The sequence below is a fragment of the Pantherophis guttatus genome, chromosome 5 (assembly GCF_059756535.1).
Source record: "Pantherophis guttatus breed Tessera chromosome 5, ASM5975653v1, whole genome shotgun sequence".
Lineage (NCBI taxonomy): Eukaryota > Metazoa > Chordata > Lepidosauria > Squamata > Colubridae > Pantherophis > Pantherophis guttatus.
This window is the reverse complement of record NC_142067.1, coordinates 75,206,316-75,350,494: the sequence shown is the minus strand read 5'-3', so window position 1 is coordinate 75,350,494 and position 144,179 is coordinate 75,206,316. Positions and strand designations below refer to the sequence as shown.

Genomic DNA, 144,179 nt, shown 5'->3' with positions numbered 1-144,179 from the left:
GACAGAACACCTCATACAAGCAGGTTCACAGACATCCTGGCTTTGGATACAAGAACTGCAGGCAGCCTTCCCAGACGCACACTGCCTCCTCTCGCCTCCTGAATGTAAGGCGGGAGGCCCGAGAGAAAGCACCTGGTCTGGGCACACAGCCCTCCATGATGGAGCCGTTCCTGGGGAGCAAAGCCTTGGACAACCTGGTTTGTTCCAAAGGCCTCAAGGAGCTCCAGACTTTCCAAGTGCCTCTGCCGGTGCAAATGCCTTGCCCTTCAGATCCCAATGGAGCCAGCACCCAGTGGCGGCGGTGCTCTGGGAGGGAGGGTGGAAGTCCTGAGGCTGAATGCGTGCACTGCAGTGGAGCAGTAGTCTTGGCCCCAGTGCAGCATCTCCCCCCAGGGCCGTTCGCCCACCACCCACCTGGCTGTTTCTCTCCACCACAGTGCTTTCTGGATGGGACTGCACAAGACAAGAGGCAACAGCAATGGGGGAGAGAAGCAGCTGCCAACCCAGAAAGCACATGAAGCATCTCCCCGAACACCCGAGGCATGCCCAGCACCAAGGGCCACAAGAACAAGCAACATCTTGTGGCCGGCAGAGCTTCTTGCGGTTGGTGCTGGGAAGATGCTTCACGTGCTCTCCAGGTCGGTGGCTACTTCTCTCCACTGCTGTTGCTGGGAGAGCATTCAACCCAGATGCTTCTCTTCACCATAGAGCTTTCCAGATGGGACTTAGAGGAAAGCAGCGGCTCACGGCTGCTAAATTTCGCTGTGCTGTGCAAGACAAGAGGCAATAGTAGCAGCAGAGAGAAGGAGCCGCTGACTCGGAGAACACGTGGAGCATCTCCCCAAGTGCCTGAGGCATGCCCAGCACCAAGAGCTGCAAGAAGCGGCCACAAGATCAAGCTTCTTTTCACAAACATCTTGCAGCTAACAGAGCTTCTTGCTGTTGTGCTGGGAGAGTCTCGGTCAGCAATACTCCACGTCCTCTCCAGGTCAGCGGCTGCTTCTCTCCAATTCAGCACTTTCTGGATGGGACCTCTTACAGGTAAGAAGCAGGGGTGAATTGCTCCCAGTTCAGACCGGTTCGGCCGATCTAGTAGTGAAGATGGCCGGTGGTTCGGAGAACTGGTAGTGATGGCAGTTCAAGGCTCTGCCCACCCACCTGGTCGTCATTACTTCCTGGTTTTACTTCCGGAGAACCGGTAGTAAAAAAATGCTTAAAAAGTAAAAATAAAGTTCCGACGATCAGCTGAGCAATGCCAGATCATAGGAACTTTTTTTTTTTTTTACTTTTTAAGCATTTTTTTACTACTGGTTCCAGAGAAACAAAGTGCTTGGCTGCTCCCACTTTTCACTCACCCCAAGCTTCCTGCTGTGGATTTTCACGCCTTGCTTCATGTGCCCAGGATTGTCGCCCTCGTCTTCTTCCTCCTCCTCTCTGTCTTCCAAATGCTGATCCAAAACAAGTCAAGAATTATAGGCCTGAGAGTGGATTAGCTGCCTATTAACTGCTGGGAACTGAGAGTTTGTGGAGGAAAGAGGGAAAAAAAAAACTACTCTGCCTGGCAAATTAGAGACTATACATTACAAACATCTTTAAAGACTTTGTGGCTTTTAAAGAAAAGAGGGGGGAGGGGAAAAAATGGCTTCTAGACAAGTGAAACTAGGAGTTGTTAAAGGAAAGGGAGGTTCTCCAGTTGTGTCAGTGGTGACACAGAAAGCACAACTTCCGGCTGATTCACAGAGCCAGACTCAGAGTCAAGATGCAGCACTTAATAAAACTCTCGAAATGTGAGTTCCATAAATCAAAAATAGATTACCTCGGGTATAGAATCTCAAGCGACGGGATAGAAATGGATCCACGTAAAGTCCAAGCTATAGTTGAGTGGCAAGCACCGAAAACCAGGAAACAACTCCAAAGTTTCCTTGGTTTCGTGAATTTCTATCGCCAATTCGTCCCCGCATTTGCTGCTATAGCACTACCGTTAACAGACCTGTTACGCACTAAATCCACTGTGATAAAACCAAGATCAAACCAGTTATTGCAATGGACAGCTCAATGTCAAAGTGTGTTTGAACAGTTGAAATATCTTTTCACCAGAGAACCGGTACTTAAACACCCTGATCTGTCTCATGAATTCATCGTTCAAGCCGATGCTAGTGACGTTGCTGTGGGAGCTGTGTTGCTGCAAAAAGATGAACAGGATAGGATACGCCCTTGTGCTTATACCTCACGCAAATTAAACACCATAGAGTGAGGGTGGGCGATCTGGGAAAAGGAGGCCTTCGCTGTCCGTTGGGCTCTACTTACGTGGCGTCACATCCTGGAAGGGGCTACTATCCAGTTTGAAGTATGGACAGACCATAAAAATTTAGAGGCATTACAAACGCGTAGACGTCTGTCTCCAAAGCAACTACGCTGGGCACAATATTTCCGAAGATTCAATTTAAGGCTCAGCAGGAAAGAACTTCCTCGCCGACGCACTTTCTAGTATGCCACAATATAACAGTAAGCGCGAGGAAGTAGTGGAATCTCTTATACCACCCATTGAGAGTGGGCATGCGGTTGCAGCAGTGTTACGGAAAGAAGAGTCCTTCTTAACGAATCTTCAGATAGCCCATCAGCCAGGATACATGGTTAAATCAAAACCAAACATCAATAGTCCTACGAGATGGATTAGGGTGGAATGGGGATCGTTTATACATTCCAGAACCGCTTTGGGCTACAGTCTTACGACGGTGCCATGATGCCAAACCAGCAGGTCACTATGGTTTCCTTAAAACACTTCACCTGATTAGACGTCAATTTTGGTGGCCACGAATGCGTGGTGAAATTGAACGTTACGTAAAAACGTGCCCAACATGCGCGGCAGCAAAACCATGGTCAGGGAAACCACTCAGTCGATTACAATCGGTGGCTGATCCTAGTCGTCCGTGGGAGGAGGTGGCGATGGATTTTATAGTGGACCTTCCGCCCAGCAATGGACATACCGTTATTTGGACAGTAGTAGACTTATTTTCAAAGCAGGCGCATTTTATACCCTGTCGGAGTTTACCATCTGCCCAACGATTGACAGACATGTTTATACAACATATCTACTGCCTTCACGGGGTCCCGAAGCATATTATATCAGATCGGGGTGTCCAGTTCACTGCCAAGTTTTGGAGGTCTTTCATTCAATAGGATAGGGTCTACTCAAGGATTAAGTTCAGCCTTCCATCCCAGTACAAATGGAGCAGTCGAACGGGCTAATGCCGCTGTGGAACGATATCTACATTGCTACGTTTCGTATCAGCAAACTGGTCCACCTTACTCCCATTCGCTGAAGTTGCGTACAATAATATCAGCCACTGTAGCACGAGATTTTCTCCTTTCCAAATCATCTATGGAAGAGAATTCCCTGCCATACCTGAAGTAGAACTTCCAGCTACAGGTGTATCTACGCATTCCAGTTGGTCCGACAAGATCTGACAAACGTGGCCAGCGGTAAAAACGGCGCTTCAAAAAGCAGCAAATGAATACAAACTTTATATCGATAAAAAAAGAGCCGACCGAAAACCGTTTTCTGTAGGGGATCACGTGTATCTATCAACCAAATACTTCAAATTACGATTACCTAGTAGGAAACTAGGTCCCAAATACATAGGTCCTTTTCCTATAACACATGTGATCAATCCTGTCACTGTCATGCTTAAGCTACCTTCACTGTTAGGAAAAATACATCCTGTTTTTCATAGCAGCCTCCTTAAACCTGTCAAGGAGGAAAGACCCACACATCAGCCTGTTTCCCTGGGACCGAGTCATTCAGATCAATATGAGATAGATAAAGTGTTGGATTCACGTCTACGTAGAGGCAGGTTACAGTACTTAGTACGGTGGAAGGGTTATCCACTTGCACAAGCATCTTGGGTGGCAGCTCCAGACATTCATGCCGACTGGTTGCTCCGTCGGTATCATCGTAAATATCCAAATAAACCAGGTCCCAGTGGGTAGAATGGTTGCTATACTAACATCTTTATTTTGTTTCCTGCAGGTGGACTCCTGGTAGAGAGGAGCCGCCTGTCGAGCCTCGGTTGGGTCTCGCCATCAATGGGGAGGATGATGAGGAGGGGGCGAGCTGCTGGACTCTCTGGGGGCGTGTCATCAGCTGTTTGAGAAGTCTTTACCACTCGCACACAAAACGAAGCAAACGCTTTCATCGGAGATCGGGGGGGCATGGAGTATGCAGATGCTGCTGCCTTGTGATGTAACAGAGGTGCGCTCCTCCTACAGGCCAGCTAGGGGAAGGAGGGGTGATGTTAACTGTTTGATTGCCAATTGATTTCTTGCTGCATGTATAAAAGGTGCTACACTGCGATTGCGTGTAGCGCTAACTTTAAACTTTGTTTCTGGCTTGTGCTTTTCTCCTGCCTGTGTTTGCTGTGCCGAACCTAATTAAAGAAATTGCAACTGCTTTATTCCGTTCTGGTGGTGGCTTGTTTCCAGTGCAGTTGGGTGGACTTGCCGAGAAATAGGCTCCGCCCAGGGGTTAAGCTCTGCCCACCATCCCCAGACAAATGGGGCTTGTGAGAGAACCAATTCCGTGTTAGAACAGTATCTGAGATGTTACATAAATTATCAACAAGATAACTGGGTGGACCTATTGCCATTTGCAGAGGTTGCATATAATAACTCCATACATAGCAGCACAGGTTTCACTCCATTCAAGGTGGCTTCAGGCCAAGAGTTTGTGCCAATTCCAGAGCTACCTCAAGACAACCCACAAAATCCCTCCTTGATTGATTGAACCGAACAGGTACGAGGAACTTGGGCAGTAACTCAAAAAGCTCTCGATGAAGCACATCGAGCCCATAAAACCCAAGTTGACAAAAAGAGATGCCCAGCACATCCTTATAAAATGGGGGACATGGTTTATCTCACCACCAAATATTTAAAAGCCTCCCAAAAGTCAAAAAAGCTTGGACCTAAATATGTGGGACCTTTTCCAATCACCCAAGTAATTAATCCAGTCACGGTTGAATTGGAATTACCAAAAAAATTGCAACAAATTCATCCCATGTTTCATGTCAGCTTATTGAAACTGGAACATTCGTTCCCTTTACGTCTGGACCAAGAATCCCCTCCTGTCACCATTCTGATTGAGGATGAGCAACATTTTGAAGTTAAGGAAATTTTAGATTCCCGAAAGCATCATGGTAGAGTGCAATATTTGGTGGCTTGGAAACATTTTCCATTATCTAAAGCTGAATGGGTAAATAAACGTGATGTTTGGGCGCCAAAGAAAGTGCAGTTGTTTCACACCAAATATCCTAATAAGCCTTAATTTATGTGTTGTGTTGTTCTCTCCTTTGCCCTCTTTTTTCTTTAAGGAATAAGATCTCTTCTGAAGGGGGGGCGAATGTCAGCCTCCACCTTTACTGCTTTGGCTGCCATGGTAATGGGGGGAGGGGGGAGCTAGCATGGGGGGAGAAGCGTGCTGGAGAGAAACGAAAGTGAGACTTAAGCTACTGTGCTGCATCTTTGAAGCTGCTATCGGGTCAACGGTCGTGGCATTCCTGATTGATGACACTGCCAGACGTGTGCTCCCACCTGACCTCTGGGATATCTTTGGATTGAATGATTTACGATGGACAGTTGGAGGGAATGCTTTCTATCTGTAATTTTTGTGCTTTTGCCTCAAATACTGCTTTTCTTTGGTTGCGATCACTTCAATTTTCAGTAAAAGTACCTTTCTCTATAAATCATGGAGTTGGGGTCATTATTTCTTGAACTTTGAAGGAAGCACACCTGACATTGTGGCCATTGGCAAGTGGTTTGGCCTTGAAAACCCACCTTGTGCCAATGACCTTCTTCTCCTTTGGTGGTTGTTGCGGGGTGAAAACCTTGAGTTTTCTCAGGCTCTCCATCTCCTGCTCCATCGCGAGCTGCCATCTCTCCTGTTCTTCAATGGGCAGCTTCTGGAGGTCAGAGAAAGTCTTTAGGGTGGCCATGATGCTGTTGACAGACGCGACGTGCCCAATGTCGATTCTCTTTGGTGGGACCCCCTTGTTGGACCGCTTTGACCTCCTGACCTCCTGCCACTCACCACCCTTTTCTTCTGCATGTTCCTCATCGACTGGCTGTTCACAACCGGGATGTGGAGGCCCTCGGTCCCAGGCATTGGGCATCATGGGCCTCTGAGGTGTTGCTGGAGGGGAAGAGTCGAGTTTCTCGTGATACGGCCATATGTATACCCTCACAGAAAAATCTGAAGCTTTTGACGTGTCTTCCCCCTCAGGATTGGATGGCTCATCCTCCCCATCTGGACCAGGTAGGCTGACTTCTTTGTCCTGTTCCTCGCTCTCATCAGTGGCAGGGTCTGTGGTTGTCTCAGGCAATGTCATGGTCGGTGCAGCTTTGCTGGGTTGGCTGACGTATGGGCCCAGATCATTTGAGTGGTTCTGGATCCAATTGGAGTCCTGTTTGAAGGAGGCAGATTGGGAGGTCACAGTCCTGCCCCCTTCTCCCAGGAACCGGTAGGCCTTGGAGCCAGGGGCATAGCCTAAGAACCTCAGTCTCTGGGAGATGGATCTCCCCGTCTTCCGCAGCTGTTTGGGGATGTGCACCCAAGTGTAGGAGCCAAATACACATAAGGGTCCCAAACTTGGCTTCCTACCGTGGACCAGAAAATATGGAGTCTGGTCCACAACGCTGCTCCAGGTGCGGTTCAAGGTGTAATTGGCGTAATGTAGCGCCTCCGCTCAGTATGATTCCGCAACCCCAGCATCCGCAATCAGGCTATGCACCATAGTCTGCAGGATACCGTTTTGTTTTTCTATCACACCATTTTGTGCAGTAGTAAAGGGCGCTGTTCAAAAATGGTGTATGCCCTTTGCCTTATCCAGTCTTGGAACTTTCGGGACATGAACTCAGCCCCACGGTCGCTCTGCAGCTGTGCAATCTTTGTCTTGTACTGGGTTTCCACATAGTTGTATAGTGAACTTATGGCGTCAAAAGCTTCAGATTTTTCTGTGAGGGTATACACATGGCCGTACCGCGAGAAATTGTCAACAGCAGTGAGGAAATACTGCCTTTTCCCTAGGGACAGTGTAAATGGCCCAACCAAATCAACATGGATTAATTGATACGGGTATTGAGTTTTACGCAGTGACACCTTAGGTATAGGGGCGGCCTTCCTCTTTGCCCTCTTACAGATGGTGCAGTCCAGAAACACCTCACAGTCCCGGAGGTGAATCCCCTCAGCAAATTCCCCCATCTTTTTGACCACGGGGAAGCTCGCATGGCCTAATCTTGGATGTAAAAGGTGGGCACATTTGATATGAAGCGACTTCCCCACTGACACCCCCTTGACTCTGGTTGCCTTGGGCAATGCTAGCACCTTAGGCCCTTTTTTGGGCTTATCTGCCTTAGGTGCCTGCTGGGGCTCAGGTTTCTTGCCTGCATTGGCCTTGAAAAGCCGTGGGACTAGTTGAGGCAGCATGGGCGCAACTGCTTCAGCCTTGCACCCTTTGATAGCCTGGGAGCTGGCCGTGGTCCCTTGGGGGTGGCCGTCTCTGTCTTATGCACCTTAGACACCCTTGGGGCTGGCCTTTCTCTTTGCGCGCAGGCCCCTTTTGAGGTGGCACCCCATGGGCTGTCCTCTGTAGCTGGGCTCTCGGGGGAGAAATATGGCAAACCATTTATAATAGTGACACTCCCAATAACCTTTTTGTCCCAAGTGACATGACCTCCCCCTTTACAAAACAATACCTCCACCCTGCCATCATCACATAATTTGATTATGCTCAACAAGTTATTGGCGATAGAGGGAGCATGTAACACACCTTCAGCATTGCCCAGCCCTGGTACAGAGACAGCACCCTCCCCAACAACCAAAGCATTATGAATTAAATTAAATTTAATTATGAATGAATGAATTAATTAATTATGAATCCATGGTGCACGGTTTCCGGTGCCAACCGGCATGCACCATCCAGGGAGAAAGGGGTGCAATGTATTAAGTCTCCTGAAGTAGGAAGTAACATTCTGTTCGTTGATTGGTTAAAGTAACATTCTGTTCATTGATTGGTTAAGCCGCCTGATAGCTGGCAATATAAGAGCTGTCAGGCAGAATTCCAAGCAGTTTCAGTTATAGCTGTGGCAGTTAGCCCAGCTGTTGTTAATAAACAGTTAATTACATGATCTTCACATTGTCCATCATCCTTGATCCAGCCAATACATTTCATAGGTGATTCCGTGCACCTCGGGTCACGCAGGCATTGGATAGATCATCACTCAGCCCGTCCTTGAAACAGCTCACCAAAATATCTTCTGCCCAATGCACACGACATGCGAGGTCCCGGAATTCTTCAGTATACTCTGCTACTGGCCATCACCCTTGCTTCACCACTTTAATGCGGTCGCGTGCTTTGCGATCCACTAGTGGGTCCTCAAACCGACATTGCAGGGCCATCATGAAACGGTCAAAATCCTGCAGTTCTGGTGTGTTGGCATTATGCAGGGTCACCATCCATCTGGCAGTGGCACCCTCTAGGGCTAGGGTCACAACTCATACTCGGGAGCCTTGGGTTTGGAAATCACGCCCGTACTCTTGCATGTAGGTGAGCACGTGTGCCACAAAGAATCCTAATTGTTGCGGATTCCCATCAAACTTCACCCCAAGAGGGGGAGTTTCTCTTTCCAGTTGCGGGACTTGAGGCTGGTTGGGAATGGGCACTGGTGTGCATGCAGCCTCGGGGGGAAGGTTTGCTGGGTCTTCTCCCACTGCTGCTGCACCATCTCCTCGATAGGAGATAGGATAGGCAGGTTCCAGGAAGAGAGTGTCTCCTGTGGCATCATCCGTGACTGCTGCCCTTTCCGCGCCCTTTGGTTGTTGTCCTGGCTCCCTTTGGATGTTGAGATTTTCCAAAGTTTCCATCACCAATTGGGTTATATGCCTCTTCAGATAATCCTCCTCCAGTGGTGCTTCAGTCAGTCCCCCCTGGTCAGCAAGGGCTTCTAGTTCCAGTTTCTACCCAGGTTTTCTGTTGCCGCGGCTGAGGGTGACTCCTCTGGATCTCTCATCCCAGCTATCTTTCTTCCCGATGCCAATTGATCAGCGGGGCTTTTCAGGATTCTCCAGGGTTACCTCATCCTCTCCAATGGGGTGTACGAAACAGGCATCCGACTGGGTGGCGGTTGATGTCTCCCCCCAGCAATCAGTTTCTCCCATTTCTCTGCTTCGTTCTGACATGGTTTGCAAGGTCCCCTCAGTAGAGCAAAGATTGCTTCTCTGGTTTGACCGTTTTGCAGATCTTGCTTTCTGTAAGGATTGCCTCTCCTTCTAACTTAAGAAAGTGAGAACTCTTGAAACGTGGTTGTTCAAAAGGATTTCTTTTATTAAGCAGAAATGACAGCCATCCAGTTAAAGCAAGATCTGAATACCCTTAGGCAAGACAGTAGGATTAAAGTGGTAGAGACCCCTCCCTTTAAGTCAGAATGCAGATTTTAGCCATTACACAAGTGTGAAGATGTTTTCTTTACTAGTTTCTCTGAGAACCCGAACAAACATGCATTCCCACCATTATCCTTTAAAGTGAAACAACCCACATGGCTATCATAAAAATTCCTGCAGGTAAAGGGGATCTCAGGGCTCTTTGGTGCCAGGATCAGTGGTGGGATTCTGCCGGTTCTAGGCGGTTCGGCCGAACCGTTTGTTAAATTGCTGGCTCACCCCGCCCCTTGCCCCGCCCCTCCACACCACTATTTATTGCCAATAAATAGTGGTGGGTGAGGGGCGGACGAGCCAGCAATTGAACAAACAGTTCGGTGTTTTTTTGTAATTTTATTAGCCCGTGGAGCTTCAGCATAGGCTAATTAGCCCGTTGATTAGATTGGCCTCCCGACTCTCAGCTGATTTGCTCTCAGCTGTTTTGCTCCGGGCTCTGCTACTTGCTTTGAAAGAGTGCTGGAGCAGATTTTTTTCCCCTAGCTATGCTAAAAAACAAAACTGAAAGTAAAGCAGGCTGTTGGCTTTGCTGTTGCTGCAACATTGGAAAATTAGGCAGGCAGATTTCTTTTTTTTTTCCTCACCAAAAAAGGTAGGTGCAAACAATGGGAAATTTAGGGAAAAAGAGGAGAGTTCAAGATTTTAAAACACAAAAGAAAAAAGCTCTATTTAACTAGGGAATTCTAATAATTGAGATACTATTAATTGTAGATTGTGTTGAAAGCAGAAATTGTTAAGTTGTGGTTTGGAGGAATATATGGGGGAAATTATTTGGTTTATTATTATTGGTAAATATAATTAATTGATTTGTAAGAAATTGGATTGCATGGAAATAATTGGAATATTCATGTTCATATTGATTAATATACAAAAAAGATAGTTATATAATTAATTGATTTATATTAAAATGTTGAATTTATATTAAACAACTCTAATATTACATAATTAATCAATGTGAGGATGGATATAAAAATAGATGACAATGGGAAGGGGTATAATATAGAATAGAAGGGAAAAATTGAATTTGATTAAGATTAGAGATGAGGATGAAGGGTAATATTGGTTTTTTAAAAAAATAGATAAGGAATAAATATGGCAAAAAGGAAATATAGAAATTGTAAATTTAATTGAAATGACTAAACACTGTTTAAATTTGTGAACCGGCCAAATACTCTGTTCAAAGAAAATAAATTGTATGTTTGTATGTGTGTTTCTAATTATTGCTATTTATTCATATTTGTTCTCTTTTATTCTTTAACAATTCATTCTTTATCTTAATATCTTTATATTTGCTTGGGGTTGCCTTTCTTCCCTTTCATCTTTTGTATTGTACAGCAATCTTTCTCCTCAAACCTACCATCTCTCTCTTTTCTTTCCTTCTTACTTTCTTCCCCCCCGCTTCTTCTCCTCCCTACTTCCCCTTCCTTTCTCCTTCTCCTCCTCTCTTACTCCCTCTCTTACCCTCACTCCTACTCTAATTTCCCTTCCCTTCCTTCCTCCCTTCTCTTCTTTCCCTCTCTCTCCTTCTTTCTTCCATCTCTCTTCTACTTCCTTCATCCCTCTTTATTGCTGTATCCTTTTGTGCATATGGATTACTCAGATGGCTGAAAATGTTATTTTTGACTGGTCTTCACATTTTTGACACTCCTCGAACTTACGACTGTCCTCACATTTTATGTTTTTCGCCCTATCTTGTCACCATGGTGAAGAGAAGCAGTTGTGAAATGAGTGACACGGTTGTTAAGAATGCTACAATGGGCATAAATGATGACCAGTCATAAGGGTGAGGACCGGTCAAAAGTGCGAAGACCTGTCAGAAATCACTTTTTTCAGCCCTCTGGGTAGTCCTTTTGTGCATATGGACTACTCAGAAGGCTGAAAAAGTTATTTTTGACTGGTTCTCACACTTTTGACCAGTCCTCGAACTTACGACTGTCCTCACATTTTATGTTTTGTTTTTTTTAATTTGATTTATATGCCGCCCTTCTCCGAAGACTCAGGGCGGCTTACAATGTGCTCAGCAATAGCCTTCATCCTTTTGTATATTTATACAAAGTCAGCTTATTGCCCCCACAACTGGGTCCTCAATTTACCTACCTTAGAAAGGATGGAAGGCTGAGTCAACCTTGAGCCTTGGCGAGATTCGAACCCTGCAGTAATTGCAGGCAGCTGGTCTTAATAACCAGCTTAATAACAGGGTGCCTTAAACCCCTGTACTACCAAGGCTCTTACCAAGGTTTTGTGCCTTATCTTATCACCATGGTGAAGACAAGTAGTGGCGAAATGACTGACACAGTTAAGAATGCTGCAATGGGCATAAATGTGAGGAAGGTCATAAGTGCGAGGACCGGTCAAAAATGTGAGGACCAGTCAGAAATGACTTTTTTCAGCCCTCTGAATAGTCCCTATGTGTATATGGACTACTCAGAGGGCTGAAAAAGTTATTTTTGACCGGTCCCCGCACTTTTGACCAGTCCTTGAACTTATGACTGTCCTCACATTTTACGTTTTACGCCCTATCTTGCCACCATGGTGAAGAGAAGTAGTGGTGAAATGACTGACACGGTTGTTAAGAATGCCGCAACGGGCATAAATGTGAGGATGGTCATAAGTGTGAGGACCAGTCAGAAATGACTTTTTTCAGCCCTCTGAATAGTCCCTATGCACATGACCAGCTAGCCACGCCCACCCAGTCACCTCCAAACCACGCCCACAAAATAAGCCACGCCCACAGAACCGGTAGTAAAAAAATTTAGAACCCACCCCTGGTCTGTTGGTTTTATTATTTTGGTTAGGTTCTCAGCCACATCTTTGATTTTAGTTCCAGGAAGACAACATATTTCTCTGGGTTGACTTTCTGGTCTATAGACAACAGGTTCTGTTCCCTTGAGATTTGAATCTCCTATCACCAACACTCGCCTTTTTTTTCCTAGGGAAGTTTGTGGTGTTTTTCTATCTATCACATTTGCTGGTGCTACTTTTTAAGGGACATTTGATGGTGCTTCTTCTCTATGTGTCTGCATGTTTTCTCCTAGTGAGAGTCCATGGTATCAATTGCTTAGCACCAGTGGGGCTGCTTCAGAGTGGGTTGGTTTGGACAGGGGTTTTGTACTAGCTTTGTGTTTTTTTCTATGAGTGACATGTTTCCATCTGTCTTTTTCCTCTAAGGGGTCAACTCTTTTAGAAGTTGTTTGGTCATTATTATGTTCAGTTTGGGCATATTCTTTTTGCAAGGTTTGGGATTTCTCATTTTGTAGGTCAAATTTCAGAGTAGTTAGAGTTTCCTCTAGGCCCTTAACTTTTTCTCCTAGTAACTTGATTAATTTATATTTGGTACATACATTTGTATGTAGTTTGGGTATTCTATGGGCGTAAGTATATACATGGAACACGTTTTGCAGATCAGTTTCTTCTTCCATGAGTGGGTTTACAAAAAATTGAGTGTGAAAGTGTAGAGAGTTTTACCACAGATTTTTAAAAGTGAAAAATGCCCAATTTGGGATACAGATGTTCTAACAGATCGTTTAAAATTTGAGGGACTCAAGTCTAGCTAACATTTAAGGTTCTAACATTAAAGAATGCCTAGTTTAAGGATTTAAAGTTCTACAGTTCAAATTGTCTAGTTTAAAATTTTAAGGGTCTAGCAGTCATTTAGATTGTCCAATTTAAAAAAAAATAGTGTTGAGTGGGCTGAAGTGTGAGGTTTGTTCTTAGGCTGTACTGGAATGTTTTTTTATTGTCCCTTCCTTCTTGTGATCCTTTCCCTCCCTGCTTTCTTGTGGGCTTGATTTATCTCTTACTTCTCTGCCTTTAATATGTTCTGTACTTGCTATTGCCTACTTGCCTTTCATTTTCTTTTGCCTTGTGTCCTGTGTTGTCTTTTTATCCTCCCTTCCTACTTGTTTTTCTCCTGCCGCTATCGGGTATTCAGCTCTCCCTGCTTTTTTTAGTTCCCCCCTCCCCATGCCTGTTGGTCTCCCACACTGTTCTGTTGCCATTTTCAGTCACTGGACCACTGATCCCCTTTGCTGAAATGCTCCACCAACACCAGCAGCCTCCAGCGCTTTCCACACTCCTCTCAGGATCTGCTTCGTTGTGCTGCCTCCCGCTGCTGGGTCTCCCATCTGCTGTGCTGCCGCTGCTCCTGGCTCCTCAGCCATGTGGCTCCCGTTTGTGCTACTTCTCCCAGCAACAGGACCGCCCGGATGGCCCATAGCAAGCTCACCTCTTGTCTCCTCTCCACAGCCGGTACTCCTCCTCCTCCTACCTGCTCGTCTCTCACACACACCGGCTCACCTTTTCCTTCTCTGATGGTTGTTGCTTTGCCCTCAGTTGGTTCTCCTCTCTGCCCCACAGATGGTTTTCCTCCCTGCTCTACAGCTGGGCCCCACTCGCTCACCAGCTTGCCTCGTTGTTCTCTGCTGATGTGTTTTGCCTCTCTGCTCACCTTGCTTCAGTGGGCCTCTGTGGTCTTGGGAAGGCCTCTCAGCTGTAGCCGGACTTCTCTCAGCAGGCCAAGTTTATTATGGATCACTTTCCTCCTATTTCTCCAGTCTTTCCTCTCCTTTTTCTTTCTCCTCTTATTTTTCTTTCTCTATGATTTATTCTATGATTTGTTTTTCCTTCTCCACCTCTCCTCCTATCATTTATCTTACTTTAATAGCAAATTTTCTCTTCTTTTAACTCCCTGTGATGTAACTATGCTTCCTCCATTGCCGCCATCTTGAATTCAAAATTTATTTTAAAAGCTTCATTTATCTGGCAACTTGAAATGACTCTTTATTTAAATCATATGGTAAAAAGCACCCAAAGAAGAAAGAACATCAGCAAAAAAACCAAAAAAAACCCAATAACACACACACACGAGAGAGAGAGAGAGAGAGAGAGAGAAAGAGAGAGAGATGAGAGAGAGAGAGGTAGGTGTGGCGGGGGGTGTCATGCAACTGAATGAGAGTGAGTGACGTTGAGTTGGCCACACACATCCAGGTTTAGTGGCTTCCGGTGTTTTCTTTTCTGTGGGAAACGGATCCAAATGGCTCTTTAAGTGTTTAAGGTTGCAGATCCCTGGGTCAGGTTCTGTATTGTTTTGACATCAGGTTGATGGGATGTGTGGAACGTGTGGAACGTACTTGGAGTATGAAGTGGGTGTAGAGCTCAAAGTGTGAAGCAGGTGGTTTCATTAAACATTGGAAAAACTGTGCATGGGAAACAGGTTGGGTAAAATGGGCCATGGCAAGAAGATGGGATCTTCTCGTGGGGAGAGGATGGGAAGATGGGGTCCCCTCTGAACATTCGCCAGACAGTCCATGGGGCACAATGTTGAAGTATTAGAAGTATACCAGCAAAACCAGGACTAAGAATAATGAAAAAAAGGCTTGTTGTTCTTCCTACCTGGGTGTCAGGTTTCGGTGCTATCTTGAATAAACTTCATTCTCAAACGCAAACTCTAATGAATCACTTTTATTTTAAGAATAGCCGAGTCCGACATTCCTGATTTCATTTTGCAGCCAAACTGGCCCCTCCTTCCAACCCCCTCCTCTTCCGCTCTCCAACCCCAATGTCCCATTGGCCATCATGCAGATCCATCTCTACCTCCCGGCACGTTCTTTTCACAGGAATGTAGCCCCCATCCTCGTCTCCCAGGAAACACTATCTGTACATACAAAACTAGGTAAAAGTTCATCTTGTTATGTCAGCACTGGAAGAGAGCCTAATTTGGAACGCTGACATCCGGCCCCTCTCCCTTCACTTCTGCGACATCACCTATCCCATAGGGAAAACACAACAAGATTAGTCTCATCAGCCCCTCCCTGGCTGTGCACCCCCCCCCTCCCGGCTTTCCCGGGTGGTCTGCATGGAATTTTGCTATAAGGCGATCAGCTTGGATGTTTGCGCTCTTCACCCAGGAAGCCTCTGACAATGGGTAACCCTTCCATTTAATTAAGTACTGAAGGCGCCCCCTGTGCCATCTTGAATCAAGAATCCGCTGCACTTCGTAGTGCGTTTGGCCCCCAACAACCAGGGGCCCAGGGGGTTCACGTGGCATTGGCCTTAAAGTAGACCCCACTACAGGTTTTAGAAGGCTACTGTGAAAAACAGGGTGAATTTTCCCCAAAAGCCGTGGCAACTGCAATTGCACTGTAACGGGGTTGATTATTTTTATTATAGGAAATGGTCCTATAAATTTTGGGCCCAATTTCCTGCTCGGGAGTCTAAGTCTCAAGTACTTGGTGGAGAGGTAAACTTTCTCTCCCAGCTGAAATGGTCTTTGGGGAGTTCGGTGCTTGTCTGCTTGGTCCTTATAAGATTGAGCCGCCTTTGCCAGCGCCCTCTTAACATTTTCCCAAGTTTGTCTCAACATTGCCATCCAGTCGGTCAAACTGACTGAGGAAGGGGGCTCCCTCGGGTATTCTGGCATGGGAACAAAATCCATGCCACTCACTATTTTGAACGGGGTTAGCCCCGTGCTGCTGTGGACAGCATTATTATATGCAACCTCCGCAAAAGATAGGAGGTCTGCCCAATTGGACTGCTGGTAGTCGACGTAGCATCTTAAATACTGTTCTATCATAGCGTTCAGTCTTTCTGCCCCCCCATTGGTGCTCGGGTGAAATGCTGAGCTGAGCCCTTGGGATGAACCTATGGATCGTAGAAACTCCCTCCAGAACTTTGCTGTGAACTGGACCCCTCTGTCGGAAATGATTCTCCTGGGGACTCCATGTAGGCAGTAAATGTGTTTCAGGAACAGTTTGGATAACTGACGGGCTGAAGGCAGTCCACTACAAGGAATGAAGTGTGCCTGTTTGGAGAATGTCGGACTCGGCTATTCTTAAAATAAAAGTGATTCATTAGAGTTTGCGTTTGAGAATGAAGTTTATTCAGGATAGCACCGAAACCTGACAGACAGCCAAACTGGCCCCTCCTTCCAACCCCCTCCTCTTCCGCTCTCCAACCCCAATGTCCCATTGGCCATCATGCAGATCCATCTCTACCTCCCGGCACGTTCTTTTCACAGGAATGTAGCCCCCATCCTCGTCTCCCAGGAAACACTATCTGTACATACAAAACTAGGTAAAAGTTCATCTTGTTATGTCAGCGCTGGAAGAGAGCCTAATTTGGAACGCTGACACTGGGGTTTAGCAGGTAATAAAAAAGGGGTCTAAAAGGGAAGAAGCAGATAATTTGACTTGACCAATTTGATGTGATTTCTGTTCAAAATTATTTGATGTGCCTTTATAATAATTGCATGCAGAATTGAATGGGATTGAATTGAAAAAAATCCTTTACCTGTGTATAGCCCCAATTGGGCAGCTGCAGCTCAGAAAACACTTGTTTCTATTTTCTATGGCTGTGCAAGACAATAAACTTTTAACTTGGAGTGGATTGGATAAGTATTTGAATTGGACATTAGAATTTGAAAATAAAAAGAGACTATATGGACTTTAAGTTCTAATTAAATGTGACATAATTTAAAAGTCTTAACAATTTGTTAAGTTGGCAATATGGAGTCTTGGATATATGAGGAATTAATTGAGATGTTAAAAAATATGTGTGAATCTCTAAAAGGAAACAAAAAGTCAAAAATTCTGCTGGAATACACAGAGTAGGAAATAGGAGAGCAGGTGGTAAAAGAGAGCATAAATGAGGAGCAAGAAAAAATCCCTAAAAGTAATACTGCCATTCAATCAGAGGAGGGTGGACACTTGGATTCGATTTACTAGCATTGCCTGTGTCAACAGATATTTTACAACCTATATCCTGGCCAGTGGTGGGATTCAATTTTTTAAACAACCGGTTCTGTGGGGGTGTGGCTTGGTCATGTGACGGGGTGGGCATGGCTAGCTGGTCACATGACTGGGTGGGCGTGGCTATGTGCATAGGGACTACTCAGAGACAGAAAGTCATTTTTCTCCCGGACTTTGCATTTTTCTCCCGGACTTTGGCTTCAGCGGAGCGAAATTATTCACAGTTAGACAAGGAGGCTCTAGCATTGGTAGCTGGAGTCAAGCGGATTCATCATTACCTATATGGTCGACCTTTTACACTAGTGACGGATCATAAGCCTCTGCTTGGTCTACTAGCAGCTGACCGTCAAACTCCGCAATTCCTATCCCCGAGATTCACCAGGTGGTCTGTGTTTTTATCCACCTATGACTACACGCTCCTGTATGTGCCAGGCAAGAATCTGGCCCATGCTGACCCCCTCAGCCGGTGCCCCGTGCCAACGTTGCTTTCTGTCCCAGCTCCCGCCTCGTCAGTCCTGATGATTGAAGACTCACCTTTCATTTTGATGGCGGGTAACATCGATCCAGAGATCTCTACAGTCATGGAGTGCAACAAATGTTGCACAATAGGAACGGGGTATGCATGCGCCTGTAATGTACGATTAATTGTTGCTCGGTAATCTGCACAGATGTGCACTGAACCATCCGCCTTCATGGCAATAACAATGGGGGTCTCCCATGGCGCTTACTCAACAGGCTCCAGGATACGTTGTGCTATTAATTTGTCAAGTTCAGCATCCACCTTTGGTCGCAATGCAAACGGTACTCTTCGCGGCTTAAGGTGGCGAGGCTGCATTTAAGGGTCGAGACTGAACGAAACCGGTTGTCCGATGTATTTTCCTAATTCCTCAGAGAAAATTGAGGGGAATTCATTACATAACATGTCCAGTTCAGATGATGAGATGGCATTAACCCCTTGTATAGTTAGACCTAATGCATCGAACCAATTAAGGCTCAACAGGCTGGGGAATTTTCCTTCCACAATGACTAGTGATAATAATCCATTAAACTTCTTAAATTGTACTCGGAATGTGCCACTTCTGACAATCGGAATGTTGGCTCCTTGGCAATCTTTTAGCAGGAGATGGCAGGGGTCTAGTTGTCGTTTAGCCAGTTTCAGAACTAGTTGTTTAATTGTACTCCATGACCCCAAGGATGTAGCGGAGCCAGAATCAACTTCCATGGTGCACAGTTTCCGTTCAATGAATACTGTAAGACGAATCTTCTGTTGGCTCAACATATTTGGTGGTGTTACTAAATTCACATCAGAAGAAGATCGTTGGTTACTATTACAAACTTTAGACAGATTAGGACAATATTGTTGGCCCCCATCCTGTGGCACACGTGATTCGAACTGTGGCTGAGGGGCTCTGCATACTCTGGCGAGATGAGCTTTGTGGCTGCAGCGGCGACACTCTGCATTTTTAAAATGGCAATTAGCGTGCAGGTGATTTTCTCTGCAGCTGAAACATGCATTCGGCCCCCTTGACATGCTAGTTGGGCCAGAGTTTTGTTTTCTAGACTCTTGAAGACAGCACACTTCAAAGTCACCATCAGAATCTGACAGATTCTGATTTGTCTCATTTACAGACAATGAGTCTTTTTCCGTCTTAGGTGTAGTATATCCACGGGGCAACTCGGCTAGTGACAATGCTGCCAGTTCTGAAGCACATGCCTCATCCAATGCCATTTGAAATGTGAGGGTGTGATTCGCAATCAGACGTCTTTTAAGACTTTGGTCCCTGACCCCACTGACAAGTCTATCTAGGAGATAATCTTCTAAATCAAAGAATTCACAATGCCTGGCCGCCCTCCTCAGAGCCACAACATATTGATTAATAGTCTCTCCAGGGGCCTGATCACGATGGTAAAAGTGTTGGTGGTGGGCTATTCTTGAGGGGGCTTATGCGTAATGTTTTTTTAATTTTTTTATAAAGTCTTCCCATGTTCCCGAATGTACAGATTGTGGGGCCATTAATGTCATTGCAGTATCAAACATTTCAGTACCGCAGAAACTTAAGAAATAAGCGTGTTTGCGCTCAGGCATCAGCTTTGTATAATCATTTGCAATTAAAAAACATTCAAAACGTGCCAAATAAGCCTCCCATGTCTCTGCACTGGGATTGAAAGGAGGAAAGGTCTGTGTGGATGCCATTTCCTCTTCTTCTTCTTCTTTTTTTTTTTTTCCTAACTGACTCACGTTTTGCTTCTTCAGTTTAAATCTCTTCTGTTTCCTTATTACTATGACCGGTAGATCGACCAGTTGATCCTCATCGCCAGTTGAAATGTATTGGCCGGATCAAGGATGATGGACAATCCGAAGATCATGTAATTAACCGTTTATTAACAACAGCTGGGCTAACTGCCACAGCTATAACTGAAACTGCTTGGAACTCTGCCTGACAGCTCTTATATTGCCAGCTATCAGGCGGCTTAACCAATCAACGAACAGAATGTTACTTTAACCAATCAATGAACAGAATGTTACTTCCTACTTAAGCAGACTTAATACATTGCAACCTACATGAATGGTATGTCACCGTTGAAGAAGCTGAGATCGATATGGCCAGAAACCAGTATCGAGCGGGGCGAGCATGGAAGAAATCCTTACCCCAATGGAAGCAAGAGTCCCTCATACCACAAACCGCATTCTCTCCGAGATCTTCAGCCTGTTTCAAGTGTGGAAAAGAGGGGCACCGAGCTACAGAGTGTCGTTTGCAAACACCCACCCGGAACCACCCACCGGGGGAGAACCCTGCAAAACCGGGTCAGCATGGGAAGGAGACTGCCCTGAGGAGCAGCGAGACCATAAACCAAATAATTTTCCCCTTATGTTACTCATTTTCACATCTTAAACTCTCCCAATAACCCACATAGTTTTGCCCATATAATCACAACTTAATCATTTCCACTTTCATCACAATATATAATTAAAAATATTTCAATAATTACAATTTCCCTAATTAAATTTTAAAATGTTCTAGCTGTTATCCACGCTATAATTTAATCCTTTTTACTTTCTCCATAATACCATTAAAGGTATTTCAATTGTTACAGTTTATACTTATTCGTATTTCTAAAAAAAATAAAAAAATAAAAACTTATCATTGTCTAGATTTCAAAAATACAAAAACAAAGAGCCTGATAGTACAGTGGACTAAAGCACTGTTATTAACATCTGCTGCTTGCAATTACTGCAAGTTCAAATCTCACCAGGCTCAAGGTTGACTCAGCCTTCCATCCTTTCAAAGGTAGGTAAAATGAGGACCCAGATTGTGGGGGCAATAAACTGACTTTGTATAAATATACAAAAGTATGAAGGCTATTGCTTAACGCATTGTAAGCCACCCTGAGTCTCCGGAGAAGGGTGGCATATAAATTAAAGCAAAAAGCAAAAAAAAAAAAAAAGAAATCCAATTATTATTCATTTCATTTTTATAATCATGATTTCCCATTTATTTCTTATTACTATTCATATTTCAATTCTAAATATGTATAACATTTTTCTCTTTCATTTCTTTTTCTCCCTTCCCATTTTTATTTTTGCCTTTTTCTTTCTTCTTTTTTCTTTTGTGTTTTAAAATCTTGAACTCTCCTCTTTTGCCCTAAATTTCCCATTGTTTGCACCTACCTTTTTTGGTGAGGAAAAAGAAGAAAAATTCTGCCTCTGCCTAATTTTGCCTTGTGGCAGCAAACAGCCTGCTTTACTTTCAGTTTCGTTTTCAGCATAGCTTGATTAGCACAAGGAAAAAAAATCTGCTCCAGCAATTTACCTCTTTGCAGCAAGCAGCAGAGCCCTGCGCAAAACAGCTGAGAGCAAATCAGCTGAGAGTCGGAAGGCCGATCTAATCAACTTGTGCTAGTCTATGCTGAAGCTGAAAGGAGCTTTTTTTTCTTGCTGTTTGCTTGCAAGGAGGTAACTGCTGTGAGGCACAGGCCAAAGGGTGGGGGCCAGTGGGTGAGCAGGGTTACATTTGGTGTATAAGACGCACCTAAATTTTCACCCCCTTTTAGGAGGGAAAAAGGTGCGTCTTATACTCTGAAAAATACGGTACCTCAAGTGGAGGAGACTTAAATATTTATTTAAGTGGATCATTTGACTGGATGGGTTGAAGCTTATCAAGCCATGAGGGCCACTGCAGCAGTAGTCATCAAAATAATATTGGAACAGATAATACCTATATATGGAATAGTAGAAGCTATAGATAGTGACCAAGGGACTCATTTTACTGCAAAAGTGCTTCAATCAATCTGGAGGCAGTGGGAATTAAGTGGGAATATCATATTCCATGGAACGCAAATTTGTTTATGCCATGGACAAGATGTTTACCATTGGCCTTGCTCAGAATTCGATGCCAACCAAAAAGGGATACTGATATTTCACCCTATGAAATCATGTTTGGATTACCACACTTGGGCAGAGTGGGGAAGATTCCACAATATGAAACTAAGGATATGTTTAAAAGAACTGTGTACTGGGACTGTCCTCTTCTTTGTCTTACCTCAGGAACAAAGGACTCTTGGCTCAAACTCCACCTGTGGACTTTTTGGTACATTCTTATAGAGCTGGCGATTGGGTCCTAATCAAAACTTGGAAAGAGGAAAAGTTACAGCTGAACTGGGAGAGACCATTCCAAGTGCTGTTAATCACTGAAACCGCTGTGAGAATCAAAGAAAGGGGGTGAATATACTACACTTGAGTAAAGGGACCAGTGGAAGAACCAGCCATTTGGACTGTTCAGTGAACTGAAGATCCTCTACAAATCAAAATAAAGAAATCATAGCTGATGTTAGAATCTTGGTATTTTTGGGTAACTTGGGATTTGTTAACTGCAATTGAGATTTTAATTGTCTACTGTTTCAGGAAAGAAATATCTTGTGTGTTTGGAAAGAAGAAGAAGCTGAATTGAGAGTTTAGCAGCTGCTGTGAGTGGGCTGTGTGCAGAACAGATTGATTATAGTTGTTGTATCTATAATACTAGTTAAGAGGTACCTGGTAATACTAGTTAAGAGGTACCTTGTTCATGATGTTTAAAAACATCATGAACAAATAAATAAATTACAAGTAAAGACTAGGGCCATAGGGAGGTATGGTTAGAATCCCTTGAAAGGACTTAGTGATTGGATCCTTAACTTGGTCGGATGGGTAAAACAATTAGTAATGTTGGGAATTTTAATATTGATAATTGGAATGATGATGTGTTGTTGTGTTCAGCTTGGACCAAAGCTTGTTGTAAAGACTGTATGGTTTAATAGAGAATGAAAAATGAGAGTGAAGAGATTCGAAAAATGTTGTGACAATTTGAGAAATATGAATGTAAAAATCAATATTGATTGTAAAAAGTAAGTGAAGGGATTGTGGGGAACAGAGCCTATTGTTTTTACAGAATTGTAAGAAGATATGTTAGCCTGTGAAGAAAATACATTGTATATACACTGCTCAAAAAAATAAAGGGAACACAAGCAGAAGACATCTGAGATCTGAATGAATGAAATAGCCTTATTAAATACTTTGTTCGTTACATACAGTAGTTTTGTGTTCCCTTTAGTTGTTTGAGCAGTGTATAAACTACTGTATGTAAAGAACAAAGTATTTAATAAGGCTATTTCATTCATTCAGATCTCGGATGTCTTTTGCTTGTGTTCCCTTTATTTTTTTGAGCAGTATATTTCTAATCTCATGAGCTATCTGAAGCTTGAGAATTGTATGTAAGAACTAGGATCAGAGGCCTCTGCTATGCTAGAAACTGGTCTTAACCAGAATTTAAATAAGGGCATCAGGAGATAGAATTAAGAGTAGTGAGAGATGTAATTAGGGGAGGAGATAATGTATTCATTTTAGACACTTTGGATAGGTGGTGACAGCATGAGTGCTTAGCCAATGAAGAAAAGGTGGGAGGTAAATTTGTAACAGAAATAGAGAATATAAGGCAAACATATTGATGATTTATGGTGTATCCAGTGTACCTGCGTTTGCAAAGCAGTTAATGAAATTACCATTGTTTTCTCTTAGAAGTTTTGCTGGTGATTGTTTATTTCAAAATAAGATGAATCCCACATGGGGAAATATAATATTCTTCCTCTTTTAATATTCCCCAAAATATTTCATTCTTCTAGGAGGTGGGGGGGCTTCCCACAGGTGGTACTCGAATATTGTCATGTCCTAAAAGTGGTACAATCTGTGAAAAGGTTGAAAAGCACTGGTCTACAGAACTACATTAGCGTTAGATTGCCACAGAGAAAATCTACCTATGTGATTGCTAAAAGCAGTGGTGGGATTCAAATAATTTAACAACCGGTTGGCCCACGGTCACGTTGGCTGTTGTAGGAGGCGTGGCCCATCCCCATCCTCCAGCTCCATCACACATGCAGGATGAATCTCCCACGATTGCCAACCTGACCCAGGGCGAACCAGTTGTTTAATTACAACACCACCACCACCACCACTATCACCACCCCGCTGTCAAAGTGGATCCTGGGCACTGTGCTACAATGAAGAAATGGGAAACGGAGTGTCCGATGCAAGGGAAGGAGGAGGCCGCTTTCCCTTTCTTCTCCCTGCTTCTCCTCCTTCCTTCATGCCAGCCGCTCCATTTCCTGTTTTCTCCATTGCAGCACAGTGCCATGCTTGCCCCACCCACCACTGCCCAGATGCCCTCGCTTCCCCCAAGCATTTCTTTGCTAACCTGATTTCCAGGTCCATTATGTTTCTCCATCACATTTCTTGCCATTGTGTGCAGGGAAAGAAAAGTTTCTGGGACTAAAAAAAAAAAGAGCTCAATCAATCAATTCCAACTTCTCGCGAAAAAAAATCTTGCGAAGTTGGAATTAATTGATTGAACTTTTTTTTTTTAGCCCCACTAACTTTTCTTTCCCTGCACACGATGGCAAGAAACGTGATGGAGAAATGCAAGAGACATGGAAATTAGGTTAGCAAAAAAATACTTGGGGGAGGCGAGGACATCTGGGTGCCAGGCGCTGAAATGGGTCCATCTGCCTCCAGCAGCTTCCCAGGCCCGCCGGAGGGAAGGCCAGCATCTACTGGCACTTAAACTTTGCAGCATTCCAGCTCTGGCCAGGAAGGGGCAGCCAGCATGGGTGCTGCAGGCAGGAAGCCCGCTCACTTCAGCATCCTCCCCAACCTTCTAATGCTCCGCTGGTGCTTTGGCCCTGGGCTGGTGCCTTATGCGCAGGCCCCGCCCCACTCCCATTCCCTGCTGTTAAGTAAGACAGTTTCGAACTGAGTGAAGTGATTGAAGGTGCCACATCTCTGTTTGATTTTCGTCGCTCCTCTCTTGGACTTTTGGGGAGGGATTTATTTTTCCCCACCTGGAAGGAAGTTGAACGAAAACCAGATATGTTCTGGAAAACACAGATTTTTCTGGAACATGTCTAACCAGTTCGCTGAACTCAGCAAAAAATTAGGTATCAGTTCTACTGAACTGGTGCAAACTGGCTGAATCCCACCACTGGCTAAAAGTTGACAGATTTGATGGCATATAATCTGTAAGTTTCCAGAGTTTACCTGAGTCACTGAGGTGCCAAAGATAGTGAGATTCAAGAAGAGGCTTGGAAAACAATAAAAATTTGTACAAAGAAGAGCTGGGTAAACTTATTCCATATGCATATAGACAACAAACATGGAAGGAGAAAAGCCACATCTAGGAAAACATGTCTAGGATCTTACACATTCATTTTGCCAATAAGAGAGAAACGTTCATTGCTCAATGTGGGCAATGCCTGCCCATGCCCCTTATCCATGGAGCATTCTTTCTCCATGCTCATTCTATGCTTTGTTATCTTACAGAGCATCCCTTGTAGCCTTGTGTGTTCGTGCTCCTAGGCAGCCCCCTTCTTTGGCCCCATTTCTATGGAGCAGGATGTTCCTGGGAACTTTTTTGTTGTTCTATATCCAAGCATGTGCCTAGCTCTGAAGCAAGTAGCAGAAGTGAGAAACCTGATAGCAAAGGATACAATTCTTTTACAGAATTAATTCCTAACAAATAATTCCTAACTGTAGCAAAATAGCACAAGCAATTCTTAACAGAAGCAAATAGCAAAGGTTAGATTGATTTGTGTCACCATGTCCTTTCAAGTCAATAGCGCTGATATACTGGCTTTTAAATCTATTTAAAGGCACAGGATTCGCACTGTGTGGTGTTGGGAGGAAAATGCCTCCTGATGAGGATTCTTCCAGCCAGGAAACAACGCTTTGAAGAATAAATGAAATAGCGAAGCAAAGCTGCCGGAAAGAAGCCTTTTAATGGCAAGAAACCAAGACAATGACAGTCAGCGGTTTCTTGGCTAGCTAAACTGATTGACATCCAAACATGAGTTTATATATTCTTGCTGAGTATTTCAGTTTAACACATGCCTTTGATAATTAAATCCTGTATTTGGTGATGTTTTAATTCTATGTCTATTGATAGGATAATTTCCTTAGTTTGGAAGGAAAAAATGGTTTATCTCTGTTGAAAAGAAATGGAATTGGGAAATTTGATTAGCTCCTGCGCCTTGTTTATTTAACAAAAGATAGTAATTGGTTTAACAAGATATCGCTACTTTGTTACTGTCAGCTCCTGTGTTATGTCTAGCTACATTGTTGCTATATTTCGGTTGTTTTGTTAGTCTCAACTGTTTCCCTGATTAGCTCAAGTGTTTCCCTGAGGCTGCCAGTTCTGGAAATGAGTTAAACAAGGCTAGTATTTTAGCTTGAAAGGATTTAAACTGTTGTGATTTAATCATTTGTATTTGATTAAGTTGTATTGGGTTTTAATTATTTTCTGCCTCATGGTATCTTCTTCTACCTGGGGAGAGGAGGGCTTCCTTCAATAGTTTTAGAAGAACCGCCTTTAAGCTCCTGAACAATTATTTTAATAGAACGAAGAAGGTTTCTCAATCAACGTCTCCCCGGGGTCCCCACAAAACAGCCACAGCCAGCTGCGCGTCTCTGCGAAACTAAGAGTGGAAGCGCAGCAGTTGCAGTGCTTGCGCGTCTCCAGAGTGGGAGGGCCGTCGGCCCCGCCCCAAAAAGTAGCTCGGTTGATTGGTTCTTCCTCCTCCAGGCCTGCCTTGCCCTGCTGTGCCTTCCCCTTTGTTCTGCCAGCTGGGCCAGCAAGACGTGCGGCTATGGAGAGCGGAAGGCTGGCGCGCGGGCCTCCGAGCGAAAGTCAGGAGGCAGCGAGGCTGAGCGGGAGGCACCGGCGGTTGAAACCCGTGTCAGAACCGTTAGCACTCTGCTCCATGGTTTTGCTGATGTTGGCGGCCACGATGTCCAAGGAGGCGGGGGCCGCTGAGGCTGCCCAGAGCTTCGGCTACGGGGACGAGAAGTGCCACTACTATGCCGGGGGCGAGGTGTATCCTGGCGAGGCATCGCGGGTGCCCGTCAAAGACCACTCACTCCACCTCAGTAAGGCCAAGAGTAAGTGCACAAAAAGGCCGCCGCGCCATATGGCCGGGAGAGGGGGACGGGGCGAGGCGGAGCTGCCTGAGCCAGCCTCTGCCTTGTCTTTTCAGTTCTTGAGTGAGGGAAAGACCCGAAGCCTTAGTTGTACCCTTCCTAATTGCGAGCTGCGCTTCCTGTCTTTGTCCACAAAGACCCTACTTGAAAGGCCATTCTTCTCGTACAGCGCCTGATCTTATTGCCCTTAAGAGCATTTGGTCTTCCTCAGTCAGGCCCCAATAATGGTTTGCGCTTAGGGAGGGAGGGAGGTCATGGGAAGTCCAACACATCTGGAGTGCTATTAGGGAGAAAGCTGATGTATTGCATGGTAACACAAAGCCCGCGGTAGAGCTTCAAAGATATGTATTGTGATGCCAGTGTTTCTTCAGGAAAAGGGTGGTCACAGAAAGTCTTGCTCACTTGTCATATATGATGTCTTAATAACAACAGTATGGAGTTAATAAGCCTTTCTTCAAAAACTCAGAAAAGGATTGAAATGTGAACTTTTCAATAGCAACTATGAGCACTGAAGAAATGAGTTAAATTGAATAGCAATCACAAATATTGTATGTTGTTCCAAATATATGCTAAATAAAACTTAGACAAAGGACACGTCAGGAAAGCTTCTGGTGTAATGAGCCATACAAAGAAGCAGGAGAATCAAAATCATTCTTTTAGAAAGACTTGTTTGGGGCCTAGTTCTGAAATGGTAGAAAATATTACTTCATTCATTCATTCATTCATTCATTCATTCATTCATTCATTCATTCATTCATTTATTATATTTATATACTGCCCTTCTCCCGAAGGACTCAGGGCGGTGAACAGCCAAGATCAAATACATAAATATAAAAGTTAAAAACAATTTAAAACCAGATTAAATACTTTGGCCCACAATTAAAAACATCCCATTAAAATCCAATTTAAAATTTAAAACCGTTAAAATTAGGCTAGCCCGGCTTGGTGGAATAACAAAGTCTTCAGGGCATGGCGAAAGGTGCGCAAGTCTGGGATCCTCCGTACCTCCGGGGGCAGTTCGTTCCAGAGGGCAGGAGCCCCCACTGAGAAGGCTCTCCCCCGGGGGGTCACCAGTCGACATTGTCTGACCGACGGCACCCCGAGGAGCCCCGCCCTGTGGGAGCGTACTGGCCGGTGGGAGGGTATCGGTAGCAGAAGTTGGTCCCGTAAGTACCCATGTCCTAAGCCATGGAGCGCTTTAAAGATGTTAATCAACACCTTGAATCGCACCGGAAGACCACTGGGAGCCAATGCAGCTCACGCAGGAGAGGTGTTACATGGGAATGCCCCACCGCTCCCATAATCACCGACGCGGCTGCATTTTGGACCAGCTGGAGCCACCGGATGCTCTTCAAGGGGAGCCCCATGTAGAGAGCATTGCATTAGTCCAGTCAGGAAGTGACGAGGGCATGAGTGACCGTGCGCAGGGAGTCCCAATCAGAAAGGGACGCAACTGGTGGATCAGGCAAACCTGATAAAAAGCCCCCTTGGCCACAACCATCATATGCTCTTCTAAAGACAGCTGCGCGAACCCTCTCTGTGGGGGCCAATGACTCGCCTCCAATAGCCAGCGATGGCACCAGCTGGCTATATCGGGACGCTGGGAGCCACAGCCACTCAGTCTTGGAGGGGTTGAATCGGAGTCTGTTTCTCCCCATCCAGACCCGCACGGCCTCCAGGCACCGGGACATCACTTCAAAGGCATCATTGGGGTGGTCTGGGGTGGAGATGTACAGCTGAATGTCATCAGCGTACTGATGGAACTGCACCCCAAAACCACGGATGATCTCACCCAGCGACTTCACATAAATGTTGAACAGAAGGGGCGAGAGGACCGACCCCTGCAGCACCCCACACATAAGGCGCCTCGAGGACGACCTCTGTCCCCCTGCCAACACAAACTGCGACCGGTCAGAGAGAAAGGAGAACCACCGTAATACGGTGCCCCCAGCCCCTCCAGCCAGCGCAGCATACCATGGTCGATAGTATCAAAAGCCGCTGAGAGATCTAATAGGACCAGGGGACAGAGGAACAACCCCTGTCCCGAGCCCTCCAGAGATCATCAACCAATGTGACCAATGCCCTTTCCGTGCTGTACCCAGGCCTGAAACTGGACTGAAACGGGTCTAGATAGACAGTGTCATCCAGGTGCTGGGGAAGCTGTCGCGCAACCACACTCTCAACAACCTTCGACACAAAGCGAAGGTTGGAGACTGGACGGTAATTCGCCAAAACAGCCAGATCTAGAGAAGGCTTCTTGAGGAGGGGCCTCACCACCGCCTCTTTCAAGGCGGAAGGCAAGAAACCCTCACTCAATGAAGCATTAATGATCCTCTGGAGCCAGCCTCGTGTAACCTCCCGGGAAGCCAGCACAAACCAGGAGGGACACGGGTCCAATAAACGTGGCTGCGCTAAGCCTCCCCAGAATCCTGTCCACGTCCTCGGGAGCCACAGGGTCAAACTCCTCCCAGATAATATTCTCAAGACCCGCCTCCATCATCCCGTCTGGATCCACCCAGTCAGAGTCCAAGCCTTCCTGAATATGAGCGATTTTGTCATGCAGATACTGCGCAAAATCCTCAGCTCGACCCTGCAAGGGGTCTTCCCACGCTCCCAGATGGAGGAGGGAGCGGGTCACCCTAAATAGGGCGGCTGGGCAGTTATCTGCAGACGCGATAAGAGCAGAAAAATAATTAAACTTTGCCGTTTTTATCGCCACTAGGTAGGTCTTAATATGAGACCTCACCAGTGTCCGGTCGAATTCGGAACGGCTGGCCCCCCAACCGCTCTCCAGACGTCTTTTCTGGCGCTTCATCTCCCTCAGCTCCTCGGAAAACCAAGGAGCCAAGTGAGTTCGGCACCGGGTCAGAGGCCGCAAAGGCACGACACAGTCCAAAGCCCCAGCAGCTGCCCTATCCCAGGCGGCCACCAGGTCTTCAGTTGGGCCATGACCCAGAGCTTCAGGGAATGGCCCAAGCTCCATCTGGAACCTGTCGGATCCATCAGGTGCCTGGGGCGGAATTAGGTGAAACCTAATTGTTTCTGCCTCCCTGCAGCGGGGTGTAACGGTTATAAAGTCAAGCTGGAGGAGAGAATGATCTGACCATGACAAGGGCTCAATAACTATATCCCCTATGTCTAGATCATTCATCCACTGACCAGAGACAAAAACCAAGTCCAAGGTGTGTCCCCCTGGGTGAGTAGGGCCATGAACTAACTGGGTCAGGTCCATGGCCGTCATGGAAGCGATGAACTCCCGAGCTGCCTCAGATGTTTCCCCGATGGATGGCAATTTGAAGTCCCCCATGACCAAGAGCCGGGTGATATCAACCGCCACCCCAGCAATAACATTGAGCAGTTCGGGCAGGGCCGCCGTCACGCGGCAGGGAGCCAGGTATGCAGTCAGCAGGCCCTATAACCCCACTTCTTAAACAGGGACTCACACCCGGCTATCTGAAGTACAGTGGTCTCCCTTGGAGCAAGTCCTTCCTTTACAAGAACCGCCACCCCCCACCCCCCACCCCTACCCTGGGACTTCGGTCAATGGAATATGGTGGGCACATTTCAATGAGAGGAACTCCCCCTCTTGACCCAACCAGGTCTCTGTAATCCCCGCCAGGTCCGCTCCCCCCTCCTGAACAAGATCACAAATGAGGGGGGCTTTATTTGCCACGGACCTGGCATTGCATAACATCAACCGAAGGCCCGGGCCCTGAGGGTCTATGCAACCTGGGGAACGGGAAGAGCATTGGGGGCTGGAGCGACTGCTCGAAGACAGCGAGTGCGCGCCCCCACCACCAGATATGGCCCCCTGCTCCCACCAAATCTGTGCCTGCCATCCACAGTACTGATGGAAGAGCCCTCATCAGTATGAGCTATAGCCCCCTCCTTGACCCCGAGCCCTGCAGCCGTTGTACTGTGACCCCCTGCCAGACCCAGCCCCCTCCCCTGCAGTTTATCCCCCGAACCCACACAACCCACCCCCCTCCGAGAACCCTTTAAAATCTTATCTAAAAACTTCCCCAAAAAACCCCACAACCCCCTCCTCACAACATGCCACCTCTCGGGATTCCAAAATCCGTCATCAAGGTAGGCCCTCGATAATGAAGAGGGCCAAGCCTGCGAGAGGGGGGAGTCTCACAGCGCAAGAAGGTCAGCAGCCGTAAACATCACAAAAAACAGAGGTGGGAGATAAACTGGTCAGGGCTTCACCAGATAATCTAATAATACTGGGTCAAAAGTAGATCTTCATACCAGGAGCTGGGCTTCACTGCCCTCTCACAGCAGTAGGAGGGGCCAGTGTCATCCCACCGCATTTGGAGGGTAACTATCCCAGTCACCCTCTCACAATGACTGGCCCAGATGACACCGACAATAAAGTCAGAATAGTCCATCCTTTCGTTCGGTGGATATAATTTCCACCGAATATATTAATATATTTCTAAAAATTTTAATATATTTCTAAAAATTTCTAATATTTCTTGGGAAATTCTAAGGATGAATTACATTAGCAGTTCATAATAAATTAAATAAATGACACAACAGACAAAACCTATTATTTCAATCTGACATACACCTACTTGACTTTCTTTGTAAGTTTTACTAGATTTATTTGCAGAACTGCTACCCCCTTATTTCTTTGATGCATCTATCATTAGATTATAGGAAAATATTTAGACTATTTTTTTTATTGGAAAGTTTTATAAGAAATACAAACAATTTTCTCCCCCCACCCTTTCCCCCTCCCCACATAATAGAAAATATACATTTTCTTATACATAATAAATCCTACATATACATGTTTCCCTTAAAGAAAGCATTAAAATAAGACATTTTAATTACATTCGGAGTTGCTCTTCTTCTCTTTCTTCACTCATTCCACAACAAACCTTCTTCTTCTCCTCCTTTCTTTCTCTTTCCTCCCTCCTCTTCTCTCCTACTTTCTCCTTCCTCCTCTCCTACCTCATCCTACTTCCTTTTCCTTTCCCCCACTTCTCTCTTCTTTTCCCCCTTCTCACCTTCACTCCTACTCCTGTCCCCTTCCCTTCCTCCTCTCCTTTCTTCCATTCCTCTCCCTCCCTCTCCTCTTCCTACCCTCTCCTCCTCTCTCCTTTCTAACTTCTTTGCTGTGAAATATTCTCCTCCTTTAGTATCTGAGCAACTCCTGTATTCTAATCGTAGATACTTTCTTCTGTTAAAACATTTCTCTATTCACCACTTTTTTCCCACCCCACCCCTTATCCCACCCTCCCCACCCACCCCGACTTCCCAGAGCCCAAAAACGGGGTATAGCATCTAACAAACATATGCTAAAATAAACTAACTAATTATAAAATTCAAAACTCCCACACGTTCTTTAACTCCCCTTGCTCCAATTCATCAACCTCCCTTTTATAAATTCTCAAGACCAATTAAATTAAAAACTTTTTCTTGATGTATAATCCAATACTTTAGCAGTATTACAAACAGTAAAAATCATGAATAAATTTCATTTCCATACCCTCGAACATCATTCTTTTTGAACATTACTCCCTAATAAAATTCTGAATTTCACATTAATCCTCTTTCCTTCAAAAAATTGGGCATCTTGAAATCTTACACATTTTATCTCATATATCTTTTAAAATAATATAATCTTATGTTAAACATTTTAAAAATCTCTTAATACCATTAAAACACTTATTTACCAAATATAAATTTCAAAATCTACAGGAGGATATCTTTCAAATTTTTAATTAACCATGTTAATACCTCTAACTTTTTAGAAAGCAGCCCTTTTACTATCCAAAACTAATTATCATTTTGTAATAGAATTCTGAATTTAACATTAATCCTCTTTGCTTCAAAAAGTTGGGCATCTTGAAAGCTTACACAATTTATCTCATATATCTTTTAAAATAATATAATCTTATGTTAAACATTTTAAAAATCTCTTAATACATTAGAACACATATTTGCCAAATGCAAATTTCGAAATCTACAGGAAGATATCTTTCTTAATCTTCTGTTCTTCTCTTTTTTCTATATTTTTTCCAGTCCTTTTTTTTATAAATTCTTTCAACATTCCCCCCAATTTTATTTTTGAAAATTTTAAAATGTTGATTTGAGGTTGATGTTTCTGAAATGCTCGCTCTCTTCTTGAGGTCACGTTTTCTAATTTGAAATCCCCATTTCGACTCTTCTTGCTTGTATAATCATTCAGTCCATTCCTCTGTCCATATAGCCAAAATTTGTTGCCATAAAGATTGTCAACTTGCAATAAAGAGTCTATTTGTTGCTTTTCTATCAATTGAATGGAAACGTCCGCCAAAACCTTTGTTTCAACTGTGCCAGCCTGCCTTTCAATTCTGACATCTTCTTGATCTTCCAAAAGCAAACTCCTCTGAGTAATTTCCTGCTGTCCCTCCACCAACTGCTTATGTTTTTCCAAGCTGTTTTTTGAAAAAGCTCTTTCAATTGTATCCAAAAGAGCAGAGTTAAAAGAGTCTAGAAGTTCTTGAAAAACTTGAACAGTCACAGCTTGAGAATTTGCTGATTCACCAGCCCTGATGTCAGCCATATTTCAGCCACTTTGTATTCATCCAGCTATCAGGATGACAATTCCAATTATTTTCCACACAGTATAAAAGCAAAATTTTAGTTAAAGTCAGTACCAAATTCTTTTCCTCGATACCAAATTCTTTTCCTGGCCGCTTCCACTTTAAAACTTTCTCTTAAAGTGTAATCCAGTAGCTGTATCACTATTGCAAACGTTAACAAGCATTAACAAGCACTTTCCCTAGTAGCTTCCTCCTCCCGCCCTCAGGTGCCATTTTCTGCATTTTAAAGTGTTACTTGCAATTTTTCCTTTTTTTTCTCCTGATTTGCTCTGTCTGCAATCAAAGTAAAGATGTTAAAAGTCCCCCCATTTATTTTCAGCAGATTTTGGTTGCAGCTTCTAGCTCCGCTTTAGCAGAGTCGTCCCTGGTCCGGAGCAGCTTGACAGGCTTCAGTAGGGAGCCCACACCCTTCACGCCCCAGGATTTCTCCTAGCGCACTTGGGGGGCTCTACTTCCGCCTGTCGGCTCTTCTCTCTCCCCTTTGCCCGGGGAGAGGGTTCCAAGCCTCCAGACAGCTGTTTTTCGGCTGTTCTGGGGCTTTTACGGAACCGGGGATCGGGCGCTCGTAGAAGAGCGTCTTCGAGGCTCGCGGAGCCAACCGGAAGTCAATATTTAGACTATTTTTATAGATTAACATTTATTATTAATCCATTACAGAGTTCTTGAGAAATAATCTTAAAATATCAGACATTTTAAAATATCCATACTGTATACATATTCTGTTACAAGCATGTTCCAATAACATCCTCCATTGTCTTTCTAACTTACAGTATTATATACTGAGAGTATACAGGTCAGTATACAAGAATGTAGATAGGTATAAAATTGCTCAGTTAAGAATTTAATTTTTCTTTTCTAACTTGAATTGTGATTCAGTCTCTATTTGTTAATCCTAAATCTGAATTTTGTTTCAGTGGCATTTAGGTACTTGCTTCTATGTAATTTTACATACTCTGTATATATTAAATTTATCTAATTTACATGCATATGTGTGTATGTATAATATATTTTATATAAATATATAGATAAATATACAGTATACTGAATCATGTGAAAAGTAATATTTTGCAAAAATTTGTCAGCATATTTTATCACTATGAACATAAACATTTACCTTTTTTGTAGCATACAGTATACTGTCAACGTAATCCATTTCTATTCATTGCCTTAACAAAAATGACAATACCCACAGCCTTATTACACAAATAGCTTATATTTTATTTTAGACTTTAAAAATTGCCAGCTGTTGAAGACACTCAGTACTTTATAATAAATGTCTGTAATACTTTTAATAGGCAACTACTTTTACATAGCTTAACCTTTACTGTGATATTTTTTAAAAAAAATTAAAGTGTTTAAAAATAATTTAACTTATTTTATACATTTCAAATAATGCCTCACAGAACAAAGCTTAGTCATTATTCCCAATAATAAAAGCATTAATTCTATCCTTAAATATTTGGGATGGCATTTCTAGATATATCAGTTTTAAAAACTGATAATTCATGGATTTATTTTAGTAGTTTAACAATTCCTAAGACTATATGTTGCTACAGTAAATAATAAAAACAAAAGTTAAATGTTTAATAATTTGCCTACTAAATACTCAGTTTTTGAAACAAAATTGCACTTTTCATTTACTAGAATGAAAATATTACCCATTCACTTTGAAACCACTATTTATTTATTTATTTATTTATTTTATTATTTATTTATTACTATTTATTTGAAATAAAATCAAAATGTTGATTTTAAATGTTTTCATATTTTGTTTGTTGTTGTTTTAGTTTCTAAACCAGCACCTGACTGGGAGGGAACAGCTGTCATCAATGGAGAGTTTAAAGAACTGAAATTAGCAGATTTTGAAGGAAAATATGTTATTTTCTTCTTTTATCCTCTTGATTTGTAAGCAAATGTGTTAGTACATATGTGTTTTTGCAATGTTTATTGAGCAAAAATATTTAATAGATATTAAATATCTATTAAACATACATACATAGAGAAAAAAAATAGATGAAAGGAATTAAGGGATTTTTTTCCCATGTTGAATAGCAATAGCATTTAGACTTATATACTGCTTCACAGTGCTTTACAGCCCACTCTAAGCAGTTTACAGAGTCAGCATATTGTCCCCAACAATCTGAGTTCTCGTTTACCAACCTCAGAAGGATGGAAGGCGGAGTCAACCTTGAGCCAGTCAGAATCAAACTTTTGGAGTGGGCAGTGAGCTAGCCCTACAGTACCGCCTTCTAACCACTGCGCCACCATGTTTAATGTCTGAAAACATTCAAATGGGAGAAGGGATGTACAGTACTGAAAATGGGCAGCTTTGAAGACTTTATTTTATAATTGCTGACTGTCTTAAGCACAATTGATAATAAATGGAAGATATAAATCTGTGATACAAATTTTAGAATATACACAAACATTTTACTTATTCTTGCAACTGTAAAATTGCAGAAGTTTACTAAATTATATTGAAAAAAGTTGAAAATGTGAAATTGATTCATTTCTGCTACCAAATAATTGCTTATTAATGTCTTAATGCCATAAAATACACAGTTATATTGGCACTGTAAGGGTATTAGGTACCCAATATAATAAGGTTACAGTTCAAGAAATTTTCTTAAACAGTATGGAAAATATATTCTTGCATTAGTAATATAGCATTTAAACTATTATTTCAGTTTTTAAAATATCTAATTTTAATCTCTCTTCAGTACATTTGTGTGTCCAACGGAAATAATAGCATTTAGTGACAGAATTGAAGAATTCAGAGCAATTGATGCTGAAGTGGTAGCTTGCTCAGTAGATTCACAGTTCACTCATTTAGCATGGTATGTTCTTTTCCCTATCTTTTTACTTATGCAAATTATTGGTAGTGAACCATTCAGTTTTACAGTCCTGTAAAATTCAAACAAATGTGATACCTGAAAATTTTAGTATAAAATCAATGCATTTCAATTTATAATCCTTATGCCATAAATTTTAATTTTATCTGAATTAATTGTATGTATGAGTCACTAAAATAACATTGTTGAGGTATCTCAACAAAGGTGAAGAACACAGGGCTGCCTTACTCTTCCATTAAGAATTTTTTCACTTAATTTTATGCAATGGAACTGAATTCTCATTTTTGTGATTAAATATGCTTTGGGAACATGTTTATTTATGATACCAATAATTATCTATTCAAAATTAGTGTAAAGTATAAAATAATGCTTTAATAGAATATTTGGCTACTTTTTATTGCAATAGGATAAATACACCTCGAAAACAAGGAGGACTTGGACCAGTGAAGATACCTCTTCTTTCTGATTTGACACACCAGATTTCAAAAGACTATGGAGTTTATCTAGAGGACCAAGGACATGCTCTTAGGTATAATATTAACTATTCTGGGTTTTTTATACATATATTGCAGCAGTGACAAATGAAATACAGAATGGCTCAACATTTTTAATCAAATATTTGTTATTATATTGTATCTTACATGGTGCATCCCTTATTTATTAGGTTAATAATTACCAAAATTGTTTTAGTAATCCAAGTTCTATGTATTCAAATGATGGTGGAATTAAACATAATACAAAGTATTTAGAGGATTTTAAATTATTTTGTTCTAGTATACAAAAAGGTTGCAGCAGATACATCTTTCACTATTTTCAAAAATGAATTTTTTTCTTGTTCATTTTTGCCATCTTTCCACAGAGGTCTGTTTATTATTGATGACAAGAAAATTCTTCGACAAATAACAATGAATGATCTTCCTGTTGGCAGATCAGTAGATGAAACCCTTCGTCTAATACAAGCATTCCAGTATACTGACAAACATGGAGAAGGTACTTCTCTATTCAGTTTGATGCAGTATTTAAGGTGCTGGCCTAGAAACCAGGAGACTGTGAATTCTATCCTGTTTTAGGCATGAAAACTGGCTGGATGATTTTGTGCTGGTCACTCTCTCTCAGTCCAACTTACTTCACAGGTTTGTTATTGTGGGAAAAATAGGAGGAAGAAATATTATGTGTGTTTGCTGCCCTGAGTTACTTATAAAGTAATAAAGGTGGGATAAAAGTCTAATAAATAAGTCTAATAAGAGCCTTGGTAGTACAGTGGTCTAAGGCACCCTGTTATTAAGCTGGTTATTAAAACCAGCTGCCTGCAATTACTGCAGGTTCGAATCTCGCCAAGGCTCAAGGTTGACTCAGCCTTCCATCCTTTCTAAGGTAGATAAATTGAGGACCCAGTTGTGGGGGCAATAAGCTGACTTTGTATAAATATACAAAAGGATGAAGGCTATTGCTGAGCACATTGTAAGCCGCCCTGAGTCTCTGGAGAAGGGCATATAAATCAAATTAAAAAAATAAAAAAATAAAAAAATAAAATAAAATAAATGTTTTGGTACCGTGTTTCCCTGAAAATAAGACCCTGTCTTATATTTTTTTGAACCCTGATATAAGCACTTGGCCTTATTGCCATGCGCTCAAAAGCCAGATTGAGCTTATTATCAGGGGATGTCTTATTTGGGGGGAAACAGGGTAGTAACAGTAATTAAATACAAATTTATAACACTTGGAATATGGTTCATTATTCCCTCAAAACTCCAAGCTGGAGTAATCCTGAAATTGTAATATCTTTCTTCCCACTACTAAAAAGGGAAGCAGTGAACGTTCCCTTTCTTCATATCTATTCAGATTTTTAAAAATCCTACTTAGATTCATAGATCGGTAATAACCATTAAACTCTGCTATGATTACTAGATAGACATTGCCACAGATGGTATCGGATCTATGTCAAATGTGTAATCTGCTACCCTTTTGACATCATCATCAAGATTATTCACCTTTGATCAGCAGAATGACTAAGTAGCTACCATTTTTTTTTTAATTTGATTTATATGCCGCCCTTCTCCGGAGACTCAGGACGGCTTACAATGTGTTAAGCAATAGCCTTCATCCTTTTGTATATTTATACAAAGTCAGCTTATTGCCCCCACAAACTGGGTCCTCAATTTACCTACCTTAGAAAGGATGGAAGGCTGAGTCAACCTTGAGCCTGGTGAGATTCGAATTTACAGTAATTGTAAATTGTAAAAAGTAATTTACAGTAATTTATTCGAATTTACAGTAATTGCAGACAGCTGGTGTTAATCACAATGCTATTAGTCTGCTGAGTCACCAGGCCCGTAATTTAATTTAATATTTCTGATCTATGTCACTGGAGAATCTGGGGTACTTTGTATTGATTAAGAAAAGTAATATGTTGGAAAGTGCTATAGATATCCTACTATCGTTGTCTAAGCTGTACTTTCTGCTTGTAAAACATATTGTTGTTGTTAGTTGCAAAGTCATGTCCGACCCATCGCAACCCCATGGACAATGTTCCTCCAGGCCTTCCTGTCCTCTACCATCCTCTGGAGTTCATTTAAGCTCACACCTGCTGCTTCAGTGACTCCATCCAACCACCTCATTCTCTGTCATCCCATTCTTCTTTTGCCTCAATCTTTCCCAGCATTAGGTTCTTCTCCAGTGAGTCCTTCCTTCTCTTTAGGTGTCCAAACATCTTCAGGTTCTGGCCTTCTAAACAGCAGTCAGGGTTGATCTCCTCTAGGACTGACTGGTTTGATCGCCTTGCAGTCCAAGGGACTCGCAGGAGTCTTCTCCAGCACCTTAGTTCAAAGGCCTCAATTATTTGGCGCTCACTTATGGTCCAATTTTCACAGCCATACATTGCAACTGGGAAAACCATAGGCTTGACTATGCACACTTTTGTTGGCAGGGTGATGTCTCTGCTTTTTAGAATGCTGTCTAGATTTGCCATAGCTTTCCTCCCCAGGAGCAAGCATTTTTTAATTTCTTGGCTGCAGTCCCCATCGGCGGTGATCTTGGAGCCCAGGAAAATAAAATCTGTCACTACCTCCATTTCTTCCCTATCTATTTGCCAGGAATTGAGAGGGCCAGATGCCATGATCTTAGTTTTCTTAACGTTGAGTTTCAAGCCAACTTTTGCACTCCCCTTCTTCACCAGCATCAAGAGGCTCTTTAGTTCCTCTTCGCTTTCTGCCATTAGAGTGGTATCATCTGCATATCTGAGGTTGTTGATATTTCTCCCAGCAATCTTAATTCCAACTTCTGATTCATCTAGCCCCACCTTTCTCATGATGTGCTCTGCATATAAATTAAATAGGCAGGGTGGCAGTATACAGCTTTGCCGGACTCCTTTCCCAATTTTGAACCAATCAGTGGGTCCGTGTCCAGTTCTCACTGTTGCTTCTTGACCCGCATATAGGTTTCTCAAGAGACAAATAAGATGGTCTGGTACTCCCATCTCTTTTAAGAACTTGCCAGAATTTGTTATGATCCACACAATCAAAGGCTTTAGCATAGTCAATAAAGCAGAAGTAGATGTTTTTCTGGAACTTCCTAGCTTTCTCCATGATCCAGGGTATGCTGGCAATTTGATCTCTAGTCCCTTTGCCTCTTCGAAATCCTGCCTGTACTTCTGGTAGTTCTCGATCCACATACTGCTGGAGCCTAGATTGTAGGATTTTAAGCATAACTTTGCTAGCATGTGAAATGAGTGTAATGGTGCGATAGTTTGAACATTTTTTGGCATTGTCTTTCTTTGGAATTGGAATGTAAACTGACCTTTTCCAATCCTGTGGCCACTGTTGAGTTTTCCAAATTTGCTGGCAAATTGAGTGTAACACTTTTACTGCATTGTCTTTTAAGATTTTGAATAGTTTAGCTGGAATATTGTCACCTCCACTAGTTTTGTTGTTGCTCAGATTTCCTAAGGCCCATTTGACTTCACATTCTAGGAAGTCTGGCTCGAAATCAGTGACCACCCCATCATGGTTATCAGGGACGTTAAGCTTGTTGCACAGGTAATCTGAAGCGCCTTTTGATGAGAACATTATCTCTTTCTCTAATTATATGTTCATCAACACCTCCCTATATTTTGCAAGCATAGCTCTTCTTATTTCTATTGCCTTGGCATTAAAGAGTGGGCCTCTTTCTAACGGGCCTCAAACAAAAGAAGATCTATTCTAACACAACATTGTTACATATTGGTATGCTTTCAGCATGTTCTCTAACTATCTTAAAGCAGAATAATGTCTAACAAATTTACCAGAGTAGCAGAGTTGGAAGGGACCCTGCAGGTCATCCAGTCCAATCCCCTGCCTAAGCAAAATTTTTATTTTTTCAAAAATTTTATTTTTGAATTTTCTCATATCCTACAATCCACCCGTTCTATTTTTTACACATTTCATAAAATAAAACATTACTTCCAAAATTCTCTTAAACTTTCTCTAATTTCTTCAACATTTTCAAATTTCAACATAGCAGTACATTCATTTACATCATTCAACATCAGCATCGTATGTTTCTCTTTATTTTCTGTGACAGTTATCATACCTTCAATAGTACTTTGTACTACATTTTTTATAAGGGGTATAAGACATGGTTAAACAGATTAATCCCAACATAACCATACCTGCCATAAATAAAACTTGCTTTCAATTATTAAAAATCCTCCCCCTCCAAAAAAATCCATCACCATCCAGAATCCCTGTCCATTTTTGTATTGGAACATGAGCTATTTTTCTCATCTATCTCTGATTTGTCTAATTACTTCTCCTGTATCATCGATTTCTAGGCAACAGTTAAATTTACCACAGACACCTCCCTCTTTAACTAGTACATTCCATCAGCTGCCCAATTTTTATATCACTGGGTTGTACCAATCTTTTTGCTCTAACATTATTTGCTAAACTATCATGCACTATCAGTCCCAACAGTTGTTTTTACTTCATAGGAAGAAGGAAAAAACCTGGCTTAATTATTTCCAATATACAAGATGCATACCACCCCTTGGGTAGATATCCATAGGCATATTTTCCACATATCCAATACATACCTTTCGGAGCTACCCAGTCCACTGTGTCACTTTCAGGATCCTTCAAGTAAGCCATCTCCATTATTTTATGTTTCCTCTTTCGAGGTTCCACTTTCTCTCCACCAATTGTTGTTATTCCATACAGTTAAGCAAATCTTTCTAACTCACTTCTTTTTCTTCTTTCTCTCATAGCACACTTATCTTACCAAATTTATTGTTAGGGCCCAAGAACCCTCTTTTCCTTTTGTAAATTTTAGAGTTTCTTCAGCCAATTGCACGAACATGTTTATTGTTTTCTTAGGGAATTCAGGGAATTCTAATTTTTCAAACTCCTGATAGTATGACCAAAATATACTTTTGTGTATTGGTTTTACTTTGGTGGTTTCTAAATTAGTGTGTTCTCAATCTTCCCCTCCCTCTTTGTTATTCTTATACATTGTGTACACTTTTGTAATGGTTGGGCTGCATTCAAGAGTATCTTCAATGATCTTAATGTCACACTCTTATCTTGCACCCAGTACACAGAACACAATCAATACAATGAGAACAATAGCAGCACCCACAAGCACAGTTACAAAACCAACACATCTGGGAGAGTGCGCAATGGAATCTGCTCAGTTGTAGTCCTCTTCAGTTGGGGAAACAGCATAGGCAACCACTCAATCCTAAGAAAGAAAAATACAAAAATAGCCCAGATGATGAAGAACGCTATTCCCACTGGTAACGTTACTGCCCACCAGTCCATTGGGTTCTTTGGATCGTCAGCTTCAATGGATCTCCTTGGTGAGATTCCACCTTCCACTCCTTTGGGGCTGGCATGGGCCCTTTCACTTGGGTTTAACTTTTTCCAGCTCCAGATCAACACCCAATCATCGTGGTGGAATTTGTAGACTGGAAACTCCAAATGTGGTGTTTGGCTAATAATCCTTGTTTCCTTCAAAACTTCAAAATATCTGGACAGTTTATGCACATATTATTTCAACACTTTGTCTCTGGTTTCCAGGGAATCAATTCCTGGAGTGAAAGCTACTCCAAACAACAATTCATATGATGATATTCCAATATTCTTTCTAAGTTGGGTCTAACTAAACTCTTGACACTACTGTTGCTATAGTATTCGTGCAGGGAAAAGCTTCAACCCACTCTGTGAGGTGGTCCACTATGACCAATAAATATTTTACTCTCCCCACTTTTGATAATTCTGTAAAATCCACTTGAATACATTGAAATGGTCTTAAAGCTGGTGGTCTCCCTCTCATCTGTTGTTTCCTGACAGCGTATCTATTCACCTTTTTACAAATTAAACATTTGTCTATAATTGACTTTGCTAAAGGATATATTCCAATACAACCATAACATTTCAAACATTCGTCTACAATAGCTTTAATTCCCCAATGACTCCACCCATATTTTGCCAAATGGATGCACTATCCCAAACGCATACTTGGAATCTGTGTATATTGTGCATAGAACTTGATTTAGTGCATACAATCCACAAGTTTGAGCAGACCAATTTTGAGGCAAACCCTTTGCTTCCAGGATCTCTTTAGTATGCCCATTTATAATAGCATATCCATTTTTCCGTACTCCACCCTCCATCCTAGAGGAACCATCTAAAAAAATTGCTTCTCCTTTCTCCAGGGGGCGTTCCCCCAAATTAGTTTGAAAGTTTATTACTTCAGAACAATAATGTTCTAACCCATACTGATCCATTGATCTGTTGTTGGCTAAGAACTGTGCTGGATTCAAATTGTGATCTGTAGTCAAAACCAAGTCTGTCTGCTGCATTAAAATTGCTTCATATTTTAGATGGGGTGCTCACAATAAGGGCTTCCCCAAAGGTCAATTTCCTACTTTCTTGGATCAGTATTGCAGTAGCAGCAATTGCTTGAATACATACTGGCCATCCCCTTATTACTGGATCCATTATTTTTGACAAGAATGCCACAGACTTCTTTTGTCCTGCCCAATCCTGAGCCAACGCCCCTTGTGCGATTCCATTCTCTGTGTTTACAAAGAGATGGAATGGCTTTTTCCAAATTTGGCAAACAGGAGCCTTGGTTTCAAGGCTTCCTCTTTCATGTCCCTCCCATTTCAAATTCCAAGGTTCAGATTCAATTAATTTTGCATACAGGGGTTTGATAAGATCAGCATACCCATCAATCCAGAGTCTGCAGTATCCAGCCAAACCTAAGAATTTCCTTAATTTTTGCTTGTTTTTAGGTAGAGGCTGAGATGCCACCCCTTCTATCAGGAGTGATTTTCCTACTCCCTTCACTAATTAAGTGTATTCTAATGCTTTGTCCACTTAATCTTATCTCTGTCAATTAAAAACACCACTTCCTCTTCCTTAGGTCCAACTACTAAATTTATCAAGGGCTCTCTGTGGAACTCAAAAAGGAATCACCCAACACCACTAGTACTGACTTTCATCTTCTGCCATCATATTGTACACTTACGCCTCCCTTCTTTGGATCGGGCAGTCTTTAATTCTGTCTTCCCTGCCGTACCACCACTTCTTCTACCCGTTATCACTTGGTTCCACCCTCGCATTCCTTTCTTCCTTCTCCATCCGAAGGTTCCCTATGATCCAAAAACAAATATACCTTCCATCAGGTTCTACTTTCTCTAACTCCTTCTTCTTATAACACTAAACATTCAATTCCTCCTACCACTGCCATCCTGGCTTCCAAGTCAGCACAAGTCTGTGCAGACCAACTTAAAAGCAACTTTCTGGCTTCCACTAAAACTTCCTCTCTCCCTTCTACTATTGTATATCCATTCCTTTCGCTTCCCTTCTCCCACTAGGGAGGATCCATCTATAAACAAATTAGTTCTTTCTTCCAAAGGAACATCCATTAAATCAAGTTTGACCCTAGGCTATAATACAACTACCCCAACACAATAATGTTACTGCTTTCATTAATCAAATGTACTAAGTATTTTATCTCTCTTTCTACATATTATAATTGCTAATCCATCTCTGTAACAATTCCTAAAAGGGCAACAACTTGTGCTGTTAACAAATAATGCCATAGGATGGAGCACCTAAGCATTCAAAATGCACACAGACATAAAGACATTTTTAAAAAAATGGAGGTAAAAAGAACAGTTTCAAAAATAAAACAGATAATCTAAATGAAGTATTTTGGATCAATGCTCTGAAATATATTTGGATCAAACTTTAGTGTCAATTCTCTGCCTTTAGTAAAATGCGAATCAGATTCAGATTCCATTCAGATGGAAGTAAATTCTCATTGAATAGGTAAAAATATTTTACAAATGTAAACCTCAAAAATGTCCAGAAAAAATAAAATCAAAATTGTATTCAGAGCAGAAAAGAAAATATATCTGCATAGTTTTTATATGCAGATGAAAGAGACCAAAACAGTGAGAGGCAAGGCTGCATGAGCAGGTCACTCATTTCCCACTCCTTTCTCAGACAGGCTCAGCGGGGGGGGGGGGGGGGGGGTAAGAGAAAGGGGGGGAAATGGTTAAAACGAGCAGAAAAGCCTCACTCCCCCCCCCCACACTCAGCGTCCTTTCAACAAAACAACCCTCTCTGCATCTCTCTCTAGTCTCAACAACTCACAGACATTTTCCACAAATTTCTACTTACATCACAACAACAACAAAACCTTGCAACTTACTGTTTCTTTATACGAAAGGGAATCAAAATACATTCACACCAACTTTTACCCTCAACATACTCACATTTGCACTGTAATCAAACTGCTTGTGTACACCAATTTCAAATGCAAAAAACCCATTTCATGCAAACCAATCAACCAAGCTTACTTAATTTCCTGGCCGGCCAAACATATCATAATCAATTCAATCCCATTCAATTCTACACACTATCATTATAAGTGCACATCAACAAAATAATTTTTAACAGAAATCACATCAAATTAATCAATTCAAATTATCTGAGTCTTCCCATTTAGACAGGCTTTACCTTTTTATTACCTGCTAAATCCCGGGTGGGAAGAACAATAAACAATTTCTTCTTTATTCTTAGTTCTTTCAGAGTTCTCTGGCTCTTTTAAGAATGGTAAATTATCAAAATCTTTATAACACTGCAGTATTTCTTTTCTCCTTCTCTGAGGTCCTCCTACCACACATAACAGCATAAACTAATCATATCTTCTTTGGTCAACCCCAACGTCTGAATCATCTTACTGTATGGTGGGGCTTCCCAACTTCTAAGTATTTTTTCCTAAAGGACTAGTTGGGTCTTTTTACAATTTGGGATTCTTCCTAATTGTTTTAGTGAACTTCTCACTTTTACTCAAAGTTACACCCATTGTTCTATCTCCTCAAGCACTGGATTGTCTCTGCCCTGGGGATGTTCTGTCTAGCTCTTTCTAGCTTGGGTCTCCCAGCTGATGCTAGCTTATTTTTAAAGATCCAAAATGTATAGAGACTTTTGTTCACACATCATTTGCACCTGGCCAGAGATCTTATGAGCAAGTTTGAACTCCACTTTTCTTTTCTTTTTTAAAAAAACAACAACAACTTTTACCGCTGTAACAATTTTAACATGTCCCTGGATGGGCTAGCACAGTTCAGAGAGGACATTTCCCTTGGGACCACCTGAGTTGCCCATGGCCATTAGTTACCAGACTGGAATTATCCTTACCAACTTGATCAGTCCTTTACCACAGCCCGGAGACTGCTAGGGACTTCTCCACAAGTCTCAGATTTTCACAGCTCTGAATTGCCCTTGACTGGTTACCAGACTTAAGAAATCCTTATCAACTTGTTCTAGTGAGACCTTTATTACAACACCTTTCAGGTGCGGATCTCTGGCCAATCCTCTCACGAGGGGATGAAAACGCAGATCACTGCTCCTCTATCACTTAGTTCTTTACCATGGCCAAAGACCGCTAGAGACCTCTCATCCACACACCTCTCACACAAGTCTCAGATTCTCAGTCCTACCCAACCCACCAACTGCCTAGGGCAGTGATGGCGAACCTATGGCACGCGTGCCAGAGGTGGCACGCAGAGCCCTCTCTGTGGGCACACACACTGTCACCAGCTGCTCTTCGTGGATGCCGAAGTGCCAGAAAATGGCCTAAAAATGGCCCAGAAAACAGCTGGAAAAAAGCCTGAAAATGGCCAAAAAACCCAGGCCTGAAAATGGCCCGAAAAACGGCCTGAAAAAATGCCCAAAACACAGGCATGTGCACACCAGCCAGCTGATCTTCAGGTTTCCAGTGCTCCGGCACGTGCAAAGACCAGCTGGCTGGCGCACATGCGAGTGCCAGAAACCCAAAGATTAGTTGGCTGGCGCACGCATGCGCACCGGCCAGCTGGTCTTTGGGTTCCCGGCACTCCAGCGCATGGACATGCACATGATTTCCAGTTTGGGCACTCAGTGCCGAAAAGGTTCACCATCACTGGCCTAGGGAGTGTGTTCTTATTTTACCAGAACTACTTACCCCTAGGTTTGTGCACAAAGTCTGCCCGGTCTATTCCGGCAATTCCAAAAACCTGGTACCTTCCCTCTCTTTCCATTTTCAATTGACCACTATTTAAAATGGGGGTCCATGCTTTTCTCTGCACTCCTGAACAGCCAAGTTGACTGCAGACTATTGAAATCAACAGGGCATGCCTTCTTCACTCGACCCCACTGCTCAGGGCATCAGAAGAAAACAAAAGATTGCCTGCATCCTCCACCAATTTGTTGGAAATGAATTCAACCAACAAGCATGCGTTGATGAAAACAGAGAGACTTTATTAGAAGAAAATAATAAAAACAATTTTGCGAAATAGGGTGGTATTCCAGCAGACCTCAACAAGGAGTTTGAGCCAGGAAGCCACTCCTAAAGTTTCAAAAGCATTACATTTTATAGTTCCCTATCCGAGCGCTCCCCCATGCCCCTCCTACATCGCATCCAGAGACCGATCACAGCTAATCCGAAGCACCTTTTAGAGAGAACATCATCTCTTTCTCTAATTATATGTTCATCAACACCTCAAAATACAATATTTTGCAAGCATAGCTCTTTCTTATTACTATTGCCTTGGCATTAAAGAAAGAGTGGGCCTCTTTCTAACGGGCCTCAAACAAAAGAAGATCTATTCTAACACAACATTGTTACATATTGCTATGCTTTCAGCATGTTCTCCAATTATCTTTTTTTTTTATTGAAAAAGTTTTCAAATACAAATTTTCCCCCTTTTTTTCCCCTCTCCCTCCCCCACCCATCCCCCCCTGTGACTTCTTCATAACAAAACAAAACAAAAAACCTAATTCATAACAGATTACTTACTCCCTCCTCTAGATATTGACCTTTACTTACTAAAAATATTAATATTATAACATCCCCCTTTATCCATACATTTCAGAAAAGAGAAAAGAAAGGGGGAAAAAAGGGAAAAAAAAAGACATTATACTATGACATTATAAAATAACTTCTCCACTTTAAAACTATACAATAAGTCCTACTTTAACATTTAATCTTCTATATATATTACTATAACATTTCAAAGCGGCTTTCCCCATAAAATCTAGTTTAACATTTATTCCACTCTATCCATTTCCTCCACTCCCCTAAATATATCACTTAAAAATCCCTTTTCTTAGACTAATCAATCTACTAACTAGCTTATTCACCCACTATCATGCAAAATTACCATACACAACATTTCTTAATATCTTTGATTCACTGCCCACACTACTTAAAAATATATGTCTATATTTTCCATTATATCTAAATAAAAAAAAAGAAAAGACAATGACTTTAAATTTATAATCCATATAGTATCTTCTTTAAGGTCTTTCCACTGGATTGGTAGAACCAACATCCATAATCGGGTAACATAGCTTACTGGTGCAACAGTTTATTCAGGATCTTCAATCATATCTGCCCCCATCAGTAGTAAATATCTTCTTATATGTATAAAAGTAAAAACAACCACCCGAGTGACATTATAATTATATTCCATATAGTAATAATTGTGGGTTTCATCAGGATTATTAATTCCCATCATCGTAGTGGGTAACAACCCGATCTTCTGCATGCCCCAGCATAATTCTCTTGCCTTGTAATTCAAGATAATATAATATGTTTATCAACACAAAAAGAAATTCCAAAATGGATAATTCAAATCCATCAGTTTAAGGCTCATTTCACGTCCCCAAATTACGGCCATGCAGAGATCTGCCACAATCCTCAGGATGATATTAACCAATACGTCGCCTCTTCTGTGTTTACACATAATCATTCATATTTTAAAGTCACTGGCTTCACTGTTGCCTGATTTAGAAATTTCTATTTTTATGCCACCTATTTCTTTTTTTCTTTTCTTTTTGTGGGTTTGGTTTCCATCCTGGTTTCCTTTCTACAAATTGTGTATCATCTGGTCGGATTTTGTTCTGCTTTGTAGATTGGTCTTGTTGGTTTTGTTTTTGTATCTCATGTTTCTTTTTTATCCCTTGTATTTCCCCTAATTGGTTTCCATGCTTATCCTTGCCTTGATAAGTCATCACATTAAGGTTAGATGCCACTTCTCTCAAATTTGTAGATAGTCCAGCTGGGGTATCCAATGAATCCAAAGGCAATTCATCTGGTACAGTCTCTGTAATTCGATATTTTACCTTTATTTCCGGCTCCTTCTGCTTATCCTGTATTATACCTGAAGATGTTAAGTTCATTTTCAACCTATTTTGATAAAATTCTTCCGCTCTTTCAACAGTATTTAGCTGATATCTTTCTCCTTGGTATCTAAATATAATACCAACTGGGGCGTCCCACCTGAATGAGATATTTCTCTTTTTTAACTCATTCACCAGAAAACCAAATTTCTTCCTTTCCATCAATATCTTAGGTGGGAGTTCCTTGTAAATCCAAATCTTTCTTCCATACAATTGCAAATTAGAATTGAAGGAATTTTGCACGATATTATTCCTAATTTCTTTAACTGTAAAATAAATCACCACATCTCTAGGCAATTGCCTTTGCTTGGCAATCCAGGAGTTGATTCGATAAACTCTGTCAATCCTACAAAACACTTCGTCAGGTTGAACCTTTAGAATCCCAGCTAGAAATTCAGAAGATATTTTCCTTAAGTCATCTCTATTATTTTCCTGCAAACCTCTTAATCTTATCGCATATTGTGTGAAGTTATATTGTACCATTAAAATCTCTTTTTCAATCTTCTGTTGCAGATTTTCTGCATTACCATACTTTTGATCAGCATCCATTTTAGGTTTTTCTTCTAAGCTATTATCCTGAGTGTTTGTCAAGTCATTTTCAATTTTTTGAATTCTATTGTCCAATTTATCTTGAATTTCTTCCATTTTAGACTCTAGTACATTAGTATTTGTGTCCAACTGTATCATAAATTCTATAAAACCATTAGCCACTTTTGAGAGTTTTTTCTCCAAAAAATCAAACTTAGATTTCACCAATTCTTTAATTTCCTGCTTAAATTTTTCAAATTGCTGATTCACAATCTCCTCCCTTCTTTCAATCTCCTCTATAAAAAATTCTATTATATTAAAATCAGGTTTCTGAGACTGAAGAGTTAAGACTTGTTCCTTTAAATTGTTGGTGGGGGAATCCCCCCCCCTTCTTGTTTATCTGACTTTATGAGTCTCAGTGCCATGTTACCGCCCAGGCAGGCTTTGTTAAAAAAAAGCAAGAAAGACTTCTTTCCAATCAACAACAATATCAGGTCTCCAAGGGAAAAAAAAGAGAAAAAGACACAGGAGCGAAGTATTGTCTACAAATGTAGCCAGTGGTATTTATTCCGCTACCTTGTAGTAATAAAAAACGGAAGGACTTTCCCTTTCAGCCTCTCCTCCAGCCGACGCCATTTTAAAAGGCTTTTTTTCCTCTTTCTTTTCCTCCTCTCTCTTAAGTAATTTCTTTTAAAAAATCAGTAAAATACTTGCGGTTCAGTATTACAGGTCCAGCTCACATTTTCTTTGAGTAGTCTGTTAAATTTGCAGGCTTGCTTTTGACGCCTGGCTCTGCATCAGCAGAGGTCTCCCAAAGCCCGGAGCAGCGGCTGGGGATACGGGGCATCTCATCTGCTCCGTCCCAAAAGTAAAGGAAAAACTTTTGGGACTCCGCAGAGAGTTCTACCCACCCCTGCCGGCTCTATCTCCATTTCCTCATGGAAACGGAGTTTTTTCGAGCCGCCATTCCGTTGTGAAGGCGGCTCTGACAGGCGATGGAAGCTGACGATCCCAAAGGAACGTCTGGCAGCGACAAACAGCAAACCGGAAGTCTGCTCCAATTATCTTAAAGCAGAATAATGTCTAGCAAATTTACCAGAGTAGCAGAGTTGGAAGGGACCCTGCAGGTCATCCAATCCAACCCCCTGCCTAAGCAAAATTGAATCTTCACTTATATGCATTTCTAACCTATATACCTACATACTATTTTATTTTTGAATTTTCTCATATCCTACAAGCTCATTCTTGTATAGTTCTTCTGTGTAATTTTGCACCTCTTCTTAATCTCTTCTGCCTCTGTTAGGTCCCTGCCATTTTGGTCCTTTATCATGCCCATCTTTGCATGAAATGTTCCCTTTATAGCTCCAATTTTCTTGAAAAGATCTCTGGTCCTTCCTATTTTATTGTTTTCTTCTATTTCTTTGCACTGTTTATTTAAGAAGATATTCTTATCTCTTCTAGCTATTCTCTGGAATTCTACATTCAATTGGGTGTATCTTTCTCTTTCTCCCTTGTCTTTCGCTTCCTTTTTTCCTCAGCTATTTGCAAAGCTTCCTCAGACAGCCATTTTGCTTTCTTGTGTTTCTTTTTCTCTGGGATAGTTTTAGTTGCTACCTCTTGTACAATGTTGCAAACCTCTGTCTGTAGTTCTTCAGGCACTCTGTCCAGCAGATCTAATTCCTTAAATCTATTAAACCTCTACTGTATATTCATCAGGGATATGATTTAGTTCATACCCGAGTGGCCTAGTGCTTTTCCCTACTTTCTTCAATTTAAGGCTAAATTTTGCAATGAGAAGCTCATGATCTGAGCTACAGTCAGCTCTTGGCCTTGTTTTTACTGACATTACTTTTTTTTACTTTGAGTTTGAGTTTTTACTTTTAGTTTTTACTGTGATATTGAATGGTTTGCCTTGGATTCGAACTGAGATCATGCAGTCATTTTGGGGATTGTATCCCAGTATTGCTTTTCCTACTCTTTTATTGATTATGAAGGCTACTCCATTTCTTCTGAGGGATTCTTGTCCACAGTAGTATACCTGATGGTCATCTGAATTAAATTCACCCATTCCTGTCCATTTTAGTTCGCTGATTCCTAAGAGGTCAATGTTCAGTCTTGTCATCTCTTGTTTGACCACATCCAGCTTGCCTTGATTCATGTATCTTACATTCCAGGTTCCTATGGAGAAAAAAATCTTTGCAGCATCGGACTTTCCTTTCAGCACCAGATGCATCCTTTTGTTTTGGCCCAGTCACTTCACTTTTTCTGGCGCTAGTAGCACTAGCCCTCTGCTCTTCCCCAGTAGCATATTGGACACTTTCTGACCTGAGGGGCTCATCTTCCGGCATCATATCTTTTTTCCTTTTGGTACTGTCCATGGGGTTTTCATGGCAAAGATACTGGAGTGGATTGCCATTTCCTTCTCCAGTGGATCACGTTTTGATCCACGTTTTGTCAGAGCTCTCTGCTATGATCTGTCCGTCTTGGGTGGCCCTGCATGGCATAGCTCATAGCTTCATTGAGCTATGCAAGCCTCTTCACCACAACAAGGCAGTAATCCATGAAGGGGATAAAACATATTACTAATATTCAAATAAATAATATGTTTCTTTGTGTGTTGAAGTTAAACACATGTACCAGAAACAAGTCATTGGTTTAAGAATTACAGCATAATAAAATATACAGAAGCTAACCTTAAATTTGGTTAAAATTTAACCAAATTTAACCAAATCATCTAGTTAGAAAACAAGATTTTTAAACATATGCACAGCAAAAATTAGACTTTCATGTTTATTTATATCACTCTTGATCGTAAACAAGTTTATGAAGAAATAAATTAAAATGTTATTGAGTGCTGAAGCAATGCCTACATCTTTACATATATGTTCCAGATACAAAGGGTTAGCTGAAAACTCTCACCCTAGTCTAGGCCTGGGTAACTTAGAATTATTTATTTATTTATTTGTAAATATTTATTTATTTGTATATTATTTATTAATTATTTATTATTTATTAATCAAATTTCTATACCGCCCTACTTCCGAAGGACTCAGGGCGGTGAACAGTCAAGATAAAATACAGATAATACAAATATTAAAAATCCCTTAAAATTATTAAATATTTTGGCTGAAACACAGATTAAAACACCCAATTTATAAAATCACGAATTAAAAAATTTAAAAGAGGAGAGTTAGGCCAGGCCAGCCTGCTGAAATAGAAAAGTTTTGAGAGCATGGCGAAACGTGCGCAGGTCCGGGATCCTCTGTATCTCTGGGGGGAGCTCATTCCAGATGGTAGGTGCCCCCACAGAGAAGGCTCTCCCCCTGGGGGCCGCCAATCAACACTGTTTGGCCGACGGCACCCTGAGGAGCCCCTCTCTATGGGAGCGTACTGGTCGGTGAGAGGCTATTGGTAGCAGAAGGCGGTCTCGTAAATACCCCGGTCCGATGCCATGGAGCGCTCTAAAGGTGGTAACCAAAACCTGGAAGCACACCCGGAAGACCACTGGGAGCCAGTGCAGCTCGCGCAGGAGGGGGGTCACATGGGAGCGCCACATCGCTCCCATAACCACCCGCGCGGCTGCATTCTGGACCAGCTGGAGCCTCCGGGTGCTCCTCAAGGGGAGCCCCATGTAGAAAGCATTGCAGTAGTCCAAGCAGGAAGTAACGAGAGCATGAGTGACCATATTTAACGAGTCCCGATCCAGAAAGGGACGCAACTGGCGAATCAGGCGGACCTGATAAAAAGTCCCCCTGGCCACGGCCGTCATGTGCTCTTCTAAAGACAGCCGTGAGTCCAGGAGGACACCCAAGTTGCGAACCCTCTCCGTGGGGGCCAATGACTCGCCCCCAATAGTCAGTGATGGCACCAACTGACTATATCGGGATGTCGGAAACCACAGCCACTCGGTCTTGGATAGGTTGAGCCTGAGTCTGTTTCTCCCCATCCAGATCTGCACGGCCTCCAGGCACCGGGACATCACTTCAAGGGCATCATTGGGGTGGTTCGGGGTGGAGATGTACAGCTGAGTATCATCAGCGTACTGATGGTACTTCACCCCGAAACCACGGATGATCTCACCCAGTGGCTTCACATAAATGTTGAATAGAAGGGGCGAGAGGACCGACCCTTGTGGCACCCCACATACAAGGGGCCTCGGGGTCGACCTCTGCCCCCCTGTCAACACGGACTGCAATCGGTCAGAGAGAAAGGAGGAGAACCACCGTAGGACGGTGCCCCCCACCCCTAACTCCTCTAGCCGGTGCAGCATGATACCATGGTCGATGGTATCAAAAGCCGCTGAGAGGTCTAATAGGACCAGGACAGAGGAACAACCCCTGTCCCGAGCCCTCCAGAGATCATCAACCAACGCGACCAATGCCGTTTCTGTGCTGTGCTGTGCTGTGCCTGAAGCCCGAATTAGGATTTCGCAGTCAAATTTTCTTTTGCAGAAAATATTTTTTATCTTTATATTTGGCCTCAATAGTCTACAGAACAAGAATAAAAAGACAAGTTTATTTGTTAATTTTTAACCAACATATTAACATCAGTCTTCATTATTTTCTCAGTTTGTCCTGCTGGCTGGAAACCAGGCAGTGAAACAGTAAGTTGTATTTTTTAAGCATTATCATTTGAAAAATGCCTATTAACACAGTCTGAACAGAAAATGTCACATGGGGAAATGTCACCCATATGCCAAAAACAGTTTGCCAGCAATTTTAGTGCCATTTAACTATCTAGTTTTCTGCCCTGCATGAAAATGAACGTTTGCTGCAATACTACTGTGACATTTCATGTGCTTTAGGTACATCTTATTACCCTGTCATCTTGCGTGGCATAGTGACATTTAGGGCCTATGCCAGACCTGAACTACTAATTATTTACATCTATTCAAATGCTGAACTTTCTCTCAGGTATGCTTGAAGCATGTAGCAGTAATTCCTTCACCACATGCAAATGTTATAATATCAAGAAATTATTGCAGTTTTCAATTCAGTCAGTCAAGATAGAAATTCACAGTGAGCAAACTATTTATTTCCTATATTTCTAATGCTTTATTTTTCATTTTTTGAATTCTTTGGAAAAATCTATTTAAAAGGAAGTATGCCTCTTATATAAGTATTTTCTTGAGTTGATATTGTAGATTGAATTAATATTCAAACTTTTCTCTGAATTCTATAGCACTTCAACAGAAAATGATTATTTGAGTTAGATGTAAATTGTGAAAACATCTGAGCCAGTATGTTGCAGCCTTTTTTTTCTGCCAGTATCAGCCTGTCTTCCTCAAATCTTAAAAACAACCTATGTTATAATTTATTATTTTTACAAAACTCCTTAACTGGCATTGGCCATGGCCATTTTTAAAGACAAAGTTGTAAGTATACTTGCAGATACTTATAGTTAGACTGCATGGAACTAAAGTGAAGAGCCAAAATAGCTATTAAAGAATTTCTAACTTCCATTTTTTAAAGTAAAGTAGAATTTATGTAAATTCAACAGAATGTAGAGAGTTAGTGATAACTGTATCTGTTTTTAAATCAATCTGAAGATTCTTTGAAAATGGTGATACGGAAAAAAGCTACAAATCAAGTTTTTAAAATATGTAACATAAGACAATAATTTTAGGCTATAGATTAATAATATACTTTTTTAAAACCAACCATGCATGCACATAAAGACTGTGTTTTGATAGTTATATTTATTTCTTTTGCAGATAATTCCAGATCCTGCGGGGAAATTGAAATATTTTGGTAAAGTGAACTGACTGCTTTCTTCTAAACAGACAGCTTTCAACTAAAAATTATAAATAAAATTCCATTAATTTTGTTAATTCCCTTTGGATTTGTTGTTCTTTTTTATAGTAATTTTATTAAAAGTATAATTAAAAAGATAAACTAAAACAAAATAAACTAAAAGAAAAGAATAAAAAGAAAAAAGAAAATGCAGTAAAGAAACAAGTAGAAAAAAAGGAAATAAATAAAATATAGTAAAAAATAAATTTATAAAGTCATATATAAAGAGAATTCAAAACAAAAGTACTTTCCCATGGGAAGGGTTCTTACAATTAATTCCAAAATCTTATTTCAGATTCTTAGTTTACAACTTTCCAAAATCAAAGTTCTAATCACTCTTTTGCTGTTTATTAAAAAAAAAAAAAATTAAGATCCTTAAACTTGTATTTAAAACTTCCTTCACTAGAACTGAAGAAAACTCACCCTGTGTTGTAAAACCTGTTCATCCAAAGGATCTTAAAACAAGCAATTTCTGAAAATGATCAAAAAAGGAAGTATATGAACCCAATGTCCTTTTAAAAGTACTTGATCACAGTTTGAGCAAAAAGATGGACCAGGAAGAATAGGGTGAATTGAAGATAACTCTACTAAAAGGAAAGCTGATGACTGATGGAATGAAGAGCTGACAAGCATAGTGGTTTTTTGTAATTCCTCTCCTGACAAGGAAAGGACTTGTGATTACCTGCAAGTGCTCTGTATAGTTGCTCCTTGCAAGGAGACTGCAAGAAAGTAATCTCGGGGGAATTTAGAGCTCTGTATGATGAGGGAATAGACATCTTTTTTATTTGTTGTTCTGCTACAGTATAAAATGCATGTGTGCATTTTAAGCTGGAGGGATGATATTGAAATAGTGAAATACTATGAAATGGTGTATTAAGTTATTTCTATTTAATTAAAAGCCATGTGCAAGGACTGACAATTATCCAAGGTTGAATCCAAAAGATTATCCAAGTGAAATAAATTCCAAAGTAAACCCCTGCAGCCCTAATCAGGAATTCAATACATATGTGCATTAGTTAATCCCTTTCAGCCTCTCAATTTATGTAGACACTGACTAATTCCCCTTGACAATATACTGCAGCCATATTGGCTGCTATAAAGACTCATGGAGTGCAAGTAGCAGCAGCAATAAAGTCTGCACAAGCATAACGTTCCTGAGTAATTGAAAAGGCAATGCACTTTTCTTGTTGCAGTCATCTGTAATGGACAGTCAGATGTCTATAGGACCCAGTATAATCCAGACTTGCCACTTCCAACGAAAGCTTTCCAATTTTACTTAAGGAGTAAATATCCCAAATTTAGTAGAATGATGACATATTTTTAAAAGCTGCAACTGGACTACAGAATATATAATTATTCAAATTATCACTATTCTATAACTAGTGTTTCTCACTGTTCTGAAAACTGTTATTTGTAGCTTGGGGTTTTTTTTTTTTTGGTTTTACTGTTCTGCATGCCACCCAGGGTTGCTATTTATAAATTGGGCTGCTATATAAAATTTTAAAATAAATAAAATTTGAATACTTTCATAATAATTATGAACCTGATATTTGAGTTAAGATCATTTGAATATTTTTAAGGATCATTGTTTCGAGAATTTTGAAAGGCCACCAAATATTGCACCCTACCATGTGCTTCCTAGAGTCTAAAATTTCTTTGCTTCGAAATGTTGCTCCCCTTCTATCAGTATGGGAACAGGAGGGGAATCTTGTTCTGGTCGTAAAAGTGACAAGTGTTCTGGTTTCAACAAACTAACATGAAACACAGGGTGTATCCGTCTCAATGTTTTTGGCAATTCCAATTCAACTGTGACTGGATTAATAAGTCTAGTGACCAGGAAAAGACCCACATACTTGGGTCCCAGCTTTTTTGATTTCTGTGAAGTCTGTAAGTATTTGGTGGAGAGATAAACCCTGTCACTCACTTTATACACATGTGCCGGGGACCGTTTTTTATCTGCTTGTCTCTTATGCGCCCGGTGTGCATCATCTAATGCTTTTCGAGTTATAGTCCAAGTGCTCCGTAACTGTTCGATCCACTCAGCCAAAGATGGGTTTTGTGGGGTGTCTTGTGGTAACTCAGGAATTGGCACAAAATCCTGACCAGACGCTACCTTAAACGGAGTAAACCCGGTGCTGCTATGGATAGAGTTGTTGTATGCCACCTCCACAAATGGCAATAAGTCCACCCAGTTGTCTTGCTGGTAATTTACATAACATCTCAGGTACTGTTCTAACACAGCATTGGTTCTCTCACAGGCCATTGGTTTGGGGGGGGCGGAGCTTAGTCCTTGGGCGGAGCCTATTAACTTTAAAAACTCCTTCCAAAATTTGGAAGTAAACTGTACACCCCTATCCGAAATTATACGTTTTGGAGCTCCATGTAATCTATAAATATGACAAATAACATTGATATTGTAGGTGGGAGGGGCAGATATGGCGGGAGCAGGGGGCCACATCATCCTGCAGGAGTGCGTCCTCGCTGTTTACAAGCGGTGGTGCGCTCCGACCCTCAAAACTCTTCTCGTTCCCCAGGTTGTACGGAACCTCGGGCCCCAGGCCTTCGGCTGATGCTGTGCAATGCCAGGTCCGTGGTAAATAAAGCCCCCCTCATTTGTGATCTTATTCAGGAGGGGGGTGCGGACCTGGCGGGTATTACGGAGACCTGGTTGGGCCAGGAAGGGGGAGCCCCCCTTGTGGATATGTGCCCACCAGGTTTCCGTGCTTTCCATCAGCCAAGGTCTCAGGGGAGGGGCGGAGGGGTGGCGGTTGTTATTAACGAAGGTCTTGGACCAAGGGAGGCCACTGTTCCTCAGACGGCTGGATGGGAGTCCCTCCTTGTGAAGTGGGGTCATAGGGTGCAGTTGGGCTTGCTGGTCACGTACCTGGCTCCCTGCCACGTGGCAGCAGCCCTGCCTGAGCTACTTGATGTTATAGCCGCGGTGGCTGTTGACACCCCCAGGCTTATGGTCATGGGGGATTTTAACCTGTCATCAGTTGGCGAGATGTCTGAGGTGGCTCGGGAGTTCATGGCTTCCATGACGGCTATGGACCTGACCCAGTTAATTTATGGCTCTACTCACATGGGGGGACACACACTGGACCTTGTTTTTGTCTCTGGACAGTGGTTGAGTGATCTCGAGATAGGGGATATAGTGATTGAACCCTTGTCATGGTCAGATCACTCCCTCCTTCGCCTGGACCTTCGAACCGCCACACCCCGCCGCAGGGAGGCGGAACCGACCAGGTGGTTCCGCCCCAGGCGCCGGATGGATCCTGAGAGATTCCAAATGGAGCTTGGGCCATTTCCTGAGGTTCTGGCACATGACTCGGCTGAGGATTTAGTGGCTGCCTGGGATAGGGCGGCGGCTGAGGCTTTAGACCGAGTCGTGCCTTTGCGGCCTCTGACCCGGCGCCGGTCTCACTTGGCTCCTTGGTATACTGAGGAGCTGAGGGAGATGAAGCGCCGGAAAAGACGCCTAGAGAGCAGTTGGAGGGCTAGTCGTTCTGAATCCGACCGAACACTGGTAAGATCTCATATTAAGAATTACCTAGTGGTGATAAGAGTAGAGAAGAGTAACTACTTTTCTACTCTTATTGCGTCATCAGATAATCGCCCAGCCGCCCTGTTTAGGGTGACCCGCTCTCTGCTCCATCAAGAGACGCGGGAAAACCCCTTGGAGGGTAGAGCTGAGGATTTTGTACAATATCTGTATGACAAAATTGCTCAGATTCGGGAACAGCTGGACTCTGACTGGATTGATCCAGAGGAGATGACAAGGGCAGGTCCTGAGAATATTATTTGGGAAGAGTTTGATCCTGTGACTCCCGAAAGCGTGGACAGGATACTGAACAGACTAAATGCGATCACATGTTTATTGGACCCGTGTCCCTCCTGGTTGGTACTGGCCTCCCAGGAGGTGACGTGAGGCTGGCTCCAGGAGATTATAAATGCTTCTTTGAGTGAGGGTGTCTTTCCCACCATCTTGAAAGAGGCGGTGGTGAGGCCCCTCCTCAAGAAGCCCTCCCTGGACCCAGCTGTGTTAGCAAATTATCGTCCTGTCTCCAACCTTCGCTTTGTTGCGAAGGTTGTTGAGAGTGTGGTTGCACGACAACTGCCTCAGTACCTGGATGAATCGAATTATCTAGATCCGTTCCAGTCGGGCTTCAGGCCCGGGTACAGCACAGAGACAGCATTGGTCTCATTGGTTGATGATCTCTGGAGGGCTCGGGACAGGGGTTGCTCCTCTGTCCTGGTCCTACTAGACCTCTCAGCGGCTTTTGATACCATCGATCATGATATCATGCTGCACCGGTTGGAAGGGTTGGGGGTGGGGGGCACTGTTCTACAGTGGTTCCCCTCCTTTCTCTCTGACCGGTCGCAGTCTGTGTTGACAGGGGGGCAGAGGTTGACCCCAAGGCCCCTTATATGTGGGGTGCCACAAGGATCGGTCCTCTCGCCCCTTCTATTCAACATTTATGTGAAGCCGCTGGGTGAGATCATCCGTGGTTTTGGGGTGAAGTACCATCAGTACGCTGATGACACCCAGCTGTACATCTCCACCCCAGACCACCCCAATGATGCCCTCGAGGTGATGTCCCGGTGCCTGGAGGCCGTACGGATCTGGATGGGGAGGAACAAACTCAGACTCAACCCATCCAAGACTGAGTGGCTGTGGTTTCCGTCGTCCCGATATAGTCAGTTGGCGCTACCTCTGACTATTGGGGGCGAGTCGTTGGCCCCCACGGAGAGGGTTCGCAACTTGGGCATCCTCCTGGACTCACGGCTGTCTTTAGAAGAGCATATGACGGCCGTGGCCAGGAGGACTTTTTATCAGGTTCGACTGATTCGCCAGTTGCGTCCCTTTCTGGATCGGGACTCGTTACGCACGGTCACTCATGCCCTTGTCACCTCACGCCTGGATTACTGTAATGCTCTCTACATGGGGCTCCCCTTGAGAAGCACCCGGAGGCTCCAGCTGGTCCAGAATGCGGCCGCGCGGGTGGTTATGGGAGCAATGTGGCGCTCTCATGTAACCCCCCTCCTGCGCGAGCTGCACTGGCTCCCGGTGGTCTTCCGGGTGCGCTTCAAGGTTTTGGTTACTATCTTTAGAGCGCTCCATGGCTCAGGACCAAGGTACTTACGAGACCGCCTCCTGCCACCAATAGCCTCTCACTGACCAGTTCGCTCCCATAGAGAGGGACTCCTCAGGGTGCCGTCGGCCAAACAATGTCGACTGACGGCCCCCAGGGGGAGAGCCTTTTCTGTGGGGGCACCTACCATCTGGAACGGGCTTCCCCCGGAGTTACGAAACATCCAAAACTTACGCATTTTCCACCGTGCCCTGAAAACGTTTCTATTCCAACAAGCTGGTCTGGCCTAACTCTCCCTTTTTAAATTGGCTTTTAAATTGGCTTTTAAATCGGGTTTTAGACCTCTTTTAGATAAATCTGGATGTTTTAATCTTTGAGCCAAATTACTTAATCTGTTTTTTAATAGTTTTTAACTTCTATATGTATTTGTATTTATTATGGCTGTTCACCGCCCTGAGTCCTTCGGGAGTAGGGCGGTATACAAATATAAATAAATAAATAAATAAATAAATAAATAAATAAATAAATAAATAAATAAATAGTTTTGCAAGAGTTTTTGCAGAAGGGATTTTAGAGCAGGGGATGAAATGTACTTGTTTGGAAAACAAATCCGTTACTGCCCTTCACTTTCTGTGAACTGTGCACCCTTCACTTTCTGGTAAGTCCACAATAAAATCCATGGATATTTCCTTCCAAGGGGCATCCGGTCTTGCCACACTCTGCAGCAACCCAGGTGGCTTCCCCGGAGGTCTTTTAGCCAAGGCACATACCGGACAACTAGCCACGTATGCTTCTATGTCCTTTTTTAGGGCAGGCCACCAAAACTGTCTTTTAACAAGATGTAGAGTTTTAACAAATCCAAAGTGTCCAGCTGCCTTGGCATCATGAGAGTATTGTAATATTGTTAGTCTTAAACTCTTGGGAACATACAATTTAGCCCCAATCCAAGCTAGACCATCACAGAGAGTGCATTCATTTTTGCAAAAGTACTGCTCCCACCGCCATGTCGCTCGCGTCTGCTTGTACTACAAAAGGCTCTTCCATGTCTGGATGTTTAAGGACCGGCTCAGCAGCAAACAGTTGTTTCAATTTTTCAAAAGCTGCTTGACAGTCCATAGTCCATTCAAGAGGTCGTGAGGGCCTTGGTTTTGCCTCACCCTTAGTTTTCAGATTTGTTATAGGCAGAGCTATTTTGGCAAATGAGGGGATAAACTGTCTATAAAAATTTGCAAACCCCAGGAAACTTTGTAACTGTTTGCGGGTGCATGGGGCGGCCCATTCTATTATGGCCCGAACCTTCCCAGGGTCCATCTCTATCCCCTCATGTGATATGCGATATCCAAGATAGTCAATTTTACTTTGATGGAACTTGTACTTAGAAAGTTTGGCATATAGTTCAGCAGCCCTGAGTTTTTTCAGAACCGTTCGCACCAATTTTACATGATCGTCCATGTTCTCTGAATAGATAAGAATGTTGTCCAAGTAGACCAGAACCCCCTTAAACAGGTGCTCATGCAGTACTTCGTTAATCAATTGCATGAATACCGCAGGGGCTCCCTGTAGTCCAAATGGGAATACTTTAAACTGGAAACATCCAAGTGGACAGCTAAATGCTGTTTTCCACTCATCTCCCTATTTAATTCTCACTCTGTAATAAGCTTCCCGTAAGTCAAGTTTGGTGAAGATTTTTCCCTTTCCTAAGTGAGATAGCATGTCCTTCATGAGTGGTAGGGGGTAAACGTTCTCTACACAAATCGCATTTAGGTTCCTATAATCAACTACCAAGCGAAAGGAACCATCCTTCTTTTCTCGGAAAAACACCGGTACCACCACTTTTGGTTTGGCAGGTTTAATAAACCCCCGTTCTAGATTTTTATCAATAAAGTTTCGCAATTCCCCTAATTCTCGAGGGGTCATGGGGTAGATTTTTGGCTTAGGAAGTTTCACACCGGAGAGTATTTCAATGTATTTCAGTCCATAGCCCTGTGGGAGGGGCAGTACATCCGAGGCCTTTTCACTAAAAACTTCACGGAGATCCCAATATTCTTTTGGAATCTTCTCCTCTCCTTCAATGTGGCCTACTCCATTTCCACAGTTTCGGGTCCTGACCTATCTTCTGGGGGGTGGGGGTGTTCCCTCTCTACTCTCAGTTTTCCGGTGCGAATACGCAAGATCCCGGTTTTCCAATTAACTTGTGGGTTCCATCTTCGGAATCAAGGCAGTCCAAGTATGAGGGGTCGTTCCATGCCAGGGGCCACAATGAATCTGAGATTTTCTACATGATCCCCCAGCTGCATTTCAATGAGTTCAGTCACAAAACTGGCTGGGCCCCCTCCTGCAATAGATCCGTCCAACTGACAGAACGCAATAGGCCTTTTTAGAGTTTTTAATCTCAGGCCCATCTTTTCCACCACTTTCGGGCTGATTATGCACCTGGTGCACTCAGAGTCCAGTAGGGCTAATATCTGCGCTTGTGTCCCTGTGGATGGCACCCTTATTTCTACAGGGATGAGCATGGGGTCCTCGGTGTGACTCACCAGATCGTCAGAGTCGGAGTCCGTCCCGCTGTCGTCGTCGGTGGTCGGAGTTCCCAACTCACCCTCGTTTCGGGGAGCGAACTCAACAACTTCTCCTTTCAGGACGGTGCCGTGGGTTTTTGCGGGTGTTTTGTCTGCCTTCCTGGGCCCCAAACTGGTGGTCTTAGGTACTGGTTTGGAGAAACATTCGGCAGCCCGATGTCCTTCCTTCCCACATTTGAAACAGGTGAAAGGCTTTGACTTTGGTTTGAATTCCGCCTTCCTTTTGGCCATCTTAGGTGCTCCCTTGCGGTAAAAGGAGGATGACGGGTCTCCAGCACGTCCCCCTCTGAGTCGGCTTCGGGCCAGCTCGATCTCCACATCCTCAGCTGCTATATACCAACTCTGCAAATCTTCAGGAACCCCCCGGCCTCTACAATCCTTGTATATCTCTTCATTCAGCCCATATTTGAAACTCTCCAGGAGAGCCACTTCTGACCACCCTGTCATGTAGGGTGCCAGCTCGCGGAATTCTTGGGTGTATTCTGCCACTGATCTCCGGCCTTGCTGGATGCTTTTCATTCTAAGTCTTGCTTTCTGTTCAGCTAGGTGGTCTTCAAAACGCCTCCTAAGAGCTCCCATGAATTGGTTGTAATTTCTTAGCAAAGGGGAGTCATTATTGTGGAGGACCACCATCCATTCAGCTGCGGCTCCCTCTAATATGCTCGTGACGCATCTCACTCAAGCAGCATCTGACAAATAGTCTTCCCCCCAATCTTGCATGTGGTTCCATACTTGAGTCAAAAAATAACCCAAGGTCTTCGGATTCCCATCATATTTCCCAGTTAGGGGGGGAATTTTGGTTTTTTACATCTGCGGGGAGGAGCCTGCAAGGCTGGGGGTCCCTGACCTGTTCATCCCTCACTCGAGCCTCCGAAGTCTGAGATGTTCTTTCCTCAGCTTCCTCATCTTCTCCCCCACAAGCTGTTTCTTCTGACTTCCCTCTGGGGCCGTCTCCTCCCTTCTCCACAGGGAACCCATAAAACTCATGGTTTTTCCGGCTTTCTTCAACATCACGGAGGAGTTGCACTGCCTGTGCCAGCATGAGTTTCTCCTTTTCTTCCTGCAGCCACACTGCCTCCCCCTTACATGGTCTGGAGCTGGTTACACCCTGGGGGGTCCCTCCCCAGTCCAGCAGCCTTCCTACTCCCTTCGACCATCTGGTTTCCTCAGTCTCCTCTGGGAGCCGGAGTCTTCTCAACCATTCAGCAGTTTCTTCCTCTGTTTGAAATGGAGGCATCGCTGACCCCGATGCTCCCATTTGCGTTTCCTCAGTTCCCTGATCTGACATGATCTGGATCACAGTCCCCTCGGTGGTTTTCCGGGATGACTGAAGTGAGTTTCAGCTTAATGTCAGGCTTGCTTCCTTCAAAGTCCAGGAAAGAATGAGCCAAACTCCATATTTATAGAGTAATGTACGCAATCATGGAAAGCTGAAACTAAAGCAATAGGCGTGAAAGTTGCATATAGAAAGCATCCCCTCCCACTGTTCATCATCAATCACCCAATCCAAAGGTCTCCCAGAGGTCAGGTGGACACACGTCAATCAGGAACACGATGACAGTTGACCCGATAGCCACTTCGGTGCTTAGGTTTCGTTTCTTCAAAATCCACCAGCTTGCTTCCCTCCCCCTCCTCTCTTCTCTCCCCCATTTCTTATGGCAGCCAAAGCAGAAAGTCGGAGGCTGACATTGTTTAAGGTAGTAGTGAGCAGAAAATGTTCAGTTGGAAACCACATACATCTCATATAGATTATTTAGGTGGCCCTTGGTAGTTTGAGCTCTTGCAAATGCAGAGATATTTCCAAATGATTTTCTGGCAATGCCCAATTCAAATTTCAATTAATCATTTCATAAGGATCATGATTATGCTTTGACTTTCCAGCAGGGGGAGTTGCTCTCTTCGTTTAGACAATGCAATAGCTAAATTAAATATTCCAAACAATAAGTTTCACTATTAGCAAGTGAATAACCTGCATTAATAAATGAAACTAATTCAAACAATTACAGGATAAAAATGGAGATGGATGGATATCTGATTGTTAAATATTTATTAGGTTACTAGCTGGATATCTGTGCTTCGCTACAAAACTATGTGATCAGGCTTGATAAATTGTCACTTAAAGTTTGAAAATTAATGAGTAGTTTAAAAAGATACTGTATTATTTCGTTAGAGACGGAAAGTTAAGTTTCCACGGCAGAACATCAGAGGGTACTGGAGAGCATCATAGGCACGGTGTGTCTCACTGATTCGTAACAACCTGTTGTCTCTGCTGTGGAGAACAATATCTCTCTTCTCAAAATCATGGCCAACAATGAGAACAGCTACTTCTGTAGTTGGGGCATTGAAACAACCTCGGTGCTCTCCAGAAGGCTTCCTATCAGCGTTAATTACCACTTGGAAGTCCTAGTGGCCCTTAGGAACAGAATCAACAGCAGCCTTAAGTTCCAGAATATACTTGTTCTGTTCACGCAGCAATTTCTGCAGTTGGCTAACCAGTTCTGGATTAACGCCCGGGTAGTTTCCACAACAGATGTCCCTCTCATTGTCATCATCACCAACAAAGTATATCTGGAGAAATGAAGGCTGCTGCTGAGGCCCCGCTATGATACTCCCTATCCTGTGGTAGACCTGCCCCTGCACTTTGAATGTTGGCATAAAATTTCCCTCCTTCTCCTCTCTGGCTCCAAAAGACATCATTTGGAAGCATCCATTGTACTTCCAGGCAGCAGAAAGAAAGTGCTGTGCCATTGGATGCTGGTGGGTGAGAATGCCGTATAAGGGTTCAGGATAGGGCTCAAGGGGAGGGAGCTGGACTTTACCGCCACTGCAGCACATCCCAGGAGTCTCATCACTTCAGGCACGGCACCAGGAACAGGGTAATCAAAGCCCGAGATCAACAACCTTTTCCCTGAAGTAATCAATGTGAGGTTCATATTTAAAACCGGAGGGGGCGGGACCAGACAAATACTTATTAGTCCAAGGCATTGATCTGATTTGTGATATCTTTTCATTGTATTTAGCTGTAGCTGCCTGATTAACGTAGGGGTTATTACATACATACTTTTTTATAGCCTCTCTATTGACTTTGGGATGATTTTGATGATACTTTTTTGCAACTTCCCTTACTTGTGTTTTCCTAATCGCATCTGTAAATCTTTTCCTGCATTTTCCCCTCTTTTCCCTTTAACTGGTGTTACAGTAGAAGGAACAGATTCATCTGAACTGAGGAGGTCAGTGTAAGAAGTGATTTGGGGCTGGGACACTATGCAGGAGAAATTTGGTTCACAATCTGTTGGCTCAGTGGTGGTCGGTGATTGAAACTCATGAAACTCTCTCCTGCTGCTTTGAGTTTGGAAGCAGTTCCATAGGTGGAAGACGTAGACATTTTGATGAAGTTGTGACGTTTAGTACAGTAAGGAGCCCCAGACCGCTTCTGAGTGAAGGAGTGGAACGTGTGTCAGTTTTAACTGAGGAACAGAATGTGAGGCAATTGGCAATTGGAACAGAGTTCTTTTCAATTGGGGAGGGGGAGTAGAACATCTAACTCCTTAGCATCAGAGTGTGTGAATATAATACTGTATATGAAATACTAATGATCTGATGGTCATTTCAAAAAATCCTTTCTTAGCAAGCACCTAGAAGCCAAGAGGAACATATGTGCCAAATTTCAATTTTGTAGGCTTTACAGTTCTGGAGATTTCATGATGAGTGAGTGGTATTTGGCTTTTATATATATAGACTAGCTGAATACCTGTGCTCTGCTACGAAACTATGTGATCGGGCTTGATAAATTGACACAGCTTGAAAATTAATGAGTAGTTATGATCGGCCTCTCCTATCCCCCTTCTCTCCCTCAGGCTTGCCCCACAGAAACATCTCCTATCCTATCCCCTTCTCTCCCTCAGCCTTGCCCCACAGAAGCCTATCCTATCCTATCCCCTTCTCTCCCTCAGGCGTGCCCCACAGAAGCCTCCCCTATCATATCCCCTTCTCTCCCTCAGCCTTGCCCCACAGAAGCGTCCCCTATCCTATCCCCTTCTCTCCCTCAATCTTGTCCCATAAAGCCTTTCCTATCCTATCCCTTGCTTGCTGCTGTGAAAGTAAAACTGAAACTGAAACTCCTCTCCTCTGCTTGTGTTTTGCATTTGAAACAGATTTATTTTCAGGTGGAGAGGGGGAGTACAACTCCTTAGCATCAGAGCATGTTAATAATAATATAAGAAATACTAATGCTCTGATGTTCATTTCAAAAAATCTTTTCTTAGTGACCACCTAGAAGCCAAGAGGAACATACGTGGCAAATTTCAAGTTTGTAGGCTTTACTGTTCTGGAGATTTTGTGATGATGCGTGAATGGTATTTCACTTTTATATATATAGAGAGAGAGATTATGAAGAGACAGAATATTCAATAGCAGTGTTCCAATGTGCAAGATCAGTTTTATTTTCTCAACCATGGTTTCTGAAAGCAAGCTTTAACTAGAAAGTCCTGATGAAAAAACTTGTAATAAAAGCAAATATCATAAGAAATATCAGGTTATTGCATATTGCATATTGCAAGGAAATGCTTCTAAAGAAACCAAGTATATTAGAGAACCTGAAGGAGCAGTTATTTCCTGTGAGTAATAAACCACCACATAAATTACACAGATGTAACTGTCTGCAGTAAGATTGCTGTCCTTTTATTTATGATCAGTTCTGTCTCTGACACTTTCACTTAAGAGTAATCTCTTGATTCCAGCTTCTAAAAAGCTACCCCAACTAAATAGTTTTACAGAGATTTTGGAGAATAACATAGTGGATCCCATATAGTGGATCATTATATTTGATAAGCCACATGCTTACCAAAATCTTCACAGTGGTTTTTAGAAAAGAATTGATACTTGAAAATTTCCATAGTTGTGGCCAACATTATTTTGAACTTAGCATAAATACTTTTTATGATTGTGCAATCAAAAAGCATTTTTCATGACCTTAAAATCCAAACTAAAAAATAGACAGAATATGGTTTCTAAATTATATTAATTCCTAGCTATCTAAATTTTTAAATATCAAAGCTAACATCTTGGACCTTTTCATAACAGATAATTTTCAGTCTGCCATTGATTTATTTTTATTAGTATTATTATTATCTCATATAGTCAAGAAATGGATCACTGTATTCTGCATTAATTGGAGCTTTCAACTCATGACAAAGACACAGCATTGTACTGAGCCTGAGGTTATGGCATAGATTGATCAGTATACTTGATTCAGACAAAAGATATTACAGTCATGTCATAAGATCCACTAATTAACATGTTTTGTTTTTAGATATAAATCAGAATCTTTTCTAAAAATTATTCAAGGAAACATGCAACTCTAAGAAGCAAAATTAACAAACATTGTCTCACTTGGATTTAGCAGTTCATTCATACTAAGCATTATATTAATGACAGGAGAACTATCCTGAAGTAGAAGAAAATAGAAATTGCGAACATAGAGGGCTATTTGTACAGGAACATGGAAACAAAATGTTTCAAAATAAATACCTGCACATCTCTAACTACTGAAAATTCAGTGATGCTTGATGTGATCTCAGAGCAAAGTGGCATTCAGGCCTCTTGCCAATATTGTTCAGGTGAAAAGCTGAACTAAGTGCCCCTATTTAATTCTGTTTAAATAATTGCAATTCAAATATCTGCATAAAGTTTTATTAAATAGTCATTTTACTCTATGTAGGTAAACTTAAGTATAAAAAGATTATTTCAGAACCTGGAAAGTATCAATAACTCAGATTTGATAATTCAGAGTCCTTATAAACTACAACATTACTATGATGTATATAAAAGGTCATGATATTCTCACAGTCTGAACAAGATTCATGAGACATTTATTTATTAATCCAAAAATATTCCTATGACAGCAGGAATTAGTCATAGTTTATTATGATGGCAGCACTATTTTCAGTTTCTGATTTGTCCCAGATTTTACCTTATGTAAAATCAGCACTGTTAGGAAATGGTTATTGCCTAATTGGTTGGCCAGGAAATATATAAGCCAACATTGTATGTTTGTATTATGTGAATGTATTAAGTAGCTTTAAGAACTGTGCTGAGTCATTCTGCATCCTGATTGGCTGAGCTCTGTAGCCAATGTATTTAAGGAGAGTTAAATTATGGTTAGTGTGGACACTACACCATTTTTACCTGCTGCTACGCTGTAACTCTTTTTGATCTCTATATGGTCAATTGATTGATCATGATTATTTATTTACTGCTTTCTGATATTTATTGAACTGTTTTTATATTGTTCCTGATTGTTCCTTGTATTTTTCTACAAACTGGTAAGAAGATTTTATATCCCTGGATTGATCTTATATTGCACTTTATATGGCTAAGACTTGGATTGTTAAAGGACTATGATTTTGATTTTCCCTAAAAGTAAAATACTATAAAACCCAGTTTGTCTGTATGTTATTCACAATTACTCTCTAAACATTTCCGTGCGTAAAACTCTAACGGTACTCTGCTTTATAAACCACAACTTCGGGTGTAACTCAACAATATCCTTATCAAGCACTTTACATAAGGATCGCATCTTATTATCAATACCAGGACAAGACAGGAGGTTTGTACAAATAAAAGGAACCAGCCTTGGCAAAATTTTCTAATGTGTTTCCCGAAAATAAGACTGGGTCTTATTTTCTTTTGGGCCCCAAAATTAGTACTGAGGCTTATTTTGGGGAGATGCTGAGGCAGGGGGTGGAGCAGGATGGGGCTGGCACCATACCGCAGGCCCCGCATGTTCACCGCCTGCTGTGTGAAAAAGACAAAATGAAAGACAAAGCAGGCAGGGTGTGGGAAAAGGTCCATCCAGGAAAAAGAAAACAGAAAGGCACAAAGAGTCAGGCAAAAAGTCATACCCTTCATGCCCGCCGGGTCACTTCACTTTTCCAGAGAGAAGCCAAAGTTTCGATCCTGCTTCTGGGGTGGAGCGCAGAGTGGGCCACACAGACAGCCTGCCCTGAGGAGCACGGGCTGGAAAGCAAGTTGCAAGGGCTCCAGGCACTAAAACGGGGCCGTCTCTCTTCAGCAGCTGCAGGCCCACAGAAGGGCAAGGCTGACATTGGTACTGAAATGCAGTGGCAGAGGTGCTGGCCTCCAGAGCTGCAGGCCTCCAGAGCTGCTTCCATTGAAATGGCAAATGGGGACCAGGCAGCGTGAAGTGGTGCCACAGGACCAAAGCAGAAGGTGAAGGAGGAGGCAGCAGCTGCTGCCAGACACTGACCTGCGGGGTGGGGCAGGGGCAGTGGGGACAAGAAAACCGCTCCAGCAGCAGATGTGGCTGATGCACAGCAGTGGTGGAGGCCTTTTGCCGTCACTTTCCCCTGGAAACAGCAGAGTAAGGGGACCGAGCTTCTCCCACCCATCCTCCATAACAGGGGTGTCAAACTCAAGGCCCATGGGCTGAATCCGACCCATGAGGTGCTTAGATCTGGCCACATTAGGGCCTCTGTAGTGAAAACAGAGCCCAGGCGGGCTATGCACAGCCTCCCTGAGCTCTGTTTTTGCTGGCAGAGGGCTGCAGGAGGCCATCACGGGCAAAAACAGGGCCTGGGGGGCCCATGCGCAGCCTCCCTAAGCTCCGTTTTCACTGGCAGAAGACTAGCAAAACAAAAGCAAAGCAAAAGGAGAAATGTTTCCCCTTCTGCATTTGAGCATCCAAGAAGGAACAGAAAATGAGAAGAGGAAAGACAACAAAAAAGGAAGAAAGATGGGAAGTGAGCAAGGAAGGAAAAGGAAAGAGGTGAAGGAAGAAGGAAGGAAGGAAGGAAGGAAGGAAGGAAGGAAGGAAGGAAGGAAGGAAGGAAGGAAGGAAGGAAGGTTGGTTGGTTATGAGAGGGAGGGAGGGTCTGGGGAAGTCCTGCCTTAGCACTTGGCCACGAGTGGTGCCCCTGACACAAGCGATGCCAAGCTGACCATGCCCACCCTCGCCACACCCATCCTGGCCCCCACACATACCTGAAGTCAAACACAACCCTGATGCAGCTCTCAATAAAATCGAGTTTGACACCTGTGCTCCATAGCATGGCATCCGGCTCGGGAAGGGAGTGAAAGAGAAGAGGCAGGCAGCCAGGTCATTCAATGGGCAGAGGGAGGTTCCAGTGGCCTGGCTGTGGGGGCCTTGAGGTACATGAGACCAGAGCGAATGTGGAAGCTCCCCCTGCCACTTGCCTCATCTCACCTTACCTCGTGGCGGTACCAGATGCCCTCCTGCCCCGTTGTGACCGTGAGCAACCAGATGGTGGGACAGAGTGGGTGGGGTCTTAACTAGAGCTTATTTTTAGGGGGGGTCTTATTATTGGGGAAACCGGTGATTTAAAAAAACTTTAAAAACAACTACCAATCAGCACAATGAGATTTTTTATGGATCTAAAGGGAAAGGGGAGAAATGTCTTAATTGGCCCAATGTAGTGTCCCCACTATACGTTGCATGAATTTAAATAACATACAAGTTTTTAAAAGTATGAAAGATATTCAGGAGCATTATTCTATACTATTTTCTATACGTCCTACTCAAAAGTAACTTTTTTTCTTTTTCTACTGATTATTTATTTACACAATATTTTGCCCATCCCAATCATAACTGGACGCTCAGCAAAATATTCTATATTTGTTTCATGCTTAAACATATGAAGAATATATGCAATGAGAACATTAAAATATTTGTATAAATCGCAACAAAAATACTAGGATAGAAATATAAAAACTTTATAATATTTCTGTACTGCTTTTGGAGTAAAAATGCTTTTCTGTTCTTTCTGATAACCACTCTGAAGTTTTCAAGGCCATCCAAAGCTATAATTCTGTGCTGATCCTATGTTGTGTTTTCTTTCATAACTGAATCAAAGTGCCTTTTTCCATCCAAATACAACATAGATTCTGAAAGAAAAGCACAAATGTCAAGTTTCATAATCAGTTGGATGCTCAAGGCTTTTTTATTTTTCACAATTTTCTTTAAATATTAATTTTCTTAATTTTTTAAGCCTGCTCTTTCCAGATAGATAAAACAAGTGTTTCTATGTTAATAATAATAATAATAATAATAATAATAATAATAATAATAATAATAATAATAATAATAATAATAATAATAATAATAATAATTTATTTCTATACCGCCCTTCTCCCGAAGGACTCAGGGCGGTGTACAGCCTATTTAAAAACACAAAACAAAACAACTAAAAATTTAAAATCATTAAATAGATTAGGCTCAAATTAAAATCCCAGAAATTTAAAATACCCCAATTTAAAATTATTATGTTGATAGCCCGGCCTGGCGGAACAACAGGGTCTTCAGTGCGCAGCGAAACACCCGGAGGTCGGAGATCTTACGTATTTCCGGGGGCAGTTCATTCCACAGGGCTGGGGCTCCCACAGAGAAGGCCCTCCCACTGGGTGTTGCCAGCCGACATAACTTGGCCGATGGCACCCTGAGGAGACCCTCCCTGTGGGAGCGGACTGGTCGGTGGGAGGCTATTGGTGGCAGAAGTCGGTCTATGCCATGGAGCGCTTTAAAGGTGGTAACCAACACCTTGAATCGCACCTGGAAGACCACTGGGAGCCACAAGAATGCTTAATTAGTTCTTTAATTTAAAATAATTTGTTTAATACAAATTGAAGAAACTGAAGATCAATGCTAATAGAGGACATGACAGATAAAATACTGAAAGTAATCTGAAAACTGATGGCATAGATTAGTATATTATAGCACCAGATAAATGAAGCTATGAGGGAGAAAAAAACAAGCAGGCTCATATTTCTAAAGGTCACTACTTTTAAATTAATTCATTATAAATTATTTTTTTATTACATAGACAGTGAGACATTGAAATGATTACTCACCACCATATGTCTTGGGAACAACATCTGGTATTTCCTTCTCTATCACAAATGTGAAATGGAAGACATTGGTTGTGTGGTGTACCCTGGTGTCTGGATCATAAACTTCACTATGCACCCGAACCTGGATATTATTTTTTTCAGTATAACAAACCTTTAAAAATTAAAAATTAGGGTCAACTAGGTATTCGGTATAGAATTTCGAAAACGAATAAAGTATGCATGACATTTTATTACAGGTAGTCTTCATCTACAACAATTTGTTCAGCAATAGTTCAAAGTTACAAGGATTGTTTACAACTGGTCGTTGAAGTTCCAGCCATCCCAGCACCCCACTGGTCATGTGATCACAATCTGGACACTTGGCAACTAGTTCACACTTCCAACTGATTCCCAAACTCCTTGCTATTACACCATCTGCAACCAAGGTGCTTTTTCAAGAGGCAACTGAACTTTCTGGTTTTTCTTTGAAGAGGTTTCATTTCTCATCCAAGAAGCTTCTTCAGCTTTGAGTCGATGGTGGGGAATGAGAACAATCAACCAATGGAACAGCTTGCCTTCAGAAGTTGTGGGAGCTTCATCACTGGAAGCTTTCAAGAAGAGACTGGACTGCCATTTGTCAGAAATGGTGTAGGATCTCCTGCTTGAGCAGGGGGTTGGACTAGAAGGCCTACAAGATCCCTTCCAACTCTGTTAATCTGTTAATCTGAATGGAAGGATTTGTACTCCATGCAGACAGCTGGTCATTTGCATTCTTTTATTTAGAGAGTAGTTAAAGCCTGGAGGTTTATCTGTGTCATTAGGATCACCTGAATGGTGCAAATGGGTGTGGAGCCTTCTTGGAACTGTTGGAAGGACTGTGTTGTAAACTGGAGATAGATGATGAGAGAGGGCTGTTCAATTTTGATACAGATGGCCTCTTTGACTCCTCTTTCCTCTCTGTCCAAAATGTGGATTTTGCTGTCTTCAAAAGCGTGGCCTTTGTTTTTTAAATGCAGATGGACTGCTGAATCTAGTCCTAATAGGTTTGTTCTCCCATGTTGTGTCATGTGTTTATGAAGTGGTTGTCTTGTTTCCCCAATGTACAGATCTGCACATGGCTTGCTGCATATACCACATTGCTCAGTTTGTATCTGAGTGTTTTATCCTTGGGGTGGACAAGCTTCTGCCTTAGTTTATTCTTGGGTTTGAAGTGTGCACATATGTTGTGTTGGCTGAAGATCCTCCTTAGCTTTTCTGATATGCCTGCAACATTTGGAATGACGTTGCCTTGTTTATTGTTCTCTTCACTGGCTTTTATAGAGGAGCTCCTGTAGGGTCTTTTGGTGAAGGCCCACTTGGGATAGCCACACATTCTAATCTAAGGGCTTCCTTGATGTGTTTTAGTTCTTTTAGTGAAATGTCTTCAAAGAAAAACCAGGAAGTCCAGTTGCCTCTTGAAAAAGCACTTTTGGGACTACTGTGACCTGGATGACTGAGAATCTCCATAGACACCATCTGCAACCTTCCCTATTGGCTTCCCCAGAAAGTCAATGGAGAAGACATCAGGGAAGGTTGCAAGTTAGTGGGGAATTCTTCCCCACCCTTGTACTCTCTGCCAGCACCTCTGTGCTTGCATTGTGCCAGCCATTTGCACAACCCTGTACCAGTGGTGAAATCTAAAAATTTTCACTACCGGTTCTGTGGGCATGGCTTGGGGAGGGGGGTTTCCTGTGACTGAATAGGTGTGGCCAACATGACATCACTCACAGCCATGCCCACTCAGTCACATGACCCCCACCACCAAGCCACGCCTACAGAACCCGGTAGGAAAAAAAATATTTCTATTCTGCCTATTTTCCCCTGTCCCAAGATGCCTGCAGCCACAGCCTCTTTTTTTTGGTGCACCTGGAGGCGCTTGTGCCGAAAGATACAGTGGCTGCAGGCTTCTTGTAGCAAAAGTTACCGAGCCGTTCCACTTCTTAAATGTGCCGCAGCAATCGCTTCCCTGTTCCATGCACTGGCCACGCATGAGTACGTTACCTGCTGCCACTGATGAATGATGAATGAATAAATAAATGGTGTGTGCATGCGCAGCTGGCACATGGAACAGGGTGGTGATGGCAGTGGCGCATTTAAGAAGGGGAGCAGATCTGGTTACTTTCACTACAAGAAGCCTGCAGCCTGTGCGTCTTTCGGCACAAGAAGCGCCTCCAAGCGCACTGAAAAAAGAGGCTGGTACTGCAGCCATCTCGCAACAAGGGAGGCGAGATGTGGATTGGCAGGGAGCCCAGCAGCAACGGCTCAGCCCTGGCTTGCCTTCCCTGGCAGCCAGCCGCAGGAGGAAGGTAAGGACGCATCATGTGACGAAGGGAGAGTGGGCGGCGAGCGGGCAGCAGCTCCGGGGCAAGGCCAGAGCCAGGGAATGATGCATTCCCTGACCCAGTTGAGGCGGATGGCGAGCAGGAAGTGGCTCCGGGTCCTCGGGGAATCACATGTCCCTGGGCCCCGCCCCTGACCCAAGGCGAAGAGCAAGTGGGCAACATGCATTGCTTACCTTTGGTCAGCTGAGCAGGTAGGCAACTGGCGAGGTGAGTAGCTGGGCCATGTGGTGAAGGGAACTTATATAGGGCAGGAGTGGGTGGGTGGGCTGAGCAGACAGAAGCGCCGAGCAGCCGAAAGCAGTGAGCGAGCCGGAAGGGACGAGCGAGCCAGAAGAGGTGAGAGGGCAGGCATGGGCGGGGCCACCAGGGATGATTGCTACCGGTTCGGTGAACCGATGCCAATCGTCCCTACCAATTCGCCCGAACCAGTCTGAACCAGTAGGATTTCACCCCTGCCCTGTACCCTCATACACCCTCTCCCCCTTGCTCCCTCCCCAACGCCCCCCAGTCATTTACCTGTCAGCTAGCTTGAGATTTGCAATTTCCTGCTGGCTTCCCCATTGACTTTGGTTATGGGAAGCCAGCAAGAAGTTGCCTTACCTAACAATCATGTGCAGGTTAATTAACGACAGCAACCATGATTGCAAAGATTGCTAGCTAAGCAATCACGCTTTACAGCTACATCACTTAGCGATGGAAATTTCAGTCCCAATTTCCATTTTAAGTCAAGGATTTCCCGTATTTAAAGATCAGTATTTATCCAACTTCTTAATGTTCAAAGGTGGAGTAATCCAAACACTTTAAATTAGTTTCATCTATTAATATGTTTAATTTATTACCTGGGAAGAAAGTAATAGTAAGGATCCAATTTCAACAGGTTTTTGAAACATAATATCATCTACAGCTACCACATAAGGTCTGGAGTTTCTGGTGTTTGAAAAAAATACTGTAATTATGCATATTTACACATACATATACTTTTAAAAGATGGACATGGATTGTTTTATATTTGAAATTATATTCCATGTTAGAAACTTATTATGATCCTGACATTTGTTAATAAATGATATAAAATATTAGTTTATAAAATAGACATTTAATTATGCATATTTTCCAAATTCATTGGACTACAGATTCTCAGGTATACATGACAATCCAGTAAAAGAATATTAAGGAATTCTCTTGATTACCGCTCAAATTCATAACTGCTTATTGTAGTATAGTATACACACATTAGCAAGTATAAAGACTTTATTATTTCACTAAGCTAAAATCAGCTTAAACATCTAAGGAGCTGATTTTACAATTCATAAGCTATTACTAGAAGATAATTACAAGTAAAAATAACAACTGACCCAATATGTTATTTAAGAACAAGGTGAACTATTATGTGGAATTCCATAGCCATTCAAATATAACATGATTTTCAAATAAAAAAATTATTTGATTTATACTGCACTTGTTTTCCTTTCCACCAGTGCCAAGAGCATACATCCCTACATTTGAATATAAAAATACATAACTGGTAACATCAGATATGATCTTAATAATTTTCTTTGTAAGTGAAGCTTGATCAAGTGCTAAAGGGTACACCTAAAAAAGAATGCCTCCAGGAAGCACAAGATCTTTGCAACTTTGTAAGATAACATAGACTCAAACTTTTCATCAACATAATCTACTTGCAGATAATTTGCAGATAATCTACTAATTATCTGCAAATTATCCTTTCTCCTGTCTTTTCTCTACTGCAGCTCTCTATAGCTAGCAGTAAACTCTTAAACTTTTCCCTCTGTTTCTCTGGACTGGTGATACCTATGCGCTCCATGGCATAGGACCTGGATATCTTCGAGACCGTCTGCTGCTACCAATGGCCTCCCACCGACCTGTGCGCTCCCACAGAGAGGGCCTCCTCAGGGTGCCATCGGCCAAGCAATGTAGACTGGTGGCCCCCAGGGGGAGGGCCTTTTCTGTGGGGGCACCTGCCCTCTGGAATCAGCTGCCCCCAGAGATAACGAAGAATCCAAGACCTCGGTGCCTTCCACCATGTCCTTAAGACCTTTCTTTTTCAGCAAGCCGGGCTGGCTTAACACTTTTTAAAATGTTTTTAATAGGTTTGTTATTGTTTTTTTAACTATGGGGCCAAACGTATATATATCTTTTTAACTGTATTTAATGTTTGTATTTATGTTTTTACTTTGGTTGTGCACCGCCCTGAGTCCTTCGGGAGAAGGGCGGTATATAAATCTGATAATAAAAATAAATAAATACCTATTCCTTACATACTGTCTAGTAACATATCAATAGCTATTGAGTTGACTTCATTGCAATGCTGCTTCTTTATTTATTAAATAAATATTGTTTCTTACAACTGCCACAATCTTGAATTGGTAATATTGACTGCTCTGAGAACCCAATACAGGTAGTTTTCGACTTACAACCATTCATTTAATGATCATTCGAAGTTACAACAGCACTGAAAAAAGTGATTTATGTCTGTTTTTCACTTAATCATTGCAGCATCCCCATGGTCATGTGATCAAAATTTGGACACTTGGCAACTAGCATATATTTATGACAGTTGCAGTATCCCAGAGCCATGTGATCACCTTTTGCAACCTTCTGACAAGCAAAGTCAGTGGGGAATCCAGATTCACTTAACAACCATGTTATTGAATTAACAACTGCAGTGATTCACTTAACAACTGTGGCAAGAAAATGGGGCAAAATTCACAACAGTCTTGCTTAGCAATGGAAATCTTGGACTCAATTGTGATCATAAATCAAGGATTATCTTGTATCCTGCTCAGAATGAGATGGAAAGAATTGATGTTGTCATCTCAGCAAACTGATTTCTGCCACACAGGGTTAACAGATGAATAAAATCTCAATTCCTGCATTTTTAAGTTACATCCATATTCACTGTCATCTGACACAGGATTCCATTAGTACTGATAAATTAGTCTTAACTGTACTGGGCCAACCTAAAATATGTGAAAATATTATATCAGGCAATACAGTTACAATTGTATAATCACATAGTGACTTAAAAATAAGTGGTTTTTGTGAAAATGAAAAGAAAATGGTATGGTAGTTAATATAATTTAATATAGTGTTATTGATTTATTTTCCTATGCATCTGCTCAAAAACAGTAACTGTGAGAGGGGCTTGGAATCCAAGTGGATGATCATTTAAATATGAGCCAGCAGTGCGCGGCAGCAGCCAAAAAAAGCTAACACAATCCTTGGTTGTATAAACAGAGACATAGAATTGAAATCATATGAAGTATTAGTACTGTTTTATAAAGCCTTTGTAAGGCCACACCCGGAATATTGCATCAAGTTTTGATCACCACATTACAAAAAAGATGTTGAGACTTTGGAAAAAGTACAAAGAATACCAACTAAGATGATTAAAGGCCTGGCGACTAAAACATGAAGAATGGTTGCAGGATTTGGGTTTGGCTAGTCCAGAGAAAAGAAGGACTAGGGGGGGATATAATAGCGGTATTCCAATATTTGAGAGGTTGCCACAAGGAGGAGGGGGTCAACTGATTTTCCAAAGCACCAGAGGGCAGGACAAGAAATGATGGAAACTAATCAAGGAGAGAAGTAACCTGGAATTATGGAGAAACTTCCTAACAGTGAGGACCAGTGGAACAGCTTGCCATCAGAAGTTGTGAGTGCTACATCACTGGAGGTTTTTAAGAAGAGACTGGACAGTCACTTGTCTGAAATGGTATATGGTCTCCTACTTGGCTTAGAAGACTTCCAAGGTCTTTTCCAGTTCCAATCTTCCAAAAATCTTTCCATAGCTGCTATTTTTGCTAGTCATCCCTCTTTTCAGCATCTTCCCACCAACTTGCCTATCCCAATGGCTTCAGCATTTTCCCATACCTGCCATTGATATGCTTAGTGACCCTCTCCCCAATCTTCACAGCATCTTCCTGCCAGCCTGCTCCCTTATTTTCTATTGTATGCTTATACATATAGTCCTCGACTTACAACAGTTCATTTAGTGATGGTTCAGAGTTACAACAGGACTGAAAAAATTGACATTTGACCATTTTGACACAACCATTGCAGCATCCCCATTTGATCACATGATCAAAATTCCGACAACTTGGCAACTGACTCAATGATGGTTGCAATGTCCCAGGATCATATGATCACCTTTTGTGACCTTCTAACAAGCAAAGTCAATGGGGAAGCCAGATTCACTTAACAATTGTGTTACTAATTTAACAACTGCAATAATTCACTTAATAACTGTGCAAGAAAGATAATAAAATGGGACAAAACTCACTTAACAAATGTCTCGCTTAACAAAAGAAATTTTGGGCTCAATTGTGGTCATAACTCGAGGACAACTTGTAACATTTTAAACAATGTACATTTTTAGTCAATTCAGTTCAGTTTCAGAATGAGAAAAGATGAGACTTGACTTAGAAAAATATTTAATAACTAGTTTACGCTGATTTAAAGTGCATTATGCTTCTTGCTCAGATTGTGCAAAGTGACCAAGAAAGGGAAGAAGAGAACCCTTTAGGCATCCCAAAAGCCTGGGAAGGGATGCTAGATGGGAAAGGAGATTGACATCACCCTTCCCTGGCAATGTTATATTTCAAGTGAGAGGAAGAGAGACATAGCCTAATACTTACCCATAGCTGTAGGCAGTAGCCCATCCAAGTTCATATGCTTTTCTCATGAGAAAGCCTCCAAAGATTCTGTTGAAAATGTTACGTTCCTATATTCACAAATATCCATAGGAGGAATGAATTTTAAGCATTTACACAAATTACTAAAGACAGGGGTTATCAAACCCTCTACTGTAGTACAGTTACTCCCTAAAATGATAAATAGATTTCTTAATGATTTCATTGGGATTAGAGTTGGGCAAGAAATAAATATACCACTTACTTTTAATAATGAAAAATTATGTATCAAAGGGATTTTTAAACTTTATAAAACTGCAATTGCCCATAGGGTGCAGTTAAAGCCCAGAGAAGACTGACAGAATTCCCAATCTCTTTGTGCAAATAGATTTAAGTTTTTTTTTTTAAAAAGTGACACCCTCCATCACAGCTATTACCCCCCAACACACACACACACAGAATTCCAAGACAGAGTTTGAAAAACCCTGACAGTGTACACCTGCATGCATACATCCTCAGCTTTTTAAAATTAAGAGCAATTTGTATTATTAGAATATTCCATTAAAAAAATTCAAAGTGCAGAATCATGGAAATCTGAAAACATAGAACCACAATAACCTAGTCAGTTGTATATTATAAAACAAGATGAAATAAACAAGGATTTATTCTATCTATTAACTTAAATGCTACTTTTGCTCTAGAAGAATTACATACTTGCTATTACTCTGTACAGAACGCCAAAATCAGCAGACACAAAACATATAATAACAAGCTAGAAGCTATTTAGTCAAGTTTCCAGAAAGTTCTGCTAAAACCAATGTGGACGCATATGAACTACGTAATTATGTTCTGGAAGAGAAAAGAATCACTGATAAGTTTCATAGAGCTATCTTTGCATGATTCCCAGTAACTGTGCCTGATTCAGGTGCTTTTTTTTTTCTTTTGCTAATAAGTTATTGCTCAATAACCAGTTTGGTATAGTGGTTAAAGCATCCAGTTAAAAACTGGGTGACTGTGAATTCTAGTCCTGTTTTAGGTGTGAAGCCTGCTGGGTGACCTTGGGCCAGTCACTCTCAGCCCTGGGAATGGCAAACTATTTCCAAGAAGCCTTGCCAAGAAAACTGCAGGGTCTTGTCCACGCAGTCACCAAGAATCTAATCTAACTTAAAGGCACACACAGAAAAGCTATTGCTTAACAATGCTACTTGCTCCAAATAAGTTGCAGTATACAGGAAGTGATGCATATAATGTATGTAATTATGTGTGAGAAAGGGAAACTCAAAACAGGTTATGGAGAATAGATTGGCAGATGAAACTGCATAAGAAGCTGCACGAATGGGGGAGGAAAAGTGGTTGAAGGGTTTCATTCCTATTCTGGAATGTGATGTAAAACCTGTCAGGGGATTGATTAATCCCATGTTTGGCTCTGGGACAAATCACCCTGGTTTAATTAGAGGATGGATCGAGGCTTCCTCCAAGTTGCAATATTCTGAAAAGAAACGCGAAGAAAAGTTCTCTAATAAAACTCATTTATTTGTTATAAAGAAAATAAAATACCTCACTAACTAAGAAAAATAATTGCTACATTTTGAAATACTTCGGGCTGGCTGCTTTTTCACAGCAACCAGCACCCCCGTGGCATGAGAACAAAGGGAAGAGTGTGTGAAGGAATGTGAAAGAATGCGGAAGCACGTAGCTTACTGATAACAATTCTTGGCAAGGTACGGAAAGTCAGACAGTCCAGAAATGATTAGCTCAGCTGGTAAATAAAAGAATGCAGTGACAAAACCTGACTTCACAGATGATGAAGAGACATAGATGAGAGACAAGAGTGCGGAAAAGATAGATGGAAAATGGATTGATTATCGCAATTTTGTAGATTGTACTATTCTTTTCTTATCAATACTAGGGTCTAACACTCCGTTCCAGTCTCCCATCAGTATACATGAATTATAATCCCAATGTAATAATTTTGTATGTATCAACTTATAAAATTTCTCTTGCTGTTGATTGGGGGCATATATCCCCAATAAGAGTGTTTTCTTTCCTTCTATCATTATCTCAATTGCCAGAAATCTTCCTTGTTGATCTGCCTCCACTAATTTAGCCGTCAAATCTCTTTTCAAGTAAATCACTATTCCATTCTTTTTTTCCGGGGCTGATGCAACAAAATGTGTTCCCAATTTTGTATTTATTAAATATTTTTGGTCAGTTGTCCTTATATGTGTTTCCTGCAGGCATATTATTTCGTTTTTAAATTGTCTCAAATGGTAAAATATTTTCTTCCTTTTTTGTGGTGAATTTAAACCGTTAACATTCCAGGTTAAGAACCTAGAAGCCATCTTCAGAATCTCGAAGCTTGGCGAGAACCGCTTGATAATCCTCTTGGAATTTTCTTTTAGGTCTCGCCCCTCCCACAGCTTCTACACCAGCATTCACTTCTTGTAATAAAGCCTGCTCTTGTAACTTTTTTTTGATATGATGGAGGATATGGAATTAAGAGACATCTGGCGTGAAAGGAATTATAGAGAACAAGATTTTACATTTTTTTCAGATAGACATCAATCTTTTTCAAGAATTGATTTTATATTAATTACAAATGATTTTTTTTCCAGGGTAAAGAAGATAAAGATTTGTCCCAGAATTTTAACTGATCACAGCCCAGTTTGGATGGAACTGGAGTGTGGGGAAAGAGTTAGGAGATCTTGGCGGTTAAATGAAAACCTTTTCAGATATGAGAAAAATGTAATAGAATGTAAAAAACTAATGAAGGAATTTTTTGTTTTTAATATGAACAAGGGAACATCTATGGATATGGTATGGGATGCTAGTAAAGCATATATGAGAGGAGTTCTGATAAATATGAATAATGCTTATAGGCGTAAACAAGTGGAGAAAAGGAGGGAATTAGAAGAAGAGATTAAGAAAAAAGAAAGGGTGTTAATTGATAACCCAGGGGATAAGAAAATTAAAGAAGAGATCAGTTTATTACGTGGGCAATTTAATATGATGCTTTCAGACCAAGTGGCAACCAATCTACAATATGCTAAACATAATACTTTTTGTAATGCAAATAAACCAGGTAGATGGTTGGCATACATGCTGAGGAAAAAACAAAAATCTCGTACCATAGAGAAAATAGAGTATAAAGGTAGAGAGCTGCATCACCAAAATATGATTAAAAAGGCATTTTTAGAATTTTATGCAAGATTGTATACTGCAGACAAAATACAAGGTGTAGAGGTAGAGACATATTTGGATAGACAGAATATTCCAATAGTTACAGAGGAACAAAGAGAACGGTTAAACCAATTAATAACAGAGGAGGAGATCCTCTCAACAATTAAACAGTTAAAAACTGGTAAGGCTCCTGGTACGGATGGATTAACAGCTGTGTACTATAAATATTTACAATTGGAGATGGTTTTACCTCTTAAAGAATTATTCAATAGAATTCAGCTGGGTGAAGGGGTACCACCTTCATGGAAAACAGCTTTTATTTCGTTAATTCCAAAAGAAGATCAAGATTTGACACAACCCAAAAATTATAGACCTATATCCTTACTGAATACAGATTATAAAATATTTGCTAAGATATTGGCAAATAGGTTAATGCTAGTAATGCAGAAGACGATTCATGCTGACCAAACTGGTTTTATACAAGGTAGACAAATGAAAAATAATGTAAGACAAATTGTTGACATATTGGAATATTTGGAAAGGAATAACCAAATCCCTGCGGTGCTTATATTTCTGGATGCGGAAAAAGCTTTTGATCGATTAGATTGGCAATTTTTATTGAGAGTGGTCAATAGGATGCAATTTGGGAATTGCTTTATGCAGTCTATAAAAGCAATATATCAGGAACAGACAGCTCAAATAATTATTAATGGCAGTTTGACAGAAACTTTTAAAATTGAAAAAGGCACGAGGCAGGGATGTCCCTTATCGCCATTATTATTTATATTAACTTTGGAGTTGCTGTTAAATAAAATACGTAATGCAGATGGGATAAAGGGAATCAAAGTTAGAGATTATGAATATAAGATACGGGCATTTGCAGATGATTTGGTTATGACCTTAACTCATCCAGTGGAATCAGCAAAGGTTTTGATTGATATAATAAAACAGTATGGTCAAGTATCTGGGTTTAAGATAAACATTGGAAAAACAAAGATGATAGTTAAAAATATGACAGCTAATCAAAAAGAGGAGTTACAAAGGGTAACGGGATGTGAAATAGTTAAAAAAGTCAAGTATTTAGGAGTTTATATTGCATCTTCTAATGGTAAATTGTATAAGTATAATTATGAATTGATATGGCATAAAACACAAGTTGAAATGGATAATTGGAAAAAACTACAATTGTCCTTGTTGGGTAGAATAGCAGTTATAAAAATGAATGTGTTGCCTAGGTTTTTGTTCCTCTTTCAAATGATACCAATACTAAAAAAGGATGCCAACCTGGAAGAGTGGCAGAAAGGTATTAATAAGTTCGTATGGCAAGGTAAGAAACCAAGGATAAAATTGAAAATAATGCAGGACATACGAGAAAGAGGAGGACTGAAAATGCCAAATTTAAAATTGTATTATGAAGCAGCTGTTTTATCAGCAATTAGTGATTGGATTAATTTAACAAATGGAAGGATATTGAATATTGAAGGGCATGATCTGGTCTATGGTTGGCATGCTTATTTAGTGTATGAAAAAAGGGTGGACAGAGCATTTAAGAGTCATATACTGAGAAATGCTTTATTGCGTGTCTGGAAGAAATATCAATATAAGTTAAATGAAAAAATACCTATATGGACAGCACCCAGGCACGCAATAGAGAATACGAGTATAGAATGTAGACAGGATGTAATTACGTATAAAGATATTCTCATTATGGAGGGAGGTATATTAAAATTAAAATCTGTGAATGTGTTGAAAGAGGAGAAAATAATTCAAACATGGTTTCAATATGTACAATTACAAGCCAGATGGAGAAAAGACCAGAAAACTGGTGTTATACAAAGTGATGAAAATTTAATTAAACAAATTAGAGATCAAAGTTCAATGCATATAAAAAGATTGTATAATATACTGATAGAGATGGACTCGGAAACAGAGCTAGTTAAGGACTGTATGATAAAATGGGCGCAGAATTTTGAACAGCCAATAATGATGGAAACGTGGGAGAAAATATGGGTAACAAATGTGAAATTTACCAAAGCGCAAAATTTAAGGGAGAACTTTTATAAAATGTTTTATAGATGGCATCTAGATCCAAAAAAGTTATCTCGTATGTATCCGAATGTACAACCAAAATGTTGGAGATGTAATTGTGAGGATGCTACTTATTTTCACATTTGGTGGACATGTAAAAAGGTTAAAGCGTTTTGGATTAAAATCTGGTGGATTTTACAAAATATTCTTAAAAAGAGGTTGAAATTTACACCACAGCTGTTTCTTCTGGGTATAGTTACGGACTGTACAGTTATAGAGACTAAATTGATTTTGAATTTAATAACTGCAGCAAGACTGTTGGTGGCACAATATTGGAAGAAGCAAGATTTACCTACAATCCAAGAGTGGACAATGAAAGTTATAAATCTAGCGGAAATGGCAAAAATTTCGGCGTACCTGAAGGATCATTCAAATGAAAGATATTTAAGAGATTGGAGAAGGTGGATAGATTATATTCAAAATAAATATCGGAATAAGAAATTGCAGATAGGTTATGAATGATTATATAGATATTTAGTGTGTCTTTAAGTAATAAAGCTAGGCGGGTAATTAGGGAATTGAAGAAACAAGAGATGTGAAATGTCATAATTGTTTAGATTAGGATTGATTATGATTGTTGAAGTTTATATCCTGTAATTTGTTCTGGGAAGGGGAGGGGGGAGGGGGGAGGTTGAGGTAGGGAAGGGGGGGGAGAATATGTAAACTTTTTGTAAAACTTTTCAATAAAAAAAAAAAAGAAAAAAAAAGAAAATGGATTGATTATGAATACTAAATACATCTATTATGAGGAATATAATAGAGAGGGAATACAAGTGTTACTAGAATTTAAAAAAGGAAATATATTTATAGAGGCATGTATACGATAGCCATACAAGTGGGGAGATAATATTTACATTGTGTACAAATACATAAATACATTGTGTAAGAATAAATAAGAAGATTATGCATAAACAACAACAGGGATTTGGCCATTTGGCCAATCCAATGAAGATAGGTAGATTACACTGAGATCCAGCCATGGGAACATTGAAGTATTTGCTGGTAATAGTGGATCATCTAACTGGATGGGTTGAAGCCTCTCCCTGTGCAAGGGCAAATGCTCAGATGACTGTTAAACTCACATTGGAGCAAATAATACCCAAATATGGATTGGTTGAAATTATTGATCACTATCAATAATTATATATGTAGAGGTACATATTTCATTGCGCAGATGATAAGAAAGGTAATGGAGCAACTGGGGATTGATTGGCAATAAAAATATTGGCAATAGAAACATTCAGTGAAAAGGTTAATGTTGGAGCTCCAGGTTCTCTGGACGAAATGTTTGCCTTTATCTCTTTTCCATCTAAAGAAAAGATGTTTCGTCATATGATATGATGTTTGGATTACCCTATACTGAGAGTATGGGACTGCCTAAAAATAAAGCTTAAAGATGTCTTTCTTAGAAAAAATATACAGGGACTGTCCAAGTGTTTTTCTCGTTTAAAGTCTAAAGGACTATTGGCATGAATTCCACCTCTTAATTTTCAAATACATGACTACAAAAGTGATGATTGGGTCCTGATAACAAGCTGGTGTGTGGAAAAACTTAGCCAAGCCTGGGACAGATCCTGCTAAATCCTGTTGACCACTGAAACAGCAGTTTGGACATAAGACCCACCCTCCGGATGGACAGTGAAGCAAGATTCATCAATCCTCTTGCACTTAACTTTTAAATATATACGCACTTTGCTTATGGATGGACAGTGTCAACAGATGCCTCAAACCTGCTTAAACTAACTTTTAAAAGACAGATATCCAACTAATGGAACTTTGGGCAGTTGATTTAAATATTTGGTTGAGAGAAATAAACATTTTTATTGTGATATTGATTGTATTAAGAAAGGAGATAATTGAATGGTGTAAATCGATGCTGTGGTACCTGGTGGATGTTAAGTCCCCAGCAATTGGCTGAAAGACTTGAAGTCTAATGGCAAGCTTTTAAGCTTTTACACATCTAAACATACTCTAAACAGGGGACCTAGTTCACTAGGAAGATGAGGTTTGGAGTGGTAGTGGTTGTTGCCTTGTGGGAAATTATGCAATATATACAAATAGGAATGGGGATTTTGTTATTCTATAACATGACAGCAGCTGTGTTTCCATACTGAACTTGAGCAACAATATTCCCTGGTGCAGACACCATTGACCCTGATTGAGACTACAGCTGAAGCTGGGATTTGTATTAAATCCTCTTTCAATGATGGTGTACTGTTGGGTAGATACCCAAGGTGCAATCGTATGTATGAAACAGTTACCCAGTACAAAGCTCTAGTAAATAGAATGGAATTCTTATACAATCAATGCACTAATTGTTATAGTAATTATGCACCATCTTATAAGAAGTTTAGGATTATAGAAACAGGAAAAGGTGGTATATGCTCCTATGCCTACTGAGCATGTGTTTACCTGTTCTGAAGTGGAAGAGGTAAATGCTATAGGACCAGTGGTGGGTTGCTCCCGGTTCACACTGGTTCACAAGAACCGATAGTAAAAATTTATAGTAGTTCGGAGAACTGGTAATAACATTGGCTGGCCACACCCCCAAACCGTCACCGCTTGCTTACCCTGCCCACCTCATCACAGGCTTTTTTTTTTTTTACTTTTAAAACCATTTTTTCTACAACCTCTTCAGTCGAAAAAATGCTTTTAAAAGTAAAAAAAAAGGCCTCTGATGATCGTGCGGCTCAGCTGGGATCGTCAGAGGCTTCTAAAAGCATTTTTTCTACAACCTCTTAAGGTTGTAGAAAAAATGGTTTTAAAAGTAAAAAAAAAAAGTTGGCCATGCCCACCCAATCACATTACCCCCCACCAAGCTACGCCCACATAATAAGCCACACTCACAGAACCAGTAGTAAAAATTTTTAGAGGACAGGTGTTATACCTGCCTAGAGGATGGTTTCTGTTTTGTGTATTATATGCCTATGCATACATACCTGCTAATGCAGTAGGAGGTCCTTGTACAATTGGACGTCTGACTGCCTTTATGGCAGTTGCACATATTAAGAACATTAATCAGGAAACAGAATTTTATTATGAAATGATGAATGCTAATCTCTATCATAGTAACTGGGTACCACATAAGGTCGCTGCAAAGGACACTACACAAAACATCACTGTAAAGGAGACAGTGGATGAATCACATATGCATGGACATGGACATGTGGAATCACCTAAGCCAGAGAAAGAACCACATCTAATTATTTATGCATCTGTAAAACCTGTAAAATAGCCTATAATGCCAGTGAAGTACCCCTTCGATCATATGGAGGAAAAGGTATAGGGAGGAAAAACAGCTACACTAAGTGAGGCGTATGCTACAGGATGTAGTGATGAGGTGGTACAAGCTTTACATAATATCACTACACATTTAACATATGTAACTGATAATACAGCCTTTAAAGGAATATGGGATTTGTTAACCTCTTCGATGCCTAGTCTCATTTAATTAAAGTTTATAGGTATCATTGTTATTGTATATGCATTATCTTTTGTATTTGTATCAAATGTGCAACTGTATGTTGTAACTGTTGGAAGTACTGTTATCGGGTAACTAAACCAAAGAAAAAAAGAAGAAAAGGGAAAAGATTAAGTAGACAGGAAGTATGTATTATGTTACAAAACATACACGATGATTTACAGGAATAAGGATGGATCAAAAAGGTAAGGTTGGATTGTGAGAAATGGAATTATTCCTGTAAAGAATATAACCTAAGCGACTCCATATTTACCCTTCATATGACCTGAGCTAACCCTAAGCTACTTAGCTGTGTAAGACACTTAGAAAGGGGAAGTATGTATGATGCCTTTTCTGAGGAAATAATGCCAGGTACTCTGACAGTTAGTACATTCTGAGTTGGGTCAAGCTGACCCAAGCTAAAGTAATAGAAAGAAGGAAGATACCCTGCTCCAATTAATTGTTTTAATTAAGACATATTGAAAGGGTATTTTTATGAGGGAAATGCCCCTCCAAGGGGGAATTCTAAATCGGGAAAAATGTTGCTGAGAAAGCCAAAATGTTATGTAACATCTGAAAAACAATGATAAGTGGGGGCATTTTAATTGTTGTGCTGATTGTTTGAAAATGTATTTAAACCATGTCTTCGGAGCTGTAAGACGTTCTCTCTCTTTCATGGGAGAACCCTTTTGCAAAAGCTTATGATATATATATCTATATATATCTATAATAAATCTGCTTTTTACTTCTTCATGGTCTCTGCCTTATTTTCTATGAGGTTTGTCATTTTAAATCTCACATTATGTTTTATAAAAAGTGCTTGTCTACTTTCTTGAAGGCTTTTGTTATATTCTAAAAGAGAATGCCTCAGGACCATAGATTAATAAAACTACAAAACTGTTTGGCTTTGTTGCAGTGTATTGAAATTAAGGAAAATTCCCTCCAAATTGCTATAAGCACAAACTGGCAATACTCACATTATATATTTGGCGTACATTCTTGAGTAATATAGCTACTGTCTTCTTTAAATATTGAGGGTACAGAGCAATTACAGATGTCTTCTTTAAATATTGAGGGTACAGAGCAATTAAATTTCTGAAGATGTTTCATGACTTTGAAATGGCTATGAATATTTATCAAAAAATCAAATTGCCAAATAGCTACCGTATTATAGAAAGTACCACATCATGTACCAATTTGAAGCAGGAGTCAAACAAAAGGATTAGTCTACATCAGCTATAGCTCAGTAAATACCTGTGGATGGCAGATCTCCAAACCCTTTAATTTTGTGTCTTGCATCCATACTGAATTGGGTAGTAATACCCGACTACGAAAACTTACTGTCCTAAAAAATGGAGAAGGACATGTAAAATTGTTAAGAACACTGTCCTATCCCAATATTGTGAATTTCAACCTTTACCTAAGACTATATGGATACCACTTCATTCACATGCTGGGAATGGGACTAGGACCTTAGGTTCACCTACATATCTTACCTTGTCTTCTCTGATACCTAAGCAAGATGATTGATGGCACTACAGTACAATATCTGGAGACCCCATATTTGATATAGATGTTGGAGAATCCAAGAACATCTTGTTATTCTTTCCCATTACTATGCTATAAACATATTCTGCTTTCAAACGGTCCCTCCTCCAATTCTTTTCTATAACAACCATCTTGTGAAGTATATTAGGCTGAGAGACTGGATCGAAGTTACACACTGTGCACTTATGACAGAATAAACTCTATGACTCTATGTAATCACAGTCTAGCAGCATAACTGCTGCACCACGCTGTCTGGGAGTCCTCCAAATTGTAATCCTAATACTGTATACATGGAATATACATGTAATAAATGTTTATAAATGAACTCCCTACCTTGAATCCAGAGTATTCAGGAACATATTATGGATAATATTTCTTTCATCTGCAGTAGGAGCAACCTTCAGTAAAGAAGCCCTACTAGATTCAAGCCGCCTGATCTTGTTCTCTGATCAATGGAATGAAACATGTAAAATGAATGACAACTGACTTCCAACAGCTTTATTTCATCCCTTTTTCAAAACTGATGAAATCTGTAAGTGTGTTTTAGACTGCTTTACGCACCAAACTATTTCACTCTCAAAGAACCTGTTTCCCCCAATTATTTAGGAATGGCCACAAAACAAAATTTCTCCATTTCGCCCTCCCCCCAAAAAAACAACACAGACTAGAAGAGTACTTACTTTCTCCTTCCTTTAAGATTTTTTCCTCCTCTGGGGTTTCAGCAATTAATGGATTGACAAATGCTGGTCTGAGGATATATTTGAAAAAATCAAAACAATTTGCATTACAGGGGGGAAATGAAATGTTTTTGGCTGCAACCTAGCATAGTTACTTATGTAGAAGTTCATTTGCAATGAGAAATCTGCATGTCTATTTTAGTGTTTTAAACATTTTTTCTTATTGTTACTCAACAACACAAATGATTTAACTTGGGGGCATGTCCATGGCTGTGGCTTAGAGACATTATCTTCATCTCTCTGCGGCATATGGAAAATTGAAAGTGGATGAAAATAAAAATAAACAGCATTTTTAAAGTCCGATAATAACTAAATGCGTTATTGAAGAGTTCCTGATTTAGTTGGATTAAGATCGATGCGGTAAGCCACCCTGAAATGCTTTTAATTGAGGCTTTTTTATAGTGCTTTCCCTTCGGGGAAATAAAAGTGAGCAGAGGGGGTGATGAAATGGCGAAACGATGATTTAAAGAGTCTGAAAAACAATAAATTTGAACTTAATTGTGAGCTGGATCCGCAAAAAACGTCCGCAGGGCGAAGGGCAGCAAATTAAGTTTTATGGCTATGTTTGAATAAGATAAAAATAAGATATATGAGAGCTGCCTGAATGTTGGAGTCGATATAAACATGGAGAACAGGAACCTTTTTTTTTCTTTTTTTTTTTTTGGAATAGCCGAATATTTAAATGGCTTGTTTGTGGGATCGTCTGAAAATTTGAAAGCAATTATCCCTTTTTTTTTGAAGACGCTGTGAAAATTGTGGACTAAAAGTTAAAAGTTTTAAAGTAATCTAAAGTACTCTTGCTGTTTGAAGTTCGCAGCGGGCAATATGGCGCTGAGGAGTGTAACTGATCTTGATTAACTTGACTACAGGAATTTCACTGTTTGTATTTTACACTGCCTTTGGCGCAAGAAGCAATTGTAAGCAAGCCTTCAATAATTTGGATTTTCAACTTTTTAATATCTGGGACTCCCTAATGCTTTATTTGTCGTCTCTGGCAAAAAAAAAAAAAGTAAGTAAAATAAAAAAAAAGAAAGTAAAATAAGCCCAAGTCCTTCTGAAAAAACCCTTCTGAGTATTTGTGGTACAGAACTGATGGTTAAAGATTTTCCTCTTCAACAATTCAACATTGTTTGAATCAGATTTTTTAAATACAAGTTGATGACCCATTGATTTTGAATTGTGAATAAGGTTATAGAAATATTGGGTCAAAAAATTATAGGAGTTATTAAGATGGATCCATCTAAAGATGAATCGGTGCGATCTAAGTTCAAACAGATTTCTCAAGCTAGTATTGACTCAGCTCAAATTGTGTTGGCATTAAACAAATTAAGTGATAAAATTGAAATAATGGATACAGAATTTCAAAAAATACATTTAAAAATGGATGAAGAAAAGAAGGAAAGATCCAATCAGCTGGAACAAATTGTTCAAGAAATTAATGTTAATTTTGCTAAATACACAGCAGAAGTAACAGTGATAAAAGATAATGTAGATCAACTACAAGTGCAAACAAAAAAAATTGATAAGCAAATAACTGAAATTTTTTTTAAAAATGAAAAACAGGATAGAAGAATATGTATTCTGGAAGAAGAAGTTAGGAAGTCCAACATTGTTATAAGAGGCATAGTGGAAGAAAAAGTGGACAATATTAAACAACGTGTTTTGAAATGGCTTAATGAACTCGGATTGGATAAAAAATTTTCAACTACAGATTTGATAAGTGTTTATTGAATTGGATTTAGAAGACAACATGAAATAATAAGAAATGTTTTGGTGAGATTTGCAAGTGTTAATGATAAATTACAAGTAATGGCAAAAATTAGAGAAAATGGTGATGCTGTGTTGAAGCTTGAGGGAAAACAGGTCCAAGTCTTTCAAGATATCTCAAAAGAGGAAAGATCGTGGAGATATTATTTGAAGCCAATTACTAAAATATTAAGAGGTTAAGTATATTAAGTATAATTGGAGACCACCACAGCGAATGAATTTTTTTTATAAAAATAGAATGCATATATTTACAATAGAAACGGATGTGGTTCAATACCTCCATGAGCTTGGCTTTTTGGAAAAAGAGGAAGAACAAAGTGAACTAAAATCCCAATTAGTCAAAATGGGTGGAATTGAAGTATATACATCAACACCAGAGGAAGAAGGAGGGGCGGTCGGAGGTTTAGGTCCAAAACGAAAGAGGAAAAGAAAACCAACGAAAGATATTTCTCCATCCTTGGCGGAGGTACAGAAGAAAAGTCAAGATGTTACTGGTGAAGGAGTGGAAAGGATGATTACATTGGATTCTGAACATAAAAGGGAAGATGAGCCCGAGTGCGGGGATGAAGAACTTGTAGTTATTCAATTGAAACCAGAATTATGCCAATGAAGAGATGACCCGGCTGATGGATGGAGTCCCCCCTCCCCCACTCTTGGAAACGAGGCGTGTCTTAATGAAGACGGTGGGAGATGAAGATTTTATGTGGTTGTGTGTTATGTTAGTTTTTGTTTTATGTTGTTTGCATGTTTTACATTATTATTATTTTTTATTATTTTTTTTTATGTTATGTGTTGTTTATATATATTTGTTTGGGTTTTGGGTCACGGAAAGGAAAAAGAGGGAATAGTTAAAATCAAAAATATTAATGGAGGTAATTAAGGTAATGACTTGGAATGTCAAAGGTACTGGGAATCAGATTAAGAGAAGACATTTAGAATTTAAGATTAAAAGAGATTCTCCTGACATACTTTTTTTGCAAGAAACTCATCAGAAATCTGAGGATATAAACAGGATGTATTTAAAAGGGATGCAGGTTTATGAAAAAGCTTTTGGGTCCTCAAAATCTAGAGGTGTTGCAACATTAATATCAAATAGAGTCCAATTTGAAAAAAACAAAGTAATAGCGGATATCGATGGATGATATTTGATAATAACAGGATGTATTAATGGTTTCCGGTTCCGGTCATTGTGCTAGCAAGATGGATTTGGAGTTAGCTCCTGTCATGATCTTGCCAACTTCCTAGCCTGGGCGGCTTTGTTTTGCCGGCGGTGGCCCCGGAGAGGCAGCCGCAAGCGGAGAGGAGCTAGGAGCTTGTTAGGAGTGGCAATCCGGCACGCGAAAGCGAATCTCTCCTGTCCCAGGCTGAGAAGGCAGCGCCAGTAATGGCGGCTCCGTAGCGATGACTGCCCATATTGGAAGGGAAACCTGATCGCAACGGACAAGGCGCCCTACACCTTCAATTAAATAAGAGCTAATGGAGACGGTGTTTTGACTGTTCTGAGAGCCCCACTGGATATGCTGAGGTGGTGAGACCTATGAAAAGTGCCCTGTGTGTGGTTGGAGCAAAGACGGGATAGCGGCTACGTGTGTCCCACTCCTTACTTGTGGAGCCGATTTTGAACTGTGCTGGCTGAATGGAACATTTGAAAAGGATCGAGTTGTGAGCTGTATCTGGTGGAGGGTGTGATTGATTTTGGGTTGATCTCCTGCTCCTTTCTTATATTTTCTATAGAGGATTTGGGAGGACCTGTGACTGAACAAACAGCTATACTTTTTGCTAGAAATCTATTACCCTTTCCCCACCCCCTTTTCCTCTCAACGTGTTTATTAAAGAGTGTGTGTGCAGAATAGCGCTATACCCCCATCTAGTGGAGATCTTTATTATAACCTGTGTATAGCAACTCCAGGAAGAGAAGAATTCTGCCGAGTAATATTTTTTGGATTTTTTTTTCTCCTTACTTTTCTTTCCTCTCTGAACTATGTATTGAATACTACCCCTACTACCGATTAGACTGCTCACCTGATTAATTCAAATCTTGTCTACCCTTGATTACCCCCCTTTTTTTGGAATTGATCGGATAAAATCTTTTCAATCAAAATGTCAACGGCAACATCAGTGGTAACCACAAAAACTGGGGAAAAAGTCTTGACATTCCCTATGGTCGCTGCTACGACTACCACGGCTACACCCACCTCATCGCCTTCGTCTGCCAGGTCACTGGATGATATGGTTGCTGCAGGGAAACCACCATCGTTATCAAGCTTACAGAACATGCTGCAGGCAATGTACGAAGTGATGACCAAAAATCAAGAAGTTATTGCCAAAAATTTAGAGGACTTAACATCAGATATTAAAGGGGAGCTGGGAGCCGTTAGAAATGATATCAAAATGTTGAATGAGAGCTTGGAAGGTGTTCAGCGGGTGTTGATGCAACAGGAGAGTAAAATACAAGACATTGAAAGGAGGATGGGACGATGTGAGGAAAGACAAAATGGAGAGGAAAGGGAACAAATAGTGGTGAACAGGGTCCTTGAAGAGGAAATTATTTTTCTGGAAATGGAACAATCATCTTTCTATCTGAGGATTCAAAATGTGGTGGAAGAAAGGGGGAAGCCGTTAAAGAGATATAGTAGCAGAAATATTGGCTGGGACTTTGGAGATCACAAAGGAAGAGGTTTTGAGGGATATAGACGATGTGTTTCGGGTTCACACGAGTTATGCCAGGAGACAGAAACTTCTGACTGAGGTTCATATCAGACTATCTAAGAAAGCCCTTAGGGAAGATGTGATTGCGAAGGCCAGAGATAAAACAGTAACTTATAAGGATAAACAATTGATATTCTTAAGGCAACTCCCTAGGCGGGTTCGGGAAATACGGCACAATTATCACTTTTTAACGGCCCAACTGAGAAAGCATAAAATATTATATAGGTGGCTACTCCCGGAAGGGTTATTATTTACTTGGGCAGAAAAAAGGGTGAGAATCGACAACCTTAGAGACGCTAGAGATTTCTTTATTAGACATTTGAACCCCTCAGAATCAGACGTGGGAGAAGAGCTAGAGAGCAAGAGCGGGGAAGAAGTTCTAGAGGAGGAAGAGAGAAGGGAAATAGAACAAGTAGGTGAAAGGAAGAAAGGGAAAGGACAAACTCAGATTCCGGTAGAGAGGGGTGTCGAAACAAGACAATCAAAAAAGAAACCTCAAGCAGAAGGCAAGTAAGGGTAATAAGGAAGACAGGATGGGGAAAGAGATGCGTTTAATGTCTGTTAATATCAATGGATTGAATAGTCCAAATAAAAGGAAAAAGGTTTTCACTAAATTAATGAAAGCACGTTTGAATATAGTATGCCTCCAAGAGGTACATATAAAAAGAGATCACCTCTATTTATTGAATTATAATAAACTGAGTCAATTATATACATCCCTAGCAGAAACAAAAAAAAGAGGAGTAGCTATTTATGTACAAAAACATATAAAGTCGAGGCTGATTTTTGCAGACGAAGACGGGAGACTGCTGATGGTTGAGGTAGAAATATGTGATAAAAAATGTCTATTGGTCTGTATATACACACCCAATGGAAATCAGAAAGTTTTTTTTCAGACCTTACACTCTAAACTAGTTGAATATGATTACCCACATATCTGTGTAGTGGGAGACTTTAATGCTATAGAGGATAAAAGCAAAGATTATACATCTGGAAAGAGGAAGCAGGAAGGGGAAAAGACTATGGTAAAGAAAAGGTTGCCTTCTATCTGGCATCAAATACAAGAAGAATTTGGACTCAGAGACATTTGGAGGGAAAAGCACCCAGATGATAAACAATATACATACTTCTCCGCCAGGCACTCATCTTGGTTGCGGATAGATGCGGCGTGGTTGTCAGGGGAATTGAATCAGGGGATACAGAAAGCAGAAATAGGCATCAATGAGTGGGCAGACCACAACCCTCTTTGGATAACATGTAGCATAAGCCGGAAAATAAGGCCTAAGTGGGGATTGGACATAAGAGTTTTTAAAGATGAGTTATTCTTAAAACACTTAAAGAAAGAGATGGGGTTCTTCTTTCAGGAAAACAACAGGGAGGATGCAAGCCTTTTCAACGTATGGGACACAGCGAAGGCTGTGTTTCGTGGGTTGGTGATTAATTATATGGCAGGGAAACGAAAGAAGGAAAGGGCTGAGCGCAATAAATTATTGGATGACCTGGTAAGAAATGAGGCTATGCTACAGCAGGATCCAAGCAATATAGGACTTAAAATGAACTTGAAATTAGCACGACACCAAATTAATTTATTAGATCAACAGGATTTGGAGAAAAAAATAAGATGGATGAAGCAAAGATACTTCGAAAGGGCAAACAAACAAGGGAGGTGGCTCACTTACTGTCTAAATAAAGAAAAGGAAAAGAATAGAATCCATAACTTGAGAGATGGGAAAGGCAATTGGATTACAGGGGAAAAAGGGAAGAAAATAATTGCACAGGAATTTTATACTAACCTATATTGTAAGGAAGATAAGTCTGAGCAGGAAATAAAGAAATACTTAGAGGAATCAGACATACCCAAAATACCAGGTTTATCTAGGGAAGTATTGGATGAAGAAATTACGGAGGGGGAAATCGAAAGGGTCATGGGAAAACAAAAGACAGGGAAAACTCCCGGTACAGATGGCCTACCGATTGAATATTACAAAGCACTTTGGGAAATACTAGATACGCATATGACTGAGTTATTTAATGGGGTGATTCGGGAGGGACAGACGCCGAAATCATGGACAGAAGCACTAATAACTCTTTTGCCAAAGGACGATAGTGACCTATCTCAGATTCAGAACTATAGGCCCATCTCGCTCCTTAACGCAGATTATAAATTATTCGCAGCAGTTTTAGCAGAGAGACTCAAAGGGTTTCTTAACCAATTTATACATGAAGACCAAAATGGCTTCTTACCAGGCAGACAGATTAGAGACAACGTAAGAATAGTTATGAATGTTTTGGAATACTACGAAACCCATATTGATAAACAACTGGCCCTGGTATTCATGGATGCACATAAGGCCTTTGATCGTGTGAACTGGAGCTTTTTAATAGGTTTACTGCAACATATGCAATTTGGAGAAAGATTTATTAGGGCAATCCGTGCAATTTACTCAAAGCAGACTGCTAAAATTTCAATTAATGGTGATGTATCCGGTCAAATTGATATTGAGAAAGGAACTAGACAAGGGTGTCCGCTTTCCCCGTTGTTATTTATTCTGTCATTAGAACCCTTACTGAGGGAAATTAGACGTAATACGGGGATAAAAGGTCTTTATATCCAAAATCAACAATATAAGGTGCAGGCTTACGCTGATGACTTAGTATTTATATTAGAAGATCCGTTGATATCGGGACCGTGTCTGACCCAGGAAATAGAAAAATATGGTAAGGTGGCGGGATTAAAAGTCAATAGGGAAAAAACTAAAATTATTGCCAAAAATCTGACAGTAAAGCAAGGGAAAGAATTAGAAGCGAATTTGGGGTTCCAAATTGTAAATAAACTAAAATATCTAGGTATTATTATATCAGCCAAATGCTCCATGATCAAAGAAGACAACTATCTGAACCTTCTCAAGAGAACAGGTCAGGATCTAGAGAAGTGGAAGAACATGCAGATATCCCTACTAGGTAGAATAGCAATTATAAAAACTTACATACTCCCGAAATGGATATACCTATTCTATACAGCACCAGCTAGATTGGATAATAATTTTTTTAAAGAATTAAATTACTATGTCCTTAAATTCATTTGGCAAAATAAAAAACCCAGAATCAAACTTAAAATGCTTCAAGAGCTTAAAGAAAGAGGAGGATTTGGTGTTCCAAAATGGGAATACTACTATCAGGCCGCAAATTTAGTCTGGATCAGGGTTTGGATATTGTTGAGAAGAAGGAGGTTGTTGATCTTGGAAGGTGAGGGGCTACATCAAGGTTGGCATTATTTTCTTTGGCAAAACAAAATCCCAAAGCACAGGTGCCTTGCAGGACATTACGTGAGGAATATTCTAATTGAGTCCTGGAGGAAAATAAATTTTACTCTTCAATCCCCTCCTGGCTGGTCCCACTCGAAGCTATAACGTATAGGCCTCTATATAACAAAGAAAATCACCTCTCTTACCGGGAACTTTTGGACCCCCATGGTAGTCTGAAATCAAGAAATGAGTTGGAGTTGCAGGGAAGACAACTGGATTGGTGGGCTTATGCCCAAATTTGCTCGAAATTTAAAAAAGATAGGGAACAAGATGGTATTAATTTGAATCAGCATGATCTGGACAATATCATTCTAGGAAAAGAGGACAAAATGTTATCAAGGATATATAAACTTTTAATAGACTATTGGATAGGGGATGAAATAGTTAAAGACTCTATGATTGCCTGGGGGAGAAATATTGGCTATCCAATTGATATGACAAAATGGGAAGAAATCTGGCTTAAACATATGAAATTCCTGTGGGCAACATTATACAAAGAAAATGTGTACAAGATGCTGTATAGATGGCACCTTCCACCTGCTCGTCTTTCTAAAATGTATTCAAATCTCTCACCAAACTGTTGGAAGTGTGGGGAGATTGGCACCTTTTTCCACATGTGGTGGACCTGTTCCAGGACGACTGAATTCTGGAAAATCATACAGGCATGGATCATGGAAATCACAGGTTATAACCTAATTCTGAAACCAGAGTACTATCTACTGAACATTAGGCCAGACAGCATAGGCACAAATATATGGTGTCTGTGTGTATTTATCACCACGTCAGCAAGAATATGTTTCGCCCAACATTGGAAGGGGAAAGACCTGCCAGCTGAAGATTTGATTTTGGAGAAAATTTTGGATTATGCAGAAGCCGACAGACTGACTAAAGCATTGAGAGATCAAAAGGACTCCGTATATTTCCAATGTTGGGACAAATGGTACGTTTGGTTGAACAACAGACGCCCAAAAAGTCAAGTATAACCAGGATTATGTTTAATATATGTTAAATCTGACTGAAGCCTATATACCGTAGAAAGTGTAAATATCATGTAAAGTTCCTGTCGCGATCATTTGTCTGACTATTTCTTTTTTTTTTGATGTATTGTTTTAAATAAATAAATTTACAAAAAAAAAAGGATGTATTAACGAGGAGAAAATAACATTAGTTAATTTATATGTATCAAATGTGAATCAAAAAGATTTTTTGAATAAGATTACCGATTTGTTGCAAATTGAAAGGGTAGGGAAGGTAATTATTGCTGGTGATTTTAATTTAATTAGAAACCAGATGGATAGTACCAACCCTACCCGCTATGGTGGAATAAGAAAAATGGGGATACTTGATAATTGGATGTTGCAAAATGGTGTAGTAGATGTTTGGAGGGAGATTAAAGGTAATGAAAGAATGTATACTTTTTACTCAAAGGTATTTAATTCATATTCAAGAATTGACTATATTTTTGTATCCAAGAATTTGATGGATAACGTGGATAATATGGATGTTGGAATATTTAAAGACTCTGACCACACAGAATTGTTACTAGAATTAGATATGTTTCTGGAGAAAAAAGAAAATTGTTGGAGATATGATGAAAAATTGCACAAAAACGAGGAAGATAAGAATCGTATTCTTAAGAAATGGGAAGAAAATTGGGATTGGAATGATAATGGGGAAGTTAATTACGGAATAGTTTGGGACACAATGAAAGCAATTTTTAGAGGAGAAAGCATTTAATTATCAAGTAGAAAGTATAAGAATTATAAAGTAAGAATAGAGGAAAAGAAGAAATTGATAAAAGAACTGGAAAATAGATTTTTAGTGACTAAGGATAGGAAATTATGGGAGGAACTTATAAAATTGAAAAATAAACAAATAGCGGAAGATACAGAAATAGTTAAAAAAAATTAAGCTATTTAAAAGTATGGTAATAAAAATTCAAAATTATTAGCAAGAATGGCGAAAGATAAAAAAGAAAAAAGAGAAATAGGTGTCCTAATAGATGAAAAAGGTAAGAGATGTTATAAAAAATTAGAGAAATGTGAAATTGTTAAAAAGTTTTTTCAAGAATTATATCTCAAAAAAGAAATTGATAATTGTAAATTAAAAATTTTTTTAGAAAAATATGGTCAGAAGAAAATTGATAATAAATATAAAGAAAAAATGGAAAAGGATATTACCTCTGAGGAAATTAAAGATGTGATTCAGAAGCTAAAACTTGGAAAATCTCCAGGTGAGGATGGGTTACCAGCAGAATTTTATAAAGAGTTTAAAGAAACTTTGATCCCAAAACTACAGAAATTGTATAATAAGATATTACATGGAGGCGATATTCCCATGTCCTGGAATAGAACAATTATATCCTTAATCCTGAAACCAGGTAAAGATTTAGAAAAAATTGAATCCTATCGGCCCATTTCCTTGATTAACCAAGATGCTAAGATATTTACTGCAATTGTAGCAAATAGATTGAATAATTTTGTAGATAAATATATAAACCACAATCAAGTAGGTTTCGTTAAAGGGCGTTATATGTGTGATTTAGTTAGCAGAGTATTAAATGTTATTGATATTGCTGAAAATAATGGTGACAAGATAGGAATTCTTGCCTTGGATATTTTTAAAGCCTTTGATTCTATACAATGGGATACTATAAAAGAAATGATTTCTGCATTAGGATTTGGTAATAAATTTATTCATATTATTTCTAAATTGTATCAGAGGGGTACGGCAAGAGTGAAGGTAAATGGTATATTTACACAAGACATAAATTTGGAAGCAGGGACGAGACAGGGTTGTCCCCTGTCTCCGACCCTATTCTTATCAGCAATGGAAATTTTAATAACTTTGATTGAAGAGCATTCAGAATTAATAGGTTATAAAGGCATCAAAGTTAATTTATATGCAGATGACACTCTTGTCATTTAAATAATATTACAAATGATATAAAAAGAGTTCAAATACATTTGGAAAAATTTGAAGATATGACTGGTTTGAAAGTAAATTGGGCAAAATCAGAATTATTAATAGAAATTGATAGGGAAAACAAAGAAAAATTACAAAATCAATTTGGAATTAGGATAAAGGATAATTTAAGATATTTAAATAAAAATTTAAAGAAACTAAACTATGACATAGTAATAAAAGAAATTGAAGAGAAAATTGGGAAATATAAAAAACTAAAGTTATCTTGGTTTGGTAGAGTAGCTATATGTAAAATGATGTTACTTCCTAAATTTAACTTTTTATTTGAGATGCTTCCGATTTTTTTAACTGAGAAGGATATTGAAGTATATAAAAAAAAATTAGATAAATTTTGTAATGGAGATAAAAGATCAAGATTGATTAAGAAAATGTGGTATCAGAACCAAAAACAAGGTGGTTTAGGAATTCCAAAATTATTAAACTATTATAGAGCATTTAATATAAGAACAGTAGTAAAAATTTTAAAAGGAGACGTTGAACTCTGGGGTAGTTTGGAAATGAAGGAAATAAAGAAGTTTGGTTACAAATGGTTTTTGGAAAATTTTAAAGGTAAGGTTAAAATTTGTAATTATTGGTTAAATAGTCTGACTAAAAATTGGGATAGAGTAGCAAAAAGATTAATACCAGACGTATTGTATTTAGGTAAACTGAAAGAGAATTGCCCAATGAAATTAAATAGTAACAGAGAGAGGATTATAATAGAAAAGAAAGTGGAAACAATTAGTGAATGGTTGAAATTTACAGAAAATGAAATGAGGAAAGAGGAAATTTATGGAAAATTAAACATTAATTGGTTCGAAAGAATTCAAATGAATAAATGGAATAGGAATTGTAAAGAAAGGAATGATGAGAGTAGAAAGGAAACAGAATTTTAAAATTTGACATCTCGAATAATAAAAGATGAAATTGGGCCAAAGGGATTAGTTAGCAAAATTTATAAAATTATTAACTTTGATAATAATTCACAAATGGTAATGAAAGTGAATTGGGTAAAAGAACTGGGTATTGAAATTTCTAATCAAAATTGGAATATGAACTGGGTTAGCAGAATAATGAGGACATTATCAATAAGGATTAAAGAACATAATTATAAAGTTATTTGGAAGTGGTATTTGACCCCAATAAGACTTTTTCAAATGGATAATAAAGTGGATAAAATGTGTTGGAGATGTCAAGTGGAACTTGGGACATATGTTCATATGTGGTGTAAATGTAATGGGGTTGAACTTTTTTGGTCTAGGATAGAAAATGAAATATTTGAAATGATTAAGAAGAGGGTCAAATTGAAATCGGAAACCATATTATTATTAATATTGAATGAAACAACATTAACAATTGGATTTTGGTTATAATGGGGAGAATTATAATTGCTACATATTGGAAATTAAATGTTGACTTAAAATTAGAAGAATGGTATAATGAAACATGGACATTTGCATTAAATGATAAATTGACTTGTGATATTAAAATTAGAAGTGGTATATATAAAGAGAATGTTTTTTGGAACACTTGGCAACCATTTGTGGACTTTCACTTGGGAGATTGGATGAATCGGCGCCAGTACCTTATCAAAGAGATTTCTGGAAGAATTGAAGACTTTAATTTCCTAAAACTTCCTTTCCATTTGTATAGCACGTTGGGGGGGGATTTTTTTTTTCTTTACTATTGATTTTTGTATTGTTTTTTTTTTCTTTTTTCTGTTATTCTTTAACAATAAAAATACAATAAAAAATATTTTAAAAAAAACAAATGATTTAACTTGAAAAGACAATGATCTAAAGAGGACAGTCAATGCAGTCCACTAAGACAGTGTAGCACTTCAGATCTGAAGGCTGTTGGGAGGAAAATGCTTCCTGATTAGGATTCTTCCTGCCAAGACACAACAATCAGGGCTCTGAACAACAAAATTGAATTAAGGAGCAAGCTGCTGAAAAGAAGTTTAATGACAAGAAACCAAGATGAGTGACATTCAGTGTGATTTCCTGGCTAGCTAGAATGATTGATATCCAAACATGAGTTTTTATACCCTTTCTGGGTTTTTCTGTCTAACAACTGCTTTGGTGATGTTTAATCCTGTTGATGGGTTAATTTCTCCTAGCTCTATTGGGCAGGGGAAAGGTTAGTCTTCTGTTTCTAAGAGAAGCAGGTTGATAAATCCAGCTATCTCCTTTGGATTTTGTTTTGATGATTGGCTTAACAAGCGCCAGCTGGCTCCTTTCCACACATGCAATATTCATACACTGAGCACATTCTTGTGGTTTCAGTGAATCGCAAGTGTTTCCGCCTGAGCTCGCCTGGGGCTATACAGTTTGTTAATGAGTCAGGCAAGGTTTTTTTCTTCCCTTGTGTTTTAGTTTAAGTGGTTTCTGATTTAATTATTTGTATTGTGTTTGAGTATTTGCTGGCTCATGTTTTCTTCTTCTATCAGGGGAGGGAGGTCTTCCTTCAAGGCAAAACATGCTCCAGAGCATGCAGGGGAGTGAAAACATAACACCTGACTGAGGTTAAGTATGTCTATAGATCCTACAATAGCTGAAAAATCCACAATAAGGCCCAGCTGCTATAAGGAATTGTAAATAAGAGCTACATTCATTGCCTTTGCACTTTAAAACTCTTTTTTGCCTTCAATGTAAAATAATGTACAGCTACACAATCTGACATAATTTGGTATTTTGCACCATTCATTTTCTTGTTGCCTTATAGTTTTTATTGCCATTAATATTGATGCTCCTGATTTTTATCTTATATCTAGATCTGTTCTGCTATTCTACTTTTTTATTTTTGAATTGATTTGAATTGAATTATTATGATGGGGATTGAAGTTCCACGATAATTGAAGGTCAATAGGTTCATCACCTTTTACCATCACTTGCATTCCTCACTGATTTTTTTAAAATAAACTGCTAGGAACATTACCTTTTATTTTCAGGATCACGGGCCACCATGACAAAAGTTGCATCTAACACAGGGGAATAGATTGCATCAAGTAACTAAAATAAAAGAATATGAGAAGGGAAAAACATGATTAGAAACAGTATCCAGTGATAATTCAATTAAAACTTGATACAGTTTCAGAACTGAACAATTTTTTTCCTATGGATGCCAAAAAGAAAAAAAGTAAGAAAATTTAAGTAGAATACATACTGCCAATATTTATTAAAAAGAGTTTGTAAGTAAGATTCTTTTGTCAATTTAATTGTGCCAGTCAAAAATCACATTCTCTTCAAACAGACCAAAATACACTTTAATAAACAAAGATGTTACGTTCCAGTTTGTACTTATTCCTTTTGAATACTATTTTACTATTTGGCTAACCTGCCACAGCCTTTTATTACAGGATGCAGTTTAGCTTGCCAAATGTAAGAATCTAAATTCAGAAACACTTAGAGCAAATGAAGCTCACTGTCGTTAACCTGAAGCATGTGTATCTTCACTTCCATTGAAGTTTTTCCAACCCAGGAAACATTCCCAGTGAACTTGATATCACAATCCGGATGAATATGCTGCTTCCATAAACCTAAAAGGATAGAAGATGGGGGTCAGAGCACAGATTCTAAGGACTAATAATCAACATTTATATAAGGGAGGACAATACTACTTTTAAGAGATCAATTTGGGGTCAGCAACCTTTTCAGCTTCATGCAATGTTGTAGTATCAATTATTTTCCACTGCACTCCTGCAAAAACATTGACACTCTTGGTAATCTTGCAAGAATTTGGTATTTTAAAATGTTAAACACCATTATTTAATTTTCCAGAAAAAAGTAATAACACGTCTTTTCTGTTCTGTTTAGATACAGTATCTAAAATATAATGTGATATAATGTCTAGCCTATGAAGTGATATATTTATTCAGTTGGATGAATATATATATTCAGTTGAATGAATATATATTCATCAGAACATGTAGTTATTCCTGAAAATAAATAGCGGTTGTTATTAGAGAAGGCCTTAGGCCGAGGGAGGCCACTGTCCCTCAGACGGCCGGCTGTGAGTCTCTCCTCGTGAAGTGGGGTCATGGGGTTCAGATGGGTTTGCTGATCACGTACCTGGCTCCCTGCCACGTGGCAGCAGCTCTGCCCGAGCTTCTCAATGTTATCGCCGCGGTGGTGGTTGATACCCCCAGACTTATGGTCATGGGGGATTTCAACCTGCCGTCCGTGGGTGAGGCATCTGAGGCGGCTCGGGAGTTCATGGCTTTCATTACGGCTATGGACCTAACCCAGTTAATTCATGGCCCTACACACGCGGGGGGAAACACGCTGGACTTGGTTTTTGTCTCTGGACAGTGGCTGAGTGATCTCGAGATAGGGGATATAGTCATCGAGCCCTTGTCATGGTCGGATCACTCTCTCCTTCGCCTTGACCTTCGAACCGCTGCACCCCGCCGCAGGGAGGCGGAACCGACAAGATGGTACCACCCCAGGCGCCTGATGGAACCTGACAGGTTCCAGATGGAGCTTGGGCCAATCCCTGAGGTTCTGGCTCACGCCTCAACTGGAGACCTAGTGGCCGCCTGGGATAGGGCGGCCGCTGGAGCTCTGGATCGAGTCGTGCCTTTGCGGCCTCTGACCCGGTGCCGATCTCACCTGGCTCCTTGGTTCACCGAGGAGCTAAGGGAGATGAAGCGCCGGAAAAGACGCCTAGAGAATAGTTAGAGGGCCAGTCATGCTGAATCTGACCGGACACTGGTAAGATCTCATATTAAGAATTACTTAGTGGCGATAAAAGCAGCAAAATGTACCCATTTTGCTGCTCTTATTGCGTCATCAGATAATCGCCCAGCCGCCCTGTTTAGGGTGACCCGCTCCCTGCTCCACCAGGAAACACGGGAGGACCCCTTGGAGGGAAGAGCCGAGGATTTTGTTCATGACAAAATCACTCAGATTCAGGAAGATCTGGACTCCGACTGGGTAGATCCAGCGGGGATGACGGAGGCAGGTCCTGAGAATGTTATCTGGGATGAGTTTGATCCTGTGACCCCTGAGGACGTGGACAGGATTCTGGGTAGACTGAATGTGACCACATGTTTGTTGGACCCGTGCCCCTCCTGGTTAGTGCTGGCTTCCCGGGAGGTGACGCGAGGCTGGCTCCAGGGGATTATAAATGCTTCATTGGGCGAGGGTGTCTTTCCTGCCACCTTGAAAGAGGCAGTGGTGAGACCTCTCCTCAAGAAGCCCTCCCTGGACCCGGCAGTATTGGCTAACTATCGTCCAGTCTCCAACCTTCGCTTTGTGGCGAAGGTTGTTGAGAGTGTGGTTGCACGACAGCTCCCCCAGTACCTGGATGAAATGACATATTTAGATCCGTTCCAGTCGGGCTTCAGGCCTGGGTACAGCACGGAAATGGCATTGGTCGCATTGGTGGATGATCTCTGGAGGGCTCGGGACAGGGGGTGCTCCTCTGTCCTGGTCCTGTTAGATCTCTCAGTGGCTTTTGATACCATCGACCATGGTATCATGCTGCACCAGTTGGAAGAGCTGGGGGTGGGAGGCACTGTACTATGGTGGTTCTCCTCCTTTCTCTCCGACCGGTCGCAGTCTGTGTTGACGGGGGGCAGAGGTCGACCCCGAGGCCCCTTATATGTGGGGTGCCACAAGGATCGGTCCTCTTGCCCCTTTTGTTCAACATTTATGTAAAGCCGCTGGGCGAGATCATCCGTGGTTTCGGGGTGGAGTACCATCAGTACGCTGACGACACCCAGCTGTACATCTCCACCGCAGACCACCCCAACAATGCCCTTGAAGTAATGTCCCGGTGCCTGGAGGCCGTACGGATCTGGATGGGGAGAAACAGGCTCAGGCTCAACCCATCCAAGACCGAGTGGCTGTGGTTTCCGACGTCCCGATATAGTCAGCTGGTGCCATCGCTGACTATTGGGGGTGAATCATTGGCCCCCACGGAAAGGGCTCGCAACTTGGGTGTCCTCCTGGACTCACGGCTGTCTTTAGAAGAGCACTTGATGGCCGTGACCAGGAGGATTTTTCATCAGGTTCGCCTGATTCGCCAGTTGCGTCCCTTTCTAGATCGGGACTCCTTACGCACGGTCACTCATGCCCTCGTCACCTCCTGTCTGGACTATTGTAACGCTCTCTACATGGGGCTCCCCTTGAGGAGCACTCAGAGGCTCCAACTGGTGCAGAGTGCGGCCGCGCGGGTGGTGACGGGAGTGACGTGGCGCTCCCATGTAACACCTCTCCTGCGTGAGCTGCACTGGCTCCTGGTGGTCTTCCGAGTGCGCTTCAAGGTTTTGGTTATCACCTTTAGAGTGCTCCATGGCTTGGGACCTGGTTATTTACGGGACCGCCTGCTACCACCAATAGCCTCCCACCAACCAGTACACTCCCATAGAGAGGGGCTCCTCCGGGTGCCGTCGGCCAAACAATGTCGACTGGCGGCCCCCAGGGGGAGAGCCTTCTCTGTGGGGGCACCTACTATCTGGAACGAGCTTCCCCCGGAGATACGGAGGATCTGCGTACCTTCCGTCGCACGCGCAAGACCTTCCTATTTCATCAAGCCGGCCTGACCTAAGTCTTTCCCCTTTTTAAATGGAAATTTTAAATCTGGTTTTAAATTATTGGGGTTTTAAATTTGTTCAGCCAAATTATTTAATTCATTTTAATCTATTTTAAATTTTGTATTTATATGTTTTATTCTATGGCTGTTCACCGCCCTGAGTCCTTCGGGAGTAGGGCGGTATACAAATTCAATAAAATAAAATAAATAAAATAAAATAAATAAAAAGGTCATCTAAAAGTGTCAGGAGAGCTTTGACTTCTCTTTTGCACCTTCCCAACATCAGAGTTTAAATCTCAGCTGTTTTTCACTGAATAACACAGTGTGAACTTACCAAAGAGATATCAAGCCATTACTAATTAAACACCTACCAATTTTATCCACGAGTGCTGTAACAATTGATAAAGGAGATCTCAGAGTGGCTTCATTTTTTGTATGAGTATAACAAATAAGAACTGTAAACAAATAAATAAACAGAGATCCTCTATTAATTAATTAACAGATAATCCTGTTGTTTTGCAAAGTGATCTCGACTATGTGTCGACTATTTGGCAGCTTCAAATTTTAATCAATAAATCCTCTGTCTTACATATTGGTAAACGTAATCAGAATGTCAAGTATAAGCTAGATGGCATTGAACTAGCTGATGACCCTCACTTTGTCAAGGACCTAGGTGTACTTATCTCTGACAGTCTATGCTCCAAAGTTCACTGTAACAGTGTTGCTAAAAAGCATTAAGAGTTGTAAATTTAATTTTGTGCAGTTTTTTTCTGGAAACATTGTTTTGCTAATTAGAGCTTATAAAACTTATGCTAGACCAATCTTGGAGCAGTGGTGGGTTTCAAAAATTTTCACTATCGGTTCGGTGGGCGTAGCTAGGTGAGGGGTATGTGACTGAGTGGGCATGGCCAACTTGATGTCACTCATGCCCATACCTCATGCCCATAGTCACATAATCCCCCCACCTAGCCACGCCCACAGGAAAAGGTAGGAAAAATTTTGGAATTTCCACCTATCTACCCCCGCCTTCCCTTTGCCCGTTTCCCCTCCTTTAGCGGCCCCAGCCCTAGCCCTGCTTCCTCCCCCACCACCACCTCTTTATTTAGGCTGCTTACCTTCCACGGTGGCTGGTCCAGAGTCCAGAAGACAAGCTGATCAGAATTTTTGGCGGACCCGCCACAGCTGCAAAGCAGCTCTCAAAGAGGTGGTAGCTGGTTGCCGAAAAGTACCAGAAGTCACAGAAAAAGCTGCTGCTGTCACGGCCATGTTCTTTGCACATGCGCATCCCATGTGCACATGTGCATCCCATGGACTTCCAAGGCAATGGGATACACGTGCATGAAGAACATGGTGGCAACGAACATGATGGGTGGGGTGAGCGAGTGGCGACCGGGGGACCGGTTCAGGGGCGTGGCCAGCCAGCCATCGCTACCAGTTCGGTGACCTTGGCCAAATTTCCGCCAACAGTTCTTGTGAACCAGTGCGAACAAGCTGAATACCACCTCTGTCTTAGAGCAGTGATCACCAACTGGTGGTCCATGGACCACTGGTGATCCACAAGAAAATTTTGGTGGTCCACAGAAAAATTAGTTGCATTTAAAAAAAAAAAAATACATCAGTTTTCTCTTCCCTGTGACATCTCGGTGTTATCTTCCAACGTTCTTTCTTCTTCTGTATAATTGTCATTTCTTCTATCTTGATCCTTATCCAGTCCAATATCAATTCCTCACTAACATAATATTCTACTCATCACATATTTATACATATTTATATAATTAATCATTTATATCTCTTCTCCAACCAATAATAAAAATCATTCCATATTCTGAGTCTTCTCTATCCTTAATCATCAGTTAATCTATTCATTTCTGCACAATCTAAAAAAATTTTATTACTCCTTCTTCCAAAGGTATTTTCTCTGCTTTCCAATTTTGTGCATAAACAATCCTTGCAGCTGTTATTACATGTATTATCAAATAAACATTTTCCTTGCTAATTTTTTCAGGTAGGATACCCAATAGGAACAGCTCTGGTTTAAATTCGATACATTGATGTATCATTTCCTCCAACCAAGTCTTAATTTTAATCCAATAGTTTTTAGCTTCTGGACATGTCCACCATATATGATAATATGATCCTGGTAATTGATGACACTTCCAACATTTAGCTGATTTTTCTTTAAACATTTTTGCTAGTTTCTCAGGTGGCATATGCCATCTATAAAACATTTTATATTGATTTTCCTTATATTTTATATTGATTTTCCTTTATAATTCCTTTCTCATAATTGTTGCCATTTTTCCAAATCAATTGAATATCCAAAGTTTCTTCCCCAAGCTATCATTGTTTCTTTTACTTGCTCCTCCTCTAATTCAATACTAAGCAAAAAATTATAATTTTTTAAAATTAAATTATCATCTGTTCCCATGAGTATCCTATCCAACTCAGTCTTTTCCATACAAAACCATATAATTTAGCATCTTTCTCGTATCTTGTTTGTATTTGCATATACATATACCAATCTGTCTCAATCCCCTGTTCTTCTAGTTCCTTTTTCCCTTTCAATTCTCCCCTGTCTGTTAGTAAGTCCTTATATCTAACAATATTTCCAAAACTGAAAACATTTCGGTGTATTAAAGCTTCCAAGTCAATAACCATGTTGGTATTTTCTTGTAGTATTTATCTCTTACTTTCTCCCAAACCAATAACAATGCATTTCTTACACAGTGTCTATGAAAATATGTTAAGTCGTGGGCGCAAGAATGGACAGGATATGCAGTAGAATCTAACACTCTTTATTAGCTCCGTAATCGCAATGGGGAATCCTAGCCGCGACAGCTCCTTTTATAGCTAGGAGCTATCTGCAGCTTCAGCCACTAACATTACTCTGAATTTCCCGCTCACGTCCCTGATTGGTCCGTTCAAATATGCCATTCAATACTCAACTCTAGTTGAGTATTCAACTCAATACCTCCCCTCTAGTTCAGCTAATCAATCCTGAAGTCTCTAGACGACGTAGTCAAGTAAGTAGGCGGGTCGTCTCGATGCGTGACTTGACCTGCACAGATCAGTCATCCCCGTGTTCTTGGAGTGAGAGGTCGAGTTCCATGGCTCTGCTGGCTCTGCCTCTGGAACTCTCTCGAACTCGCTCACCGGAGTGGAATTATTTTCCTGGATGTTACTTCCTTCCTCCCCCAGACGACATGGTGGATTGTAGCTGATGTTCGAATCCTCCTCCTGTACTTCAGGTAAGTGTGTGCTGTCTCTGCTCTTTGAGTTTTTCCTTTCGCTGTCTTGTGCTTGTACCTGTGGTAGGGTCTGGGTTCTTTCTATGCATTTTTCTGGTGGACCCTGTTCATTCCTTGTCACTTGGCCTCTGATCTGGTCCATGTGACGTTTCCACTGTCGGCTGTCCTCGGTCTGCAGTCTGTAGGACAGCGGTCCTGTAACTTGGGTTATTTCTCCCGGTATCCATAGGGGGTTGCTGCTGAAGTTCTTTGCGTAAACTTTGTCCCCCACTTGGAATTGCTGGATCTTGCTTGTGGAATCCGTAGGCTTTTCTGTGCTGTACTGTGGGTACAGCCTGTCTAATGGGGATCATAACTTTCTCCCCATTAATAACTCAGCTGGGCTTCGGTGTGTGAATGCGCTCGGCGTGATGTGCTGGATAGTGAGTAGCTTGTCAATTTTGGCCTGCATGTCCCTGGGCCCCAGCCTCGCTGTGTCTCTTTGGTTGTTCTCACCATCCTTTCAACAAGCCCATTCGTGGATGGCTTTCCTGGCACGGATAATGCATGTCGGATTCCTTGGTTAGCCAGGAACATCTCGAACGCATTAGCAGTAAACTGGGGCCCATTGTCAGATTCTAACAAGTCGGGCAACCCGTGTGTTGCAAACAATCTTCTCAACACTTGGATGACAGCCTCTGTGGTTCTGGATGGCATTAGATAAACCTCTAGCCATTTAGAGAATGCATCCACTATGATTAAGAACATGTTGCCCTGGCATGGCCCCGCAAAGTCTATATGTATTCTTGACCAGGGTGTTCCTGGGTTCTCCCAATCATGTGTGGCTGCAGTGTGGGGTGCCAGTCGTGATTCTTGGCAGGGTGTGCATGTTGCTACCCACACCTCTATCTCCTTATCCATTCCGGGCCACCAGACGTAGCTCCTGGCCAATGCCTTCATTTTCACTATCCCCGGGTGCCCCTCGTGTAATAAGTTTAGAATGTCCTGTCTCAGCACCCTGGGAATTATGACTCTGTCTCCCCACAATATGCACCCTTTTAGTCCCGACAGTTCGGTTGTTTTGAATGACTGGAATTCCGTGTCCACGTTCACTTCTGGCCAACCCTTCCAGATCCAATTCAAAACATGCGCCAGGGTTTTGTCTTTCATTGTGGCTCTTGCAATGTCTACAGCAGAGATTTGGGCACTCTCCATTGTTTCGATGAGCAGTGTGGTTGATGCTGGAGCTGGGTCTTCTTCTATTTCCGGGAGTGGCCATCTGCTGAGAGCGTCAGCGTGGTTGATGGTCTTGCCAGGCTTGTATATCAGCTGGTAAACGTAGGCTGTTAAGAATTCTATTCAGCAAAGCATTCTCGGTGATAGTATTGGAGGTGTGCGTTTGTTTCCGGCGATGATGCCAAGTAGTGGTTTATGGTCGGTGATGAGTTCGAATCTCTGGCCATACAAGTATTCGTGGAATTTCTTTATTCCGGCTACTGCAGCCAATGCTTCCTTATCTAGTTGGCTGTAATTTCTTTCTGGCTTGGACAACGTTCTGGAATAAAATGCGATGGGGGCCTCTCTTCTGTTCGGCATGCAATGGCTCAGCACAGTTCCAATGCTGAAAGGTGATGCGTCGCAAGTCAACCTGATTGGCATCGTTCCACTGTATTGGACTAAAACTCTGTCCGATGTTAGTAGATTTTTTATTTCTTCGAATGCCGTTCTTTCCTTCTTCCCCCACTTCCATTCTGTTGTTTTATCCAGTAGCCGGTGGAGCTGTTCAGCAATTGTAGCTTTCTGTGGTAGGAAAATATTATAAAAGTTCAGTAATCCTAAAAAAGCTTGCAGGTCCGTTTTGTTTTTCGGGGTAGGTGCCTAATTGCCCTTTTCCAGGAGTGGGTTGTATTCCTGATTCATCAATTAAGTACCCCAGGAATTCTACTTGCTTTTCTGCCAAACTGCATTTGTTCTTGTATACCTTGAGCCCCACTTCTTGGAATCTAGATAGCACTTCTCTTAGGCGCTGCTGTAGCTGGTCTAGATTCCCTGCCGAGATGAGTACGTCGTCAAAGTATGGGACAACTCCCTCAATCCCTTGTAATAGGCATTCCATCAGGCTTTGGAACAACTCTGGGGCTACGCTGACTCCAAATTGTAACCGTTTGCACTTGAAAGCACCCCTGTGCATCATGATTGTCTGGGCCTCAGCTGTGGCATTGTCTACCAGAAGCTGCTGGTATGCTGGTGCCAGGTCCAGTTTTGCAAATATTTTTTCTCGGCCCAGAGAGTGGAGCAGATGTTGCACCACTGGTACAGGGTAAGTACTCTGTTGTAGGGCCTTGTTTACTGAATTTTTGTAGTCACCACAGATGCGTACCGACCCATCTGGCTTAACTGGGGTGACGATAGGTGTTACCCATTTTGCATGGTCGGTAGGCTCCAATACTCCCTGGGCAACTAGCTTGTCTAGCTGTTCATCTATTTTGGGCCTTAGAGCAAATGGAACCCTTCTGGGTTTGATCCGGACAGGGGCAACTTGAGGGTCTAGGCTAAAAGATATTGGGGACCCCGTGTACTTGCCTAATTCACCGTTGAACACCTCCACGAATTCTGCCATCAGTTTTTCTTCCCAGCCGCAGTCGTTGATGTAGTCCAGTGATGGCTAACCTTTTTGCCGTCACGTGCCAAAAGTGGGGGGAGTGTGGGGGGTCGCGGGTGCAGGTGCCCACATCCATAATTCAATGCACCCCGCCCTCCCACGCATGGACACATGACCCCCACACACACACTTCCCCCTGCTTTTGGCACGCAATGCCACAGTAGGCCCGGTAGGCCCATTTTTCCCCCTCCCCAGGCTCCAGAGGCTTTCTAGGAGCCTGGGGAGGGCAAAAAGAGCCTTCCCTATCCCCCCGGAGGCCTTCCGGAGGCTGGAAACAGCCAGTTTCCTGACTTCCGGTGGGACCGGAAGGCCTGAAAATCTGTTGGCCAGTGCGCGCATGCGCGCAGGAGCTGAGCTAGGACAACACTCGTGTACCCACCAATATGGCTCTGCGTGCCACCTGTGGCACCCGTGCCATAGGTTCCCCATCATGGATGTAGTCGATGCCCGTTACGGCCAGTCCTAATGGCTCAAACCATTCTAGACCTAATAGACTAGGTCTATCTCGGTCCACAATGGTGAGGGGTAGCTTTGCCTTGAAAGTTTTGTAGGCAACGTTGAATCTTCCACGGAACTACTGGGATTCGATTCCCTTGGTAGTCTATGAGAGTCAGTCTTTGGTGTTTGAGTGTGCTGGGTTTGATGCCTGGAACCAGTTGTTGGATCGTTATCCAGGAAACCATGGATAGGCAGGACCCCGAATCGACCTCCATTTTGCAGGTTCTCCCCTCGATGAGTACGGTTGCCGCCATCTTGTTTGACTTTCCCGTGCTTGCATGACCCACTATTAATGTTTGGTGGGTCTCACCTCGTTCCAATCTGGAATCCTTGTCTCTGCAACCTCTTCCAAATGGTTGCTTTTTTCCACTTGTCTTGAATGATCGGTTAGGGGGCAGTGAGCTTGGCGGGCGGGTCGGTCGGCTCCTTCAGGATGCTGGTTGAGATGCTCTGCAGGCTCTCACTATATGTCCTCTCCAGTCACATCTTTGGCATATAGCATCACGGAATCTGCACTCTGCCCTGGGGTGATTTCCTTCGCAGCCTGCGCATTGGAATTCTAGCTTCCCTTTTCCTCGCGGCTTGCCCCTCTGGTCTGCTTGTAGGTGATGGATCTCATCTTCCTCTTCTTCCTCTGATTCCGTTTCCACGTCCTCATAGTGGATTGCGGATTCCTCTTTTCCTTGCGGCCCTTTGCTCACCTTTTTCATGTCTGCCGCGGATTTCTGGGATGCCTCTGATGCTGAGGCTTCTTCCAACGCCTCTTTGAATGTTATTTGAGGCTTGGCCAGTAGCCTGCTTTGCAACGTGAGGTCTTTAAGTCCCAACACTAGCCGGTCCCTCATAGCTTCTTCTAGATTTAAGAAGTCGCAGGCTGCAGCGATCTCCCTCAGGGTCGTGACGAATTCACTGATGGATTCGCCTTCCCTCTCGTCCCTCCAGTAGAATTCATGTCTCCTTACCAGGGATGAGGCTTGGGGAGCATAGTGTGCCTTGAGGATGCTCTGTAGATCCGTCCAGGACATCGTTCTCAGCTCAGTAGGGGCTGCGAGCGCTTTTGCCATTTTGAACACAGCGGCTCTGCAGTGTGTAAGGAAGATTGCTTTCTTTCTCTGCTCCGACAGGCTTAACAGGTCGTTTCCTTCCATGTACATGTGGAATCTTTCCATGTAGGATTCCCAGTCTTCCCCAGCCGGGTTGAACGGTGCGGGTGGGCTGAATGAAGGCATAGTGTAGTCGATGATCTGACCGATGCTCATGGCCATTGATCTGGGTGGCTGATGATTGCTTATGGAGGTTTAGTGCTTCGTTCTTTGTCCTAGAATCCCACCTTCATCGCCAGTGTTAAGTCATGGGCGCAAGAATGGACAGGACACGCAGTAGAATCTAACACTCTTTATTAGCTCCGTAACTGCAATGGGGAATCCTAGCCGCGGCAGCTCCTTTTATAGCTAGGAGCTGTCTGCAGCTTCAGCCACTGACGTTACTCTGAATTTCCCACTCACGTCCCTGATTGGTCCGTTCAAATATGCCATTCAATACTCAACAATGTATGTATCTTATTTCTACCATACCACAAAAAGGCATGCCATCCCAGTTGTAAATCATAACCTTCCAATGTTAACAACCTTATATTTCTTAGCTCCACCCATTCCTTTAACTATGTCAGTGTTGCTGCCTGGTAGTATAGTTCCCAATTTGGTAAACCAAATCCACCTCTCAATCTCAAGGTTGACTCAGCCTTCCATCCTTTCAAAGGTAGGTGAAATGAGGACCCAGATTGTGGGGGCAATAAGCTGACTTTGTATAAATATACAAAAGTATGAAGGCTATTGCTTAACGCATTGTAAACCGCCCTGAGTCTCCAGAGAAGGGCGGCATATAAATTTTAAAAAAAAATCTCGTATTTTGCATCATTCTTATGCTTATTCTTGCTTTTTTCCCTTGCCATATATATTTCTTTATTATCTTATTGAGATATTGAAAATAGGTCTTTTCAATTTTTATCGGCAGAGTCTGAAATAAAAATAATAATCTTGGTAGTATATTCATCCTTATCAATGCAATACATCCCATGAGTGATAATTGAAGATTCTTCCATTTTTCCAGATCTCTTTCGATTTGCTGTTTTAATTTATAATAATTATCTTCTTTTATTGTTACACATCTTGAAGTTAAATATACTCCAAGGTACTTAACTTTTTTCACTACTTGTACATTCAAATTTTCTTCCATCTCTCTTTTTTGTTTTTCTGTTATGTTTTTAGCCAAAATTTTTGTTTTGTCATTATTTATTTTCAAGCCAGAGACTTTCCCGTAATCTTCTATTTGTTCTTGTAATTTAGGGCCTGTTATTTGCAGATCCTCTATAATAAATACCAAATCATCTGCAAAGGCCTGCAATTTATACTCTTCTTTTTTAACTTTTATCCCTTTTATCTCTTCATCTTGTCTAATATTTCTATTTAAAACTTCTAATGTCAAAATAAACAACAATGGCAAAAGGGGACATCCTTGTCTAGTACCTTTCATTATGCTAATCTTTTCCGTCATTTCCCCATTTATCATTATCTTAGCAAATTGTATACTGTTTTTATAGCATTTATGAATCTCTCCCCAAAGTCCAATCTCTGTAACTGTTTTATCATGAATTGCCAACTCACATTATCAAAAGCTTTTGGGGCGGACTTCCGGTTTGCTGCTTGTCGCCGCCAGACGTTCTTTCGGGATCGTCAGCCCCACTGCCTGTAAAGAGCCGCCTTCACAACGGAATGGCAGCTCGAAAAAACTCCGTTTCCATGAGGAAACGGAGATAGAGCCGGCTGGGGTGGGTAGAGCTCTCTGCATAGTCCCAAAAGTTTTTCTTTTACTTTTGGGACGGAGCGGATGAGACTCCCCATATCTCCAGCCGCTGCTCCGGGCTTTGGGAGACCTCTGCTATATGCAGAGCTAGGCGTCAAGAGCAAGCCTGCAAATTTAACAGAGTAATTAAAGAAGATGTGAGCTGGACCTGTGATTCTGAATCGCAAGTATTTTACTTATTTTTCAAAAGCTATTTAAGAAAGAAAAAAAAAGGAAAAGGAAAGGAAAAAAAAGATTTTTAAAATGGCGACTGCCGCTGCTTGAGGAGAGGCTGAAAGGGAAAGTCCTTCCGTTTTCTATTATCACAATGTAGCAGAATAAATACCTTTGGCTACAATTGAAGACAAAACTTCACTTTCGTGTTTTTTTTTCCCCTGGAGAGTTGATATTGCTCTTGGTTGGAAAGAAGTTTTCTTCTCTTTTCTAATAAAGTTTGTCTGGGCGGAAACATGGCATTGAGACTTATAAAGTCAGACAAACAAGCAGTGGGGGGGGATTCCCCCATTAACAAATTACAAGAACAAGTTTTAAGTCTCCAGTCTCAGAAACCTGATTTTAACATAATAGAATTTCTTTTAGAGGAGATTGTAAGAAGGGATGAAATTGTGAATCAGCATCTTGAAAAATTTAAGCAGGAAATTAAAGAATTGGTGAAATCTAAGTTTGACTTTTTGGAGCGAAAGATTTTAAAAATGGCTAACGGTTTTTCAGAATTTATGATCCAGTTGGATGCAAATACTAAGTTATTAGAGTCTAAAATGGAAGAAACTCAGGATAATTTGGACAATAGAATCCAAAAAATTGAAAATGATTTGACAAATACTCAAGATAATAGCTCAGAAGAAAAACCTAAAATGGAGGCTGATCAAAAGACTGGTAATGTAGAAAATTTGCAACAGAGGATTGAAAGAGAAGTTTTAATGATGCAATATAATTTCACTGAATATGCGATTAGACTGAGAGGTTTGCAGGAAAATAACAGAGATGATTTAAGGAAAATATCTTCTGAAATTCTGGCCGGGATTTTAAAGGTTCAACCTGAGGAAGTGTTTTGTAGGATTGACAGGGTTTATAGAATAAACTCCTGGATTGCAAAGCAAAGGCAATTGCCTAGAGATGTGGTGATCTATTTTACAGATAAAGAAATTAGGAATAATATTGTGCAAAATTCCTTTAATTCTACTTTGCAATTGTATGGAAGAAAGATTTGGATCTACAAAATGCTCCTGCCCAAGATGTTAACGGAAAGGAAGAAATTTGGTTTTCTGGTGACTGAGTTAAAAAAAAGAGATATTCCATTTAGGTGGGATGCCCCAGTTGGTATAATATTGAGATATCAAGGAGAAAGATACCAACTAAATACTGTTGAAAGAGCAGAAGAATTTTATCAAAAATTTTTGAAAATGAACTTAATATCTTTAGGCATAATACAGGATAAGCAGAAGGAGTTGGAAATAAAGGGAAAACATCGAATTACAGAGGTTGTGGTAGACAAATTGCCTTAGATACCCCAGCTGGATTATCTACAAATATGAGAGAAGTGGCATCTGACTCCAATGTGATGATTCATCAAGTCAAAGACAAGTATGGAAACCAATTAGCTGATATACATTTGGCAAAGAAGAAATATGAGATACAAAAACAAAATCAACAAGACCAATTTATAAAGCAGAATGAAAACCAATCAGTTGATATACAACTTGTAGAAAGGAAACCAGGATGGAAATTAAACCCACAAAAAGAAAAGAATAAAAGAAATAGGTCTCACAAAAATAGAAATCTCTAAATCAAGCAACAGTGAAGCCAGTGATTTAAAAAAAATAAAAATGAATGAATATGCGAAAAGATAGTGGAGGCGAAGTATTGGTTAATATTATCCTGAGGACAGTGACAGACCTCTGCAATGCCGTAATTTTGGGATGTGAAAAGAGCCTTAAATTGTTGGATTTGAATTATCTACTTTGAATTTCTTTCTTGTATCGATAAATATATTATAACTATCCTGAGCTACAAGGCAAGAGAGTTACGCTGGGGCATGCAGAAGATCTGGTTGTTACCCACTAGGATGATGGGAATTAATAATCCTGATGAAAGCCACAGTTACAATATATTATATGGAATATAATCATAATGTCACTCGGGTGGTTGTTTTTACTTTTATATATATATGAGGATATTTACTACTGATGGGGGCAGATGATGATTGAAGATTTTGAACAAACTGTTGCATCAGGAAGCTATGTTACCCTATTATGGATGATGGACTCAACAATCCAGTGGAAAGACATCAAAGAAGATATTATATGCATTATAAATTTAAAGTCATTGTCTTTTTTTTTATATAACGGAATATATACATATACATATACATATACATATACATATACATATACATATACATATACATATACATATACATATACATATACATATACATATACATATACATATATATATATTTTAGCAGAGTGGGCAGTGGATTAAAGATATTAAGAATTGTTGTGCATGGCAATTTTGTAGGAAAGTGGGTGGAAATAGGTTAGTTTACTGATTGATTAGTTTAAGAAAAGGGATGTTTAAGTGATATATCTAGGGGAGTGGAGGAATGGATAGAGTTGAATAAATGTTAAATTAGGATTTATGGGGAAGGCTGCTTTGAAATGTTATATTAATATACACAAAAGATAAAATGTTAAAGTAGGATTTATTATATAGTTTCAAAGTGGAAGGTTGTTTTGAAATGTTGTAATAATATACAGATATAAGTTTGGGGGAGGAGAAAAAGGGCAGATTATTGCTAAATTGGGAGTTATAATAATATTATGCTAAATTAGAAGTTATCATACAATGTTATAGCAGAATGTGTTTTTTTTGAAATGTATGGTAAAAGGGGGAATTAACAATATTAATAATATTATTAGCAAGTAAGGGTCAGTATTTAGAGGAGGGAGTAAGGGGATGGTAAAATATTACATAATCTGTTATGAATTAGGTTTTTGTTGTGAAGAAGTCACAGGGGGGGATGGGTGGTGAGGGGGGGTTAGGGAGGAGGGGGGGAGAAAAATGGGGGGAAAATTTGTATTTGAAAACTTTTTCAATAAAAAAAAAAAAGCTTTTGGGACATCTAAAAACATCAACGCCATCTGTTTTTCTGGATGGTTCTCATAATACTCCAAAGCGTTCAAAATCATCCTCATATTGTCTTTAACTTGTCTTTTTGGTAAGAATCCATTTTAGTCTGCATGTATATATTCATTTAATGGCTTTTTCAGTCTATGAGCCATTATTAACGCAAAGATCTTATAGTCTACATTTAACAACGAGATCGGTCTATAGTTTTTTATAAATTGTAAATCCGTGTCTTCTTTAGGTATAACTGTTACATATGCCTCCTTGCATGAATCTGGCATTTTTGCCTTCATTAATAAATCATTAAATAAGTCCAACATTATATTACTAATCACTTCTTGTAGTGTTTTATATAACTTCGCTGGTAAACTATCTGGACCTGGTGCTCTCCCACTTTTTTGTCTTTTCATTGCTTCTGTTACTTCCATCATTGTTATTCTTTCTTCTAACATTCCTTTGTATTGTTCTGATATTTTAATCAGATCTGATTTTTCCAGATAGCTTAATATCTCTTCCTCTGGAATCTTCCTCTTGAGAGTAGAGTTGTTCATAGTATTTCTGATTTATTTTCTTTTTATCTTCAATTCTATATTGTAGTTTCCCTTCTCCATCTTGTAAACATTTTATAGTTTTCTCCCTCTCTTTTCTTAAATTGTATGCTAGCCATCTTCCAGGTTTGTTTGTATTTTCAAAAAAGTTCTGTTTGGTTGTTTTCAATTTGTTTGCTAATGCTTCTTGTTCATTCAAATTTATTTCATGTTTTTTCAATTCCATCAATTTCTTAATTTTTTTTATTTAAGGTATTTTTCTGAAATTCTTTTTCCAATTTCTTGTAGTCCTCTTCTAATCCTCCTTCTCTCTGCCATTTCTTTTTGTTCTTTTTTTCCCAAGTACATTATTGCTAGGCCTCTAATATATGCTTTCATTGTATCCCATAAATTTTGAAGTGATGTATCCTCTTTCTTATTTATTTAAAAAATACTTCCAATTCTTTTTTTGCAAAGTCCTGAAACTTTTTCATTTAAAATTGCTGCATTCAAATTCCACCTTGTCTTTCCTTTTGCCCTTTCCATATTATTGTGATTGGGCTGTGATCAGCCAACATATTTGAACCAATATTTACTTCTTGCACAGTCTCTATAAGTCCCATTGACATCCATATCATATCTATCCTTGACCATGATACATGTCTATTTGAATAAAAAGTATATTGTCTCTCTTTCAAGTGCTTTTGTCTCCAAATATCTTGAATACTTAATTCTTCCATCATTGTAAAAAACGATTTCGGCAGTGTACTTCTAGGCTTTTTATTTACCTTCATTGTTTTATAGTCCAAGCCTGCATCTATTATCGCATTAAAATCTCCCATTATACATATATTTTCATAGTCCAACTCTATAATTTTCCTGTGTAATCTTGAATAAAATTCTTTTGGTTTTTCATTCGGTGCATATAGGGCTATCAAAAGTAATTGTTTAAAGTTCATTTTTATATCCACCATCAAAATCCTGCCTTCCTCGTCTTCAAAGATTAACTTGGGTTCTAATTTTCCTTTAATGTACAATACCACACCTCTTTTACTTTGATGTGTCAATGATGTAAATAAGAGTCCTAATTTTGGATATTGTAATAATTTTAAGTGTTTTTTCTAATATGTACTTCTTGTAAACATATAATGTCCATCTTCAAAGTATTTAGTTTAGCCAATGTTCTATTTCTTTTTGTCGCTGCATTCAGTCCATTTAAATTTAAGGAAATTGCTTTAATTTCTTCTTCCATGTTTTACTTATTACTAGTTTTTAGTTTCATCGCTCTTGTCTCTCTTTGTTCCATTGGGTCTTTGGCTCTGGCTTCCTCTCTTAACACTCTTTCCTCTTTTGCTTTTTCATCTTTATCCTTCTCTTCCTCTCTCTCTTTTGCCCCACCTACAGCTCTCAAATCTTCCTCCAAAGGTCCACAAAATTGCTGATAAAATAATTTGCTTTTTCAAGCGAGTCCAATCTATATTGTTGTTCTTGCCATGTCACCATAATTCCTTCAGGTATTAGCCATCTAAAAATCACTCTTTTGTATATTAAGAATTTTGTTAGGAATTGATACTCTCTCCTCAAATCCCTAACTCTTCTAGGTATTTGTCTTAAAACCACAAGTTCTTTATCCTTATATTTCAGTGTTGTACTTCTTGCCACTTGTAATATCTGTTTTCTTTGCCCTCTTTGTAAATCTTACATGTACTTCTCTTGGGAGTTTATTCCTTATTGCATATCTAGTGTAAACTCTAAATGTTTCATCAATCTCGTTTAATATCTCTTCCTTGGGTTGTTCCAAGGCCTCAGCCAAAACCTCTGCAATTACTTCAGGTAAATTTTCTTCCTTTTCTTCCTCTCTGTTTTGAAATCTTAAATAAAATTCAGAATGCTACATCTGCAACAGGATAATTGTTTTTTCTTGTGACTTGTCTGTTGAAACCAATTTCTCTTCCAGTTCCTCAACTTTTTTTTAGGTCATTTCTACTTTTTCTTCTACTTTGTGGATCCTCTCCTCATTTTTCCCCATCATTTCTTTCATTTCTTTTAATTCCTGTTTTATATCATCGTGAAGCGATTGCATAAAATTTTGTAATTCCATCATCTCTGGATTTTTCTGCTTTTCTGGCACTGAGGGACTTGGTGCTGGTTGTGTAAATTTCTTCATTTCTCCTTTTCTCAGATACTTTTTATTTTACTTGCGGTTTATTTGTAATCCAAATATCTAATCCAACCGAGAGTTGAATTAGTTAAAGTAAAATAGAATAATGGGGAGAGGAAAAGAAAGAGGGGAGAAGAAACCAAAATTTCCAACAACTTCCACCCCCAAAAATTTAAAAAACTCCTCTTGTCAAAATACAAATCAAAAATCCAAAGGAAAGTGGGTTTGGTAAAAAAAAAAAAAGAGAGAGAGAGAGAGAAAGAAAAAAAATGAAAAAGCCAAACAAGAAATAAAATAAGTTTAAAAAGGTTTCTTCTGACTCTTCAAGTCTTAATCCAAGGGCAAAGATAATTTAAAATCCAATTCCATTAAATCCAGTAAAAAAGAACCTCTAGATATATAGAGAGCAAGAAAAAAAAGAAAAAAAAAGAAAAAAGAGGAAATAAATCTAAAGTCTTTTTCCACCGGCACTTCTGAAAACATAAAGCTAGTCAATCCCCCCCACACAAAAAAAGATAGTAAAAAAAAATTTAAATCCAAAACTTCAGACAATCCAAAAGCTCAGACAAAAAAAGGGGAGTTCAAAGGCAAGTTTCAGTCTAATCTTCACAGCTGTTCTGTTATCTTCTAACCAAAATGTCAAGGTCAATTCTCACAGTTTCTTCAGAAATATATGTCTTTTTTCCTCCTGCCACTAGATGGCACTACAAGTTAACTTTTAATATTGAATCAGTACTTTCGTCTCTTTAAAGTTGTTACAAGGTTCCCTTCACCAATCACTTTCTCTTGTATCCCATTCATAAACAAAGCATCATTCATTCAGTTCAATCAACGTCTTATTGTCCAATTCCTTTTTAAAACCAATTTAAAATCTCCAAGTCCTTTTTCCTCTTCACTCAAAGTCTGCAAATTTCTAATATGCTTTCTTCCACCTTCCGCGCAGCCAATTTACCGGATACCACTCCTTGCTCAGCCAATCTTTTCCACCCTATCGATCGATCTTACAGGTGGATCAAGAAAAGATTCTCAAGAAATAGTAAAAAAAAATATTAAAAATCCTCACAGTTTCAGTCATAAATTGACTTCTGTGGACCTTAGATCATACTTAAATTATCAGTAGAGCGGTTGCACATAACTGCACTAATATGCCTATTGTCCCTGTCATTGTGGTTTTTTTTCTTTTATTCTTGTTCTCGGTTTTGTTCAACAAATTCTAATAAATACATATATACATACATACATACACACACACATACATACTCTTAGAACTTACCATATTTTTCGGAGTATAAGACTCACCAGAGTATAAGACGCACCTACCTTTTTTTGGTGTTTTTTTTTATTTTTTAGACAAACACACATGCAAACATACAATGTATTTTCTTTGAACAGAGTATTTGGCTGGTTCACAAATTTAAACAGTGTTTAGTCATTTCAATTAAATTTACAATGTCTATATTTCCTTTTTGCCATATTTATTCATCTATTTTTTTTAAAAAACCAATATTACCCTTCATCCTCATCTCTAATCTTAATCAAATTCAAGTTTCCCTTCTACTCTACAAATTCAACATTTTAATATAAATCAAATAGTTATATAACTATCTTTTTTGTATATTAATCAATATGAACATGAATATTCCAATTATTTCCATGCAATCCAATTTCTTACAAATCAATTAATTATATTTACCAATAATAATAAACCAAATAATTTCCCCCTCTTATGTTACTCATTTTCACATCTTAAACTCTCCCAATAACCCATATAGTTTTGCCCATATAATCCTCCAAATCACAACTTAATCATTTCTACTTTCATCACAATATATAATTAAAAATATTTCAATAATTACAGTTTCCCTAATTAAATTTAAAAATGTTCTAGCTATTATCCACGCTATAATTTAATCCTTTTTACTTTCACCACCATACCATTAAAGGTATTTCAATTGTTACAGTTTATACTTATTCATATTTCTAAAAAAATAAAAAATAAACTTATCATTGTCTAGATTTCAAAAATACAAAGACAAATATTCCAATTATTATTCATTTCATTTTTACAATCATGATTTCCCATTTATTTCTTACTACTATTCATATTTCAATTCTAAATAGGTATAACATTTTTCTCTTTCATTTCTTTTTCTCCCTTCCCATTTTTATTTTTGCCTTTTTCTTTCTTCTTTTTTTCTTCTGTGTTTTAAAATCTTGAACTCTCCTCTTTTGCCCTAAATTTCCCATTGTTTGCACCTACCTTTTTTGGTGAGGAAAAAGAAGAAAAAGAAATCTCCCTCTGCCTCTGCCTAATTTTGCCTTGTTGCAGCAAACAGCCTGCTTTACTTTCAGTTTCGCATAGCTTGATTAGCACAAGGGGAAAAAAATCTGCTCCAGCAATTTACCTCTTTGCAGCAAGCAGCAGAGCCCTGTCCAAAACAGCTGAGAGCAAATCAGCTGAGAGTTGGGAGGCTGATCTAATCAACTTGTGCTAATTAGTCTATGCTGAAGCTGAAAGGAGCTGTTTTTTCTTGCTGTTTGCTTGCAAGGAGGTAACTGCTGCGAGGCACAGGCCAAAGGGTAGGGCCAATGGGTGGGCAGGGCTACATTCGGTGTATAAGACACACCTAAATTTTCACCCCCTTTTAGGAGGGAAAAAGGTGCGTCTTATACTCTGAAAAATACAGTATATATTTCCCTTAAGGACTGGTGAAAACCTTTCAGCATTATCGTTGTAGCATTGAAAAATATTTTTAAATGTACATAAGACTACCTGCCTTATAATATGATTAAAGAGAGTTTAGTCTGCCAAATTAAGACTAGTAGGGGTAATTTATTTTATTTATTACAACACGTAATATTGTAAAGTGGCTTGCCCTTTCAGTGTTGGTGGGGGTGTTGTTTTCTCCTTTGTACTTTGGTTAGGCTGTTCTTTACTTCTTCATTGTCTGAAATGGTAGTTCCTCGATTAGGGTACCCTGTACCCTGATAGGTCAAACTACTATATACAAACAATGAGCAAACCCTTCTACCATTGAAGGTGTTATCTAGTTGGGTAATGAAACATCTACAAATGAACAATCAAGCTTAGAAAGCAACAAGGTCTTGACAGTTCAATCCTGATGTACATGAATATATATTCTCTTCTATTAGTAAACAACTACTTGGAAATACTTAAAATAACACAGCAGGAAAATAACAAAAACTGCTGCCAAACTTTTAACAGATAATTGATTGCACTGTTTTTCAATTTGGATTACACAGAATTTAATATTCTGCTTTCAGATTATATGTTTGTTATAGAGTTTATACAAATAAAAAGGTGGTATATAAGTAATGAATTAATAAAGCAAAAACCAACATGCTCACTTATTCCAGAAGCATTTTTCATTGCTACAAAAATACATTAAGCAGGAAATCACAATAATGTTATCTGCATTTTTAAAGGAGTTGTAAATAATTAACTCAATTTAATCCATTAAGCATAATAACTGCTTTCAGAATAGATGGGGAGAAAAAAATTCAAAGAATCAACCAATTTTTCTACCTTCTTTCAATGATCCCACTGAGGCACTTCATTACCAATTTTTATCTTACCCAAGGAACCATAGTCATTAAGAGCAATGCTAATTGTAATATCAGTTCAGTGGTTCCAAAAGAGAACAGCCGGTTTCCAAGCTATTCCTATGCAGTATGTTTAATTAACAATGACATAGATGTTATATAATCCAAATGTGTTCAAATTTTTCCAACCTATCAGATCTCTAGAAAAAATGAAATTATATAAGTACTACATACCTCCTAAGCTGTCAAGGTCTTCAAGTATTCGACCAAATCTAAAATATTACACAGCAATTAATCTGTATGTATGTTACAGCACCAAGAACCAAGTGTTTTATTTTATTGAAAAATGAAAGTAGTCTATCTTTACCTGACAGTGTTTTGCATATTGAGATATTTTTCTCTTATTTCAGGCTGACTTCCTAAAGGCAAGATAACATCTATATAGCTGTCTTTCATTTTCCTAGGGGGCAGGTCAGCTTGGGTTTTAGCAAGGAGTGTATGTAAAGATTTTCTTTCATTCATCGCTTGCACATGGTCTCTGGACAAAGGGTAAAGCAAAATCAGATTATGTCATGCGGGTAAAAACAATCAAACCTCAGTTTATCATACTTCAAATGCAATGAACAAAATCCATTTGATGGTTTAGGCATGTATAAAATCTCATTTGCACTTGCATTTGAGTCTCACACACTCTTTCCCGCATTAGTCAGTTAAATCATAGGTTTACTCTATTAAGCAGCTACAAGCCATTATTAATCTGCAAGAATAAATTGTCATGCATTCTTTCACTTCTAAGAAATGCAATTATACTATGATTTATATATACAATACAATACCTCCAATTGGTGGATGCTCCCACTAGCTCTCTCAATTTACTTCGCACTGAAACAAAATAAAATCCAGTCAGAAATATTTAATGGGATAAACCTGACCAAGGACCACTACAGGACTGCACTTTTGAAAAGCAGAAGTGTAAGCAGAAGTCATGCAAAGAATGGCTGAAAAGCAAAAGCTGGCCAGGTTCACTGAGATTTCAGTGAATGGTATATTTAATAATGAATGGCATGCTTTCTCGTTTCTGTAACATTTTAATTTTCAAAAAAATCCAGTTATCTAGAAAACTTATTCATTTCTTTTGAATTTAATTTTCAGGCTACCTACTCCTTCACAACCCTAAATGGCATACAGGGATTAAAAAAGAACAAAACAATACTATGAAAACCATGAAGGATCATACAAGAATATTTGGATATCGTGGTCTACTCTTGATTGTTGCTTAGCAACAACCTAGGTTTGACATTCCAAAATAAATATTCAAATCATGTCACTGTATATACATATCCATACTCATTTGTCTTGAAACTGCAAGGAAAATTTAAACAAGGAGCAGGTTTACCTTTACATAGCTAACAAGATACCAATACACACCTGAAAATGTACATCTAGATTCTGTAAACAAATGAGATACATTTTCTGATACATCTCAATCATAACCATCAGCATTTGTGCTTTAGTCAAAATGTCATACTCCAATAGAAAAAGAACATTAAAAGACTTCGATTCTAAGGAAATGTGGGAGAATCGGAAGGGAATAGCATCTATGGAAGTGTGGAATTAGATAAGAGTTGAAATCTTTTTTAAAAATTTATATTACACAGATAGTGCCTGACTTACAACAGTTCAGTTAATGACAGTATGAAGTTACAACGGCACTGAAAAAAGTGACTTATGACCATTTTTCACATTTATGACCATTGTAGCATCCCCACAGTCATGAAATCAAAATTCTGATGCTGGGCAGCTGACTCATATTTATGACGGTTGAAGTCCTGGGATCCCTTTTGCTACCTTCTGACAAGCAAAATCAATGGAGAAGCCAGAGTCACTGAACAATCATTAACTTAACTACAGTGATTCACTTTACAAGTGTGGCAAGAAAGGTTATCTCACATAACAAATGTCTTGCTTAGCAACAGAAATTTTGGGCTCAATTGTGGCCGAAAGCAAGGACTACCTGTAGATTGATCCAAGTTGTTTCTTTGTACCTTGAATCCCATTTCATTCTACCTTCATATGTAAAATAAGAATTGTGCACACACACATACATGCACACACAAACATTAAACCTAGAAGATAGGTGGGTTAAACCCAAAGGTTCTGTCAGATTTTCTTTTCCTTTATCCTACTGTCTTCAAGCATCAATTAACTCCTTAACATTAAATGCATAATTCTTTATTCGTGTCAGAAACACCTTCAAAGTATAAACATATAACTTTCAGCACAGAGCAAATAAAATAGGTACTGTATAAAATAAGTCATAAAAATATAGCAAATGTAAAAAATATGTAAAATAAGAATTGGTTTAAACTAAATGCATAGTAAACAACTTGTATGTTATTCTGAAATCTACAGTCTGTTTCTGAAAAGGACTGTATCATACATCCCAGCCAATCTGTTCATTACAGAATGGTAAAAATAGGTTTCACTGATCTTATCCAAGTAAATACACAAAAGGAATTTTCTCTATTAAAAAATAATGGGGACAGCAACCAGATCCCCTCCTGCCGAGACTGTGGGAGCGAGCAATAGTAGGGATTGTAAACATGTGGGCAGTTGCTTAAAGCAGCTGCATCTTTCCAAGGACTGTGCAAGAAGAAAAGCATTCTGTTTGATATTTCTGATAGATGCTACATGTGTATGTATCAGAAGCACCTATTTTCCTTTCAGTGTGAAGCATTGCACAGCCTTAATATTTTTTCCGCCAACTTTACTGTGGAGAAATAGAAGATTTCAAATAGAAAATGAAATTATCTGATCTTCCCATTAACACTGATGAAGAACGGCAAGTAGAGGGTAAGAGCCTTTTTTGGAAACACTCTTGGCTGCTTTGCTTTGGCCAAAAACATAAGTGAGATACAAAATGTCCTGAGAAAGAAAAAAAAATAAATAAGACCAAGGTAAGAAGTGGAATACATCCTCTAAAAAAGATACAAATAAGATGGATGGATGAAATACCGTATTTTTCGGACTGTAAGACACTCTTACAGCTTTTGGGGAGGAAAACAAGAAAAAAAAATCTGCCTCTGCCTCCCAGCAATTTGCCTCCTTGCAGCAAACAGCAAATAGCATGGTCAGCTTCAGCACAACCTAATTTAGCATGAGCAGCTGATTGGCGGTTGGATCAGCCTCCCAGAATACCGCCTAACAGCAGTTCCAGGCTGCAAGGATCGCTGCTGCCCATCGGCACCAGTGCTGCCCATTGCTGCTTTCACCTATTGCTGCCTCCGCACAACCCATTTTCAGCCTCTGTGCATCCAATTTTCAGCCTCCGTGCATCCAATTTTCATTCTGTTCCACCTATCCCTACCACCTGGAACAAGCCAAAAATGGGAAGTGCAGAGACCAAAAATGGGGCATGCGGAGGCAGCGATACGTGGCAGCGGCGATGGGTGGTGACAGCACTGATCGACAGCAGCGAGCCCTGCAGCCTGGAACAGCTGATAGGCGGTATTCTGGGAGGCCGATCCAACTGCCAGTCAGCTGCTTGTGCTAAATCAGGCTGTGCTGAAGGTGACCACACTGTTTGCTGCAAGGAGGTAAATTGCTGGGAGGCAGAGACCAAAAGGTGGAGGGCAGTGGGGGGGTGGGGCTTCGGCAACATTCAATGTATAAAATGCACAGACATTTCATATCTGCCAGAGAGGATCTGTCATTTGCCTTGATTCGTCAGTAGAGAAGGGAATATATTCCACTGGCAGAAAGCAGGTAAGTGCATAAGAATTTCTGATGGATGACAAACCAGGGTACTAAGATTTAGAGTTTAAGTTCCCATCTAAATATGATATTTTGGGACAGCCACATTTTTTATCCCATATAGGAAAGAAAGTAGGGAAGACATACTTTCTGGAGTCTCAGAGGTAGAGATATAAATACAATAAATAAATTGCAAGCATAGATCAAGAAGCCAAGAGGATATAAAATTGCAGGTGATTAACTAGTTATAGGTTAATTATGAAAAACAGCAGACATACATAATTTACATTTTGTTTAGTAAGACATGTTTCATTTGCTTAATAGTATAAACCTATTTAGTACCATTAAGAGGAATGATTCAGAATTGCCAGAAAATATGAACTTAAGTTTTTCATTAAATCTCCAATAAAGAATGAAGAAACATAATAGAGCAGACAAACAGTCATATTAAAAAGCATACAGGTTACCACAACATACCATTATTCACATGAATCGGGAAATGTCCTGTGAAAGAAAATAAAACAATTAGACTATCAGGGAATTTTTTTTAAAAAAGGAAAAACAACTGTATTATTTTTCAAGTCGGTCACACAAGGTGGTATGCTCAAGTACATATTAATATATTCTGCAGTACTGATAACTTATTGCTGTCTCAAAGTTAAAATTAATTAGTTTTCCAGGCAAATACAGTATGGCAGAAGATCAAACTGTATGAGTTTTTTTCCCTTCAGTTTCATATTCTCATATTTATTTGTTTCATCTAAATCTCTGTTGGGAAAAAAGTTTTTAATTACCAGTAAGATCTGGCCAAAACATATTTGATATAAAAAGCTTTGTCACTAAAAACTAAAAAAGAATTCTTATTATTTTACTTTTCTGGTTAATTCTACAGCTTCTAAGAAATAGTAGATAAATCACTAAACCCAGATTACTGCATAGTTTTATACCTGAGGAAAAGGAAAAGCAACACAGATAATTATAGCTTTCTGAATTTACTCCCCTGTTTTCCCCAAAATAAGACATCCCCTAATAATAAGCCCAATCGGGCTTTTGAGCGCATGGCAATAAGGCCAAGCGCTTATTTCAGGGTTCAAAAAAATATAAGATAGGGGAAACACAGTATTAGTTACATTACCTTCTTCCATGTTCTGAATAACCTGGGAGCCACTGCCAGATGACATCAGCATCCTAAACAGGATCGGATGGGGCTTGCTTAAGGAAAACCTTCTGTATCAAAAGGAAAATACAGAATTGTCAATAATACCAGAGTAGCATTGGACTCCTTTAATCCTAGATTCAAGGTCAATATATTGAATGGAACTATCTTCCTCTCTTTTAATGTCCTTCAGAAATGTTGCATTACAGCCCCCAAAAAGCCCCTCGGAATATCTTAAACTGGCAATATGCAAAATAAGTTGCCATAAAACAGATATGAATTGTGTCTGCTTGCTACCTTGAGTTATTTATAAAAATAATTAAGGTGATATATCAATAAAAAACAAACATCATATACAAAGGCATAACAGTTTCAAAAGGGTGATCATCCTCACACTTATGCAGAATCCCATAACCTATTTAATCTACATCCACATATAATCATATGCGCAAAGAATTTGCTTTCCAATGATTGAGGGGGGAGATTGTTATTTCAAAAGCTATGCAGACGAGAATAATTATCAAACATATCGAAATCATTTTTTTCATTTGCATATGGAAAAAGAAATGAGATGAGACAGCATACTGCACAGGACTGTATCTCCCTAGCTTCATATGACACATGCTTGGAATTCACAAGAATCTTTGCACAAAGAGGCTGTTTCCAGAGTACTCCTAGGAACTTGTGCACTACTCTTTCCAGAATGATTATAAATAAGCCTGCTCTGAGATAACATCTGACATCAAACTTCATTCCAGTATTTGAGATTGTTAGCTCAAAGCAATTGACATAGCTGAATAGGGTACAAGCTTTGACTATTTATTTCCACTTAACTATATGCCATTTTGTAGCTATTTCCCACTAGTAGATTAAATCTTAGCCTATCTTCCTTGAGTTGGCCAAAAATATTGCCATTCCAAATTTGTCCAAATTATTTCCTCCATCCTGGACCTGACTTTGTGTCAAACATTATCTCCATTGGTCAGTAGGCTTATACAATCCTCCATTTGCCTCTTTTCCTCTGGTGTTGTCATCCATTTTTTCTATCAGCCCTGTAGCTTGAGAAAAATATGTAAAAATCAGGATTCTATAACAAGAAAAACTAGAGCTGGTTTATTTACTCTGATGTTTATGTTTATGTTTATGTTTATGTTTATTGGACTTCTATACCGCCCTTCTCCCGAAGGACTCAGGGTGGTGTACAGCCATATTAAAACACATATAAATTTACAAAATTTAAAAACAATTTAAAATCGAATATATAAAAAATTTGGCCCACAAATTAAAAACTAACATACACCCATTATAAAATTCATATTAGGCCAGCCCAGCTTGTTGGAACAGAAGGGTCTTCAGGGCGCGGCAAAAGGTACGCAGGTCCGGGATCGTACGAACCTCTAGGGGCAGCTCATTCCAGAGGGCTGGTGCCCCCATAGAGAAGGCTCTCCCCCTGGGTGTCGCCAGTCGGCAATGTTTGGCTGACGGCACCCTGAGGAGCCCCTCTCTGTGGGAGCGTATTGGCCGGTGGGAGGCTATCAGTGGCAGAAGGCGGTCTCGTATATACCCCGGTCCTAAGCCATGATCCAGTGGTGAAATTCAAAATTTTTCCCTACCAGTTCTGTGGGTGTGGCTTGGTGGGGGGGTGTCATGTGACTGGGTGGGTGTGGCCAACTCAACATCACTCACGTTGAGGAGCGCCTCACCCGGCACCTCCCCTCCCAGCCATTACTTATCACGAATGGCAGGAAAATGCGGAGGGGAATTTTCCTGCCTACCATCCTTCCCTCAGTCTGTGCTGAGCTTGAGGAATGGATGCCTTTCACGAAAATGGCTCCATTCCGAGCCTTCAGTGTTGCAATCCTGGGATACACTGAATGTTCGCAATAGAGCCTTTTTCGCCAAAGGCAGGAAAATGGGGAGGGGGATTTTCCTGCCTGTCATCCATTCCTCAAGCTCAGCACAGACTGAGGAAAGAATGGTAGGCAGGAAAATTCCCCTCCCCATTTTCTTGCCATTCGTGAAAAAAGCTGCATTCTGAACCTTCAGCGTTGCAATCCTGGGACACACTGAAGGCTCTGAATCAGTAGTGGGTTTCAATTTTGGCCGCTACCGGTTTGCTTGTGGGTGCGCTTGCATGATGCTTCTGCACATGCACAGAACATTTGGGTGGGTGGGCAGAGCCTCCCACCGCCACCGCTACCAGTTTGCCCGATCCAGGGAGAATTGGTAGCAACCCACCACTGCTTGGAAGGCCTCTGCTTCAGCACAGAATGACTTTCGCCCATCTGTTTCTGAGTGCGGTGCTTCTGCCTGTTGGGCCACTTCCCGAAGCTGGCAGCTCTGCAGACAGCCGCTTTTCTTTTTCCCTCTTTTTCCTCATGGGAGGCTTGTGTGGTAGCACCAGCAGAAAGTGGAGGCAGAGGCATGGGGGAGGCAGAAGCAATCCCAATGCACCAGCCCCTTCGTCCCACTGTCTCTTGGCTTGCCTGCAGCTGCACTGAACAAGCACCAGCAAGGGGCATCTGGATTGCCTGCCTCCCCCATGCCGGTGCCACTGTGCAAGCCTCCCGCGAGCCGCCCAAAAAGAGGGAATTGGTACTTTTTATATTACTTTTGAAATAGACACAAGAACTACTTCTGCATGATTTCTCTTAATTTTTGCATTTTTTACAGATCTAATTTTCTTCCTCCATTCACAGTGGAGCTTCTGCAGCCTGTCCTTTAAGGTAGTCCCCGGGAGGGAGGGGGCCATGGGGGACCATAAAGGGAGCAGCAGCTCGGCTGTGAATGGAGGGAGAAAAGTTAGAATTCTCTCTGCTGCATTTAACGTTGAATTCTCTGAAATATCGAGCGACCGGAAGGACTGAGCGAGTGGCCAGAAGAGGTGAGCGGCGACCAGGCATGCCTGGGTGGGGCCAACCAGGGGTGATTACCACCAGTTCGGCGAACCGATGCCAATCATCCCTAGCAGATCGCCCGAACAGGTCCAAACCAGTCGAATTTCACCCCTGCCCTGATCCCATGTCAATCCTTAAACAAATCCATTTCTGCCTTCTATTCCTCTCTCCTCTTCCTAAGGTTACTTTTGAAGATCATAGTATGAGATATTTTTTAAAAGTCTTTAGCTGAAAGTTGAAACTTGCTAGATTGCAACAAAGAAAACTATTAAAATTTACAAGGCTGCTTGGGTATTTTTAAATATTTCTCTAAGCCTGCCCCTACATTAATCACTTTGTAATATCATCATTTTTAGAATGTATTATATTGGGCAGTTGTGCTTTATGATCCCTGGTGAGTCAACAAGATATTATATATATCTTAATAATTAGATAAAAATTAAATAGAATGAAAGTATAATCCTGAGAAGGCCAATAATCAGAAGAAAAATAACAGTGGTGGGGTTGAGCAATGACCAAAACTATTGGGGTATGGTCAATCTTCTAAATACATCTGACATTTATGTCAACACCAGAGGCTGGTCACTTTATACCCTTAAAAGAGGATGCAAGCTAGCAAATATTAATACACTCTGTTGTCTACAGTAGGATTCTTGTCTAAGGTTTCAGGAGGGGAGGGGAGGGGAGGGGAGGGGAGAGGAGAGGAGAGGAGAGGAGAGGAGAGGAGAGGGGAGGGGAGGGGAGGGGAGGGGAGGGGAGGGGAGGGGAGGGGAGGGGAGAGGAGAGGAGAGGAGAGGAGAGGAGAGGAGAGAAGAGAAGAGAAGAGAAGAGAAGAGAAGAGAAGAGAAGAGAAGAGAAGAGAAGAGAAGAGAAGAGAAGAGAAGAATGATTATAGCAAACTGGTTCCATATTGGGTTGAGATCTGATTAAGGCTATTTCTGTGAGGTCAAAGCAGGACACTGGATTATAAAATATGAAATTAAGGACTTCCGGTTGGTGACTCATGGCGATATGACATTGAGAGAGTGATCGCTGCTCCTCAACACTGTTAGTCACCATGCTTTGGGGATCCTTTCAAGGCGAGAGGCCCGGAGAGTCTCTTGGACAATAGAGGGATTTGGAGAGCGGAGAAGCGAGGTGCGAGCGCTCCCCGCTCGACCGGACGCCTCTGTCTAGCCAGCACACGTGTATCTGCTATCTAATGGCAGATCCGAGGCTGCGATAACCAACAAGAGACGGGAAGCGAAGAAGTTCGGGAAAGCTGACGGTGAAGTGCACTTATACCTTTCTTTCCTGATACCGTGGGACTGACTGCAAAGAAGCGTGGCCGGTTGTGTCGGGTGGAAGATCTCGTGGAGAGAGAGAAGAGCGGCGATTGAAAGGGAAAGAGCGGACTGGAACTGAATGGGTAACCGGCAAATCAGCAAAAGAAAAGGAGGAGATCGCTGAAGCAGAGAGGCAGAGAGACATCGTAGACAGAAGAAAACTGGTGGGACACTTTTAGTTATAGAAGGAGAGAGAGCTTTGATTGCAGACTGTGTTTGGATTACGAGCTGTCAAGCAGAGAGCTGGATGAAATTGGAGGAGAAGAAGCCGGAAGTGCAGCCATAAACCGGAATTGACAGTAAGATAGACAAGGCGAGGCTGCGAAGATCAACAGAGGGAGTCTATTAAAGTTGGATTTAAGCGAGCAAACTTTGGAATTAAAACATACCGGAATTGTTGAGGCTGTTGCGGACAGAGCTGCAACAAAGTCTATGAACAATTAACAGGAGGAAAGCTCTTGAATTATATAGTAATACATATTCTTTCTGAAATATATATACTCCCTATATTTATATATTTAGATTTAAAATATTTATAATATTTGTAAGATATATTATTAAATTTACATATACATATATATATTTAAATATTTAAATAGTCTGAATTCTAAATAGTAAGATAAGCGACTTTTTCCTTTCTTTTTCCTTTTTTTTTCCTTTTTTCTTCCCTATTAATCTGTTACCTCATAGTTATTTTACTGTTATTAATTTGCTTGAAAGACATAGATTATAAGATTATAGATAGCTTAGAGTTGTGATTTATTCAATCAATTTATTAATATAATTAGTAACATATTAACTTGAGAATTGTTGCTCAATTGTAAGAATAGTATTAAGCATTTTTGAAATAATTGAATTAATTGTGAATTAAGCACATTTTATCATCGATATTGATTGACAGAAATAGAAAAATAATTGCACTTGTTAATATTTTTCCTCTGCTCCGGTGTGAACAATAAACATTGGCAATACCTTCATAGCTTAACAGAAGTTGTTAGTGGATGATAATTTGGAGGAACATTGAGAGAATTGCAAGAGAGCAGAAGAAGGTCTTGAGAGAGATGACAAGCCTCTCATCAACTGTACTAAAAACGGGAAAGAAGACCTCCTCCAATCCCACAATAACAATGACCTCACCAGCTGTGCAAAAATCGACAGAGGGACTAACAAAAACAGAAAAATCGATGGTGATACCAACAATGCAGGCCATACAATCGACCCTAACAGTAATTCAAGATACCATGCAAAGGATGCAAGAAAAGATGACAAACAATCATGTAGAACTGAAAACAGATATCCGTGCTATCGATCAAAAAATGAATGAAATTCAAGAGTCAATATACAACAATGAACAAAAAATAATAAAAGTGGAGAGCAGGATGGAACAAAACAAAAAACACCTAGATTCAATAGATCAGAAGATGATGGCACAAAACAGAGAATTAGAAGATTCAATAATTCAGCTGGAAATGGATAGAGCATCCTTCTACCTATGCTTCCAAAATATAGCGGAAAATAAGGAGGAAGATCTAGGTCAAGTGATGGCAGAGCTAATAGTGGAAATATTACAACAGGACAAACAAGATATAATAAAAGAGCTAGACGAAGTGTACAGAGTCCAAACCAACTATGCGAGGAGAAACAAACTACCCAGAAAAGTACATGTCAGGTTTGCAAGGAAAAAGGTCAAGGATATACTCTATAATATGGTAAGAGAAGAACCGGTGACTTACAAGGGAAAGGAGGTGATAATCTTAAAGCAGGTCCCCAGGAGAGTGAGGGAATTGAGAAGGGACTATAGGTTCCTAGCGATACAATTGAATAAGAGGAACATCCTCTTTAGGTGGATCCTACCGGAAGGTATGCTGATTACTTGGCAAGGGAAAAAAATTAAAATAGACAGCCTTATCACAGCACAAGACTTTCTAGACCAACTGAGAGGAGCGGAGGAAGATCAAAGTAGCAAAGAAGAGTTGGAGGTAATAGTACAAGAAGAAGAGAACACATATCAACAGAAGTCTAAAGAGGGAACACCGGAGGAAAAGGAGACAGAAGAAAAGGATCTTAAAGAGACAAAGGGGAAGAAACCAAGACCGCAAAGAACTACACACGCAAATAAGAACTAAAGCAGCGTAGAAGAACTAAAAAATGGAGGGATGGAAAATAATATCAGTCAATGTCAATGGACTAAACGACAATAGAAAGAGAAAACAACTGTTCATAAAATTAGCAAAACAAAATGCAGATATAATATGCCTTCAGGAGGTCCACATAAAAAAAGAAGATGGGAAATATTTAGACTACAATAAATTTGGACAAACTTTCACATCATTAGCGGGGGGAGAAAGAGGGGAGTAGTACTATATGTTAAGAAAGGGATAGCAGCTGAGTTAAAATATACCGATACCAAAGGGAGAACGTTAGCAGTTGAGATAAAAAGGGGGAATCTACCAATACTAATGGTAGCTATTTATGCCCCAAACAAAAACTTGGGAGAATATTATAAAAAATTAGGCGAGAAAATAAGCAAAATGGGACATAGCAAGATTTGTATAATTGGCGACTTTAATGGAATCGTAAACCCAGATAAAGACTACAAGAGTAACAAAGACAAAAAGAAAAAGAGAAATAAGCTACCAAAAGCCTTCTTCCAATTGGTGGATGTAGTGGATATATGGCAGACCCTACATCCGAATAAGAAACAATATACTTTTTATTCAAATCCCCAAAAATCTTGGTCAAGGATTGACATGATGTGGGTCAGTAGGAACCTGGGGATGGAAATTGACTCAGCAGAAATAACACCAAATATATGGGCAGACCATAATCCCTTAGAGATAAAATGGGTAAATTTACAGAGGAAGAAGCAGAAGAGATGGAGGCTAAATACCCAATTTTTGAGGGATAAGGAATACACCCAAAAAATTAAGGGAGAGCTAAAACTATTTTTCGAGGAAAATGAAAATCAAGACCTGCCCCGAACAACTGTATGGGACACGATGAAGGCGTATTTAAGAGGGCTGGTAATATCTCACAGTATATATAAAAACAAAGAAAAAAGGAAAAACAGAAAGAACTTGTAGAGAGACTAGGAGAAGCAGAAAGGATCCTACAGCAAAATCCAGGAGACAAGGTGGCAAAAGAAAATTGGATGCTAACCAGACATAAACTGAACATTCTGGATCAAGAAGAATTGGCTTATAAAATAAAACGCTTCAAACAATATTATTTCGAAAGTGCAAATAAACCGGGCAAATGGCTATCGTATAAATTAAAAAAGGATAATGAAAAAGGAATTATCCACTTATTAGAAGATAAGAGCGGGAACATAAGGAATAAAGAGGAAGATAAACTCGAAATAGCACGGGAATACTACGCAACATTGTATAAGGAGGAGGAAACCCCGAAGGGAAAAATTGAACAATACCTGATAGAGGAAAATCTCCCATTGATAGGAGGGGAAGAAAAGGAAATGCTGAACAGGGAGGTCACAATAGGAGACTTAAAGGTAGCAATATCCAAACTCAAAAATAATAAATTACTCAGGCCCAGACAGTTTCCCAGGAGAATTGTACAAAAATTTGGATTTGGAGGAAATATTACTACCAAAATTACTAGAAATATGTAACGAGGCTTTGATGAGATCCAGAATTCCGGACTCGTGGAGGGAGACATATATCACCCTTTTGCCGAAAGAAGGTACTGATGTAAAATCAATAAAAAACTATAGGCCAATTTCCCTTTTAAATACAGACTACAAAATTTTTATGAGTGTGATAGCGGAAAGATTTAAAAAATTTTTTAAACAATTTAATACACACAGACCAAAATGGATTCCTTCCTGGAAGACATATAAGGAACAATTTAAGAACAGTGATCAATGCTCTAGAATACTATGAAACACATTCGGAGAAGCAGATGGCATTGATATTTTTGGATGCTCAGAAAGCATTCAATAATCTGAATTGGGAATCTATGATCCGGCAAATTAAAATGATGAAATTTGGAGAGAACTTTGAGAAAATGATAACCACAATTTATGATAAACAAAGAGCAAACATCCTATTAAACGGAGATATGACAGAAACTTTTCAAATTAGGAAGGGAGTGAGGCAAGGATGCCCGTTGTCACCACTATTGTTTATAATGGCTTTAGAAAGCCTATTAAGAAGAATCAGGAACAATAATGAAATAAGAGGATTAAAAATTAGGAAAGAGATTTATAAAATACAGGTGTTCGCTGATGTTGTCGCTTTAATTGTGGAGGAACCATTAGAGATGGGGAAAATTTTTTTGAAAACATTGGATAGTTATGGAGAGGTATCCGGATTTAAATTGAACAAAACAAAAATTAAAATGTTAACCAAAAATTTGTCAGAGGACCAAAAGAAAACATTAGAAGAAACCCTAGGCTTGCAAATAGTAAAAAAAATAAAATATTTAGGCATCTGGATAACGACAAGATGCTCGACCCTAAAATAAAATAATTACAAGCCCTTAATTAATAAAGTTAAACAAGATTTGGAAAGGTGGGGGAAATTACAATTATCACTCTTAGGCAGGATAACCTCAATAAAGATGAGCGTCCTGCCTAAACTACTATATCTGTTCCAAACTATCCCAGTCAACCTAGATAAAAAAAATTTCTTAGAATTGAATAGCATTACCAGGAAATTCATCTGGGGAGGGAAAAAACGAGGATCACCTTACAAACATTACAGGATAAAAGGAATAGGGGCAGCTTTAGATTCCCAGCGTGGGAAGTGTATCACAAAGCAGCAAACCTGGTATAGTTAAGGGAATGGGCCACCTTAGATAATAAAAGAATCCTGACACTAGAAGGACATGATTTGCAGAAAGGCTGGCACGCCCATCTATGGGATAAGTGCCAAAGGACAAGGATATATTTCCACAGGCACAAAACAAGAGATGCATTAATGCAGACCTGGAAAGAAATCAGACAAGTGCATTATACGAAGGTCCCGAAATGGATATCCATAATGAAGGCTATGATATATCCTAATATGTTAGGGATGGAAAAAATGTTTAGATATGAAGATATTCTTGATAGTGGCAGGAACCTTAAAACAAATGAAGCCTTGAAGGAGCAAGGCATTCAAATTGATTGGTGGCCTTACTTACTAATTAAGTCAAGATACCAGAAAGATAAGAAGGAATTTGGCATAGAATTAGGAACTAACGGATTAGATAAGATTTGGATGGGTACAGAAAACAAATTATTAGCCAAATTATATACGTATCTGCTCGAATACCAAAGGTAGTCAAAAAACAGATGATTGCATGGGAAAAAAACATTGGACGTAGTATAGATGATTGGGAAACAATATGGAATTGCAATCTTAAATTGACAGGAGCGGTGGCATACAAAGAGAACCAGTATAAGATGATATATAGATGGCATTTAGCCCCCACTAGAATAGCGAAAATCTATCCAAACGCGAATCCAAAGTGTTGGAAATGTGACCATTACCAAGGCTCCTTCTATCACATGTGGTGGTCGTGCCCTGAAGCGACGAAATACTGGAAAAAGATACAAAGATGGACCCAAGAAATAATAGAAGAAACAGTTGATTTGGAACCAGAAACTTTTCTCCTGGGAATACCAAAAAGGACCTACCGGAAGGAAAAGAAATATCTAATCATACACATTATCACAGCTACTAGAATAATGTATGCAAAGCACTGGAAAGAGAAAGGACAGCCACCGGAGGAGCACATAATTGCAAAAATATTAGAATGCGCAGAGATGTGTAAATTAACTCACGAAATAAACGAGAAAGAGAATTCAGAATTTTACATGGTGTGTGAAATGTGGTGTAGGTGGATGGAAGTTAAACGTAAAAAGTAAAAGAAGAGTGTGAATATTAAATCAATTAAGTAACCTAAGAGACACCATGTATATAAATCTGTGTAAATGTAAAAACCGCAACTTGAACGAAAATTGTTGAATTGTATAAAATGTAATTTAATAAAAAAATTTAAAAAAAGGATATGAAATTAAACTACAAAGGACCTGTATCTTGTCTGAAATACATCGTTCCTATTTTCTGGTACCCAGGGGTTGCAGTTCTATTTCTTTGATTATGTCCCAATGTACAATGAAAGGAAAATTTGCAACTTTCATTTCCAAATTTTGAAAAATGTTTCTAAATATCTCAAAACACACTAAAACCTTAAGTAACAAACCCTTCTAATCCAAAATAAACCAACTGTACTTCAGTTTAACATAAACCCTGATTCACACAATACACTACGGCTTTATGTGACTATTTGGTATTGTCTTAAAGTGGGTTGTAAGTCATAGTTTACGAAATTATATCGGATTTTACAAAGACCATAAAACCTCCTACAACTGAAGGAAGCAAGATTGGGAGAGACGACATTACAGAGTACGATCCTCATGTACGGAAGGGGCTGCAATAAATCTAACTCTCCAGAATACAGTGAATCCTACTGTGCTGCGCTTATAGGTGGGTGAAAAGAAAGCGCAGTTCCAAAACAGCAACGTTCAAGATGTAGTTTTTCTCCACCCAGTGTTTTTTCTCACACTGCCCAAGTCGAAGGGCTCTAGGTCCCACTGGCTTTGCCGTTAGGAAACGATTCGTTTTGCGATTCGACTGTACAAAGAAAACCGCCGCCTTAGATTCTCTACAGTACTCGCTTAACCCAACTGAAGCGTATTCCGCTCCCGACTCGTTACTCTTTTTTTCGTTCTGGGCCCACCTAGTTGCGAAGGCAGCATCGGGGAAAGTGCTGAAGTTGCTATAAATCACTTACCTGCGCGACAGCATTTTGTTCCAGAGATCGCTAAAACGCGCGGCTTTGGCAAAATTCCTGCTTTGGCCCTCTCTGCTGGAGCCGCACTGTAAATCACGGGTGCCGCCTGTCACCGACCACGCCTGGAACAGGAACTTGGCTGTGCCGGCTAGACTGGCTCAGACTTTCCCATTCTTCAACAAGGTTTCTTGCTCTTCCCTCCTAGCAGATATATTGACGTGCCCCTTTCCTTAAAGGGAGTTGCGCTTGGTTCTTACTTGAATTTAGAACTCCAGCTTTTGATTTCATTGATCAACTGCCTAATAATCTTTGATCAGGTGGAAAATCACTACGGGGAGGGGAATAGCTCTTTTCCATCAGTCGTGCTTCAGCTATACAAGCCTTGGGGGGAGCTGTCGTCTCTGATTACTGGGTTCGGTTTCCTTTTTGCCGACCACTAGTCTTAAAATCTCTCTCTCTCTCTCTCTCTCTCTCATACACACACACACAACATCACTAAGTAGATAAAGTGAAGCTAGAAGTAAGCTAGGAAGAGGAGGAAAAAACAGTTCTATAAGACTTAAGAGCAATAATAAGAGCGTAAGCAATCTAACACAAAGGATGGAAAAGAAAGAGATTGGAGGAGCAGGAGGCAGGTTTTTTGTTTCATTCCCAAACTTGTGGGAGTTACTGGAAGATCAGAGAAAGAAAGTCTCAGAAAGATTCAAGAATGAACTGAGACACATTTTAGGGGAATCTACAACACTGACATAAATGGCACAATAGGAGAGTCCTACACTCACCATATGTCCAGCAGTGAGCAAGCCAAGAAGAATTTCAGGTGCTGGCAAATGGCCAAGCAATGGCCAAAGAGAAGAACTTCTATGCCTTGGGGAGAATTACAAAGGTTAGGGGTTAAAATTGGTTCTCCATCAATAGGGACCATGAGTGAAAGTTGTCATAGCAAGGGCAATGAGAAAGTCCAAAAAGAAACTGAGAGGAGCTAATGGCAATGATGGCCTTAACTGATCCTCAAGTGAGTCTAACACTTGAAATCAGGTGACAGCAACAAATGGGGTGGGTATAGACATAGTGATCTACATCTGACAGGACTTTTGCTGCTCAAGGGAATCAATAGTTGTATTAAAGTATTTAACCATATCACAGCTAAATGGTAGTTTATGTAAAATTGTTGTGTAAAGGTATCAACCTCCTGATCAGTCCTGTCAGAAGCAGCACAGTTAATAATACAAATTAAGGTTAGTTATATTAATTAAAATTAAGGCAGTAACCCCTGATTGGACTGATAGTTTCCTATCTATGTTTGAGCTCAAAGTTTGGCAATTTGGTTGCAAATGTTTCATCACCATTCAAGGAGACATAGTCAGTGCATTTTGAACTCTGCTTCTCTTTCAGAACACAGGTCTTTAAATACCATTTTGTGAGATGCAAATTAGTCTGAATGTTGTTTGTTTGGATATTTCTGAGTCATGGTCTGATTTCGGACTGTTCAATTGGCTGGCTGTTGTTACTGGGTTGTAGTTAAGTACTGTCTGTGATGCAGA

General features: G+C 40.4%; 3 protein-coding genes across 4 annotated transcripts; 1 reads left to right on the top strand and 2 right to left on the bottom strand.

The window, feature by feature from the left end:
• Window positions 1–26,268: 26,268 nt before the first annotated feature.
• PRDX4 (peroxiredoxin 4) lies at window positions 26,269–55,250 on the top strand. 2 transcript variants are annotated; one of them, XM_087871348.1, is made up of 8 exons: window positions 26,269–26,689; window positions 35,115–35,232; window positions 36,048–36,164; window positions 36,586–36,708; window positions 37,039–37,169; window positions 53,989–54,023; window positions 54,334–54,438; window positions 55,134–55,250. In XM_087871348.1, exons 1-7 carry the CDS (start codon window positions 26,398–26,400, stop codon window positions 54,427–54,429), a joined length of 912 nt encoding a protein of 303 aa, XP_087727474.1. In that variant the 5' UTR covers window positions 26,269–26,397; the 3' UTR covers window positions 54,430–54,438; window positions 55,134–55,250. The 2 variants fall into 2 exon arrangements, with proteins under 2 accessions (XP_087727474.1, XP_034289078.1); XM_034433187.3 differs by lacking the exon at window positions 54,334–54,438.
• Window positions 48,386–50,175, bottom strand: LOC148113468 (uncharacterized). The gene has a single exon (XM_087871347.1). It carries the CDS (start codon window positions 49,577–49,579, stop codon window positions 48,500–48,502), a length of 1,080 nt encoding a protein of 359 aa, XP_087727473.1. The 5' UTR covers window positions 49,580–50,175; the 3' UTR covers window positions 48,386–48,499.
• Window positions 55,251–67,305: 12,055 nt separating the features above from the next.
• Window positions 67,306–143,452, bottom strand: ACOT9 (acyl-CoA thioesterase 9). Its single transcript, XM_034433185.3, has 16 exons — window positions 142,636–143,452; window positions 131,595–131,686; window positions 130,937–130,963; window positions 127,543–127,588; window positions 127,074–127,244; window positions 126,941–126,978; window positions 108,448–108,531; window positions 104,974–105,077; window positions 104,477–104,550; window positions 90,738–90,805; window positions 90,391–90,502; window positions 89,764–89,854; window positions 79,788–79,873; window positions 75,969–76,056; window positions 72,770–72,920; window positions 67,306–71,806 (listed from the first exon to the last, which is right to left on the bottom strand). The coding sequence occupies exons 1-16, from the start codon at window positions 142,647–142,649 to the stop codon at window positions 71,742–71,744; spliced, it is 1,311 nt and encodes a 436-aa protein (XP_034289076.1). The 5' UTR covers window positions 142,650–143,452; the 3' UTR covers window positions 67,306–71,741.
• Window positions 143,453–144,179: the final 727 nt, after the last annotated feature.

Coding starts and splice junctions, on each gene's coding strand:
- LOC148113468 (XM_087871347.1), bottom strand. CDS start 49,579: ATGATACAGTTGGACACAAATACTAATGTACTAGAGTCTAAAATGGAA.
- PRDX4 (XM_087871348.1), top strand. CDS start 26,398: ATGGAGAGCGGAAGGCTGGCGCGCGGGCCTCCGAGCGAAAGTCAGGAG. Junction 36,709..37,038: donor GACCAAGGACATGCTCTTAG/GTATAATATTAA, acceptor ATCTTTCCACAG/AGGTCTGTTTATTATTGATG. Junction 54,024..54,333: donor GGAAACCAGGCAGTGAAACA/GTAAGTTGTATT, acceptor ACTTTCTCTCAG/GTATGCTTGAAGCATGTAGC.
- ACOT9 (XM_034433185.3), bottom strand. Junction 127,245..127,542: donor GGAGCATCCACCAATTGGAG/GTATTGTATTGT, acceptor CCCTTTGTCCAG/AGACCATGTGCAAGCGATGA. Junction 72,921..75,968: donor TACTATTACTTTCTTCCCAG/GTAATAAATTAA, acceptor TAATTTTTAAAG/GTTTGTTATACTGAAAAAAA.